Source organism: Anomaloglossus baeobatrachus, chromosome 11 (assembly GCF_048569485.1).
Source record: "Anomaloglossus baeobatrachus isolate aAnoBae1 chromosome 11, aAnoBae1.hap1, whole genome shotgun sequence".
NCBI lineage: Eukaryota > Metazoa > Chordata > Amphibia > Anura > Aromobatidae > Anomaloglossus > Anomaloglossus baeobatrachus.
Window position 1 is genome coordinate 172,077,134 of NC_134363.1, and position 143,015 is coordinate 172,220,148.

Consider the following 143,015-nt stretch of genomic DNA (forward strand, 5'->3'; position numbering starts at 1 on the left):
ATTTTAATCACTTTTTTGGTGGGTTTTTTTCCCCCAAGGTGAAATCTGGAGGAGCGATTGAACCTCTGGGCACCAGGATCACACTTCACATAACCGACCCGTCTGATCTTACGAGAGATCTCCTCAAAGTAAGTAGACACGGGGAGACATCTTTACCATCACTATGGGCCCCGCCATGACCAGAAGTGCTACAGCCAATCGTGGCCTCATTAGTAACGTGCGATTGCTGAAGCCGGTGATTGGCTGCAGCTGTCAGGTGACTGATGGACGGCGTGTCGGCCCGCCAGAACTGATGATGTCCTGTTCATTATTGAAGCCAATCACTAGATGACTTTGCTTGACGGAAACCACCAGAACCCCGGGGCATTCTAGCCATAAGGAATATTTATTTTCTGATAAGGCCGAAGTCCTGAAGATCCCTGAGGTTAATAATGGTTCACACACTTGTTCTGTATATCGGCAGCAGTCGTACTGATCCCTTTTTTTTACCATTACACAAATATTGCACGAGGACAACTCTGTTTTGTTCCCACAGTCCGAGACCTGCAGCGTTAATATTCCAGAGCTGGAGTTCGAGCTGGGCATGGGAGCGCTAGGAGGGAAGTTCACCACCCTGGAGGGGATCCTGAAAGACATCCGAGACCTGGTAATGGACTCAGTCTAATACTGTACATAAGGGGTTATCCAGGACAAATTAATATCAAATCAAGGGGGTCAGACACCCGCTCCCCCATCAATCGGCTGGACGCCGGTCCCATGGTCACAGTATACGGAGCCAGAACTGCACGATGTTACACCACCTGCAACAAGCTGATCAATGGGGGGAATGGGTGTTGAACCCACATTAACTACTATATTTTTTGGATTATAAGACACACTTTTTCTCCCAAAAATTTGGGAGGAAAATGAGGGGTGCGTCTTATAACCCGAATGTAGCATACCGGGAGGTGTTGGAGAGGGGTAGCAGGAGGCAGGGGCAATACTGGGGGGCCGCTGTGCTGGGAGCGGTGATGTAGGGGCCATCCTGTATGTCGGCGGTGCGGCTTCAGATGATGGTGCCCGGAGTCGGCGCATATGGAGCTCTCGGCTCAAGATCTCATCTGTACATGCGCCGCCTCCAGCCCAGCAGCGGATTTAAGGAAAATGGTGCCCAGAGGTGGCGCGTGCGCAGATGAGATCTCAGCTTGTCATTGAGCCGATAGCTCAATCTGATGTGCCGACTCTGGACGCCATTTCTTTGAAGCCTGCATTGCCGACCTAAGGACGGTCTCTGCCTCATCTCACTGGCCCCAGCACAGCGGCCTGCAGCCCACAGCAGTTTCTGGATCTTGCCTGCCTCAAGCCATCCGCAGCAAGAATGCGAGACAACCGCCGCTCCGCCTGCAGCATCGCCCTGCTCCACCCCTGCCTCCTGTGATCCCACACCACCACCGCTGCTGCCCCCCCCTCTGATAAGACACCATTGGATTATAAGACAGACCCCCCCCCCACACCTTTTTTCCTCTAAATTTGGGATCCGTTTTATAGACCGAAAAATACAGTAACTGATGATGATTACCGTAGTCCTGGATAACAGCCTTTATAATGTGTTAATCATTGCAAGTTATCTCCATCACTGATCGCGAGAAATGCCCCTTTAGAGTAGAGCGGTGGACGCACTCGCCCCTCCGGTCCCGTTATTGTCTTTGGGACTTTTCTAGAGAGCAGAGTGCTGTGCTTGTCGATCCGTTGACCATAAATACAGCCGTGGGGCACAGGCGTCGCCTCCGTTACACCGTAAAGGCCATTCCAAAGCTTTTTTTTTTTTTTCTCGTGACCAGGGGTTAACCAAGTAGTTGAGTCAACAAATTCTTGCCCATCATGAAGGGGTGCTAACTTTCTAAGATGGGAGTTAATCCTTTTAAAGCCAGTTTCACGCTTTTTCTGTATTTCTAGCCATTACGTTGTGCTGTTAACCCCTTCAGCCCCGGGGCACTTTCCGTTTTTGTTTTTTGCTCCCCTTCTTTTTTTCTTTTCTGACAATCTTGCCATATTAGGGCTTGTCTTTTGCGGGACGAGTTGTACTTTTAAATGAAACCATAAGTTTTACCCTATAGTGTACTGGAAAACAGCAAAAAAAATTCCAAGTGTGGAAAAACTGCAAAAAAAGTGTGATCGCACAATAGTTTTTGGGATGTTTTATTCACAGTGTTCACTATATGGTAAAACTGATGTCATTGTGATGCCTCAGGTCGCTGCGAGTTCGCAGACACCAAACATGTATAGGTTTACTTGTATCTAAGGGGTTAAAAAAAATTCACAAGTTTGTCCAATAAAAGTGGTGCACGTTTTGCGCCATTTTCCGAAACCCGTTTTCCGAAACTCATTTTTTTGGATCTATGGCTCAGTGATGGCTTATTTTTGCGTCTCGAGCTGACATTTCTAATGGTAGCATTTTTGCGCAGATGCTACGCTTTGATCGCCTGTTATTGCATTTTGCGTAAAACATGTGGCGACCAAAAAACGTAATTTTTGCGTTTGTAATTTTTTTGCCACTACACCATTTACCAATCAGATTAATTGATTTTATATTTTGATAGATCGGGCATTTCTGAACGCGGCGATACCAAATATGTGTGTATATATATATATATATATTTTTTTTTTTTTTGTTAATCCTTTAATTTTCAATGGGGTGAAAGGGGGGTGATTTGAACTTTTATTTTTTTTTTTTTTTATTTTACTAGTCCCCCTAGGGGGCTATAGCGATCAGCAATCCGATCGCTCTACACTATCTGCAGATGTCAGCTATACAGCTGTAAACAGCCGATACGGTCACTTCCTGTTTCATTTGGCTCCGGGCCGGGTGAAAACGAAAGTGAAATGTCATAGCTGCAGGCGTCATCACATGACCCTGTGCTACCATGGCAACCACCGAAAAGTCACGTGACCACGCACGTGACTTCCGGTGGGGGCGACGGTAAGTAAAATCATGGCCGCGCGCATATAGATCTCGCTGCCAAACTTTGGCAGCGAGATTTAAGGGGTTAAATGTGGCGAGTGGAAGCTATTTCACTCGGAACATGCAAGCACACGTCAGCTGTTGAAAACAGCTGATGTGTGCCGATCGCCGCCGCTTCCCCGCGGCAGGGGGCGGGGCTTAACGTGACACGCTCCATGACGGATATATCCGTCAAAGGTCGTGAAGGGGTTAAATACTCGTGATGGCCTAATAAGCAAAAGTGGTGGAGGGAACATCAGAATCCGCTGCTGCTTCTTGTAGCTTGCACAGCGCTGTAATCCATAAATCTAACTGTATAGAGACAGCGATCCATCTTTCTGCAACGGATCTGTGTCTGTAATCCGTCTGCAGCCTCGATATTATGTGCTGTCCTTTTACAGGTGGTTGACAAAAATCCCTTTACACTCGGTGACAGCGCGACGTCAGACAGGAAGGCGAAACTGCAAGAATTCGGCAAGAAAATCGATCAGGTACGTAAACGCCTCTGGCAATGCTGGTTTCTCTTTGCATTTCGAGGTCTGGTCTCTAAGGACGGCCAATACACCGTGTGCAGAATTATTAGGCAAGTTGTATTTGAGGATTTTTTTTTATTATTGATCATCAACTATGTTCTCAATCGCCCCAAAAGACTCATAAATACCAAAGCTTAATATTTTTGGCAGTTGGAGTGGGGTTCTTTAGATTTGGCTATCTTAGGAGGATACAGTATCTGTTTGTGCAGGTAACTATTACTGTGCAGAATTATTAGGCAATTTAATAAAAACCAAATCTATTCCCATCTCACTTGTTTATTGTCACCAGGTAAACCAATATAACTGCACAAAATGTAGAAATAAACATTTCTGACATGCAAAAGCAAAACCCCAAAAAATGAGTGACCAATATAGCCCCCTTTCTTTCTGATGACACTCAGCAGCCAACCATCCATAGATCCTGTCATTGCTTGATCTGTTTACGATCCACATTGCGTGCAGCAGCCACCACAGCCTCCAGACACTGCTCCGAGAGGTGTACTGTATTCCCTCCCTGTAGATCTCACATTTTATGAGGGACCACAGGTTCTCTATGGGGTTCAGATCAGGGGAACAAGGGGGCCATGTCATTATTTTTCATCTTTTAGACCTTTACTGACCAGCCACGCTGTGGAGTAGTCGGATGCATGTGATGGAGCATTGTCCTGCATGAAAATCATGTTTTCCTTGAACGATAAAAAACTTCTTCCTGTACCGCTGCTTGAAGAAGTTGTCTTCCAGAAACTGGCAGTAGGTCTGGGAGTTGAGCTTCACTCCATCCTCAACCCGAAAAGGTCCCACAAGTTGATCTTTGATGATCCCAGCCCATACCAGTCCCCACCTCCACCTTGCTGGCGTCTGAGTCGGAGTGGAGCTCTCTGCCCTTTACTGATCCAGCCTCTGGCCCATCCATCCGGCCCATCAAGAGTCACTCTCAATTCATCAGTCCATAAAACCTTTGAAAAATCAGTCTTCAGATATTTCTTGGGCCAGTCTTGACGTTTTATCTTATGTTTCTTGGTCAGAGGTGGTGGTTTTCAGCCTTCCTTACCTTGGCCATGTCCCTGAGTATGGCATACCTTGTGCTTTTTGATACTCCAGGAACGTTGCAGCTCTGAAATATGGACAAACTGGTGGCAAATGGCATCTTGGCAGCTTCACGCTTGATTTTCCTCAATTCATGGGCAATTATTTTGCGCCTTTTTTGCCCAACACTCTTCTTGCGACCCTGCTGGCTATTTGCCATGAAACGCTTGATTGTTCGGTGATCACGCTTCAAAAGATTGGCAATTTCAAGACTCTGCATCCCTCTGCAAGACAGCTCACAATTGTGGACTTTTCAGAGCCTGTCAAATCTCTCTTCTGACCCATTTTGACAAATGAAAGGAAGTTGCCTAATAATTAAGCACCCCTTATATAGGGTGTTGTCATTACACCGCACCCCTCCTCATTACAGAGATGCCATCACCTGATTTACTTCATTGGTAGTTGGCTCTCAGCCTATACAGCTTGGAGTAGGACGACGTGTATAAAAATTATCATGTGATCAAAATACTCATTTGCCTAATAATTCTGCACACAGTGTATACTGTCGTGTGGACAAGCCCTTGCCTGTTTTTTTTTTGCAGGTTTTATACACAGTGTATAGAAATGAATATTACATAACGTCGGCTCAGTTACTAGTGATCCTCATAGTTCTTCTGCCTTTTTCCTTGCAGATATTAGAGGGACAGATGAAAGCTCATTTGGTTTTGGACGATGCCGCAGGGAACAGCTACCTCCAGGTACGTGCAGTGATGAGTATAGCCGGCGGCTCGGGATTGCTGCTGCTTCTTCTTCACACTCTCAATCCCATCATTTTTCTCTCCTTGCAGAATGTTTACGCACCAGAAGAGGATCCCGAAATGAAGATCGAGAAATACGAGCGATCGTTTGAACAAAACGAAGACCTGGGGCTCAACGACATGAGGACGGAAGGTTACGAAGCACAGACGGCGGAGAGTTGTTAGCGCCGCTCTACCGGGAAAAAAAAAGGATCATCGTTACTTTTTATAATCTAAGAAATGTCCTTGTGCCGGTCGTGATGAGGATCACTCTTTTATATTGGCACGTGGCCTCCCCTCGTACAGTGTTATGGGGTGCACCATTTTCTCCCCCGTCCTTTTTTCATGTTTTTTTTTTCTTTTTAATACTAGAGGGAGATCATGGATAAGTTTGGACTTGGAGACTAAATAACCCGCGGCGCTGGGGGAGCGTTTTGTTGGCAGAGCACTGCTAGTTTAAGTTATTGAAAAAAAATAAAAAAAACCTCCATTTTTAAAGTGTTGGTGGCCTGTGGAGACTGCACCGTGTAACTGAGCGGTGCCAGGAGGGTCAGAATAATGTGGAAGGGTTAAAGGCGTGTTCACACCTCGTATAGGGATGACGTTTTCACAGGATGGCGAGAGAGGTCAGTGGGTCCTGTCACCTGCTGTGTAAGTCCCCCCCCCCATGTGGTATCACCCCTTCTGACGTCAGCGCCCCATCATCAGTGGGACCCCTACTTTACTATACATTAAAAGAGAACCTGTCAGGTGCAATATGCACACAGGACCACGAGCAGTTCTGGGTACATATTGCTAATCCCTGCCTAATCGTCCCTGTATCTAGTAGCATAGATAAAGAGATCTTTAGAAAAAGTATTTCTAAAGATCCTTTATGATATGCTAATGAGGGCAGGGACTAGTCCCAAGGGCGTTATATCCCTCGACTAATCCGCCCTCTTAGCATGGTAGTACGCCCACAGGGGTGTACTAACATGCTACTCAATGCAGAACAATCAGCGGTGACGCGTGTATCTGTATCTGCTGTCATCGCTGATCAGAATGTCCGGCACTTTCGGTCACGCAAAATATGAAGCCTGGTGTACGCGTCCCGGCTTCAGACAGGTCTAGTGCGCATGACTGGAAGTGCCGGGGACTTATCAGCGGTGACAGCGGATACAAGTACGCGCGTCACTGCTGATGATACTGCATTGAATAACTTGTGAGCGTGCTATCAGGGTGGAATGAGCGCAGGGACTAACGCCCTTGTGACTAGTCCCTGGCCTCATTAGCATATCATAAATGATCTTTAGAAATACTTTTTCTAAAGATCCCTTTATCGATGCTACTAGATACAGGGACAGTTAGGCAGGGATTAGCAATATGCACCCAGAACTGCTCATGGTTCTGGATGCATATGGGACCTGACAGGTTCACTTTAAAGGGAGCCAATCATCAGGATTTTGGTATATAAGGTAAAGCCAGTGCTATACTGGCACTATCAGGCTGCTTATATACATACCTGTAGTCATCATCTCGGATGTTTAGGCTTTCAAATCCAAGAAAGTAAAGTTTTTATAAATTCAGCAGCTTCTTGAGTGACAGTTGCACCGCAGCAGATAATCTCTGGGTGGGTATTCATATGGACCGCCGCCTGTTCCTCCCTTTCTCTGTTCTCTATGCTAATTTTACTATTCACCAAGATGGTGTCGGAGCTGGTACCTGCGCATAGCGCTTATCTCCAGCGCCATCTTTGTGAAGACAGTCTTTACCCTCTGCTATTCTATTCTTGTGGCGCATGCGCCCTCATTCTTCAGCTCTCGTTGTGACCGTGGGAGCGCGCGCGGTCACAACAGGAGTGGAGAACAGCTGATTGTGGCAATTAGCTGCAGAAGAACTGGGCGGCCCGGTGTCGTCTTCTGCAACTATTTGCTATAATCAGCTGTTCTCCACTCCTGTTGTGACCGCGCGCGCTCCCAAGGTCACAACGAGAGCTGAAGAATGAGGGCGCATGCGCCACAAGAATAGAATAGCAGGGGGTAAAACGTCACAAAGATGGCGCTGGAGATAAGCGCAATGCGCAGGCGTCAACTTCGACACCATCTTAGTGATGAAAAAGATGAATAGTAACATTAGCATAGAGAACAGAGAGAGGGAGGAACAGGCGGCAGGGGGGGCGGGAATCCATATGAATACCCCCCTTCCCCCTGATATTATCTGATCCTCAGCTGCTGTCACTCAAGAAGCTGCTGATTTTATAAACTTTAGTTTCTTGGGTTTTAAAACCTAAACATCCGATCTGACCACTACAGGTATGTATAGCATCAGCCTGATACTGCCAGTATAGCACTGGCTTTACCTTACATACCAAAATCCTGAAGATTTCCTCCCTTTAATGGCATAAATGTGTGAGCTGAGGCTAGCCCTGTGCGGCTATCTGGGCAAGAGGACAGTCATCCTTAAAGGGGATGTATCATTGGAAACATTGGGGGAAATCACTAGTAAATGTCGGATCGTTAAGGGTCCGACCTGGAACCAAGTAGCAGCGGCACTAGGAAGACAGACGCACCCTTTTGTTACTGATGAAAATAATTGGGCATGGATATGTCTGTATTTTTTTTGTTTAAGTATAAGGGATAATATATATATGATTTTTCTTTTGAAATAAAGCTGACTTTTGTTTTTTACGTCTGCCATTTTTCTTTGTCGCTCTATTGGGAGACCCAGACAATTGGGTGTATAGGCTATGCCTCCGGAGGCCGCACAAAGTATTACACTCAAAAGTGTTAAGCCCCTCCCCTTCTGCCTATACACCCCCCGTGCTCCCACGGGCTCCTCAGTTTTTTGCTTTGTGCGAAGGAGGTCAGACACGCACAGCACAGCTCCACAGATTAGTCAGCAGCAGCTGCTGACTATGTCGGTTGGAAGAAAAGTGGGCCCATATAGGGCCCCCAGCATGCTCCCTTCTCACCCCACTCTTGTCGGCGGTGTTGTTAAGGTTGAGGTATCCATTGCGGGTACAGAGGCTGGAGCCCACATGCTGCTTTCCTTCCCCATCCCCCTCAGGGCTCTGGGTGAAGTGGGATCCTATCGGTCTCCAGGCACTGAGACCGTGCTTCATCCACAACTCCTGTGGAGCCTGCTGGATAGGAGCCGGGTACAGTTCAGGGACATGGCCCTGCTACGTGAAGGTACTCTGTATACCTCATAACCGCTTTAGGCGGATGGTAAGCAGCACCTGTGGTGCTAGCCCCATGGTGCTGTAGTGTATTGATACATTATTTGTTTATAGTATATATTTTACACTGTATGAGCACAGTTCATTCTGGCTATATACCCTAGTGTGTTACTCAGGGAAAACAATAGCATGGCGCCCACAAAAGGCAGGGGTGCCAAAGCACAGGCTTATTATGCTGCCTCCGTCGCTTGTACGACCCAGCTGCCGGCAGGTTCCATTGACCCTCATTGTGTGCAATGTTCGGCCCTGTGACACTTCTTCAGCCAGGGCCTCTGCTAAGAGGGGCCCAGGGGGAGCCACCTGTTGACACTGTCCTAGTGATGGGGACGGAGTTTGCAAAACTCTCTGAGACTATGACTAAGATACTAGAAGCCTTGCAGTCCAGGCCGGTATCTCAGCAAAGGGACTCTGTTGAATCATTGTTCCCGGGCCCCCCTCAGTTGGACCAACAATGTCCTCCCGGGGTATCTCATACATCCCAGACTGAGGGTTCTGACTTAGACCCCAGCCCCAGACCGACTAAGTGGGCTCGCTTAGAATTTCCCTCGACATCATATTGTTCAGGGTCTCAGCGGGGGGATTCTCTGGTTGATGATGCGGAGACAGCTGATCAGGATTCTGATCCTGAGGGCGCTCTCAATCTTAATACTCCAGACGGGGACGGCATACTGAACGTTCTTATTGCGTCCATCGATCAAATGCTGGATATTTCTCCCTCAGCTCCTCCGGCGGAGGAGTCAGCTTCTCTTACACAGAGTATGTTTCTGGACCACTCTGATTTCAGAGAGGCAGTCCAGATTCATCATGCTTGTCCAGATAAGCGGTTTTCTAAGCGCCTTAAGGATACACGTTATCCTTTTCCCCCTGACGTGGTTAAAGGTTGGACTCAGTGTCCCAAAGTGGATCCTCCAATCTCCAGACTGGCGGCTAGATCCATACTTGCAGTGGAAGATGGGGCCTCGCTTAAAGATGCCACTGACAGGCAGATGGAGCTCTGGTTGAAATCCATCTATGAAGCTATCGGAGCTTCTTTTGCCCCAGCATTCGCAGCCGTATGGGCGCTACAAGCTATCTCAGTAGGTCAAGCGCAAATTGAAGCAGCCACATGCACGGCCGCGCCACAGGTGGCGTCCATTACCACCCAGACCTCGGCAATTGCGTCTTACGCTATTAATGCTGTCCTGGACTCTGCGAGCCGTACGGCGGTTGCGGCCGCCAATTCGGTGGTACTCCGCAGGGCCTTGTGGCTACGGGAATGGAAGGCAGATTTTGCTTCCAAAAAAGCGCTTAACCAGTTTGCCAATTTCTGGCGACAGGCTGTTTGGCGAGCGTATGGATGAAATCATCACACAATCCAAGGGAAAGGATACATCCTTACCCCAGTCCAAACAGGACATACCCCAACAGAGGAGAGGGCAGTCGAGGTTTCGGTCCTTTCAGGGCGGGGCAGGTCCCAATTCTCCTCGTCCAAAAGGTCTCAGAAAGAACAAAGGAACTCTGATGCATGGCGGTCTAAGTCACGTCCTTAAAAGGCCACCGGAGGCGCCGCTAACAAAGCGGCTTCCTCATGACTTCGACCTCCTCTAGTAGCATCCTCGGTCGGTGGCAGGCTCTCCCGCTTTTGCGACACCTGGCTGCCACAAATAAAAGACCGCTGGGTGAGAGACATTCTGTCTCATGGTTACAAGATAGAGTTCATCTCTCGTCCCCCGACTCGATTCTTCAGGTCATTCCCGCCTCCCTAGCGAGCCGAGGCTCTTCTGCAGGCGCTGTGCACTCTGAAGGCAGAAGGAGTGGTGATCCCGGTTCCTCTTCAGCAACTGAGCCACGGTTTTTACTCCATCTTGTTTGTGGTCCCAAAGGAGGACGGGTCTTTCCGCCCGGTCCTGGACCTGAAACTGCTCAACAAACATGTAAAACCAGACGGTTCAGGATGGAATCCCTCCGCTCCGTCATCGCCTCAATGTACCAAGGAGATTTCCTTGCATCGATCGATATCAAAGATGCTTATCTCCACGTACCGATTGCTCCAGAGCCCAGCGCTTCTTGCGCTTCGACATAGGAAACGAACACCTGCAATTCGTGGCACTGCCGTTCGGCCTGGCAACAGCCCCACGGGTTTTTACCAAGGTTATGGCTACTGTAGTAGCGCTCCTACACTCGCAGGGTCACTCGGTGATCCCGTACTTGGATGCTGATCAAGGCACCCTCTCAAGAGGCATGCCAACGCATCCTCGACGCTTCCCTGGAGACTCTCCAGGGTGTCGGGTGGATCATCAATTTTCCAAAGTCAAATCTGACACCGGCCCAATCGCTGACATATCTTGGCATGGAGTTTCATACCCTCTCAGCGATAGTGAAGCTTCCGCTGTTCAAGCAGTAGGCACTACAGAAAGGGGTACAATCTCTCCTTCAAGGCCAGTCACACCCCTTGAGGCGCCTCATGCACTTCCTGGGGAAGATGGTGGCAGCAATGGAGGCAGTCCCTTTCGCGCAGTTTCACCTGCGTCCCCTTCAATGGGACATCCTACGCAAATGGGACAGGAAGCCGACGTCCCTCGACAGGACCGTCTCCCTCTCTCAGGCGACCAAAGCTTCCCTTCGGTGGTGGCTTCTTCCCACTTCGTTATCGAAGGGGAAATCCTTCCTACCCCCATCCTGGGAAGTAGTCACGACTGACGCGAGTCTGTCAGGGTGGGGAGCGGTTTTTTCCCCACCACAGGGCTCAGGGTACGTGGACCCAGCAAGAGTCCTCGCTTCAGATCAACGTTCTGGAAATACGGGCAGTGTATCTTGCCCAGAAAGCGTTCCAGCAGTGGCTGGAGGGCAAGCAGATCCGAATTCAGTCGGACAATTCCACAGCGGTGGCATACATCAACCACCAAGGCGGCACACGCAGCCGGCAAGCCTTCCAGGAAGTCCGGCGGATTTTGATGTGGGTGGAAGCCACGGCATCCACCATATCCGCAGTTCACATCCCAGGCGTGGAAAACTGGGAAGCAGATTATCTCAGTTGCCAGGGCATGGACGCAGGGGAATGGTCCCTTCACACGGACGTGTTTCAGGAGATCCGTTGCTGCTGGGGGGTGCCGGACGTCGACCTCATGGCGTCCCGGCACAACAACAAGGTACCAATGTTCATGGCACGGTCTCAAGATCCCAGAGCTCTGGCGGCAGACGCCTTAGTTCAGGATGGTCGCAGTTTCAGCTCCCTTATGTGTTTCCTCCGCTGGCACTGTTGCCCAGAGTGTTACGCAAGATCAGGACCGACTGCCGCCGCGCCATCCTCGTCGCTCCAGGCTGGCCAAGGAGGTCGTGGTACCCGGATCTGTGGCATCTCACGGTCGGCCAACCGTGGACACTACCAGACCGAACAGACTTGCTATCTCGAGGGCCGTTTTTTCCATCTGAATTCTGCGGCCCTCAACCTGACTGTGTGGCTATTGAGTCCTGGACCCTAGCGTCTTCAGGGTTATCTCAAGACGTCATTGCCACTATGAGACAGGCTAGGAAACCAACGTCCGCCAAGATCTACCACAGGACGTGGAAAATTTTCCTGTCGTGGTGCTCTGCTCAGGGTTTTTCTCCCTGGCCTTTTGACTTGACCACTTTTCTGTCCTTCCTTCAATCTGGACTGGAAAAGGGTTTGTCGCTCGGCTCCCTTAAGGGACAAGTCTCAGCGCTCTCTGTGTTTTTCCAGAAGCGCCTAGCCAGGCTTCCACAGGTACGCACGTTCCTGCAGGGGGTTTGTCACATCGTTCCTCCTTACAAGCGGCCGTTAGAACCCTGGGATCTAAACAGGGTTCTGATGGTTCTTCAGAAACCACCATTCGAGCCAATGAGAGATATTTCCCTCTCACGACTTTCGCAGAAAGTGGTTTTCTTCGGCGCTCCATTGGGAGACCCAGACGATTGGGTGTATAGCTACTGCCTCCGGAGGCCACACAAAGCATTACACTAAAAAGTGTAAGGCCCCTCCCCTTCTGGCTATACACCCCCCGTGGGATCACGGGCTGATCAGTTTTCAAGCTTTGTGCGAAGGAGGTCAGACATCCACGCATAGCTCCACTGTTTTTAGTCAGCAGCAGCTGCTGACTGTCGGTTGGAAGAAAAGTGGGCCCATATGGGGCCCCCAGCATGCTCCCTTCTCACCCCACTTTTGTCGGGTGTTTGTTAAGGTTGAGGTACCCATTGCGGGTACGGAGGCTGGAGCCCACATGCTGTTTTCCTTCCCCATCCCCCCTCAGGGCTCTGGGCGAAGTGGGATCTTACAGGTCTCCAGGCACTGAGACCGGGCTCCATCCACAGACCCAGAGAACCTGCTGGATATGGAGCTGAGTATCGTCAGGGACAGGCCCTGCTACATTAAGGTACTCTGTGTCCCCGGGCAAGCGCGCACACACACACCAGCATTGCTGGGAGTGTTAGTGCGCCGGGGGCAACAGCGCGGAGCGCTCGTGCTATTATTCACTACAGCTTTGCTGAGTGACTTTATGTATTGGGAACTGCCGCGCCGGCCGCTGCTGGGTGTTTTTTACATTGTGGCGCGGCTGGGACTTGTGGTGCGCCGGGGACTTCCGCGCTGGCCGTGCACATGGACGGCCGCGCTTATTACTCGAGTCCCCGGCTTTGCGGCCTAGTTTTCGTTTCGTTCCCGCCTCCAGCCCTGCCAGTCAGGGGAGAGGCGGGACGCTGTACAGACAGTCAGCGCCGAGGGCTGGAGTCTGCTTTGCATTCTCCAGCCCCCTTCACTGGACACAGTGGGACGCCAGTTTCCCGCTCTTGTCTGGGGCACGCCCACGGCCCGCCCCTCTTCACAGGACGCCGGCAGCCATTCCTGCACGCAGTCCGATCTGGGGAACGGAGACATGCTCTGGGCAACCAGTCACAGGGCTCTGGCGACCACACACCCGCGTTATAGGCGGGCGGTAAGCAGCACCTGAAGTGCTGACCCCACTAAATACCGAAGTGTCCATTTGTATTTTATGCTTGTATGCTATACACTGCACTGTAGGTCGCTATCTTTGGCTATATGCCCTCCTAGATGGCGAGATAACAGCAGCAAAAAAGCAAGGGTGCTAAGGCACAGGTTTTCTATGCTGCTTGTATTGCATGGCTGAAGTGTTCATTTGTACTTATGCTTGTATGCTATACATTGCACTGTACGGTCGCTACTCTTGGCTATATTCTCCTAGAGGGCTGGACAACAGCAGCAAGAAAGCATGGGTGCCAAGGCACAGGCTTTCTATGCTGCTTGTATTGCATGTGCTGAAGTGTTCATTTGTACTTATGCTTGTATGCTATACATTGCACTGTACGGTCGCTACTCTTGGCTATTTCTCCTAGATGGCTGGACAACAGCAGCAAAAAAGCAAGGGTGCCAAGGCACAGGCTTTCTATGCTGCTTGTATTGCATGTGCTGAAGTGTTTATGCTTGTATGCTATACATTGCATAGATGGCTAGAATACAGCAGCAAAAAAGCAACACAGGCTTTCTATGCTGCTTTTACTGCATGTGATACTGTTCCACCGGCAGGTTCCACTGACCCCCATTGTGTGCAATGCTCCCCTGTAGCACTTGGTCAGCCGGGGTCTCTACTAGAGGTGGCCAAAGGAACCACCTGTGAACCCTGTCCAGGGACAGGGACGGAGTTGCAGTTTCGGCTGATAGATTGTCATGGGAAAGAGACTTTGCAGTCCAGACAGGCCATGGGCAATCTTGATTAATGCTCCCTGGCCACCCTCATTTGGAACATAATCAGTGCTCCGGGGGGGTCCCAGGCATTCCAGGGTGAAGGCTCTGACACGGACGACAGTCCCAGACAGCCTAAGCTAGCTCGCTGGGTGCGGCACTCGGCCTCATCACTGGTCAAGGTCCCAGCAGGAGGACTCTCTGTATGATGAGGCAGACGTAGCTGATCAGGGCTTTGGTCCTGACACCGCTCTCAATCCGGATACACCGGATGGTGACGCCATAGTGAATGATCTTATAGCGTCCATCAATGGAATGTTGGATATTGCTCCCTCAGCTCCCCCAGTGGAGGAGTCAGCTTTACAGCAGGAGAAATCCTTTTTCAGTATCTCATGAGTATATTGAGTACTTTTCTGGCCACGCTGACTTCAGAGAAGCAGTTCAGAAACACCACGCTTACCAGATAAGCGTTTTCTCCAAACGTATTAAGGATACACGTTATCCCGTCCCCCTGACGTGGTAAAGCGCTGGACCCAGGGTCCAAAGGTGGATCCCCCAATCTCCAGGCTTGCGGCTAGATCCATAGTTGCAGTGGAGATGGGACTTCACTTAAAGATGCCATTGACAGACAGATGGACCTCTGGTTGAAATCTGTCTGTGAAGCTATCAGCGTGTCGGTTGCTCCGGCATTCGCAGCCGTATGGGCACTCTAAGCTATTTCAGCTGGTCTTGCGCAGCTGGTCTTGAGCACATGTACATCTGTGCCGCAGGTGGTGTCCTTAACCTCGCAATGTCTGCATTGCGACTTACCCTAGTAATGCTGTCCTGGGGGGACAGTCGAGGTTTCGGTCCTTCCCAGGCTCGGGCAGGTCCCAATTGTCCTCGTCCAAAAGGGCTCAAAAGGCTCAGAGGGGCTCAGATTCCGGCCGGGCTCAATCACGCCCAAGGAAGGCAGCCGGAGGAACCGCTACCAAGGCGGTCTCCTCATGACTTTCAGCTCTCTCTCTCCGCATCCGCGGTTGGTGGCAGACTCTCCCGCTTGGCGACATTTAGCTGCCACAGGTCACAGACCGGTGGGTGAGAGACATTGTGTCTCACGTGTACAGGATAGAGCTCTGTTCTCGTCCTCCGGCTCGATTCTTCAGAACTTCTCCCCCCCCCCCCACCGAGCCGATGCTCTTCTGCAGGCAGAAGGAGTGGTAATCCCTGTTCCTCTTCAGGAACAAGACACAGTTTTTTCCTCCAATCTGATTGGGGTGCCAAAAAAGGGTGGCTCTTTCCGTTCCGTTCTGGACCTAAAACTGCTCACCAAGCACGTGAAGGCCAGGCGGTTCCGGATGTAACCCTCCGCTCCGTCATTGCCTCAATGTCTCAAGGAGATTTCCTAGCATCAATAGACATCAGGATGCTTATCTCCACGTGCCGATTGCTCCAGAGCACCAGCGTTTGCTGCGTTTCGTTATTGAAGACGAGCATCTTCAGTTCGTAGCCCTGCCCTTCGGTCTGGCGACAGCCCTACGGGTTTTCACCAAGTTCAGGGCAGCAGTGGGAGCAGTCCTGCACTCTCAGGGTCACTCTGTGATCCTTACTGGGACGATCCACTTGTCAAGGCACCCTCTCAAGAGGCATGCCAACACAGCCTGAACGTGGCGCTGGAGACTCTCCAGAGTTTCGGGTGGATCATCAACTTTTCAAGGTTAAATCGGGCACCGACCCAATCGCTGACATATCTGGGCATGGAGTTTCACACTCCCTCAGCGATAGTGAAGCTTCCGCTGGACAAGCAGCGTTCACTACAGACGGGGGTGCAGTCTCTCCTTCAAGGCCAGTCACACCCCTTAAGACGCCTCATGCAGAGGCAGTCACTTTCGCGCAGTTTCATCTGCGTCCACTTCAATGGGACATGCTTTGCCAATGGGTTGGGGAGTCGACGTCCCTAGACAGGAACGTCTCCCTTCTCAGACGGTCAAGGACTCTCTTCAGAGGAGTCCATCCTTCAGATCAATGTTCTGGAAATCTGGGCAGTGTATCTTGCCCTGCAAGCCTTCCAGCAGTGGCTGGAAGGAAAACAGATCCGAATTCAGTCGGACAATTCCACAGCGGTGGCATACATCACCCACCAAGGCGGAACACGCATCGCCAAGCCTACCAGGCAATCCGGCGGATTCTGATGTGGGTGGGAGACAGAGCATCCACCATATCCGCAGTTCACATCCCGGGCGTAGAAAATTGGGAAGCAGACTTCCTCAGTCGCCAGGGCATGGACGCAGGGGAATGGCCTCTGCACCCAGAATGGTGTCAGGAAATCTGTAGCCGCTGGGGGATGCCGGACGTCGACCTAATGGCGTCTCGGCACAACAACAAGGTCCCGATTTTCATGGCGCGGTCTCACGAGCAAAGAGCTCTGGCGGCAGGCGCCCTAGTTCAGGATTGGTCGCAGTTCCAGCTACCCTATGTGTTTCCACCTCTGGCACTGTTGCCCAGAGTGCTACGCAAGCTCAGCTCCGCTTGCCGCCGCGCCATCCTCGTCGTCCCAGACTGGCCGAGGAGGTCGTGGTTCCCGGATCTGTGGCATCTCACGGTCGGCCAACCGTGGGCACTCTCAGACCGGCCAGACTCACTGTCCCAAGGGCCGTTTTTTCCACTGAATCTACGGCCCTGAACCTGACTGTGTGGCCATCGAGTCCGAGATCCTAGCGTCTTCAGGATTATCTCAAGACGTCATTGCCACCATGAGACGGGCTAGGAAGCCGACGTCTGCCAAGATCTACCACAAGACGTGGAAGTTATTCTTATCTTGGTGCTCTGCTTAGGGAGTGTCTCCCTGGCCATTTGCATTGTCTCCTTTTTCCTCCCTTCCTGCATCTGGATTGGGAAAAAGTTTTTGTCGCTCGGCTCCCTTAAAGGACAAGTCGCAGCGCTGTCGGTATTCTTTCAGAAGCGCCTAGTACGACTTCCTCAGGTACGCACGTTCCTGCAGGGGGGTTATCACATTGTCCCTCCGTTCAAGAGGCCGTTAGACCCATGGGATCTGAACAGGGTATTAATTGCTCTCCAGGAGCCGCCCTTCGAGCCTCTGAGGGATGTTTCACTTTCTCGACTTTCACAGAAAGTGGCCTTTCTGGTAGCGGTCACGTCTCTTCGGAGAGTGTCCGAACTAGCAGCGCGGTCATCCAAAGCTCCCTTCCTGGTGTTCACCAAGATAAGGTAGTGCTGGGCCCGATCCCAGAGTTTCTCCCTAAGGTGGTATCCCCTTTTTATCACAATCAGGATATCTCCTTACCTTCCTTTTATCCATTTCATCGATATGTAATGGCTTTGCATTGTTGGATCTGGTGTAGAGCACCCAGAATCTACATTCCCGCACGGCGCCCCTGCGCCGCTCGGATGCACTCTTTGTCCTTGTCACTGGTCAGCGCAAGGGGTCGCAGGCTGCAAAATCCACCCTGGCTCGATGGATCAAGGAACCAATCCTTGAAGCCTACCGTTCTACTGGGCTTACGGTTCCATCAGGGCTGAAGGCCCATTCTACCAGAGCCGTGGGTGCGTCCTGGGCATTACGGCACCAGGCTACGGCTCAGCAGGTGTGCCAGGCGGCTACCTGGTCGAGTCTGCACACCTTCACCAAGCATTTTCAGGTGCATGCCTACGCTTAGGCAGATGCCAGCCTAAGTAGATGAGTCCTGCAGGCGGAGGTTGCCTCCATGTAGGGAAGGGCTGTTTTTACAGTCCAAACTTGAGGTATTCATTTACCCACCCAGGGACTGCTTTTGGACGTCCCAATCGTCTGGGTCTCCCAATGGAGCGCCGAAGAAGAAGGGAATTTTGTTACTTACCGTAAATTCCTTTTCTTCTAGCTCCAATTGGGAGACCCAGCACCCGCCCCTGTTTCCTTCGGGATTTTTGGTTTGTTCGGGTACACATGTTGTTCATGTTGAATGGTTTCAGTTCTCCGATGTTCCTTCGGATTGAATTTGTTTAACCAGTTATTGGCTTTCCTCCTTCTTGCTTTTGCACTAAAACTGATCAGCCCGTGATCCCACGGGGGGTGTATAGCCAGAAGGGGAGGGGCCTTACACTTTTTAGTGTAATGCTTTGTGTGGCCTCCGGAGGCAGTAGCTATACACCCAATCGTCTGGGTCTCCCAATTGGAGCTAGAAGAAAAGGAATTTACGGTAAGTAACAAAATTCCCTTCTTTCTAGTAGCAGTCACTTCTCTTCGGAGAGTGTCTGAGCTAGCAGCGCTGTCATGCAAAGCCCCTTTCCTGGTGTTTCACCAGGACAAGGTGGTTCTGCGTCCGGTTCCGGAATTTCTCCCTAAGGTTGTATCCCCCTTTCATCTCAATCAGGATATCTCCTTACCTTCTTTTTATCCTCATCCAGTTCCCCAACGTGAAAAGGATTTGCACTTGTTAGATCTGGTGAGAGCACTCAGACTCTACATTTCTCGTACGGCGCCCCTGCGCCGCTCGGATGCACTCTTTGTCCTTGTCGCTGGCCAGCGTAAAGGGTCACAGGCTTCCAAATCAACCCTGGCTCGGTGGATCAAGGAGCCAATTATCAAAGCCTACCGTTCTGCTGGGCTTCCGGTTCCCTCAGGGCTGAAGGCCCATTCTACCAGAGCCGTGGGCGCGTCCTGGGCTTTGAGGCACCAGGCTACGGCTCAGCAGGTGTGTCAGGCAGCTACCTGGTCGAGCCTGCACACTTTCACGAAGCACTATCAGGTGCATACCTACGCTTCGGCGGATGCCAGCCTAGGTAGACGAGTCCTTCAGGCGGCGGTTGCCCACCTGTAGGAAGAGGCCGTTTTACGGCTCTATTATGAGGTATTATTTTACCCACCCAGGGACTGCTTTTGGACGTCCCAATTGTCTGGGTCTCCCAATAGAGCGACAAAGAAGAAGGGAATTTTGTTTACTTACCGTAAATTCCTTTTCTTCTAGCTCTAATTGGGAGACCCAGCTCCCGCCCCTGTTTTTTTGTGTACACATGTTGTTCATGTTGAATGGTTTCAGTTCTCCGATATTCCTTCGGATTGAAGTTACTTTTAACCAGTTTATAATTCTTTTTCCTCCTTCTTGCTTTTGCACCAAAACTGAGGAGCCCGTGGGAGCACGGGGGGTGTATAGGCAGAAGGGGAGGGGCTTAACACTTTTGAGTGTAATACTTTGTGTGGCCTCCGGAGGCATAGTCTATACACCCAATTGTCTGGGTCTCCCAATTGGAGCTAGAAGAAAAGGAATTTACGGTAAGTAAACAAAATTCCCTTCTTTTGCATTTTTTTACCTTTGTAACACTGAACCTAAGACTTTACGACGGGTTCAGTGTTTAGATAAAAAATTATTGGTTTGCACTAGGTATTATAATTTGAGGTGCTGGTGAAATGGGATCGCGTCCCTCAGTATCCGAGAAAAACATAAATCCACCGCATTCTCCAAGTTGAAATGCTGAAAATTGGATCTTTTATTGACAAGTATTTTAAATGTGCTAGTATGCGACACGTCCCAACGTTTCGACCCGCCCGAGTCTTAATCATGTGGTCGCTGTGGGAAGGATTGGAGGTCTCTTGAAGAAGGAAGCAAGCGCTGTATGGAGTGACCATCCATCTGATTAAGACCCGGGAGGGTCGAAACGTTGGGACATGTCGCATACTACCACATTTATTGACACACAAAGAAATATTTTAAATGTGGTAGTATGGGACACAGGCCAACGTTTCGACCCTTCGGGTCTTAATCAGGAGTGGGGGTCATTCCACACATCGCTTGCTCCTTCAAGAGATCTCCAATCCTTCCCAGAGCAACCACATGATTTAGGGTATGTGCGCACGTTGCTTTTTACCTGCTTTTTACCTGCTTTTTTGCTGCTTTTTCTTCTGCGCTGTTTAATGCCAAAATGGATGTGTTCTTCTATTCAAGCAAAGTCTATGGGAATTTGGGTTTCTTGTTCACACTATGTTGTTCAAAATGCTGCCTTTTTGTGGCAGAACTTTGGTCAAAAACTCAGCTTTTCAAAGAAGCAACATGTCAATTGTTTTTGCCATTTGGGTTTTGCACTGCAAAGCTGAGTTTTTGACCAAAGTTCTGCCACAAAAAGGCAGCATTTTGAACAACATAGTGTGAACAAGAAACCCAAATTCCCATAGACTTTGCTTGAATAGAAGAACACATCCATTTTGGCATTAAACAGCGCAGAAGAAAAAGCAGCAAAAAAGCAGGTAAAAAGCAGGTAAAAAGCAACGTGCGCACATACCCTAAGACCCAGCAGGGTCGAAACGTTGGCCTGTGTCGCATACTACCACATTTATTGACTATGTGACACAGGCCAACGTTGCGACCCTCCTTCATCTTAATCAGGTGGAGGGTCGTTCCAAACAGTACTGGCTCCTTCAAGAGACCGCCAATCCTTCCCACAGCGACCACATGATTAAGACCCGGGAGGGTCGAAACGTTGGGACGTGTCGCATACTACCACATTTAAAAATAAAGCACCAATTTTCAGCATTTCAACTTTTTGAGAGTGCAGTGAATTTGTTATTCTCGGGTTCAGTGGTTATACAGGTTTTTTCTGTTTTATGGCCATAATACCAACTAAAAACATCAGATTTTTTTTTTTTGTACAGGATACAGCCAGGCGCCTTTTTGTTAGGCCTTGCATATTAGAGTTCCTGTCCCTGTATGATGCACAGATGGAGTACGGCTTGGCAGCCCGCCTGATCTAATTGTATGGGCGTCACCTAATAGGCTGCGAGCTTGTGAGTGTGCATCTGCATGTGTGAACAGCGCTCTATGCAAGCCATCACTGTGCAGTTTTATCATACAGCTATCCCTCCTCCATTTTTTGGAAGTGTGTGTGTGATTTGCTCCTCTTGCACCTGTGATGCCTCCACTTAGTGGGGGCTTAGCTGCATCCTGCTGGAGTAGTAGTTTTTGGCCAGGGTAACGTGCACACTGCAGCCCATTAAGGGCAACTAACCTGCAATGTGTTACAACCGCTGATCTGCGGGGGTCCGGCTCTACTCACTGAAACCAAGGGGCTGCAGATCTCTGAGCTCCACTACAATGGCCGTCCACGATAATCACGGGTGTCCCATCACACCTCTTCAAGGGGTTTTCCACTGGGGGGGTGATTATTTCAAATGCTATTGTGTGCAAAATCAAAATCTGATAGTAAACCCCACTTCCCAGGTCTGGTGCCATCCGTACGTCCACAGATCACATCACCGCTGCAGCCAATCGCTGAATGCAGAAGCTCATGCTGTGTAGACCAAGCTCACTGATTGGCTGCAGCGGTGATGAGTGCCATCACATATGAGGGTAACCGAGACCAGAGTGGTGGAAGGACGGAAGCTCTTAAAGGTAAAGTTCACACAGGTGTATGAAACATTATCCATTTTTTTTTTATCCCCCCCCCTCCCCCAATTTCCGAGTCTTCCATTAAGTGACACTGAACAGATGGCTGCAGCCAGTCCTTGCGATGTGATGGGGGGGTGGGGGGGACATATATGCACGAATCCCACCGTCAGTGCCCTAAGACTGCTCTTCAAATGACATTGTAATAGTCGCCTTTAAAAGGGAAAGAGAATAAGTGGCAGAAAAACAAATCTGGTGCTAAATAAACAACTTTTCTTCCTCCCCCATGCTTTACCCTGCAGCACACGCTCCAATAACTTTAGGATAATTGACTATGAACATGATCTAAAGGCCTCAGTATGTCATCTGTGGCCAAATTCTATGTAATGCTGGTTAGGAAATCATAATAGCAGTGCATGCTAGGAGTTGTAGTCCCTTTCTATAATTCGTCCAATTCATTCCTCTCAACCCGCATCACTACTATAAACTACAGCTCCCAGCATGCCCTTCTGTAACAGCGGGACTGTACCACCACCACCAGCAGCAGCTAAACTCCCCCCTGCCTGGCTTCGAATGTAACAGTCCGCCCGGCTGCGCACAGACTGCAGGACGCTGCGTGCGCCGTGACGTCACAGCTAGTGCCACCGGAAGTTGAACTTCTTTATTCTTTCACCCTCACTAAACCGGAAGTGTCTGTCAACTCTAACTTCCGCCACCGGAAACATGGCTGCGCCCGCAGGTACACTGCAGGGCATCTCCAAAGCCGAGTACTTGAAGCGCTATCTGGATCCCGGGAGCGTAGATGATGAACCTGGCAGGAAGAAGAAGAGGAAGAAAAAGAAGACAGTGCCGGAGGGGAGAGGGTAAGACAAGAGCAGAGCACTCCCCAGTGATGGAGGCGCCAGTGTGGTACTACAACTCCCAGCAGTCAGACCGCGGTTCCTGTGAGGTGGACGTGTCCTATATCCCTGCAAAAGCAAAATGGCCAGTGACCGCGCCCCCTGGTGGCAGAGCCGTCAGTGAGAGGTGTCTGCAGATGTCCCCAGGGGGGCCAGGGCTGGAGCCTGCACTGTGGGGATGGGGGGAATCAGGGCTGGAGCCTGCACTGTGGGGATGGGGGGGGATCAGGGCTGGGGCCTGCACTGTGGGGATGGGGGGGGATCAGGGCTGGAGCCTGCACTGTGGGGATGGGGGGAATCAGGGCTGGAGCCTGCACTGTGGGGATGGGGGGGGGGGGGATCAGGGCTGGAGCCTGCACTGTGGGGATGGGGGGGGGGATCAGGGCTAGAGCCTGCACTGTGGGGATGGGGGGGGATCAGGGCTGGAGCCTGCACTGTGGGGATGGGGGGGGGAATCAGGGCTGGAGCCTGCACTGTGGGGATGGGGGGGGGGGGATCAGGGCTGGAGCCTGCACTGTGGGGATGGGGGGGGGGGGATCAGGGCTGGAACCTGCACTGTGGGGATGGGGGGGGGCGGTTCAGGGCTGGAACCTGCACTGTGGGGATGGGGGGGGATTAGGGCTGGTGCCTGCACTGTGGGGATGGGGGGGGATCAGGGCTGGAACCTGCACTGTGGGGATGGGGGGGGGAGGAATCAGGGCTGGAACCTGCACTGTGGGGATGGGGGGGGATTAGGGCTGGAGCCTGCACTGTGGGGATGGGGGGGGATCAGGGCTGGAGCCTGCACTGTGGGCATGGGGGGGGGGATCAGGGCTGGAGCCTGCACTGTGGGGATGGGGGGAATCAGGGCTGGAGCCTGCACTGTGGAGATGGGGGGAATCAGGGCTGGAGCCTGCACTGTGGGGATGGGGGGAATCAGGGCTGGAGCCTGCACTGTGGAGATGGGGGGAATCAGGGCTGGAGCCTGCACTGTGGGGATGGGGGGAATCAGGGCTGGAGCCTGCACTGTGGAGATGGGGGGAATCAGGGCTGGAGCCTGCACTGTGGAGATGGGGGGAATCAGGGCTGGAGCCTGCACTGTGGAGATGGGGGGAATCAGGGCTGGAGCCTGCACTGTGGAGATGGGGGGGGGGGGGGGGATCAGGGCTGGACCCTGCACTGTGGAGATGGGGGGGGGGGGGGATCAGGGCTGGAGCCTGCACTGTGGAGATGGGGGGAATCAGGGATGGAGCCTGCACTGTGGAGATGGGGGGAATCAGGGCTGGAGCCTGCACTGTGGAGATGGGGGGGGGGGAATCAGGGCTGGAGCCTGCACTGTGGAGATGGGGGGGGGGGAATCAGGGCTGGAGCCTGCACTGTGGGGATGGGGGGGGGGATCAGGGCTGGAGCCTGCACTGTGGGGATGGGGGGGGGGGATCAGGGCTGGAGCCTGCACTGTGGGGATGGGGGGGGGGATCAGGGCTAGAGCCTGCACTGTGGGGATGGGGGGGGGGGGGAATCAGGGCTGGAGCCTGCACTGTGGGGATGGGGGGGGGGATCAGGGCTGGAGCCTGCACTGTGGGGATGGGGGGGGGGGGATCAGGGCTGGAACCTGCACTGTGGGGATGGGGGGGGGGGAATCAGGGCTGGAACCTGCACTGTGGGGATGGGGGGGGGGAATCAGGGCTGGAACCTGCACTGTGGGGATGGAGGGGGGGAATCAGGGCTGGAACCTGCACTGTGGGGATGGGGGGGATTAGGGCTGGAGCCTGCACTGTGGGGATGGGGGGGGGATCAGGGCTGGAGCCTGCACTGTGGGCATGGGGGGGGGGGGATCAGGGCTGGAGCCTGCACTGTGGGGATGGGGGGGATCATCAGGGCTGGAGCCTGCACTGTGGGGATGGGGGGGGGAGAATCAGGGCTGGAACCTGCACTGTGGGGATGGGGGGGGGAATCAGGGCTGGAACCTGCACTGTGGGGATGGGGGGGGCGGGAGTCAGGGCTGGACCCTGCACTGTGGGGATGGGGGGGGGAATCAGGGCTGGAACCTGCACTGTGGGGATGGGGGGGGGGGATCAGGGCTGGAACCTGCACTGTGGGGATGGGGGGGGGAATCAGGGCTGGAACCTGCACTGTGGGGATGGGGGGGGGGGGGAATCAGGGCTGGAACCTGCACTGTGGAGATGGGGGGGATCAGGGCTGGAGCCTGCACTGTGGAGATGGGGGGATCAGGGCTGGAGCCTGCACTATGGAGATGGGGGGGGGGGGGGCTCAGGGCTGGAGCCTACACTGTGGGGATGGAGGGGGGTCAGGGCTGGAGCCTGCACTGTGGGGATGGGGGGGATCAGGGCTTGGGCCTGCACTGTGGAGATGGGGGGGATCAGGGCTGGAGCCTGCACTGTGGAGATGGGGGGGATCAGGGCTGGAGCCTGCACTGTGGAGATGTCGGGGGATCAGGGCTGGAGCCTGCACTGTGGAGATGGGGGGGATCAGGGCTGGAGCCTGCACTGTGGAGATGGGGGGGATCAGGGCTGGAGCCTGCACTGTGGAGATGGGGGGGGATCAGGGCTGGAGCCTGCACTGCGGAGATGGGGGGGGATCAGGGCTGGAGCCTGCACTGGGAGGGATTGGGGGGGGATCAGGGCTGGAACCTGCACTGTGGGGATGGGGGGGGGGATCAGGGCTGGAACCTGCACTGTGGGGATGGGGGGGGATCAGGGCTGGAACCTGCACTGTGGGGATGGGGGGGGATCAGGGCTGGAACCTGCACTGTGGGGATGGGGGTGGGGATCAGGGCTGGAACCTGCACTGTGGGGATGGGGGGGGGATCAGGGCTGGAACCTGCACTGTGGGGATGGGGGGGGGGATCAGGGCTGGAACCTGCACTGTGGGAATGGGGGATCAGGGCTGGAGCCTGCACTGTGGGGATGGGGGGGGGATCAGGGCTGGAGCCTGCACTGTGGGGATGGGGGGGGGATCAGGGCTGGAGCCTGCACTGTGGGGATGGGGGGGGGATCAGGGCTGGAGCCTGCACTGTGGGGATGGGGGGGATCAGGGCTGGAGCCTGCACTGTGGGGATGGGGGGGGGATCAGGGCTGGAGCCTGCACTGTGGGGATGGGGGGGGATCAGGGCTGGAGCCTGCACTGTGGGGATGGGGGGGATGCGGGGGGATCAGGGCTGGAGCCTGCACTGTGGGGATGGGGGGGGGATCAGGGCTGGAGCCTGCACTGTGGGGATGGGGGGGATCAGGGCTGGAGCCTGCACTGTGGAGATGGGGGGGATCAGGGCTGGAGCCTGCACTGTGGAGATGGGGGGGATCAGGGCTGGAGCCTGCACTGTGGAGATGGGAGGGATCAGGGCTGGAGCCTGCACTGTGGGGAGGGGGGGGGGGGGGATCAGGGCTGGAGCCTGCACTGTGGGGATGGGGGGGATGCGGGGGGATCAGGGCTGGAGCCTGCACTGTGGGGATGGGGGGGGATCAGGGCTGGAGCCTGCACTGTGGGGATGGGGGGGATCAGGGCTGGAGCCTGCACTGTGGAGATGGGGGGGATCAGGGCTGGAGCCTGCACTGTGGAGATGGGGGGGATCAGGGCTGGAGCCTGCACTGTGGAGATGGGGGGGATCAGGGCTGGAGCCTGCACTGTGGAGATGGGAGGGATCAGGGCTGGAGCCTGCACTGTGGGGATGGGGGGGGGGGGGGGGATCAGGGCTGGAGCCTGCACTGTGGGGATGGGGGGGGGGGATCAGGGCTGCAACCTGCACTGTGGGGATGGGGGGGGGGGGGGATCAGGGCTGGAACCTGCACTGTGGGGATGGGGGGGGGATCAGGGCTGGAACCTGCACTGTGGGGATGGGGGGGGGGATTAGGGCTGGAGCCTACACTGTGGGGATGGGGGGGGGATCAGGGCCGGAGCCTACACTGTGGGGATGGGGGGGGATCAGGGCCGGAGCCTACACTGTGGGGATGGGGGGGGATCAGGGCCGGAGCCTGCACTGTGGGGATGGGGGGGGGGATCAGGGCTGGAGCCTGCACTGTGGGGATGGGGGGGGATCAGGGCTGGAGCCTGCACTGTGGGGATGGGGGGGGGGGGGGGGGGATCAGGGCTGGAGCCTGCACTGTGGGGATGGGGGGGGGGGATCAGGGCTGGAACCTGCACTGTGGGGATGGGGGGGGGGGGCGGATCAGGGCTGGAACCTGCACTGTGGGGATGGGGGGGGGGGGAATCAGGGCTGGAACCTGCACTGTGGGGATGGGGGGGGATTAGGGCTGGTGCCTGCACTGTGGGGATGGGGGGGGATCAGGGCTGGAACCTGCACTGTGGGGATGGGGGGGGGAATCAGGGCTGGAACCTGCACTGTGGGGATGGGGGGGGATTAGGGCTGGAGCCTGCACTGTGGGGATGGGGGGGGGGGATCAGGGCTGGAGCCTGCACTGTGGGGATGGGGGGGGGATCAGGGCTGGAGCCTGCACTGTGGGGATGGGGGGGGGGATCAGGGCTGGAGCCTGCACTGTGGGGATGGGGGGGGGGGGGGATCAGGGCTGGAGCCTGCACTGTGGGGATGGGGGGGATGGGGGGGGATCAGGGCTGGAGCCTGCACTGTGGGGATGGGGGGGGGGATCAGGGCTGGAGCCTGCACTGTGGGGATGGGGGGGGGGATCAGGGCTGGAGCCTGCACTGTGGGGATGGGGGGGATCAGGGCTGGAGCCTGCACTGTGGAGATGGGGGGGATCAGGGCTGGAGCCTGCACTGTGGAGATGGGGGGGATCAGGGCTGGAGCCTGCACTGTGGAGATGGGAGGGATCAGGGCTGGAGCCTGCACTGTGGGGATGGGGGGGGGGGGGATCAGGGCTGGAGCCTGCACTGTGGGGATGGGGGGGAGGATCAGGGCTGCAACCTGCACTGTGGGGATGGGGGGGGGGGATCAGGGCTGGAACCTGCACTGTGGGGATGGGGGGGGGGATCAGGGCTGGAACCTGCACTGTGGGGATGGGGGGGGGGATCAGGGCTGGAGCCTGCACTGTGGGGATGGGGGGGGGGATTAGGGCTGGAGCCTACACTGTGGGGATGGGGGGGGGATCAGGGCCGGAGCCTACACTGTGGGGATGGGGGGGGGATCAGGGCCGGAGCCTACACTGTGGGGATGGGGGGGGATCAGGGCCGGAGCCTGCACTGTGGGGATGGGGGGGGGGGATCAGGGCTGGAGGCTGCACTGTGGGGATGGAGGGGGATGGGGGGGATCAGGGCTGGAGCCTGCACTGTGGGGATGGGGGGGATCAGGGCTGAAGCCTGCACTGTGGGGATGGGGGGGGGGGTGTCAGGGCTGGAGCCATCACTGTGGGGATGGGGGATCGCCCCACCTCCAAGGTGCCCAGACCAAACTATTTTACAGTGCGGGAATGCTGGCACCCACGACACAACTTAACAAAATCCCTCTTGGTGTCTGTCCACAGCGCACCCTGACATGTCCCTGATTATAGGAGCTGTAGGGTCCTATGTGGGTGTTTAGCTCAATCTCTGCCCACCCGCCCTGATTTTTAGGTTTTCATTGTCCCTCCTTTCACCTGCTGATTCTGCTCATATCTGTCCTGATTGACAACTCCTCAGTGTCCCTCCTCTCTGCTGCTGAACAGACTCTACCCATCCTAATTGACAGCTTTTCATTGTGCCTTCTCACCGTTTCTGATTCTCCCTCATGAGCCCTGATTGATAGCTCCTCAATGTACTTCCTCCCTGCTGCTGATTTTCCCCCCATGCTAGACTGATTGACAGCTCCTCAGTGTCCCTCCTCCCTGCTGCTGAATCTTAAGCTACCCATCCTAATTGACAGCTCCTCAGTGTCCCTCCTCCTACCTGCTGACTTTCCCCACCTAGCCTGATTGACAGCTTCTCAGTATCCTTCTTTGGGTTGTTTTTTAGTTTAGTTTTTAGTTGAATTTTTCATCCCTTTAAGCATTTTTTAGCAGCCTTTTGTTTAGGCAGTGCCTATTTGCAGCAGATTCCATCAGTTGCCTTTTCAAAGAAGCGACCTGCGCTGTGTTGTTCCCACCAAAGGTTTTTCAAAACGTGAAGTGAAAAAAGAAGTGCTCACAAGCCTGAACTCGTGAAGAGAATTTTTTATTTATTTGTAAAGACTTTATTTTTTTTTTTATTCCGGTCCCAATCCCAAAACTCCATCTGTACATAGTTTCCAGTAATTTCTTTAAATCTGTTTTTTCTTTTTTCCATTATACCCCTCTTACATTTAGGATGCGGATAGTAGATGATGATGCAGAAGACTGGAAGAAGGAACCGATAAAAAAGGAAGAACCTGTGGAGGAGGAGGATGACCAGCCGGTGGTGAGTGCCCCTGATTCTGTCCTATGGGAACTACAGTCTTTTTTTTTTTTTTTTTTGCTTGCACTCACACATAGCAAAAAAATCGATATGGAAATCCAGTATTGACATGTCCAAGCTAATTGCACTAACCTCGAGTAATTGTTTTTGTTGTTTAATTTTCATGTGATCATCCATACTGACTGATGTATTATTGCACAAACAGTAAGCAATGTGTTTTCAAGATGTATGCTAAATACATTCATGTTTCAATGAAAGTCATTAAAAAATAATTGTTTAAAATAAATCCTAATTTTAGGACACTGCAATTTGATGGAGCCGTGTAATCAAACGTGGAAGACCGAGCCCAATATTGAAGTAGATTGTTTTCTTAAGAAAATAAAAGAACAATGTACTGTGGAGGTCGCCTGAGCTATAGTTTTTGTTTAAACGTAATAAGAATATCTGTGTATGTAAATAATCAAAATCTAGATGTTTTTGCATAATAATCTGTCTATGTAGCCATCGCATAGACCCATAATATAATTCAAAGCTGTATAGTCATGAAGGAGTTAACCAAAGATAATGAAGCCAGAATGTGAAGCTGCAAAGTCTTATCAGTAGAGTTTACACAGAAAGAATGTACAAGAAACAAACAATGTGCTGGGAGAAAATAGGGAGTGAAATACTCCTTAAGGTACTGTCACACATAACGAGATCGCAGCTGAGTCACCGTTTGGTGACGCAGTAGCGATCCCGTTAGCGATCTCGTTATGTGTGACACTTACCAGCGATCAGGCCCCTGCTGTGAGATCGCTAATCGTTGCAGAATGGTCCAGGCCATTTTCTTCAAAGGCCATGTCCTGCTGTGCAGGACACATCGCTGTGTTTGACACTGTGTGACAGAGTCACAGTGACTGCTGAGATCGTTATACAGGTCGCTACTGCGACCTGTATTGTTCCTGCATCGCTGGTAAGATCTGACTGTGTGACATCTCACCTGCGACCTCCCAGCGACTTACCTGCGATCCCTATCAGGTCGCATCGTTTTCGGGATCGCTGGTAAGTCGTTGTGTGTGACTGGGCCTTTACTCCCTTTTTCTAGCTTCAAGGTTAGAGATGCAAACTGTATAATTGGGTGTCTTGCAATACACGAGTTCAGTTGATGACGCTGGCTCAAGGAGAACATGTCTGTGTGTTCATTGTCTTATACATTGGCACTGATATACAGCTAATACGGCACCGTCTCTGATTCCCGGTATGAAGACTCCATTAGCAGTCTTTACCTAAATTCCTCCCTTGACAGTACAAAGTCAGCAGAGCTCTCTAAAGGGACACAAAAAAAGAAAGCAACTCCAACGAACCTGGGTGAAGATGATCCACCACATTTACAAGAGATTCAGATACACATATGTATGTGTATATATATGTGTATATATGTATATATGTGTGTGTGTGTATATATATATATAATATATATGTATGTGTGTGTGTATATATATATATATATATATATATATATATATATGCACACACACACACACAATGTACTCTATAAAAAACCTTGTAAGGTTGAAACATTGTCATTTTTAAGTATGACAGAATAAAGGTTTAATTCCACAGCGGAGATTTGGATGCCGTCTCTTGTACATGTAGTGGATTATCAAGTAGTTTCCTTGGGGTGTTTCTCTGATCTTGTGTCCCTTTAGAGTGTGCTGCTGACTGCTTTTTTTTTTTTTTTGCTTTCCTAAGAGCCCATTGTGAACACTTATTCTCCTTAGCTGGGTGAAAGTGATCCATTACCTTGAAGGAATATCTGAAGAGTCTGCAAAAAGTCAGGAGACGGCAACAAAAGAATTACAACCTGGTTAAACGGTATTGTCTGGTCACAATATATTGATGATCTCTTGGGAGGATCGGTCATCAATAATAGATCGGTGGGGGTCTGACAATCCCACCCATCAGCTCTCACTTTGAACGGAGCTGCAATGCTGGGAGTCGGAGCCCCAACCAATCACATATTGATAACCTAGCCTATGGAGAAATCATCAATATATTATCGGTGGGTTTTCATTATCCGACTTTGCAGGTTTGTTCAAATTGAGAGCTGATGGGTGGGATTGTTGCATGTCACCCCCACCGATCTAATATTGACGAGTGATCCTACGGAGAGATCGTCAATATATTGACTGGACAATACCTATTAAGGAGCGGTGCAACTTGTGATGTCGAGGCTGCACTTTAGCCTCATCCTTTGCCAGTCAGTATAAAAGAGGTGGTTTGGTCAGTGAACAATGTAAAAAAAATATATATTGATTCAGTATTAGGCTATGTGCCCACAGTGCTTTTTCTTTTTTTTCCATGCTTTTTTTTTTCCATGCTTTTTTTTCATGCTTTTTTTCTTTATCGTTCCTTATGGGAGACCCAAACCATGGGTGTATGCTACTGCCCCCGGAGGACACACAAAGTTACTACACTCAAAAACTTGTAGCTCCTCCCTCCTAGCATATACACCCCCTGCTAGCCAGATCTAGCCAGTTTTTTGCTTTGTGTCAGGAGGATCACACACACACACATGCATTCTCTTTTGATTTTTCATTTTTTCTAAAGATTTGGAAGAAAAGCGGGTCCACTGGACTCCCGGCATGTCCCTTCTCACCCCCCTGGCGGCGGTGCTGTTAAGGTTGACTTCAGGGCAGGAGCCCTTCATGCCGCGCTCCTTCACCATCCCTTAGTGGCTCTGGCTTGAAGTTGGAGCCAACACGGTTCTCACTGCCTTGCAGGAGACCGGCCTCCATCCGCAGCCCTTGTGCAGGACCCTGCTGGAAGGAGCACTGGACCCCCACCCCACCCAGGGACTGGGCCCTGCGTCTCAAAGCTAAGTATAGAGACGTTATTCAGAGGGTCCTTCTGCAATGTGGGGCACTTTTTATTTTGGGGGACAGTGATGCTTGCTAATGCTGCTTTCTTCGGCGCTCCATTGGGAGACCCAGACGATTGGGTGTATAGTACTGCCTCCGGAGGCCACACAAAGCATTACACTAAAAAGTGTAAGGCCCCTCCCCTTCTGGCTATACACCCCCAGTGGGATCACTGGCTCACCAGTTTTCTGCTTTGTGCGAAGGAGGTCAGACATCCACGCATAGCTCCACCGTTTTTAGTCAGCAGCAGCTGCTGACTATGTCGGATGGAAGAAAAGTGGGCCCATATGGGGTCCCCAGCATGCTCCCTTCTCACCCCACTTTTGTCGGGTGTTTGTTAAGGTTGAGGTACCCATTGCGGGTACGGAGGCTGGAGCCCACATGCTGTTTTCCTTCCCCATCCCCCCTCAGGGCTCTGGGTGAAGTGGGATCTTACAGGTCTCCAGGCACTGAGACCGGGCTCCATCCACAGACCCAGAGAACCTGCTGGATATGGAGCTGAGTATCGTCAGGGACAGGGCCCTGCTACATTAAGGTACTCTGTGTCCCCGTACACATCGCGCACACACACACCAGCATTGCTGGGAGTGCTAGTGCGCCGGGGACAACAGCGCGGAGCGCTCGTGCTATTATTCACGGCAGCTTTGCTGTGTGAATTTATGTATTGGGAACTGCTGCGCCGGGCCGCTGCTAGGTGTTTTTACACTGTGGCGCGGCTGGGACTTGTGGTGCGCCGGGGACTCCGCGCTGGCCGTGCATAGGACGGCCGCGCTTATTACTCGAGTCCCCGGCTTTGCGGCCTAGTTTTCGTTTCGTTCCCGCCCCCAGCCCTGCCAGTCAGGGGAGAGGCGGGACGCTGTACAGAAAGTCAGCGCCGAGGGCTGGAGTCTGCTTTGCATTCTCCAGCCCCCTTCACTGGACACAGTGGGACGCCGGTTTCCCGCTCTTGCCTGGGGCACACCCACGGCCCGCCCCTCGTCACACGAGCTGGAGAAGGACGCCGGCAGCCATTCCTGCAGTCCGAGCTGGAGAACGGAGACAAGCTCTGGGCAACCAGTCACAGGACTCTGGCGACCACACACCCGCCTATAGGCGGGCGGTAAGCAGCACCTGAAGTGCTGACCCCACTATATACCGTTGTGTCCATTTGTATTTTATGCTTACACTGCACTGTAGGTCGCTATTTTTGGCTATATGCCCTCTTAGATGGCGAGACAACAGCAGCAAAAAAGCAAGGGTGCTAAAGCACAGGCTTTCTATGCTGCTTGTATTGCATGTGCTGAAGTGTTCATTTGTACTTATGCTTGTATGCTATACATTGCACTGTACGGTCGCTATTCTTGGCGATATTCTCCTAGATGGCTAGTCTACAGCAGCAAAAAAGCAAGGGTGCCAAGGCACAGGCTTTCTAAGCTGCTCATATTGCATGTGCTGAAGTGCTCATTTGTACTTTATGCTTGTATGCTATACATTGCACTGTACGGTCGCTATTCTTGGTTATATTCTCCTAGAATGGCTAGACTACAGCAGCAAAAAAGCAAAGGTGCTAAGGCACAGTTTTTCTAGGCTGCTTGTATTGCATGTGCTGAAGTGTTCATTTGTACTTATGCTTGTATGCTATACATTGCACTGTACGGTCGCTATTCTTGGCGATATTCTCCTAGATGGCTAGTCTACAGCAGCAAAAAAGCAAGGGTGCCAAGGCACAGGCTTTCTAAGCTGCTCATATTGCATGTGCTGAAGTGCTCATTTGTACTTTATGCTTGTATGCTATACATTGCACTGTACGGTCGCTATTCTTGGCTATATGCTCCTAGATGGCTAGACTACAGCAGCAAAAAAGCAAAGGTGCTAAGGCACAGGCTTTCTAAGCTGCTCATATTGCATGTGCTGAAGTGCTCATTTGTACTTTATGCTTGTATGCTATACATTGCACTGTACGGTCGCTATTCTCGGCTATATGCTCCTAGATGGCTAGACTACAGCAGCAAAAAAGCAACACAGGCTTTCTATGCTGCTTTTACTGCATGTGATACTGTTCCACCGGCAGGTTCCACTGACCCCCGTTGTGTGCAATGCTCCCCTGTAGCACTTGGTCAGCCGGGGTCTCTACTAGAGGTGGCCAAAGGAACCACCTGTGAACCCTGTCCATGGACAGGGACGGTGTTGCAGTTTCGGCTGATAGATTGTCATGGGATAGTGACTTGCAGTCCAGACAGGCCATGGGCAATCTTGATCATTGCTCCCTGGCCACGCTCATTTGGAACAAAATCAGTGCTCCGGGGGGGTCCCAGGCATTCCAGGGCGAAGGCTCTGACACGGACGACAGTCCCAGACAGCCTAAGCGAGCTCGCTGGGAGCGGCACTCGGCCTCATCACTAGTCAGGGTCACAGCAGAGGACTCTCTGTATGATGAGGCAGACGTAGCTGATCAGGACTTTGATCCTGACACCGCTCTCAATCCGGATACACCGGATGGTGACGCCATAGTGAATGATCTTATAGCGTCCAGCAATGGCATGTTGGATATTTCTCCCTCAGCTCCCCCAGTGGAGGAGTCAGCTTCCCAGCAGGAGAAATCCCATTTCAGTATCTCAAGCGTACATTGAGTACTTTTCTGGCCACGCTGACTTCAGAGAAGCAGTGCAGAATCACCACGCTTACCAGATAAGCGTTTCTCCAAATGTATTAAGGATACATGTTATCCCTTTCCCCCTGACGTGGTCAGGCGCTGGACCCAGGGTCCAAAGGTGGATCCCCCAATCTCCAGGCTTGCGGCTAGATCCATAGTTGCAGTGGAGATGGGACTTCACTTAAAGATGCCATTGACAGACAGATGGACCTCTGGTTGAAATCTGTCTATGAAGCTATCGGCGTGTCGGTTGCTCCGGCATTCGCAGCCGTATGGGCACTCTAAGCTATGTCTGCTGGTCTTGCGCAGCTGGTCTTGAGCACAGGTACATCTGTGCCGCAGGTAGCGTCCTTATCCTCGCAATGTCTGCATTGCGACTTACCCTATTAATGCTGTCCGAGAGAGACAGTCGAGGTTTCGGTCCTTCCCAGGCTCGGGCAGGTCCAAATTGTCCTAGTCCAAAAGGGCTCAAAAGGCTCAGAGGGGCTCAGATTCCAGGCGGGCTCAATCACGCCCAAGGAAGGCAGCCAGAGGAACCGCTTCCAAGGCGGTCTCCTCATGACTTTAAGCTCTCTCTCTCCGCATCCGCGGTTGGTGGCAGACTCTCTCGCCTTGGCGACATTTCGCTGCCACAGGTCACAGACCGGTGGGTGAGAGACATTGTGTCTCACGTGTACAGGATAGAGTTCTGTTCTCGGCCTCCGGCTCGATTCTTCAGAACTTCCCCACCTACCCACCGAGCCGATGCTCTTCTGCAGGCAGAAGGAGTGGTAATTCCTGTTCCTCTTCAGGAACAAGACACGGTTTTTCCTCCAATCTGATTGTGGGGGACCTAAAACTGCTCAACAAGCACGTGAAGGCCAGGCGGTTCCGGATGGCATCCCTCCGCTCCGTCATTGCCTCAATGTCTCAAGGAGATTTCCTAGCATCAATAGACACAGGATGCTTATCTCCACGTGCCGATTGCTCCAGAGCACCAACGTTTGCTACGTTTCGTTATTGAAGACGAGCATCTTCAGTTCGTAACCCTGCCCTTCGGTCTGGCGACAGCCCTACGGGTTTTCACCAAGTTCAGGGCAGCAGTGGGAGCAGTCCTGCACTCTCAGGGTCACTCGGTGATCCTTCCTTGGACGGTCGACTGGTCAAGGCACCCTCTCAAGAGGCATGCCAACACAGCCTGAGCGTAGCGCTGGAGACTCTCCAGAGTTTCGGGTGGATCATCGTCTTCTCAAGGTTAAATCTGACACCGACCCAATCGCTGACATATCTGGGCATGGAGTGTCACGCTCCCTCAGCGATAGTGAAGCTTCCGCTGGACACGTTCACTACAGACGGGGGTGCAGTCTCTCCTTCATGGCCAGTCACACCCCTTAACACGACTCATGCAGAGGCAGTCACTTTCGCGCAGTTTCATCTGCGTCCACTCCAATGTGGCATTCTTTGCCAATGGGATGGGAAGTCGACGTCCCTAGAAGGAACGTCCCCCTTCTCAGACGGTCAAGGACTCTCTTCAGAGGAGTCCATCCTTCAAATCAATGTGCTGGAAATCTGGGCAGTGTATCTTGCCCTGCAAGCCTTCCAGCCGTGGCTGGAAAGCACACACATCCGAATTCAGTCGGACAACTCCACAGCGGTGGCATACATCTACCACCAAGGCGGAACACGCAGTCGGCAAGCCTCCCAGGAAGTCCGGCGGAGTCTGATGGGGGTGGAAGACAGAGCATCCACCATATCCGCAGTTCACATCCCGGGCGCAGAAAACTGGGAAGCAGACTTCCTCAGTTGCCAGGGTATGGACGCAGGGGAAGGGTATCTTCACCCGGACGGTTTTCAGGAAATCTGTCAACGCTGGGGGATGCTGAACGTCGACCTAATAGCGTCTCGGCACAACAACAAGGTTCCGATTTTCATGGCGCGGTATCACGATCAAAGAGCTCTGGCGGCAGACGCCTTAGCTCAGGTTTGGTCGCAGTTCCAGCTACCTATGTGTTTCCCCCTCTGACACTGCTGCCCAGAGGGCTACGCAACATCAGGTCCGTTTGCCGCCGCGCCATCCTCATCGCCACAGACTGGCCGAGGAGGTCGTAGTCCCCGGATCTGTGGCATCTCACGGTCTGCCAACCGTGGGCACTACCAGCCCGGCCAGACTTACTGTCCCAAGGGCCGTTTTTTCCATCTGAATTCTACGGCCCTGAACCTGATGGTATGGCCTTTGAGTCCTGAATCCTAGCGTCTTCAGGATTATCTCAGGACGTCATTGCCACCATGAGACAGACTAGAAAACCGACGTCTGCCAAGATCTACCACAGGATGGGGAGGATATTCTTCTCTTAATGCTCTGCTCAGGGAGTGTCTCCCTGCCCATTTGCATTCCCTACTTTTCCTTCCTTCCTGCATTCTGGTTTGGAAAAAGGTTGTCACTCGGCTCCCTCAAAGGACAAGTCTCAGCGCTATCTGTATTCTTCAGAAGCGCCTAGCACCACTTCCTCAGGTACACACGTTCCTGCAGGAGGTTTGTCACATTGTCCCTCTGTACAAACGGCCGTTGGTCCCATGGGATCTGAACAGGGTACTAATTGCTTTCCAGAAGCCGCCCTCCGAGCCTCTGAGAGATGTTTCACTCTCTCGACTTTCCCAGAAAGAGGCCTTTCTGGTAGCGGTCACGTCTCTTAGGAGAGGGTCCGAGCTAGCAGCGCTGTCATCCAAAAGCTTCCTTCCTGGTGTTTCACCAAGGCAAGGCAGTGCTGCGCCCGATTCCGGAGTTCTCCCTAAGGTGGTATCCCCCTTTCATCTCAATCAGGATATCTCCTTACCTTCCTTTTGCCTCATCCATTTCATCGATATGAAATGGATTTGCATTTGTTGGATCTGGTGAGAGCACTCAGAATCTACATTTCCCGCACGGCGCCTCTGCGCCGCTCGGATGCACTCTCTGTGCTTGTCGCTAATCAGCGTAAAGAGTCGCAGGCTTCCAAATCCACCCTGGCTCGATGGATCAAGGAACCAATTCTTGAAGCCTACTGTTCTGCTGGGCTTCCGGTTCCATCAGGGCTGAAAGCCCATTTTACCAGAGCCGTGGGTGCGCCCTAGGCATTACGGCACCAGGCTACGGCTCAGCAGGTGTGCCAGGCAGCTACCTGGTCGAGTCTGCACACTTTCACCAAGCATTGTCAGGTGCATACCTACGCTTAGGCGGATGCCAGCTTAGGTAGAAGAGTCCTGCAGGCGGCGGTTGCCTCCTTGTAGGGAAGGGCTGTTTTACAGCTCTAACATGAGGTATTTCTTTACCCACCCAGGGACAGCTTTTGGACGTCCCAATCGTCTGGGTCTCCCAATGGAGCGCCGAAGAAGGGAATTTTGTTACTTACCGTAAATTCCTTTTCTTCTAGCTCCTATTGGGAGACCCAGCACCCGCCCTGTTGTCCTTCGGGATTTTTGGTTGTTTTTCGGGTACACATGTTGTTCATGTTGAATGGTTTTCAGTTCTCCGATGTTACTTCGGAGTGAATTTGTTTAAACCAGTTATTGGCTTTCCTCCTTCTTGCTTTTGCACTAAAACTGGTGAGCCAGTGATCCCACTGGGGGTGTATAGCCAGAAGGGGAGGGGCCTTACACTTTTTAGTGTAATGCTTTGTGTGGCCTCCGGAGGCAGTACTATACACCCAATCGTCTGGGTCTCCCAATAGGAGCTAGAAGAAAAGGAATTTACGGTAAGTAACAAAATTCCCTTCTTTACTGTGTTTCCGGCCGGTTCCACGGTTTCTTACTGGGAACCGCGCCGATGATGCCTGATTCTCGGCCGCATGTATAACTCTAGGCCCCGGCTTCAGCCGCGGCCTAGTTTCGTTTTCATTCCCCTGCATGTCAGCATGCAGGGGGACACTGCAGAGCCGCCCGCCGGCCGCTCTGCACAGGGGAGGACGCCCTCCGATTCCCGCTTCTGGGTTAACCCCCGCCCCCCCCCCCTCACTCTGGCGCCATTTTCTCAGCGTCTCAGTACTCTGGTCGGCGCTGGCTGCTCTGCAGTGCAGAGGGAGTGAATATCTGGCTGGGGGTCCAGGCCTGGAATCCGGAGGGCATTCATATAGTGGCCTGATAAGTCACAACCTCTGGTTGTGCACTTTTATTCACTCTCAGGGCATTCTGAAGGAGTTAATTCTTTATTATAGAACCTCCTCCTCAGCAGCATGTCTCACACTAGGAGCAAAGCTCCAAGGCTGTACACTACATGTTCTGCATGTAAGCTCATATTGCCTGAACCGACACACTGTAACGGTTCTTATGTGGTGGATAGTGGCAAGATGCCTCAGCCGGGATTCTCCCCAGGCTGAACCTCTGTCTTGGGTATTCTAGCCATTCTAGACAGAGTCCCCCACCTCTGCAGCATGTCAGAGCGAGACTGCAGGCTGTTTTTTATTATCCACTGCAGGTAGTCTCGTACGGCCTTACCGAGCTCATAACATGGGAGCTCATTCATGGTCCCTCCAGCTGCTCCGGTTTCGGTGGCTGACCCCCGTAGGAATCCTATTCCAGGGGTCGGCTGTCCCGGCATCTGCTGAGCATGCAGCCCCCTTCTCAGGGGCGTTTTTCTGCTTCGCTCAGCAAAGCTCACAAGGGACTCTCCTTCTGGGACCCCGTCCTCCTGACAGGGAGACGCAGGGTCCCCTGTCCTCCCCGTCCCGCAGCTCCGATTACGAGCTGACTCGCTGGACGAGGAGGATGTCTCTACCACGGGCTCGGACGCTACTTGATGTACATTGATCCGTCCGTAGGTGACGCAGATGCGAATGATTGGATTTCGTCCATTATTCTTGTACTGGACCTCCATCCGCCTGATCAGGGAAGTGTTCCCCGCTGGCAGAAATGCATCAGTATGCCTTTAACATGACGAGGAGTGTGTTCTTTAACCACTCCAGTTTTCAGCCCGCCGCGTCCAAGCCCATAGCCTATCCTGCAGACCCCACAGCGGAGTTCTGCTGCCTGTCTCCCCCTCCCATCTGAGGTGGTCTAGGAGTGTACTCATTCACCAAGGGTAGCCACTCCGGTATCTGGACTTCAGCCCGGATAGTTGTATCAGTGGCTGACGGCACCTCTATATGGATCCTACGGTACATTAATGTTGTACTGGACCTCAATCCGCCGGTGTTACCTTATCTAGGTGAACACAACGTGTGTTCCTTAACCTCTCCAGTTTTCAGGCCCCTGTGACCAAGCCAAGGGTCCGCTCTGACAGTCGCTTCCCATGAAGCGTGATTCTGAGGACTGGATTTCCCCTGTCCACCAATGGTGGTCAAGTAGTGGGCTCATTCACCTTAGGTGGCTCAGCCCGGGCCGTTATGTCAGTGGCTGATGGCTCCTCACTTACGGTTCTGCGGTCCGCCCGGTTGTCCTTTGGGCCAAGTTCGGTATGGGGACGGCAGGAGCTTCGTTCTCCTCAGCTTACAGCAGTGCGGTTTTTTTTTTTGTACCTTCTCTGCTTCTCTGGAGGAGATGCATTCTCTCACAGGGACTCTATGTCAAAACGGTTTCCTGAACTTCCAGACTCAGTTCTTTCATCCTATACCAGATCTGCCATGCTGGACGCCGCACGGCGGTGATCTGGGCTACCTTCCTCGCTATCCGCAAGCTCCTGTGGCTTCGGATTTCGAAGGCAGATGCCTCTATGGAGGTTCCCTGCTGGGCTCCCCCTTGGTGGGACCAGTTTCCTCGGAACCAACTGAGTGAAATTAAGGAAGCTCTTGGCGGGGAGTATTCTTCCTTGCCACGAACCTAAATCAGGGAACCTGTCCAGGACAGGAATCAGTTGAGGTTTCGGTGGTTTCCGTTCCTCCATCTGGTCGTCCTCTAGCTCAGCCTAGGTTCATAGAACCAAATAGCTCGAAGCTGCGTCTTCAGAAGGCCGCAGGAGATGCTGTCACTGAGTCAGCTTCCTCCGAGCTATTTAGCCACGCCAACAACCTCCTCGGTCGGTGGCAGGCTCTCTCCACGTGGCGACGTAGGGTTCTAACACGTCTCCGTTCAGTGGGGGCGAGATTATATCTCCCTTGGCTACAGGATGGATTTCTGTCCACCCGCCAAACAGATTTTCTCTGTCATCTCCTCCCTGCTCCAAGGCCGCCGCCTTCTCACAGGCCGTGGCATTTCTGGCAGGTCGATGGAGTAATTGTACCGGTTCCCGTCTGGGAACGGTTCTGAGATTTTTGCTTAAATCTATTCCTAGTCCCCGAAGAGGGCGGTGCCTTCCGACCTGGATCTTTAGCTTTTTAAGCATAGCCAGGTGTGGCGTTTTCACATTGAGTCTTGGTTTTGTTCCGTGTGTTTTTTTCACCGGATCAATCAAGACCCCAAGGCGATTCCCTAGCAACAATCGGCATCAGAGATGCCTATCGGCAGGAGTCAATCGCAGTTTCACACCAGCGTTGACTACGTTTTGACAATCGGAGTGGTCCAATCGTGGCTCTTCCCTTGGGGTTACCAAGGCCCCTCGAGTATTCTCATTGGGGCAGCTGTGATCAGGGTCCTGCCCCCCTAGGGGTTGGCAGTCATTTTTAGCCCTGGACGGCCTTCTTGTCGGGGTTTCATCCAGTGCTGACTCCTAGCAGAGTGCTTCGCTCACTCTCGCCACTCTGACCTATCGGGTGGCTTGTCTTCTGTCCAAGTCCACTCTGACTTCGAACCAGAGGTTCTCAGGGCGTCAATGGAAGCGGTTCCTTGCCCAGTTTTTCCTGCGTCCTCTGAGACTGGATGTTTTCCGCTGTACAAGCGAACTCACTCCTCCCACGGGGTGGTGGCTTCGCCACAGACCAGGGGCTCGTTTCAGTGGTGGCTTCGGCCACTCTGTCTCAGGGGCGCTCCTTTTCTGGCCCGTTCCGGGTAATCCTCACCAGGATAGCCTATCCGCCTTGGGAGCGGTATATCTCCATCGTGGAGCGCAGAGAGCTTGGACTCTGTCCGAATCAGCCCTCTGGATCAATGTGCTGGAATTCAGGGCTGTATTTCTTGCTCTCTAAGCCTTCACCATCTGTGGGCGGCTAGGCACATTCGAGTCCAGTCGGACAACGTGATAGCGTTTTCCTACACCAGCTTCCAGGGCGGGACACTCAGCCGCCTGGCAATCATGGCGGCTCAACATCCTTCAGTGGACAAGGGACTCCTAGTCCACCGTATCCGCAGTCCACATCCTAGATGTGAAAACTACGAGGCAGGCTATTTCAGCTGTCCTACCGTGGTCCACAATCCTCAGGTTTTGCGGTAGACACACTGGTTCATGTTGGATCCCAGCTTTGTCTCTTTACGAATTTCACCCTCTACCTCTTGTCCAGCGTCCTGTGCAAGATCGGTACAGGGGGCCGTCGGGTCATTCTTCCAGACTGACCTAAGCAGGCTTCGTACTCTGACCTGCTCCTTCTGTCCGTTGGGTTGCCTTCGCATCTTCCGGACCGTTCAGACCTTTTCTCAAGAGGTCCGTTTTTTCCCCGTCAGAATTCTGGATTCTCAGATTGACGGCGTAGCTCTTGAGTCCTGGGTCTTAGCGACTTCTGATATCCTTCCTGAAGTCATCTCCACTTTGACTCGAGCTCCAAAGTGCCCTTTGACCTTTTTTGGCCTTGCCGACCCTCCTGTCCCTTCCACAGTCCGGTCTACAGCTAGGACTATCCCTCATTAAGGGACAGGTCTCGGCTCTGTCAGTATGTGCCAGCGGCGTATCGTCCGGCTGGCTCCGGTGCGCTCCTTTAAGGGCGCATCTCACATCATTCCGCCTTCCGGCGGCTTATGGAGACCTCGGACCTTAATCCGGTCCTCACGGTTCCCGGTAACCCCCCTTTGCGCCGTCTTCGGGAGGTTTCTTTGTTGTGTCTTTCACAGAAAGTAGTCTTTCTAGTGGCTATAATTTCCCGCCAGAGTTCTGGCTGCGCTCCCTCGGAGTCACCCCCTTTTTTTGGTCTTTTGCATCAAGACAAGGTGGTCTTCATCCGACTCCGGACTTTTTCCCTAAGGCGGTTACTGCTTCCACCTTATCCGGGGCAATTTTCCTGCCTTCCTTTTGTCCGGCTCCTGTTCATCGCTTGAGGAAGCGTTGCATATCCTAGATCTGGTGCGGGCGCTCCGGATCTACGTGTCTCGCACCGCTGTTATTAGACGGTGCACCTCTCTGGTGCTGACTGTTCGTCAGCGTAGCGGTCTCTCGGCATCTAAGCCGACCCTGATCGTTGGCTTAGGTCAGCCATTTCTGAGACTTACAAGTGTACTCAAGTGCCTTCCCCACCGGGGATCAGAGCACATTTGGTCAGACCTGTCGGCGCCTTTTTTTCTTGGGCTTCAGGCACCAGGTTACGGCTCAGTAGGTCTGTCAGTCTGCAGCTCGAATTAGTCTGCATACTTTTTCGAAGCACTACCCAAGGCATGCCCATGCTCTGGCAGACGTGGGCTCGGCAGACGCATTTTTCCAGCGTCTGTCGCCCATTTGTGAAGTTAGGTTTGCCTGCTTCTCAATTGTCTGTTTATTCCCACCCATGGACTGCTTTTGAACGTCCCATGGTTTGGGTCTCCCATAAGGAACGATAAAGAAAAAGAGAATTTTGTTTACTTACCGTAAATTCTTTTTCTTATAGTTCCGTCATGGGAGACCCAGCACCCTCCCTATTGCCTATGGCAGGTTTCTTGTTCCGTGTGTCTTCACCGGCTGTTATTGTTGTAGACTGAGGTTCCGGTTCCTCCGGATTTTACTCTGTCTCTTCTTGTGGGTGGATGTCCTCCTTCAGCTTTTGCACTAAACTGGCTAGATCTGGCTAGCAGGGGGTGTATATGCTAGGAGGGAGGAGCTACACGTTTTTGAGTGTAGTAACTTTGTGTGTCCTCCGGGGGCAGTAGCATACACCCATGGTTTGGGTCTCCCATGACGGAACTATAAGAAAAAGAATTTACGGTAAGTAAACAAAATTCTCTTTTTTTCATGTATTGAGATAGGAAAAAAAGCAGTCGCAATTGACATGCCGCTTGATTTTTCAGGATCAAAAAACGCAAGAAAAAAAGTACTTTGGGCACAGCACGTCACGATTCTCATGTACTTTGCTGGGATGCATTTTCTTTGCTTTTTATCAGTTATAAAAAGCAAGGAAAAAAGCATGAAAAAAAGCCTTGTGGGCACAAGGCCTTACTGTACTGTTTTCCTGCCGATGCCTTTCCAATACTTCTTTGTGACCCAGCTATCTCTATACTTCCAGCTGAGTGCAGACAGTCAGTCATGTGACCAATTCATCAATCCTACCGCCTGTGATTGGCTGCTTTGGTCACATGACTGCCTGGACGGAGCATGAAGCATTGGAATGGCAACGTCAGAGGCTCTGGATCGATCATTTTATTTGACTGCTTTCTAGAACCTCACAGTAGTGACATGAGATGTTTTCTCTGACGCCTCATTGGGGGACACAGGACCATGGGTGTTATGCTGCCTATCCATAGGAAGACACTAAGTAGATGCAAAAGTATAGCTCCTCCTCTGCAGTATACACCCCCTGGCCGGGCCAGGCAACCTCAGTTTTAGCTTAGTGTCTGTAGGAGGCACATCTTTCAAGGTTTTGTTATTTGTTGAGGGTGACGGTTTCCTTCTGGGACCGATCTCCCAATACCATCAACGGGCGGGAACGCGGAGTGTTGCCTCCATGTACCCCCTCCTGCGACGCTGGATCCTGGGCTGCCTTTTACTGGACTACGGATCCCACAGACACCAATTTTCCAGAGCCCAGGGCAGAGGCACAAATTCCTCAGCCCCTCTTTGCAGGCACTGAGTTGAACATGGCACCTGTGTGGCCGGACACAGCAGGCTGACTCTATTTCCACTGCCTGGACTGAAGCAGTGTTTCAGTTGAGATCCCCCCTGACTGTTTTCCCAGACAAAGGGAGAAAAGACGGTGCAGGGAAGGCTCCCAGGACTGCTGAATTTACAGTATTTATTATGAGAAAGTCCCTTGCTGATTGCAAGGAGGAGAGCCCCAGGGATCCTTAACACAGTGTTAATTTTTTCCCTAGCTGCCACTGGCTGGAGGAGGGGGAAGTACCTCGCTGTTTGCAGAAAATCCTGCACAGATAATTTACCGGTGGCGGGTGGAGGGCCCAGAGCTCAGGAACTCACACTGTTTATTTGCTCTAGCTGCGTGCTCTGGTTGCAGGAAAGCCGGCAGAGATAATCCTCCAGTGACAAGCTGTGTGCTGACTGGAGGGAGGAGAAAAACTGTCACAGAAGCTCCCTTCACGCCATTTTTTTGCTACCGACAGCAGGGGGGCACACTGACTTCTTCTTGGCGCTCTTTTAGCGCTAAGCCCTGCCCCCCCGGGCCGCGATAAGCCCCCCCCCCTTCAGGAAAGCGTGCGAAGATCTCCACAGAGCTTACTCCTTCCTGAGGATGCAGGGCCATCGGCTGATTCTGGTGAGGTACTTGCTTCACTTGTAGCTCTGCTGACCATTGCTCCCCCTCCTGGCATACTCCTATTAGGAACATGCAGAATTCTAAGGGTACTAACAGTGCTAAGGCTCACATAGTTTATTATTCAGCCTCCACTGCCTGCCATGCTGAGCTACCACGTAAACACACCTCTTCTCTCTGTGAGTCCTGTGCCCCTATAGCCCCCCAAGACCCCCCCGCCACCACCGCCGCAACCGTCAGCCCAGAGCCTAGGGCTCCCAGCCCACCGGAATGGGCACGGTTTCTGTCCCATTCCATGGAAAAACTGTCACAGAACCTGGTTCTGGCTATGCAATGTCGTCCTCCACACCCTTCTGGGCCCCTGGACGAAACGCAGCCTGAGGATACCCCTATGGAGGATCCTTCAGAGGTAATCTGGGCACATGCTTCACCGGTTGCAGGGATCAGGAAAAGAGCACACGGCCGGGTGTCTCCAGCACTTTCTCATGGCCCCCATGACTCTCCCTCGGGAGCACACAGGGCAGGCTCTCCCACACGCTCCACGGCTTCTGAAGAGCTGGAGGAGGGAGAATGCTGTTTGTACCAGGAGGATTCCTTGGTTTCATCCTCCCCAGGTGATCAAACTGCAATAGACTCCCTTATAGCCGCAATCAACCAAACTCTGCATGTGGAGGATCCCCCATCCACTACCACTGACCATGCGGTCTCCTTTTAAGAGAGCAAGGAAACCCCAAAAGGTTTTCGCTGATCACCCAGAGTTTCAGGATATCCTCACAAAGCAAAGGGAGAAGCCTGACATGCGCTTCGGTAACCGAAAACTCATGGAGTCCCGGTACCCTTTTTGCCTCACCTGCCCCTAAGGGCTGGGCCGATCCGCCCTTGGTCGACCCCCCGGTCTCCCCCCTTACCACAAAGACGCTCCTGTCTTTACCCGATGGTTCCTCCATCAAGGACCCGAAAGACAGGTGGAGCACCTCGCCCTCTCTGCTTTTGAGGCTGCGGGTTTCTCCCTCTCGCCCTCCTTTGCCTCTGTGTGGGTCGCAAAGGCGATCTCGGTCTGGGCAGAATCCCTTAACACTTCGCTTGAGGAATCCCAGTTCACTCATACCTTCACAGAGGTAACAGCTCAAATTGCCGCTGCGGTGGAGTACCTCATGCAGGCCTCCATTGACGCTGCTACCTGCGCAGCGTTTTCTGCCTCAAATACCATAGCCATCCGTAGAGCTCTCTGGCTCAGACAATGGCGAGCGGACTCTGCCTCCAAGAAGTCTCTCACGGGCCTTCCCTTTTTCCAGACCGATTGTTTGGCGAACGTCTGGACAAGCTCATTTCTGATGCCACGGCAGGAAAGAGTACCTCCCTCCCCCAGCTGAAGTCCAGGACGTCCTTCACCAGATGTCCACAGTCCTCGTTCCGCTCCTTCGGTACTCATTTGGTTGGTCGACATCCCGTGCTGTCCCCGCGACCAGCCGCGGACTACGCAGGGACTGACCCTCTCAGCTCTCCCTGAAACCCACTTCGTCATGGCAGCCTAGACCGAAACAGTCCAGGACTAGGGAGACTCGTCCACGACGTTTTCCCCCCTCATGACTCCTTCGGCGCCCCGGAAGACACACTCATTGTAGGAGGTCGACTGCGGCTCTTTCAACACATCTGGGCTGCTTCCTCAGACGACAAATGGGTGCGAGACCTTGTGTCTTCCGGTTACCAGGACCCGACCCCTGAGTCGGTTCTTTCTCTCAAACCCCCCAAAGACTCAAACGACGCAAAGCTTTTTTCTCAGCAATCCACTCGCTCCAAACAGCAGGAGTGATAATACCTGCCCGGGACGACGAGAAGTTCAGGGGGTTTTATTCCAACCTTTGTGGTCCCCAAAAAGGATGGGTCAGTTCAACCCATCCTGTACCTCACACACCTGAACAAACATGTGCACGTACGGAGATTCAGAATGGAGTCCTTAAGGTCCATTATTGCATTCATGGTTGAAGGGGAATTCCTTGCCTCCATAGACATCAAGGATGCGTACCTGCACATACCAGTCGCCCCAAATCACCAATAGTCCTCCGCTTCGCAGTTCAGGACTCCCACTTTCAATTCGTAGCTCTACCCTTCGGCCTTGCCACCGCACCAAGGGTCTTCACCAAAGTCATGGCGGCCGCCATGAGCGTCCTTCACGCCAGGGGAGTAGTCGTTCTCCCTTACTTGGATGACCTCCTCATCAAGGCTCCCTCCTTCCGCGACTGCTCAACCACCGTACAGATCACTGTGGACACCCTATCCCGCTTAGGGTGGCTAGTGAATCTAGACAAATCATCGCCGATCCATCACCTTCCTGGGCATGTCCCTGGACACCCGTCGGGGCTTGATCCTTCTCCCCCTGGACAAGGCGATCGCTCTTCAATGAGCGGTACGCTGCCTTCTACGTCCTCCGTCTCGCTCCATTCGATTCAGCATGAAGGTGCTCAGCAGGATGGTGGCGGCTATGGAGGCAGTACCCTTTGCTCAGCTGCACCTCCGCCCACTGCAGCTAGCCCTTCTAGCTGCCTGGGACAAGAGCCCCTTCTCCCTGGACAGACATCTTCACCTGACGCCTTCAGTCAGGTACGCACTCTGCTGGTGGCTTCGGTCCTCATCCCTATCGAAGGGGAGATCTTTTCTCCCAGTGAACTGGCTGGTCCTGACCACGGACGCCAGCCTCCTAGGCTGGGGAGCAGTGTACCGGCACCACGCTGCTCAAGGACGTTAGACGCCCCAGGAGTCTTCCCTACCCATAAACATCCTGGAAATCTGCGCGATCTTCCTCGCGCTCAGGGCGTTCTGCCCTCTGCTAGCGGGTCATCAGATTTGAGTCCAATCGGACAATACGATAGCTGTAGCCTATATCAATCGACAGGGGGACACGTGCAGCAAGGCAGTTTCTCGAAGCCCACAGGATCCTCAGCTGGGCCGAATCGACAGGGTCAGTGATATCAGCGGTACACATACCGGGAGTAGAGAACTGGGCAGCAGACTTTCTAAGTCGCCAAGAGTGGCCGCCGGAGAGTGGTCTCTCCACCCAGAAGTGTTCCTACACATCTGCACTCGCTGGGGCACATTAGACGTGGATCTAATGGCCTCAAGGTTGAACGCAAAGGTACCCGCGTTCATAGCCAGGTCACGCGATCCGCAGTCCATCGGCGCGGATGCTCTAGTCTGCTCCTGGCACCACTTCCGCCTGCCTTACATATTTCCACCTCTACCTCTGCTGCCGCGGGTAATCAGGAAAATCAAGGCAGAGGGAGTCCCGGTGATACTGATAGCACAGGACTGGTCCAGGCGCGCCTGGTACGCCGAATTAGTACAAATGCTCGCAGACGCACCGTGGCGCCTTCCAGACATCCCAGACTTGCTGACCCAAGGGCCCATTTCCCATCAGAACTCTAGAGCCCTGAAGGTGACGGCATGGCCATTGAGATCTGGGTACTAACAAGAGCGGGATTCTCCCCCGCGGTTATCTCCACCATGATCAGCGCCCGAAAGCCTGCTTCATCCCGCATTTACCACTGTACGTGGAAAAATCTTCCTTTCATGGTGCAGGGAAACTAACGTCCAGCCTCTGCCTCTGGCCATCCCCAGAATTCTCGATTTTCTGCAGGTTGGCTTGCAAGCGGGGTTGGCTCTCAGTTCCCTTTAAAGGGCAGGTCTCAGCGCTCTCAATCTTCTACCAATGCCGCCTGGCTCAAAAACCGCAGGTCAAGACCTTCCTCCAGGGCGTTTCCCATCTAGTTCCCCCGTACAAACGGCCGCTGGACCCATGGGACCTCAACCTCGTTCTGGACGGTCTCCAGAGGTCCCCCTTTGAACCTCTCAAGGAATCCTCCCTTGCTCTTCTGTCCTGGAAGGTAACGTTCCTGGTGGCAATTACGTCCATCAGACGGGTTTCGGAGCTAGCAGCACTCTCTTGCCGCGAGCCTTTTCTGATTTTTCACCAGGACAAGGTGGTTCTGCGCCCCCTTCCGGATATTCTTCCAAAGGTTCCTACCCCGTTTCATTTGAACGAGGACATTGTTCTGCCTTCCTTTTGTCCACACCCAGTTCATAGGGTGGAAAGGTCTCTGCATTCGTTAGACCTCGTCAGAGCTCTCAGATATTACATATCCAGGACAGCCCCCTTTCAGGAAAACTGACTCTTTGTTCGTCATTCTTGAGGGGCCTAAGAAGGGACAGGCAGCTTCAAAGGCGACTCTGGCTCGCTGGATTCGCTCTGCGATCCAGGAAGTCTACTGCTTGCAACTCAAGCCCATTCCTAGTGGGCTACGGGCTCATTCCACGCGAGCAGTTGGCGCTTCGTAGGCCATCCGGCATCAGGCTTCAGTGGAACAGGTGTGTAAGGCTGCGACCTGGTCTAGCCTACATACTTTTTCAAAGCATTACAGAGTCCATACCCAGGTTTCAGCTGAGGCAAATCTGGGTAGGAAAATTTTGAAAATGGCAGTAGAGCACCTCTCTCAGTAGGTGCTCCAGGCTGTCTGGGACTGGTTCCTAGTCCTTGGGTTGCGTTGTCTTGTTTTTATTTTTCCCACCCATGGACTGCTTTAGGACGTCCCATGGTCCTGTGTCCCCCCAATGAGGCGTCAGAGAAAAACGGATTTTTGTGTACTCACCGTAAAATCGTTTTCTCTTAGCCATCATTGGGGGACACAGCACCCACCCTGTTGCCCTGTTGGGCCTTGGTTCTCTCAGTACCTTATTTGGTTATGACTCTCTTTTTCTCATGTTCCTCCGTTGAGATAAGTTTTTACTGGCTTTTTCTCCTACTGCTTGTGTACTAAAACTGAGGTTGCCTGGGGGTGTATACTGCAGAGGAGGAGCTATGCTTTTGCATCTACTTAGTGTCCTCCTATGGATAGGCAGCATAACACCCATGGTCCTGTGTCCCCCAATGATGGCTAAGAGAAAACGATTTTACGATGAGTACACAAAAATCCGTTTTTTGTCCCATCTCACTAGAAAAAAAATTCCCCACAACTTTTTTTTTTTTTTTGTTTACACACCCTCTAGTCATTACAGTTTTAGGGCAACCTCCTCCTACGGATCTCCAAAGACAGTTGTATGACAATATGGACGTATATCACGTGGGTCAATGTGCACCATGGATGAAAATTGCCCTATTATACTCATATATAGAACGCAAGAAGATTTTTTTTCTGTGCTGTGCGATTTGTATGACTGATGTCTAGTGCTCCGTGGAAGGAGTCTGAGGGTCTACGTGTACATGCGTGCGGCCCTAGCTACGGAGGCGGTCATCCAATTATCATCCTCTTATGTTCTGCAGGTGGCAGAGTTTGTAGATGAGCGTCCAGAGGAGATCAAGCGCATGGAGGAGTTCAAGAACACCAATAAGTGGAGAGTAATAAAAGGTGAGATGTTATAATGCATTTACTGATCTAGGAGGTACAGTCGAATAATCAGCTGTGATGGACTCGGAGGGGCATTTTTGCTGTAGAAAGCTCTGGGACCTCCATCCTCCATGGTGTCGCTTTGTGCCCCTCCTTACAGGCAGCCAGTGAACCCTTGGGAACTTATTATTGTTCTGTCTGAGCTCCTGGAGTCTCCCTTTGAACTTCTCTGCAGCATCAAGGTTCCTTTCATGGAAAGTATTACCGTATTTATCGAATTATAAGATGCACTTTTCCTCCCAAAAATTTGGGAGAAAAATGAGGGGTGCGTCTTAAAATCCGAATATAGCTTACCGGGGGGGGAGGCTGTATGTGTGGCAACCGGGTGTGTTCGGGTGGCCAGGTGCCTGTGGCTGCATGCAAGCGGCCGGGGTGCCTGTCGGTGCCGACTGTCTCTGTGCGGGTGGGCGAGCGGTCTGCTGGCTGCCACTCTGAGCGGGCGGGTGGCTGTGCGGATTGCGGTGGCTGTGCGGGCAGGTGTCTCAGTGTGTCCCCGGTCCTGGTTTCAAATGATGGCATCATGAGCCAGCGCATGCGCAGATGGAGCTCTTGGACAAGAGCTTCATCTGTGCATGCGCCGCTTCCGGCGCCATCATTTGAACCGGAACCGCAGACAGACTTAAACGCTTACCAACACTGAACCGCCTCTGCTGCTGTCACTACTGACCCGATGCTGCTGCCGCCACTGACCCGCCCCCGTTGCCAGCACAACCTCTGCCTCCTGTTACCCCGCTTCACCACTACTGTCGCCCGCCTCTGATAAGACAACACCGGAATATAAGACTGACTCCATTTTTATCTTTTTTTCCTTTTTTTTTTTTTTTTTTTTTTCTCTCTAAATTTGGGGTGCGTCTTATAATCTGGTGCGTCTTATAAAATGAAAAATACGGTATTTCTGGGGGCCTCCATACTCTGTGTCTGAGCTCTCTGCCCCGTCCTGCCGGCCTCCCTCCATTGTTCTCACTCAGGACCTGGTGGTCCTACACTCCATGCCATGCTTTTTCCAACCTGGTTTCGGCTTCACTTCCTTTTGTCCATTTCTGGCTCGTTCCCCCTCGAAGTGTTCTCTCTCCATCGTCTGGATCTGGTTAGAGCCATCAGTGCCTGTCTTGGTTACAGAAGCCTTTCTGTGGTCAAATTGTCTTTCATGGTTCCTACAGGTGGGTCACGAAAGGGTCTGTCAGGGATCTTAATGTTGTTCTAAAAATCCCAAGTATTCCCATCTGGGACACTGCAAGTGTGCAGGAAAGTTTGGGAAACTCGCTAGATGGGAATGGAGAGCGCTGTGCAGGCAGATTACATCTTTATGCTGTATTATTTCTTATCTTACAAATTTGGGATTTACGGAAGACAGTGACTACTTTTTTTTTTTTTTTTAAATTTATTTTATTTTGTAGGTGATGAGTCCGCTGAGGATGAAAGATCCCCTGAGGAAGATTCAAGGTAACGTGTAGATCAAGCACTCCGGCATTATGTCACTGCACGTTCAGACATTGTGCAATAAAACCTTGCTCTACGTTGTAGTACACGTGCCCTGCAGACACAGTAGGAAGGGCATATGATTATCATTATGGCAGCCTCCCTCCAAGAGGATGGTTTGGTCATGCAAAAATGAACATTGCAAGTCCGTGCAGTTTGTGGTAGGGTGGTGGCTGTACAAGCGACCTGAGCTCAACACAACAGTCTAAGAAAAAAATCAAATTTGCTGTGTTTTATTCATTTTTTTAAAGGGAATCTGTCACCTAGAGTATGCGTTCTGACCTATCAACAGACGCATGTGTTCCCTAATTACACCTCCCTACCCATCCTTGTGAGGTAAAATTGAGTAATATGAAAGTAATAAAAAACGTTTTATTACCTTCATATTTCCTATATAGATTACAGAGCCGCTGGCCACAGGGGCGGCGCCTTCCCCTATACTTTCTGTGATATTACGCCCCTGTGGGCGCGATACCATGGAGTCACATGAGCGACGTCCCCGTCGCTCATTCTATCCTGCGCGCGTATATACTTACCATTGCGGCAGGCTTCTCTTCCGGGTTCTCCTTGTCAGTTTCAGACGCGCAATGCGCATGCGCGTCTGAAGCCGGCGAGTGAACACCCGGAAAAGAAGTCTGCCATAATGCGCGCGGGATAGAATGAGCGACGGGGACGTTACAGGGGCATGATACCACGGAAAGTGTGCAGACGTCCATAGGGCAAGGCGCCGCCCCTGCGGCCAGCGGCTCTGTAATCTACCTAGGAAATATGAAGGTAATAAAACATTTTTTTATTACTTTCATATTATACAATTTTACAACACAAGGATGGGTAGGGAGGTGTAATTATGCACACATGCGTCTGCTGATAGGGCAGAACACATATTCTAGGTGACAGGTTCCCTTTAACCAGTTCAGACCCTACTCTGTACTCTGGGCCTAGAGTCTAACATGCCACTTAGGTACTGGATCCTCTTCTTGGCATGCACTATTTTTTGTTTGCTACTTCTATTAGTTACTAGAATGTATTGTTGAGCTACGTGATTTTTTTTTTAATTCTAATCTTCAAATATATTGTACCAACTGTAGGGTCAGAGAAGATGATTCTGCCACAACTAAGAAGATTGGTCAGAGTTCTCCTGCTTCTTCGGATTATTCTCCAAAAAAGGCCAGGCATGACTCGCCAGACCCATCTCCACCTCGAAAGACCAGGCATGATTCCCCTGATGCTTCTCCACCTCGAAGGGCCAGACACGACTCATCAGACAATTCCCCTCCAAAAAGGCAGCTGGCTTCTCCGAAAAAGAAGACCAGACCATATTCGCCGGACTCTTCACCACCCAGGAGGGTCAGGCGGGACTCTCCGGATGCCTCACCACCCAGGAGGGGCAGGCGGGACTCTCCGGATGCCTCACCACCCAGGAGGGGAAGGCGGGACTCTCCAGATGCCTCACCACCCAGGAGGGGCAGGCGGGTCTCTCCGAACGCCTCGCCACCCAGAAAGGGCAGGCGGGTCTCTCCGGATGCCTCGCCACCCAGAAAGGGCAGGCGGGTCTCTCCGGATGCCTCGCCACCCAGAAAGGGCAGGTGGGTCTCTCCGGATGCCTCGCCACCCAGAAAGGGCAGGCGGGTCTCTCCGGACGCCTCGCCACCCAGGAGGGGCAGGCGGGTCTCTCCGGACGCCTCGCCACCCAGAAAGGGCAGGCGGGTCTCTCCGGACGCCTCGCCACCCAGAAAGGGCAGGCGGGTCTCTCCAGATGCCTCGCCACCCAGAAAGGGCAGGCGGGTCTCTCCAGATGCCTCACCACCCAGAAAGGGCAGGCGGGTCTCTCCGGACGCCTCGCCACCCAGGAGGGGCAGGCAGGTCTCTCCGGACGCCTCGCCACCCAGAAAGGGCTGGCGGGTCTCTCCGGATGCCTCGCCACCCAGAAAGGGCAGGCGGGTGTCTCCGGATGCCTTGCCACCCAGGAAGGGCAGGCGGGTGTCTCCGGACGCCTCACCACCCAGGAAGGGCAGGCGGGTGTCTCCGGACGCCTCGCCACCCAGGAAGGGCAGGCGGGTGTCTCCGGACGCCTCGCCACCCAAGAGGGGAAGGCAGATTTCTCCAGACGCCTCGCCACCCAGGAGGGGCAGGTGGGACTCTCCAGATGCCTCGCCACGCAGGAGGGCCAGACAAGACTCTCCTGATGCTTCGCGACCCAGAATGGTCAGGCGGGTCTCTCCGGACGCCTCATCACCCATGAGAGGCGGGCGGGATTACCTGGCCTCTTTACCACCCCGTAGATCCAGGTGGGACTCCCCGGCCTCCTCTCCACCCCGCAGGGGCAAGCGGGACTCTCCGGGCGCCTCGCCACCCCGCAGAGGAAGGCGGGACTCTCCGGGCGCCTCGCCACCCCGCAGAGGAAGGCGGGACTCTCCGGGCGCCTCGCCACCCCGCAGGGGCAGGCTGGGGTTTCCGGGCGCCTCGCCACCCCGCAGGGGCAGGCTGGGGTCTCCGGGCGCCTCGCCACCCCGCAGGGGCAGGCTGGGCACTCCAGGTGCCTCGCCACCCCGCAAGGGTAGGCTGGCCTGTCCGGGCGCCTCGCCACCCCGCAAGGGTAGGCTGGGCTCTCCGGGCGCCTCGCCACCCCGCAAGGGTAGGCTGGGCTCTCCGGGCGCCTCGCCACCCCGCAGGGGCAGGCTGGGCTCTCCGGGCCCCTCGCCACCCCGCAGGGGCAGGCTGGGCTCTCCGGGCGCCTCGTCACCGCGCAGGGGCAGGCTGGGCTCTCCGGGCGCCTCTCCACTGCGCAGGGGCAGGCTGGGCTCTCCGGGCTCCTCTCCACCGCGCAGGGGCAGGCTGGGCTCTCCGGGCGCCTCGCCACCCCGCAGGGGCCGTCTGGGCTCTCCGGGCGCCTCGCCACCCCGCAGGGGCCGTCTGGGCTCTCCGGGCGCCTCGCCACCCCGCAGGGGCCGTCTGGGCTCTCCGGGCGCCTCGCCACCCCGCAGGGGCTGTCTGGGCTCTCCGGGCTCCTCTACACCCCGTAAGGGCAGACTGGACAAAGAAAAGTTTGAGACAAGTTCAAAATGTGTGAAGAAATCTCAGCGAGCTTCTCCTCATTCCTCCTTGCGGCATGATTCCGATTCTGACCTTTCTCCTCCCCGGAGAAGAGCCTGGTCACCACGACGAGACGGTCAGAAGAAAGGTGGGTTGAAGTTTATATTATTTCTGCTCGTCGTGGTACATGAAAGGTCTGACCCTGGCCCATTTCTTTATCGTTCCTTTGGGAGACCCAGACCATGGGTGTTTAGCTTCTGCCTCCAGAGGACACACAAAGTACTACACTTAAAAGTGTAGCTCCTCCCTCTGAGCTTATACACCCCCTGGTAGCCAGTCCTAGCCAGTTTATTGCTTTGTGTCAGGAGGCATACATCCACACATGCATTCTCATCTGATTTGTTTGATTTTTGGAAAGAGTTTGAAGAAAAGCGGGTCCATGTCTGGACTCCCGGCATGTCCCTTCTCACCCCACTGTGTCGGCGGTGTTGTTAAGGTTGATTTACAAGGCTGCAGCCTTACATGCCGCGCTCCTTCACCATCCCTTCTGGGCTCTGGCTTGAAGTGGGAGCCAGCACGGTCTCCATGCCTGGCAGGAGTCCGGTCTCCATCCACAGCCCCTTGAGGATTCTGTTGGACCGGAGCACTCATCCCCAGGGACATGGCCCTGCGTCTCAGCAGCTAAGTACCTGAGACGTTTATGTTGGGGGTCCCGGTTCTTTATTGTAAGGGGAGAGTATGCTGTATGTGATTGTTTTAACTTTTCCGGCGGGTTCTCTAGCTTTTGCCTGAGAACCGCGCCGATGGTGCCTGCTTGTCGGCCTCGCTTCGCCGGAGGCCTAGTTTCATTTTCCTGCCCTCGCATGTCACTCATGCAGAGGGACAGGTTCGGCTCCTCCCGGCGGCCGTTCTACACAGGGGAGGGACACTCCCCACTGCTGGGGCGTCCCTCCTTCCCTGCAGGTCTCTATAGCCCTCCAGTTCCCGCTCTTTTATAGGAACGCCCTCTTCTCAGGCAGAGTTCACTCTGCTCTGGGACATCCTGCATTCTGCATCTCTGCTGAGGTGCTGCGACTGGGGGACCGGGCTTTGGGATCTGGAGGGCACACAACACCGCGCTCAGCGGTCTGGTAAGCCACAGCCGGTCTCCGGTTGTGGACCTCTGTATATTCTCCCTGGGGTTCATTCTCTGCAAAGCCCCCACTCCAGCAGCATGTCTCACACAAGGAGCAAGGCTCCAAAGCTTGATTCTGCATGTAAGCTCCTGCTGCCTGAGCCGAGCACCTATCCACATTGTGATGTCTGCTCTAACGTGGCGGTGCCACAGCCTGGAGTCTCACCCCCAGTGGTCTCTCAGGCTCCTGCTGCTGCACCTGTGACTGAACCCCCGGCCTGGGTAAAGTCCTTTTCTAGGTCCATATCCCAGTCATTTGCTGAGTCCATGGGACTTTTGTCCAGGACTTTGATGAATATGCATCAGCCCCCCTCACAGGGTGCCTCTAATACTCTTGACAGAGGACTCCTATCCTCTGATCTCCGTCCATCGGAGCTCACGGAGGATTCATCATCTGATCCCAGACCCCGTCCTTCTAAGACAGGGGTGGGGAATCTCCGGCCCGCGGGCCGCATGCGGCCCGCCATGACCTTTTATGTGGCCCCCGGGCAGATTCCCGGGGGAGGCAGTGCTCGTGCTGTCACTGCGGTCTTGCTGCCGCCGGCCCTTTAAATCCACGCATTGCTGTTTGTGCTGCAATGTGTTCTCCCGTCGGCCAGTGCCAATTGTGGGCGGGTCTACAGCAGCCTCAGCTTCCAGCCTTGTGTGTCTGCCCTCCGGAGATCAGTGCCTGCCTTCTCCTTCTGATGCAGTGTGTCCGGCTCCTGCACTCCGGTGATGTGAATGCAATGCTGCTGTGAGTCCAGCGCCGACCCTCTGCTGCTATGTGCCCTGCCCAATGCTTTGTGCCTCCCCACACCAGTTCTGTAAACCCTCTCCCCCAGAGTTGCATGAAACTCTCAGCGCAGTGTGGCCCCCAATATCCTGTGTGCACCCCTCCCCCAGTCCTGTGTGCAGCCCCCCAATGTCCTGTGTGCAGCCCATCACCCAGTAGTCCTGTTTGCACCCCCCCAATCCAGTGTGCACCCCTCCCCCAGTCCTGTGTGCAGCCCCCCAATGTCCTGTGTGCACCCCCACACAATCCTATGTGCAGCCCATCACCCAGTCCTGTGTGCAGCCCCCCCCAGTCCTGTGTGCAGCCCCCCCCAGTCCTGTGTGCAGCCCCCCCCAGTCCTGTGTGCAGCCCCCCCAGTCCTGTGTGCAGCCCCCCCCAGTCCTGTGTGCAGCCCCCCCCAGTCCTGTGTGCAGCCCCCCCCAGTCCTGTGTGCAGCCCCCCCCAGTCGTGTGTACAGCCCCCCCAGTGATGTCTGTGCCTCCCCCCCAGTGATGTCTGTGCCTCCCCCCCAGTGATGTCTGTGCCTCCCCCCCAGTGATGTCTGTGCCTCCCCCCCAGTGATGTCTGTGCCCCCAGCCCCGCGTGTGGTGTCTGTGCCCCCAGCCCCGCGTGTGGTGTCTGTGCCCCCAGCCCCGCGTGTGGTGTCTGTGCCCCCAGCCCCGCGTGTGGTGTCTGTGCCCCCAGCCCCGCGTGTGGTGTCTGTGCCCCCAGCCCCGCGTGTGGTGTCTGTGCCCCCAGCCCCATGCCCCCAGTTAATTAATTGCTTCACCCAATATAGCAGGGTCATTTAAACATTGATAATTTTGTGCGGCCCCCGAAGGTTGGTAGAAATTTCCAAATGGCCCCCGACAGAAAAAAGGTTCCCCACCCCTGTTCTAAGAGAAGGCGCAGGGTTTCCTCCCCCTCCCCATCCCACGGCTCTGTCTCAAGAGCTGACTCTCAAGATGAGGAGGATGCCCTCACGGGGGGCTCGGAGGCTATGTATCCCATCGATTTCTCTGAGGGTGACTCAGATCTTAGTGATTTGATTGCTTCTATTAATTCTGTACTGGATCTCAATCCGCCAGTGTCAGAGGAGCAACTCTCTTTGGCAGAAAAACATCAGTTTACCTCGCCTAAGAGAGTGAAGAGTGTGTTCTTTAACCACTCCAGTTTTCAGACCGCTGTGACCAAACCCAGGGCCTGCCCTGACAAACGCTTTCCAAAGCGTGGTTCTGATGACCGGTTTCCATTTCCACCTGAGGTGGTCAAGGAGTGGTCTCACTCCCCAAAGGTAGACCCTCCGGTGTCTAGGCTATCAGCCCGGACCGTTGTGTCGGTGGCTGACGACACCTCACTTAAGGATTCCACTGACCGTCAGATTGACCTTCTGGCCAAATCTGTGTATGAAGCTGCGGGGGCCGCGTTTTCCCCGACTTTTGCAGCAGTGTGGGCTCTCAAAGCCATCTCTGCTTCTCTAGAGGAGATGCATTCCCTCACCAAGGAATCTATGCCTGAGATGGTTACCTTAACTGCTCAGCCTTCAGCTTTTTCATCTTATGCCATGTCTGCCATGCTGGAGGCTGCTCACCGCACTGCGGTGGCTTCAGCTAATTCTCTTGTTATCCGCAGGATTTTGTGGCTTCGAGAGTGGAAGGCAGATGCTTCTTCCAAGAAGTTTCTTGCTGGGCTCCCTTTTGCTGGTTCACGGCTGTTTGGTGAACAGCTGGATGAAATCATTAAAGAAGCTACTGGCGGGAAGAGAACTTCCATGCCACAAACCAAGACCAGGAAACCCGCCCAGGGTAGGAATCAATCGAGGTTTCGTTCCTTTCGTTCCTCCAACTGGTCATCCTCTAAGCCTTCCGCCTCGTCCGCTAACTCGGCCAAGGATCAGAAATCCAACTGGCGCCCAAAAGCGCGTCCGCAGAAGACCGCAGGAAGTTCTGCCACTAAGGCAGCTTCCTCATGACTCTCGGCCCGCTCCAGCCACGTCCTTAGTGGGAGAGCCTGCCACCGACTTTGGCGACGCTTGGTTAAAGCAAGTCTCCGATCAGTGGGTGAGAGACATCATATCTCACGGCTACTGGATAGAATTCTCTTCCAGCCCTCCAAACAGATTTTTTCTCTCAACTCCCCCCTGCTCCAAGGCCGCCGCCTTCTCGCAGGTCGTGGCGTCCTTGCAGGCAAACGGAGTGATTGTCCCAGTTCCCGCTCAGGAACGGTTCAGAGGTTTTTACTCAAATCTCTTCCTAGTTCCAAAAAAGGACGGTACCTTCCGGCCCATCCTGGGTCTCAAGCTTCTCAACAAGCATGTCCGGGTGCGGCATTTTCGCATGGAGTCTCTGCGATCAGTCATTGCCTCAATGACCCAAGGGGAGTTCCTGGCGTCCATCGACATCAGAGATGCCTATCTGCATGTGCCAATCGCAGTGTCACATCAGCGTTGGTTACGTTTTGCGATAGGAGAGGATCATTTCCAATTCGTGGCTCTCCCCTTCGGGTTAGCCACGGCCCCTCGGGTATTCACCAAGGTCATGGCGGCAGTGATTGCGGTCCTGCACCTCCAGGGGTTAGCAGTGCTTCCTTATCTGGACGACCTTCTGGTCAAGGGTACATCCAGCGCAGACTGTCAGCGGAGTGTTTCGCTCACTCTCACCACCCTAGCCCAATTCGGGTGGATTGTCAATCTTCCCAAATCCACTCTGACTCCGACCCAGAGTCTCACGTACCTAGGGATGCAGTTCGAGACTTTGCCGGCACTTGTGAAGTTGCCCTTAATCAAACAGCAGTCTCCCCGGCTAGCGGTGCGCTCTCTCCTGAGGCCCCGCCGTTATTCCCTCAGGCGCCTTATGCAGGTGCTGGGTCAAATGGTGGCCTCCATGGAGGCGGTTCCCTTTGCCCAGTTCCATCTGCGTCCTCTGCAGCTGGACATTCTCTGCTGTTGGAACAAGTGGCCTTCCTCCTTACAGAGGTTAGTGGCTCTGTCGCCATGGAACAGGAGCTCTCTTCAGTGGTGGCTTCGACCCCTCTCCCTGTCCCAAGGGCGCTCCTTCCTGACTCCGTCCTGGGTGATTCTCACCACGGATGCCAGCCTATCCGGCTGGGGAGCGGTACATCTCCACCACAGACCACAGAGCACAGGGCACTTGGACTCCGTCCGAGTCAGCCCTCTCGATCAATGTGCTGGAAACCAGAGCTGTGCTTCTAGCTCTCCTAGCCTTTCACCACCTGTTGGCGGGCAGGCACATTCGAGTCCAGTCAGATAACGCGACAGCGGTTGCCTACATCAATCACCAAGGCGGGACACGCAGCCGCCTGGCAATGTTGGAGGTCCAACGCATTCTTCAATGGGCGGAGGACTCCAAGTCCACCATATCCGCAGTCCACATCCCTGGCGTAGAAAACTGGGAGGCAGATTCTCAGCCGTCAATCCGTGGATGGTGGCGAGTGGTCCCTGCACCCGGCAGTGTTTCAGTCAATCTGCCGCAAGTGGGGCACTCCGGACGTGGACCTAATGGCATCCCGTCACAACAACAAGGTTCCGGTTTACGTGGCTCGCTCCCACGATCCCCAGGCCTTCGCCGCGGACGCTCTGGTTCAAGACTGGTCCCAGTTTCGTCTGTCCTACGTGTTTCCCCCTCTAGCTCTCTTGCCCAGAGTCCTGCGCAAGGTCAGAATGGAGGGCCGTCGAGTCATCCTCATTGCACCGGTCTGGCCCAGGTGAGCTTGGTATCCGGACTTGCTCCAACTGTCCGTGGAGATGCCGTGGCATCTTCCGGACCGTCCAGACCTGCTCTCGCAAGGTCCGTTTTTCCGCCCGAATTCTGCGGCACTCAAATTGATGGCGTGGCTCTTGAGTCCTGGATTTTGACAGCTTCTGGTATTCCTCCTGAAGTCATCTCCACTATGACTCGGACCCGTAAGTCTTCCTCCGTCAAGATCTATCACAGGACTTGGAAAATTTTCCTGTCCTGGTGTCGCTCTTCCGGCCATTCTCCTTGGCCATTCTCGTTGCCGACCCTTCTGTCTTTTTTACAGTCCGGTCTGCAGCTAGGACTGTCCCTCAACTCTCTCAAGGGACAAGTCTCAGCTCTATCAGTGCTGTTCCAGCGGCGTCTCGCCCGGCTGGCTCAGGTCCGCACCTTCATGCAAGGTGCGTCTCACATCATTCCACCTTATCGGCGGCCCTTGGATCCCTGGGACCTTAACTTGGTCCTCACGGTATTGCAGAAACCCCCTTTCGAGCCCCTTAGGGAGGTTTCTTTGTATCGTCTTTCTCAAAAGGTGGCCTTTCTAGTTGCCATAACTTCTCTCAGGAGAGTCTCTGATTTGGCTGCGCTCTCCTCGGAGTCACCTTTTTTGGTTTTTCACCAAGACAAGGTAGTTCTCCGTCCGACCCCGGACTTTCTTCCTAAGGTGGTTTCTCCCTTCCACCTTAACCAGGATATTTCCTTGCCTTCCTTCTGTCCGGCCCCCGTTCATCGCTTTGAGAAAGCGTTGCATACTCTGGATCTGGTGCGGGCGCTCCGGATCTATGTGTCTCGCACCGCTGCGCTTAGGCGGTGCACCTCTCTTTTTGTGTTAACCACAGGGCGGCGCAAGGGTCTCTCTGCTTCTAAGCCGACCTTGGCCCGTTGGATTAGATCGACCATTTCGGACGCCTACCAGAGTACTCAGGTGCCTCCCCCGCCGGGGATCAAAGCACACTCGACCAGAGCTGTCGGTGCCTCTTGGGCTTTTAGGCACCAGGCTACGGCTCAACAAGTCTGTCAGGCTGCCACTTGGACTAGCCTGCATACCTTTTCGAAGCACTACCAAGTGCATGCTCATGCTTCAGCAGATGCGAGCTTGGGCAGACGCATCCTTCAGGCGGCTGTCGCCCACTTGTGAAGTTAGGCTCCGCCTACTTCTTAGTTTTTTCTGTTTATTCCCACCCAGGGACAGCTTTGGAACGTCCCATGGTCTGGGTCTCCCAAAGGAACGATAAAGAAAAAGAGAATTTTGTTACTTACCGTAAATTTCTTTTTCTTATAGTTCCATAATGGGAGACCCAGCTCCCTCCCTGTTGCCTGTTGGCAATTTTCTTGTTCCGTGTGTTATCACCGGCTGCTGTCGTGGACAGAGTCTCCGGTTGTTCCGGTTCTTACTCGGTTCTACTTGTGGGTGGCTATTCTCCTTCAGCTTTTGTAGTACTTTGTGTGTCCTCCGGAGGCAGAAGCTAAACACCCATGGTCTGGGTCTCCCAATACGGAACTATAAGAAAAAGAATTTACGGTAAGTAACAAAATTCTCTTTTTCTCTGATCTGTGGAGGACGAGGTCTTGGGAACTTCACTAATTGCACCAACATGGGGCAGAAACATTCAGCTCATCAGTGGTGTAGATATTGGGGCTCAGTAGTCTGGTTCTATAGTTTGGTTGATCTAATTGCATTAAATTTATCTTTCATGTACTTTCCAGCAAATCGACAGAAGGACTCGCGGATGTCACCTAGAAGGGGACCTCAGCCTGAAGGTTCAGACTCTGACTTATCGCCCCCGCGCCGAGGGCAGAGAAGAGGCTCCGATTCAGATGTGTCACCGCCTCGACGCAGAGGGGAATCTGAAAAAAGAAGCGACGCGTCCCAGGTAATGTACGAATGCATAATGGGTCACTCCTCATAGTGTAAGACTGTAACCGTTCACGTGCCAGTGCTCAGTGTGTGTGCAAGATTTTGTGGTTACTTTTTTGTGCTATTTAAAGAGGCTTTGTGGCGTGACCAGTTGTCAACTCATCACTAGTTACGAGTACTGAGCACCCGTGCATGGTAGTGCCCGCTCATCAGTAGTTACAAGTACTGAGCACCTGAGCATGGTAGTGCCCGCTCATCACTAGTTACTAGTACTGAGCACCCGTACATGGTAGTGCCCGGTCATCACTAGTTACCAGTACAGAGCACCCGAGCATGGTAGTGTCCGCTCATCACTAGTTACCAGTACTGAGCACCCGAGCATGGTAGTGCCTGCTCATCACTAGTTACGAGTACTGAGCACCCGAGCATGGTAGTGCCCGCTCATCACTAGTTACCAGTACTGAGCACCTGAGCATGGTAGTGCCCGCTCATCACTAGTTACTAGTACTGAGCACCCGAGCATGGTAGCGCCCGCTCATCACTAGTTACCAGTACTGAGCACCTGAGCATGGTAGTGCCCCGCTCATCACTAGTTACCAGTACTGAGCACCCGAGCATGGTAGCGCCCGCTCATCACTAGTTACCAGTACTGAGCACCCGAGCATGGTAGCGCCCGCTCATCACTAGTTACCAGTACTGAGCACCCGAGCATGGTAGCGCCCGCTCATCACTAGTTACCAGTACTGAGCACCCGAGCATGGTAGCGCCCGCTCATCACTAGTTACAAGTACTGAGCACCCGAGCATGGCAGTGCCCGCTCATCACTAGTTACGAGTACTGAGCACCCAAGCATGGTAGTGCCCGCTCATCACTAGTTACGAGTACCGAGCATGGTAGTGCCCGCTCATCACTAGTTACGAGTACTGAGCACCTGAGCATGGTAGTGCTCACTCATCACTAGTTACCAGTACTGAGCACCCGAGCATGGTAGCGCCCGCTCATCACTAGTTACCAGTACTGAGCACCTGAGCATGGTAGTGCCCGCTCATCTCTAGTTACCAGTACTGAGCACCTGAGCATGGTAGCGCCCGCTCATCACTAGTTACCAGTACTGAGCACCTGAGCATGGTAGTGCCCGCTCATAACTAGTTACAAATACCGAGCATTTTGTAATAAATCTTTTCAGAGAAATTTGTTTGTCTTCTTCTGGTCTGATTTTTTTCTGTCTTATTTCAGGGGTAAAATCTGTATTCCGTGTAGACAGATCTCCCCATTATGGAGATGACAGTTGGTGCTTTTGAAATCCTATCGAATAGGAGCTGGAGGCTGACAAACGTTCTGTTGCGAGTTTAGATGAAACGACAGTTACACTTCTCCATAGAACCTTATAAGCACCAACTGTCATCTATCTCAGTAATGGGAAAGTCTGTACTTGCTGAAGACAAATTTTACCTGTGAATTGAGAATTGTGAGAGTGATCAGTCCAGGAGGAGAAAGAAGCAGATTTCTGTGATATGATTGACAAATATTCTGATTTCCATGTGTACAGATACAAACGGTGTTTTACTGTTTTTGTGCCGTCATTTTACTTTTTATACTTTAAATCTGGTTCTCCCTATTGTAGATGCTGTCGGGGGGCCGGGTGGGCCTGGTGTCTGCCAAAGTCCTGAGAGAAGAGAAAGAAGAGCAGAGGAGAACAGAGAAAAGTAACAAGAACCTGGAAGGTGAGCGAGAAATGCAGATATATTGTGGGCTCGAGGTGTCACGGATTAAGGCTCTGTTCACACAATGCATGTTTATTGCGTTTTTTCTTTATCGTTCCTATGGGAGACCAAGACCATGGGTGTATAGCTACTGCCCCCGGAGGACACACAAAGTTACTACACTCAAAACGTGTAGCTCCTCCCTCCTAGCATATACACCCCCTGCTAGCCAGTCCTAGCCAGTTCAATGCTTTGTGTTTCAGGAGGATCACACACACATGCATCTCTGATTTTGATTTTTGATTTTTCCTTCTGGATCAAAGATTTGGAAGAAAAGCGGGTCCAGCTGGACTCCCGGCATGTCCCTTCTCACCCCACTGTGTCGGCGGTGCTGTTAAGGTTGATTTTCCAAGGCTGGAGCCTTCTCATGCCGCGCTCCTTCACCATCCCATGCTGGGGCTCTGGCTTAAAGTGGGAGCCAACACGGTTCTCACTGCTTTGCAGGAGACCGGTCTCCATCCGCAGCCCTTTTTCAGGATCCTGCTGGACGGAGCTATCGCCCCCCAGGAACCTGGCAACCTGCGTCTCACAAGCTAAGTATATGAGACGTTATTACCACAGAAAGTGGTCTTTCCAGAGGTCCTTTATGTTTATTATTGGGGGAGTGTGTTTTATGTTTGGTGTTAACGTTTCCGGCCGGTTCCCCAGTTTTCACTGGAGAACCGCGCCGATGGTGCCTGCACGCCGGCCGCATGTTTTACTCTAGGCCCCGGCTTCGCCTGAGGCCTAGTTTCGGTTTCCACTGCCTCTGCATGTCAGTCATGCAGAGGGACGGTGTGGCTCCGCCCAGCGGCTGCGCAGCACAAGGGAAGGGACACTCCTCACTGAGGAAGGATTCCCTCCCCTGGCTACCTCATTTGCCGCTCTCAGAGTAGGCCCCGCCCCCTCTCCTCGCTCCGGTCGCCATTTTCTCAGCGTTCTCTGTGCCTGCATAGGCACAGAGATTCCACGCTGTGACAGGTGGGGGCCTGGGCTGAGGGATAGAGGGCACAGACATGTCTGTTTAAACGATCTGCAGCCACGACCTCCGGTTTGTGCAGCTGCTTATTTTATCCGTTTATATTGCTGGGGGCCATTCTAGACAGAGCCCCCACCTCTGCAGCATGTCTCACAGAGCGAGGCTGCAGGCTGTTTTTATTATTCACTGCAAGTAGTCTCGTACGGCTGTACCGAGCTCATAACCACTGTGGCCCCTCAGCTTGGAGGCTCATTAATGGTCCCTCCAGCTGCTCCGGTTTCGGTGGCTGACCCCTGGGGGAATCCTATTTCCAGGGGTCGGCTGTCCCGGCATCTGCTGAGCATGCAGCCCCCTTCTCAGGGCGTTTTCTTCTACAGCTCGCTCAGCAAAGCTCACAGAGGACTCTCCTTCTGGGCTCAGACCCCGTCCTCCTGACAGGGAGACGCAGGGTCCCCTGTCCTCCCCGTCCCGCAGCTCCGATTACGAGCTGACTCACTGGACGAGGAGGATGTCTCTACCAGGGGCTCGGACGCTACTTTATGTACATTGATCCGTCCGTAGGTGACGCAGATGCGAATGATTGGATTGCGTCCATTATACTTGTAGTGGACATCCATCCGCCTGTATCAGGGGAGTATTCCCCGCTAGCAGAAAGGCATCAGTATACCTTTAACAGGACGAGGAGTGTGTTCCTTAACCACTCCAGTTTTCAGCCCGCTGCGTCCAAGCCCACAGCCTGTCCTGCAGACCCCACAGCGGGGTTCTGCTGCCTGTTTCCCCCTCCCATCAGAGGTGGTCAAGGAGTGTACTCATTCGCCAAGGGTGGCCACTCCGGTGTCTAGACTTTCAGCCCGGATAGTTGTATCAGTGGCTGACGGCACTATAAGGATCCCACGGTACATTAATTTTGTACTGGAACTCAATCCGCCGGAGTTACCTTACCTAGGAGAACACAACGTGTGTTCCTTAACCACTCCAGTTTTCAGGCCCCTGTGACCAAGCCCAGGGTCCGCTCTGATGGTCGCTTCCCATGAAGCGTGATTCTGAGGACTGTGTTTCCCCTGTCCACCAATGGTGGTCAAGACGTGGGCTCATTCACCTCAGGTGGCTCAGCCCGGACCGTTATGTCAGTGGCTGATGGCTCCTCACTTAAGGTTTTGCGGTCCGTCCGGTTGTCCTTTTGGCCAAGTCGGTATGGGGGCGGCAGGAGCTTCGTTCTCCTCAGCTTTACAGCAGTGCGGTTTTTTTGTACCTTCTCTGCTTCTCTGGAGGAGATGCATTCCCTCACAGGGACTCTATGCCCAAAACGGTTGCCTGAACTTCCAGACTTCAGTCTTTTCATCCTATGCCAGGTCTGCCATGCTGGACACCGCACGGCGGTGGTCTTGGCTACTTTCCTCGCTATCCGCAGGCTCCTGTGGCTTCGGAAATGGAAGGCAGATGCCTCTATAGAGGTTCCTTGCTGGGCTCCCCTTTGGTGGGACCAGTTTCTTCGGAACCAACTGGATGAAATTAAGGAAGCTCTTGGCGGGGAGTGTTCTTCCTTGCCACAAACCTAAACCAGGGAACCTGTCCAGGGCAGGAATCAGTTGAGGTTTCGGTGGTTTCCGTTCCTCCATCTGATCGTCCTCTAGATCGGCCTAGGTTCATAGAACCAAATGGCTCGAAGCTGCGTCTTCAGAAGACCGCAGGAGATGCTGCCACTGAGCCAGCTTCCTCCGAGCTATCTAGCCACGCCAACAACCTCCTTGGTCGGTGGCAGGCTCTCTCCACTTGGCGACGTATGGTTCTAACACGTCTCCGTTCAGTGGGGGCGGGATTATATCTCCCATGGCTACAGGATGGAATTCTGTCCACCCGCCAAACAGATTTTTTCTGTCAACTCCTCCCGGCTCCAAGGCCGCCGCCTTCTCACAGGCCGTGGCATTTCTTGCAGACCAATGGAGTAATTGTACCGGTTCCCGACTGGGAACGGTTCTGAGATTTTTGCTTAAATCTATTCCTAGTCCCCGAAGAGGGCGGTGCCTTCCGACCTGGATCTTAGCTTTTCAAGCATAGTCAGGTGTGGCGTTTTCACATGGAGTCTCGGTCTTGTTCCGTGTGTTTTTCACCGGATCAATCAAGAACCCAAGGAGATTCCCTAGCAGCCATCGGCATCAGAGATTCCTATCTGCAGGGGTCAATCGCAGTTTCACACCAGCGTTGACTACGTTTTGACAATCGGAGTGGTCCAATTCGTGGCTCTTCCCTTGGGGTTAGCCACGGCCCCTCGAGTATTCTCATTGGGGCAGCTGTGATTAGGGTCCTGCACCCCTAGGGATTGGCAGTGATCTTTTGCCCTGGACGGCCTTCTTGCGGGGCTTCATCCAGTGCTGACTCTTAGCAGAGTGCTTCGCTCACTCTCGCCACTCTAACCTATTCGGGTGGCTTGTCTTTCTGTCCAAGTCCACTCTGACTTCGAACCAGAGGTTCTCAGGGACGCAATTCGAGACTCTGTCGGCACTTGTGAAGCTGCTCTTAGTCGATCAGTAGTCCCTCCGCTGGCGGTCGGCGTCGTTCTATCAGACACCATATACAGGTGCTGGTCAGACGGTGGCGTCAATGGAAGCGATTCCTTGCCCAGTTTCTCCAGCGTCCTCTTAGACTGGATGTTTTCCGCTGTACAAGCGAACTCCCTCCTCCCACGGGGTGGTGGCTTCGCCACTGACCAGAGGCTCGTTTCAGTGGTGGCTTCGGCCACTCTGTCTCAGGGGCACTCCTTCCTGGCCCCGTCCCGGGTGAGCCTCACCAGGATGCTAGTCTATCCGCCTTGGGAGCAGTATATCTCCACCGTGGAGCGCAGGGCGCTTGGACTCTGTCCGAATCAGCCCTCTGGATCAATGTGCTGGAAATCAGAGCTGTATTTCTAGCTCTCTAAGCCTTCACCATCTGTTGGCGGCTAGGCACATTCGAGTGCAGTCGGACAACGTGACAGCGTTTTCCTACATCAGCTTCCAGGGCGGGACACTCAGCCGCCTGGCAATCTTGGCGGCTCAACATTCTTCAGTGGACAAGGGACTCCTAGTCCACCGTATCCGCAGCCCACATCCTAGATGTGAAAACTGCGAGGCAGACTATTTCAGCTGTCCAACCGTGGTCCACAATCCTCAGGTTTTGCGGTAGACACACTGGTTCATGTTTGACCCCAGCTTCGTCTCTACGTATTTCACCCTCTACCTCTTGTCCAGAGTCCTGCGCAAGATCAGTAAAGAGGGCCGTCGGGTCATTCTCATACTCCAGACTGACCCAGGCAGGCTTGGTACTCTGACCTGCTCCTTCTGTCCGTTGGGTTGCCATGGCATCTTCCGGACCGTCCAGACCTTTTCTCAAAAGGTCCGTTTTTTCCGTCAGAATTCTGGATTCTCAGATTGACGGCGTAGCTCTTGAGTCCCGGATCTTGGCGACTTCTGGTATCCTTCCTGAAGTCATCTCCGCTATGACTCGAGCTCCAAAGTGTCCTTTGACCTTTTTGGCCTTGCCGACCCTCCTGTCCCTTCCACAGTCCGGTCTACAGCTAGGACTATCCCTCATTAAGGGACAGGTCTCGGCTCTGTCAGTATGTGCCAGCGGCGTATCGTCCGGCTGGCTCCGGTGCGCTCCTTTAAGGGCGCATCTCACATCATTCCGCCTTTCCGGCGGCCTATGGAGCCCTGGGACCTTAATCCGGTCCTCCCGGTTCCCGGAAACCCCCCTTTGCGCCTCTTGGGGAGGTTTCTTTGTTTCATCTTTCACAGAAAGTAGTCTTTCTAGTGGCTATAATTTCCCGCCAGAGAGTTCTGGCTGCACTCTCTCGGAGTCACCCCCTTTTTTTGGTCTTTTGCATCAAGACAAGGTGGTCTCCGTCCGACTCCGGACTTTTTTCCCTAAGGTGGTTACTGCTTCCACCTTATCCGGGGCAATTTTCCTGCCTTCCTTTTGTCCGGCTCCTGTTCATCGCTTGAGGAAGCGTTGCATATCCTGGATCTGGTGCGGGCGCTCCGGATCTATGTGTCTCGCACCGCCGTTATTAGACGGTGCACCTCTCTCTGGTGCTGACTGCTAGTCAGCGTAGCGGTCTCTCGGCATCTAAGCCGACCCTGGTTCGTTGGCTTAGGTTGGCCATTTCCGAGACCTACAAGTGTACTCAAGTGCCTTCCCCGCCGGGGATCAGAGCACATTTGATCAGACCTGTCGGCGCCTTTTTGGGCTTTCAGGCACCAGGTTACGGCTCAGTAGGTCTGTCAGACTGCAGCTCGAATTAAGGAATAACGTTTGGAACTCCATTCTATGTCTGAACTGGGTGCAAAAAACCTAAAAAACATCACTATGGGGAGATAAGGTATGCACACCAGTGACTATGGAAGGGGAATACATGGAATAGCAGAAACTGCTGTGTGAATACTGACATGAAAAATTCAATAGCTATTTGTAAGAATGAAATGTGAAAAATGGAACCTGCATTACTGCCATGAATATATGAATAAAGAGAAATTTAGCTACTGAATTGATCAATGCAGAAGAGCCCCAACACTACGCCAAAGTATTTCTCTACGTTGGGGTCCCTAGCTTGTGTGTGTCCTCTCATGCAGTTAAAAAACTTACCGTGTATGGGACGCTGAGACCCAGGCTATATATACGATGTGGATTGGCAATAGGTGTGTATGGGGAGGGTTCACAAACGAAAAACTACTAACATTAAGGAATAACGTTTGGAACTCCATTCTATGTCTGAACTGGGTGCAAAAAACCTAAAAAACATCACTATGGGGAGATAAGGTATGCACACCAGTGACTATGGAAGGGGAATACATGGAATAGCAGAAACTGCTGTGTGAATACTGACATGAAAAATTCAATAGCTATTTGTAAGAATGAAATGTGAAAAATGGAACCTGCATTACTGCCATGAATATATGAATAAAGAGAAATTTAGCTACTGAATTGATCAATGCAGAAGAGCCCCAACACTACGCCAAAGTATTTCTCTACGTTGGGGTCCCTAGCTTGTGTGTGTCCTCTCATGCAGTTAAAAAACTTACCGTGTATGGGACGCTGAGACCCAGGCTATATATACGATGTGGATTGGCAATAGGTGTGTATGGGGAGGGTTCACAAACGAAAAACTACTAACATTAAGGAATAACGTTTGGAACTCCATTCTATGTCTGAACTGGGTGCAAAAAACCTAAAAAACATCACTATGGGGAGATAAGGTATGCACACCAGTGACTATGGAAGGGGAATACATGGAATAGCAGAAACTGCTGTGTGAATACTGACATGAAAAATTCAATAGCTATTTGTAAGAATGAAATGTGAAAAATGGAACCTGCATTACTGCCATGAATATATGAATAAAGAGAAATTTAGCTACTGAATTGATCAATGCAGAAGAGCCCCAACACTACGCCAAAGTATTTCTCTACGTTGGGGTCCCTAGCTTGTGTGTGTCCTCTCATGCAGTTAAAAAACTTACCGTGTATGGGACGCTGAGACCCAGGCTATATATACGATGTGGATTGGCAATAGGTGTGTATGGGGAGGGTTCACAAACGAAAAACTACTAACATTAAGGAATAACGTTTGGAACTCCATTCTATGTCTGAACTGGGTGCAAAAAACCTAAAAAACATCACTATGGGGAGATAAGGTATGCACACCAGTGACTATGGAAGGGGAATACATGGAATAGCAGAAACTGCTGTGTGAATACTGACATGAAAAATTCAATAGCTATTTGTAAGAATGAAATGTGAAAAATGGAACCTGCATTACTGCCATGAATATATGAATAAAGAGAAATTTAGCTACTGAATTGATCAATGCAGAAGAGCCCCAACACTACGCCAAAGTATTTCTCTACGTTGGGGTCCCTAGCTTGTGTGTGTCCTCTCATGCAGTTAAAAAACTTACCGTGTATGGGACGCTGAGACCCAGGCTATATATACGATGTGGATTGGCAATAGGTGTGTATGGGGAGGGTTCACAAACGAAAAACTACTAACATTAAGGAATAGAATGGAGTTCCAAACGTTATTCCTTAATGTTATCAAAAAAGGAGAAAAAGGAGATAAGGCACGGGTAATATGCAAAATATAAGTTATTTATTAAGACAATACAACATGGTATAAAAACACATACAAAAAGGATTGGGTCAGGGGGGCGTGGGTAAGGACTGTCAATCCTTATGTGAAATGTGGGGTAAGAGAAATGCCATACAGAACCAGGCCAGGTTGTATTAACAGGTACAGCGGCTCAATCTATGGGGGCGCACATGAGAAGACCTTGTGCATGGGAAAATGCATATGTGCCTATACAGGCATGTAATTAAACATGTGTCCCCCAAAGAACATAGTAAAAACAGGTAGCAAGGTGAATACAAAAACACCAGTCTCTCCAGTGGCTATGAAGCAGTGCTAGGGTTAATGAAAATAAAGCCACAGGGCAGAGAATGTGCATTAAAGTAGTGAGCACCCTGTACCTGTATATAAAGGAGCCGCTGTATTGCCTGGTGGTAAGGAGGGCTGGCTCTGGAGGCAAGAAGTGAACCTCCTGGAGGTTCACTTCTTGCCTCCAGAGCCAGCCCTCCTCACCACCAGGCAATACAGCGGCTCCTTTATATACAGGTACAGGGTGCTCACTACTTTAATGCACATTCTCTGCCCTGTGGCTTTATTTTCATTAACCCTAGCACTGCTTCATAGCCACTGGAGAGACTGGTGTTTTTGTATTCACCTTGCTACCTGTTTTTACTATGTTCTTTGGGGGACACATGTTTAATTACATGCCTGTATAGGCACATATGCATTTTCCCATGCACAAGGTCTTCTCATGTGCGCCCCCATAGATTGAGCCGCTGTACCTGTTAATACAACCTGGCCTGGTTCTGTATGGCATTTCTCTTACCCCACATTTCACATAAGGATTGACAGTCCTTACCCACGCCCCCCTGACCCAATCCTTTTTGTATGTGTTTTTATACCATGTTGTATTGTCTTAATAAATAACTTATATTTTGCATATTACCCGTGCCTTATCTCCTTTTTCTCCTTTTTTGATATGTCTACCGGAGTCGGCACCACTCCCGAGGGATACCATTTTGCTATCCACTCGGAGCATTAACCATGGCCAAATTTATGTTTATATTCCTTAATGTTAGTAGTTTTTCGTTTGTGAACCCTCCCCATACACACCTATTGCCAATCCACATCGTATATATAGCCTGGGTCTCAGCGTCCCATACACGGTAAGTTTTTTAACTGCATGAGAGGACACACACAAGCTAGGGACCCCAACGTAGAGAAATACTTTGGCGTAGTGTTGGGGCTCTTCTGCATTGATCAATTCAGTAGCTAAATTTCTTCGTCGCTCCATTGGGAGAGCCAGACGATTGGGTGTATAGCTACTGCCTCCGGAGGCCACACAAAGCATTACACTAAAAAGTGTAAGGCCCCTCCCCTTCTGGCTATACACCCCCAGTGGGATTACTGGCTCACCAGTTTTCTGCTTTGTGCGAAGGAGGTCAGACATCCACGCATAGCTCCACTGTTTAGTCAGCAGTAGCTGCTGACTATATCGGATGGAAGAAAAGAGGGCCCATATAGGGCCCCCAGCATGCTCCCTTCTCACCCCACTGGTGGTTTGTAAGGTTGAGGTACCTATTGCTGGTACGGCGGCTGGAGCCCACATGCTGTTTTCCTTCCACATCCCCCTGAGGGGCTCTGAGGAAGTGGGATCTTACCGGCCCCAAAGCCCTGAGGCCGGGCTCCATCCACAGACCCATTGAACCTGCTGGATGTGGAGCTGGAGTACCGTTCAGGGACATGGCCCTGCACCATTCAGGTACTCTGTGTCCCCGTACACACAGGCACAGCACACTCCAGACTTGCTGGGTGTGCTAGTGCGCCGGGGACAGTAAAGGGTTACAGTCACTGCAGCCTAGCTGAGTGACTTTATGTATGGGGAACTACCGCGCCGGACGCTCCGGGAGCGGCGGCGCGGCTGGGACTTGTAGTGCGCCGGGGACTTAGCGCCGACCGCGCTTTTACGGCGGCGGCGCTTATAAATCCAGTCCCCGGCTTTTGCGGCCTAGCTCCGCTTCGTTCCCGCCCCCACCCTGTCAATCAGGGTAGGGGAGAGACGCTGTACAATCAGCAGCGCCGAGGGCTGGAGCCTTATTTACATGCTCCAGCCCTCTCACTGGACACTGTGGGACGCCGGTTTCCCGCTCTGACTTGGGGGCACGCCCACGGCCCGCCCCTACTCACACGAGCTGGAGAAGGACGCCGGCAGCCATTCCTGCAGTCCGAGCTGAGACATCGGACTCTGGGCAACCAGGCACAGGACTAGGGCGACCACACACCCGCTTATAGGCGGGCGGTAAGCGGCACATGAAGTGCTGACCCCACTAAATACCGCAGTTGTCCATTTGTATTTTTATGCTTACACTGCATAGGTCGCTATTTTTGGCTATATGCCCTCTTAGATGGCGACACATCAGCAGCAGGAAAGCAGGGGTGCTAAGGCACAGGCTTTCTATGCTGCTTGTATTGCATGTACTGAAGTGTTCATGTGTATTTATGCTTGAATGCTATACACTGCACTGTACGGTCGCTAGTCTGGGCTATTTTCGCCTAGAATGACTAGATTACAGCAGCAGAAAAGCAGGGGTGCTGAGGCACAGGTTTTTTCTATGCTGCTTGTATTGCAGGGGTTGCAGTGTTCATTTGTACTTATGCTTGTATGCTATACATTGCACTGTATGGTCGATATTCTGGGCTATATTCCCCTAGATGGCTAGTCTACAGCAGCAGAAAAGCAGGGGTGCCAAGGCACAGGCTTTCTATGCTGCTTGTATTGCATGTGCTGCAGTGTTCATTGTACTTTATGCTTGTATGCTATACATTGCATTGTACGGTCGCCATTCTTAGCTCTATGTCCTAGATGGCTAGCCGGCAGCAGCATATAAGCAACACAGGCTTTTGATGCTGTTGTTACTGCATGTGATACTGTTCCACGGCACTGAACCCCATTGTGTGCAATGCTCCCCTGGAGCACTTGGTCAGCCGGGGTCTCTACTAGACGTGGCCAAAGGAACCACCTGTCAACCCTGTCCAAGGACAGGGATGGAGTTGCAATGGGATAGAGACTTGCAGTCCGGACAGGCCATGGGCAATCTGGATCATTGCTCCCTGGCCACCCTCATTGGGAATAAAATCGGTGCTCCGGGGGGGGTCCCAGGAGGCTCTCTGTATGATGAGGCAGACGTAGCTCATCAGGACTTTGATCCTGACAACGCTCTCAATCCGGATACACCGGATGGTGACGCCATAAGGAATGATCCTATAGCGTCCATCAATGGAATGTTGGATCTTTCTCCCTCAGCTCCCCCAGCGGAGGAGTCAGCTGCACAGCAGGAGAAGTCCCATTTCAGTAGCTCAAACGTATATTGAGTATTTTTCTGGCCACGCTGACTTCAGAGAAGCAGTCCAGGAACACCACGCTTACCAGATAAGCGTTTTCTCCAAACGTATTAAGGATACACGTTATCCTTTTCCCCCTGACGTGGTCAAGCGCGGGACCCAGGGTCCAAAGGCGGATCCTCCAATCTCCAGGCTTGCGGCTAGAGCTATAGTTGCAGTGGAGATGGGACTTCACTTAAAGATGCCAGACAGATGGACTCTGGTTGAAATCTGTCTATGAGGCTATCGGCGTGTCGGTTGCTCCGGCATTTACAGCCGTATGGGCACCCTAAGCTTTTCAGCTGTTCTTGCACAGCTGGTCTTGAGCATATGTACATTTGTGCCGCAGGGGCGTCCGTAACCTTGCAATGTCTGCATTGCGACTTACCCTATTAATGCTGTCCTGGAAGGACAGTCGAGGTTTCGGTCCTTCCCAAGCTCGGGCAGGTCCCAATTGTCCTCGTCCAAAAGAGCTGAAAAGCCTCAGAGGGGCTCAGTTTCCGGGGGCTCAATCACGCCCAAGGAAGGCAGCCGGAGGAACCGCTACCAAGGCGGTCTCCTCATGACTCTCAGCTCTCTCATCTCTCCGCATCCGCGGTTGATGGCAGACTCGCTCGCCTTTGGCGACATTTAGCTGCCACAGGTCACAGACCGGTGGGTGAGGGACATTGTGCCCACGTGCACAGGACAGAGTTCTGTTCTCGTCCTCCGACTCGATTCTTCAGAACGTCCCCACCTCCCCACCGAGCCGATGCTCTTCTGCACGCAGAAGGAGTGGTAATCCCTGTTCCCCTTCAGGAACAAGACATGGTTTTCCTCCAATCTGGTTGTGGTGCCAAAAAAGGATGGCTCTTTCCGTTCCGTTCTGGACCTAAAACTGCTCAACAAGCACGTGGAGGCCAGGCGGTTCCGGATGAAACCCTCCGCTCCGTCATTGCCTCAATGTCTCAAGGATATTTCCTAGCATCAATAGACATCAAAGATGCTTATCTCCACGTGCCGATTGCTACGGAGCACCAATGTTTTCCACGTTTCGTGATGGGAGACGACCATCTTCAGTTCGTAGCTCTGCCATTCGGTCTGGCGACAACCCCACGGGTGTTCACCAAGGTCATGGCGGCAGTGGTAGCAGTCTTGCACTCACAGGGACACTCTGTGATCCCTTACTTGGACGATCTACTTGCAAGGCACCCTCTCAAGAGGCATGCCAACTCAGCCTGAATGTTGCACTGGAGACTCTCCAGACGTTCGGGTGGATCATCGACTTCTCAAAGTCAAACCTGTCACCGACCCAATCACTAACGTATCTTGGCATGGAGTTTCATATCCTCTCAGCGCTAGTGAAGCTTCCGCTGGACAAGCAGCGGGCACTACAGACTGGGGTGCAGACTCTCCGTCAAGGTCAGTCGCACTCCTTAAGACGCCTCATGCACTTCCTCGGGAAGATGGTGGCGGCAATGGAGGCGGTTCCGTTTGCGCAGTTTCATCTGCGTCCTCTTATTGGGACATTCTCCGCCAATGGGACGGGAAGTCAACATCCCTGAACAGGAAAGTATCCTTTTCACAGAAGGACTCTCTGCATTGGTGGCTTCTTCCCACCTCATTATCACAGGGAAGATCCTTCCTACCACCGTCTTGGGCGGTAGTCACGACAGACGCGAGTCTGTCAGGGCGGGGAGCAGTTTTTCTCCACCACAGGGCTCAGGGTACGTGGACTCAGCAGGAGTCCACCCTTCAGATCCATGTTCTGGAAATCAGAGCAGTGTATCTTGCCCTACTAGCCTTCCAGCAGTGGCTGGAAGGAAAGCAGATCCGAATTCAGTCGGACAACTCCACAGCGGTGGCATACATCAACCACCAAGGAGGGACACGCAGTCGGCAAGCCTTCCAGGAAGTCCGGCGGATTCTGACGTGGGTGGAAGCCACGGCCTCCACCGTATCCGCAGTTCACATCCCCGGCGTAGAAAACTGGGAAGCAGACTTCCTCAGCCGCCAGGGCATGGACGCAGGGGAATGGTCCCTTCACCCGGACGTGTTTCAGGAAATCTGTAGCCGCTGGGGGAGGCCGGACGTCGACCTAATGGCGTCCAGGCACAACAACAAGGTCCCAACCTTCATAGCACGGTCTCGCGATCACGGAACTCTGGCGGCAGACGCCTTAGTGCAAGATTGGTCGCAGTTCCGGCTCCCTTATGTGTTTCCACCTCTGGCACTCTTGCCCAGAGTGCTACGCAAGATCAGATCCGACTGCAGCCGCGTCATACTCGTCGCCCCAGACTGGCCAAGGAGGGCGTGGTATCCGGATCTGTGGCATCTCACGGTCGGCCAACCGTCGGCACTACCAGACCGACCAGACTTACTGTCCCAAGGGCCGTTTTTCCATCGGAATTCTGCGGCCCTGAACCTGACTGTGGGGCCATTGAGTCCTGGATCCTAGGGTCTTCAGGATTATCCCAAGGGGTCGTTGCCACCATGAGACAGGCTAGGAAGCCCACGTCCGCTAAGATCTACCACAGAACGTGGAGGATATTCTTATCCTGGTGCTCTGCTCAGGGAGTGTCTCCCTGGCCTTTTGCATTGCCTACCTTTCTTTCTTTCCTGCAATCTGGGTTAGAAAAAGGTTTGTCGCTCGGCTCCCTTAAAGGGCAAGTCTCGGCGCTATCCGTCTTTTTTCAAAAGCGTCTAGCACAACTTCCTAAGGTGCGCACGTTCCTGCAGGGGGTTTGTCATATTGTACCCCCGTACAAGCGGCCGTTAGATCCATGGGATCTGAACAGGGTACTAGTTGCCCTCCAGAAGCCGCCCTTCGAGCCTCTGAGGGAGGTTTCACTTTCTAGACTATCACAGAAAGTGGCTTTTCTGGTAGCGATCACATCTCTTCGGAGAGTGTCTGAGCTAGCAGCGCTGTCATCCAAGGCTCCTTTCCTGGTCTTCCACCAGGACAAGGTAGTGTTGCGCCCCATTCAGGAGTTTCTCCCGAAGGTGGTATCCTCTTTTCATCTTAATCAGGATATCTCTTTGCCTTCTTTTTGTCCTCATGCAGTTCATCGGTATGAGAAGAATTTACATTTGTTAGATCTGGTGAGAGCACTCAGGATCTACATTTCCCGCACGGCGCCCCTGCGCCGCTCGGATGCACTCTTTGTCCTTGTCGCTGGTAAGCGCAAAGGGTCGCAGGCTTCCAAAGCCACCCTGGCTCGATGGATCAAAGAACCAATTCTTGAAGCCTACCGTTCTGCTGGGCTTCCGGTTCCATCAGGGCTGAAGGCCCATTCTACCAGAGCCGTGGGTGCGTCCTGGGCATTGCGACACCAGGCTACGGCTCAACAGGTGTGCCAGGCGGCTACCTGGTCGAGTCTGCACACCTTCACCAAACATTATCAGGTGCATACCTATGCTTCGGCAGACGCCAGCCTAGGTAGAAGAGTCCTGCAGGCGGCAGTTGCCTCCCCGTAGGGGAGGGCTGTCTTCGCAGCTCTAACATAAGGTATTTCTTTACCCACCCAGGGACAGCTTTTGGACGTCCCAATCGTCTGGGTCTCCCAATGGAGCGACGAAGAAGAAGGGAATTTTGTTACTTACCGTAAATTCCTTTTCTTCTAGCTCCTATTGGGAGACCCAGCACCCGCCCTGTTGTCCTTCGGGATTTTTGGGTTTTTTCGGGTACACATGTTGTTCATGTTGAACGGTTTTTCAGTTCTCCGATGTTACTCGGAGTGAATTTGTTTAACCAAGTTATTGGCTTTCCTCCTTCTTGCTTTTGCACTAAAACTGGTGAGCCAGTGATCCCACTGGGGGTGTATAGCCAGAAGGGGAGGGGCCTTACACTTTTTAGTGTAATGCTTTGTGTGGCCTCCGGAGGCAGTAGCTATACACCCAATCGTCTGGGTCTCCCAATAGGAGCTAGAAGAAAAGGAATTTACGGTAAGTAACAAAATTCCCTTCTTCTCTTTATTCATATATTCATGGCAGTAATGCAGGTTCCATTTTTCACATTTCATTCTTACAAATAGCTATTGAATTTTTCATGTCAGTATTCACACAGCAGTTTCTGCTATTCCATGTATTCCCCTTCCATAGTCACTGGTGTGCATACCTTATCTCCCCATAGTGATGTTTTTTAGGTTTTTTGCACCCAGTTCAGACATAGAATGGAGTTCCAAACGTTATTCCTTAATGTTAGTAGTTTTTCGTTTGTGAACCCTCCCCATACACACCTATTGCCAATCCACATCGTATATATAGCCTGGGTCTCAGCGTCCCATACACGGTAAGTTTTTTAACTGCATGAGAGGACACACACAAGCTAGGGACCCCAACGTAGAGAAATACTTTGGCGTAGTGTTGGGGCTCTTCTGCATTGATCAATTCAGTAGCTAAATTTCTCTTTATTCATATATTCATGGCAGTAATGCAGGTTCCATTTTTCACATTTCATTCTTACAAATAGCTATTGAATTTTTCATGTCAGTATTCACACAGCAGTTTCTGCTATTCCATGTATTCCCCTTCCATAGTCACTGGTGTGCATACCTTATCTCCCCATAGTGATGTTTTTTAGGTTTTTTGCACCCAGTTCAGACATAGAATGGAGTTCCAAACGTTATTCCTTAATGTTAGTAGTTTTTCGTTTGTGAACCCTCCCCATACACACCTATTGCCAATCCACATCGTATATATAGCCTGGGTCTCAGCGTCCCATACACGGTAAGTTTTTTAACTGCATGAGAGGACACACACAAGCTAGGGACCCCAACGTAGAGAAATACTTTGGCGTAGTGTTGGGGCTCTTCTGCATTGATCAATTCAGTAGCTAAATTTCTCTTTATTCATATATTCATGGCAGTAATGCAGGTTCCATTTTTCACATTTCATTCTTACAAATAGCTATTGAATTTTTCATGTCAGTATTCACACAGCAGTTTCTGCTATTCCATGTATTCCCCTTCCATAGTCACTGGTGTGCATACCTTATCTCCCCATAGTGCAGCTCGAATTAGTCTGCATACTTTTTCGAAGCACTACCCAAGGCATGCTCATGCTTTGGCAGACGCGGGCTTGGGCAGACGCATCTTTCCGGCGTCTGTCGCCCATTTGTGAAGTTAGGTTTGCCTGCCTCTCAGTTGTCTGTTTATTCCCACCCATGGACTGCTTTTGAACGTCCCATGGTCTGGGTCTCCCATAGGAACGATAAAGAAAAAGAGAATTTTGTTTACTTACCGTAAATTCTTTTTCTTATAGTTCCGTCATGGGAGACCCAGCACCCTCCCTATTGCCTGTTGGCAGGTTTCTTGTTCCGTGTGTCTTCACCGGCTGTTATTGTTGTAGACAGAGGTTCCGGTTCTTCCGGATTTTACGCTCTCTTCTTGTGGGTGGATGTCCTCCTTCAGCTTTTGCACTAAACTGGCTAGGACTGGCTAGCAGGGGGTGTATATGCTAGGAGGGAGGAGCTACACGTTTTGAGTGTAGTAACTTTGTGTGTCCTCCGGGGGCAGTAGCTATACACCCATGGTCTGGGTCTCCCATGACGGAACTATAAGAAAAAGAATTTACGGTAAGTAACAAAATTCTCTTTTTTGTAGTGTCGATGAGAAACCTCAAGTTTTCTGCCCGTTTTTTTTTTTCTTGCTGATTTTGTCGTCTTTCAGCATTTTTGCCTGCATTTTTCACCATATGAAAGCAATGAAAAACGAGGCAAAAAAACGCATTGAAAAAGGAGCAAAAAAGAATATGCGTATTTTTGCACTTTTTTTTTTTTTTTTTTTATTTTTACTTGCCGAGAGATGCAGAAATTCTTCAACCAAGTACTGAACATGTGTACACAGCCTTAATTTGTGATCTCTCACTCTTTGCCACTGCCTTGCTGTGAATTTCACCCCTTTTTTGCGCCAGGATCAAAAATTGGAAATCATGAAAATTTTGGTGGGAACTTGCTGCGACCCAATCCATATTGGAAGCCTTAGGGGTACTTTGCACGCTGCGACATCGCTAGCCGATGGTAGCGATGCCGAGCGCGATAGTCCCCGCCCCCGTCGCAGATGCGATATCTTGTGATAGCTGCCGTAGCGAACATTATCGCTGCGGCAGCTTCACACACACTTACCTGCCCTGTGACGTCGCTCTGGCCGGCGACCCGCCTCCTTCCTAAGGGGGCGGGTCGTGCGGCGTCACAGCGACATCACACGGCAGGCGGCCAATAGAAGCGGAGGGGCGGAGATGAGCGGGACGTAAACATCCCGCCCACCTCCTTCCTTAAGCATTGGCGGTGGACGCAGGTAAGGAGTTGTTCCTCGCTCCTGCGGCTTCATACACAGTGATGAGTGCTGCCGCAGGAACGAAGAACAACATCGTACCTGTCACTGCAGCAAAATTATGGAAATGACCGACACTACACAGATCACCGATTTACGACGCTTTTGCGATCGTTTATCGGTGCATCTAGGCTTTACACGTTGCGACGTCGTTACCGGCGTCGGATGTGCATCACTTTCGATTTGACCCCAACGACATCGCAGCAGCGATGTCGCAACGTGCAAAGTACCCCTTAGGCTATGTGCCCACAGGACTCTGTACCCGCGGAATTTGCCGCAGAAAACCTGCGTATTTATCTGGCTTTTCTACATAATACCGCAGGTTTTAGTAAGTACAGACACTCCCCATGTTATCCTAAGGGACATGTGGAATGGATAGCTGTGGATGCTTCGGTATGTGCGGCTGCGGAATATGCTGCGGTATGTGCGGCTGTGGAATATGCTGCGGATTTCCCACAGCCGCACGTAACTGCATGTCAATTATTCCTGCGGAAATATCTGCAGAATTCCCGGCCCTCCGCTATGGAGATAGAGGCCGGGACTTCCGCAGGTAAGTCGCACGAATGTCCGCAGGTTTACCGCAGATATTTCGCTGGAATCCCTCAGCAATGGATAGCTGTGGATTTCGGGGATGAGCTGCGGGAAACCTGCGGATATATATGCGGGTACAGAGTCCCGTGGGCACATAACCTTAGACCACTTGTGATTTAACCGCAAAATGACAAGGATGCTGCCATCTTTAGATTATATGCCCCAGACCTGCAGTATATTTATCCATTTCTTTATCGTTCCTATGGGAGACCCAGACATTGGGTGTATAGCTTCTGCCTCCGGAGGACACACAAAGTACTACACTAAAAAGTGTAGCTCCTCCCTCTGAGCATATACACCCCCTGGATAACCAGATCTAGCCAGTTCATTGCTTTGTGTTCAGGAGGCATACATCCACACATGCATTCTCATCTGATTTTTCATTTTTGGAAAGTTTTTGAAGAAAAGCGGGTCCAAGTCTGGACCCCCGGCATGTCCCTTCTCACCCCACTGTGTCGGCGGTGTTGTTAAGGTTGATTCCAAGGCTGGAGCCTTACATGCCGCGCTCCTTCACCATCCCTCGGGCTCTGGCTTGAAGTGGGAGCCAGCACGGTTCTCCATGCTTTGCAGGAGACCGGTCTCCATCCGCAGCCCTTCAGGATCCTGCTGGACGGAGCACTCATCCCCAGGGACTTGGAACCCTGCGTCTCACAAGCTAAGTATCTGAGACGTTTATGTTCGGGGGGTCCCTTGTACTTTATTGTTGGGGAGAGTGTGCTGTGTAACTTTTCTGACATTTCCGTCCGGTTCTCTGGTTGTCGCCTGAGAACCGCGCCGATGGTGCCTGCGCGCCGGCCGCATCGCTTAAATTTAGGCCCCGGCTTCGCCGGAGGCCTACTTTCTATTTTACTGCCCTCGCATGTCAATCATGCAGAGGGACAGTGCGGCTCCGCCCAGCGGCCGTTCGGCACAGGGGAGGGACACTCCTCTCTGAGTACATGTCCCCTCCCCTGTAAATCTCCTTGGCCCTCCAGATCCCGCTCTCAGAGCAGGTCCCGCCCCCTCTCCTCGCTCCGGCGCCATTTTCTCAGCGTTTTTCTCTGGATCAGCGCTGGCTGCAGCATCCCTGCTAAGCTGCTTGGGGGTCCGGGCTGTGGGATCTGGAGGGCACACAAATGGTCTGGTAAGCCACAACCTCCGGTTGTGGACCTTCTTATATACTCTCTGGGGGTCATTCTCTGGCAGAGCCCCCAATCCAGCAGCATGTCATACACGAGGAGCAAGGCTGCAAGGCTGTACTCAATATGCACTGCATGTAAGCTCGTGCTGCCTGAACCGAGCCCATATCCACATTGTGATGCCTGCTCTAACCTGACGATGCCTCAGCCTGGAATCGCACCCACAGTGGTCCCTCCGGCTGCTCCGACTCCTGTGGCTGAACCCCCGGCTTGGGTAGAATCCTTCTCTAGGTCAGTCTCCCAGTCTTTTGCCGACTCCATGGGACAGCTGTCCCGGACTTTGCTGAACATGCATCAGCCCCCTTCTCAGGGCGCCTCTGCTGCTAGGGCTCTCTCAGCGGAGCTCACAGAGGATTCTTCATCTGGTCCCAGACCCCGTCCTCCTAAAAGGAGACGCAGGGCTCCCTCTCTTTCCTCGTCCCGCGGCTCTGATTCAGGAGCTGACTCGCAGGATGAGGAGGATGCCTTTTAAGGGGGGCTTGGAGGCTACCTCCATGTGCCCCATTGATCTGTCCGAAAGTGACTCGGATGTTAGTGATTTGATTGCGTCCATTAATTCTGTACTGGATCTCAATCTGCCTGTATCAGAGGAGCAACCCTCTCTGGCAGAAAAGCACCAGTTTACCTCGCCTAAGAGGTACAAGGAGTGTGTTCTTTAACCACTCCAGTTTTCAGGCCGCTGTGACCAAGCCCAGGGCCTGTCCTGACAAACGCTTCCCAAAGCGTGGTTCTGATGACCGTTTTCCCTTTCCACCTGAGGTGGTCAAGGAGTGGGCTCATTCACCAAAGGTAGACCCTCCGGTGTCTAGACTCTCAGCCCGGACCGTTGTATCAGTGGCTGATGGCACCTCTCTTAAGGATTCCACTGACCGCCAGGTTGACCTTCTGGCCAAATCTGTATATGAGGCGGCAGGGGCCTCGTTCTCCCCGTCTTTTGCAGCAGTGTGGGCTCTCAAAGCCATCTCTGCTTCTCTAGAGGAGATGCATTCCCTCACCAGGGAATCTATGCCCGAAATGGTTACCTTAACTTCCCAAGCTTCAGCTTTTTCATCCTATGCCATGTCTGCCATGCTGGAGGCTTCTCACCGCACTGCGGTGGCTTCGGCTAATTCCCTCGCTATCCGCAGGATCTTGTGGCTTAGAGTAGAAGGCAGATGCTTCTTCAAAGAAGTTCCTTGCTGGGCTCTCTTTTGCTGGATCCAGGCTATTCGGTGAACAACTGGATGAAATTATTAAGGAAGCTACTGGCGGGAAGAGTACTTCCATGCCACAAACTAAAACCAGGAAACCTGCCCAGGGTAGAAACCAGTCGAGGTTTCGTTCCTTTCGTTCCTCCAACTGGTCGTCCTCTAAGCCCTCGGCCTCGTCCACTAACTCAGCCAAGGACCAAAAACCCAACTGGCGCACAAAGGCGCGTCCACAAAAGACCGCAGGAGCTGCTGCCACTAAGGCAGCCTCCTCTTGACTATCTGGCCACGCCAGCAACGTCCTTAGTCGGTGGCAGGCTCTCTCACTTTGGCGACGTGTGGTTTCAACACGTCTCCGATCAGTGGGTGCGGGATATCATCTCCCACGGCTACAGGATAGAATTCTCTTCCAGCCCGCCAAACAGATTTTTTCTGTCAACTCCCCCCTGCTCCAAGGCCGCCGCCTTCTCTCAGGCCGTGGCATCCTTGCAGGCCAACGGAATAATTGTACCGGTTCCCGCCAGGGAACGGTTCAGAGGTTTTTACTCAAATCTCTTCCTAGTCCCCAAAAAGGACGGTTCCTTCCGGCCCATCCTGGATCTCAAGCTTCTCAACAAGCATGTTCAGGTGCGGCATTTTCGCATGGAGTCTCTGCGATCAGTCATTGCCTCAATGACCCAAGGAGATTTCCTGGCATCCATCGACATCAGAGATGCCTATCTGCATGTGCCAATTGCAGTTTCACACCAGCGTTGGCTACGTTTTGCAATCAGAGAGGAACATTTCCAATTCGTGGCCCTCCCCTTCGTGTTAGCCATGGCCCCTCGAGTATTCACTAAGGTCATGGCAGCAGTGGTTGCGGTTCTGCACCTCCAGGGGTTGGCAGTGATTCCTTACTTGGACGACCTTCTAGTCAAGGCTTCATCCAGCGCAGACTGTCAGCGGAGTGTCTCGCCACTCTAGCCCAATTCGGGTGGCTTGTCAATCTGCACAAATCCACTCTGACTCCGACCCAGAGGCTCACGTACCTAGGGATGCAGTTCGAGACTCTGCCGGCACTTGTGAAGCTGCCCTTAGTCAAACAGCAGTCCCTCCATCTGGCGGTGCGCTCTCTGTTGAGGCCCCGCCGTCATTCCATCAGGCACCTAATGCAGGTGCTGGGTCAGATGGTGGCGTCAATGGAGGCTGTTCCCTTTGCCCAGTTTCATCTGCGTCCTCTGCAGCTGGACATTCTCCGCTGTTGGGACAAGCGGACTTCCTCCTTGCACAGGTTAGTGGCTCTATCGCCACAGACCAGGGGCTCCCTTCAGTGGTGGCTTCGGCCCCTCTCTCTATCTCAGGGACGCTCCTTCCTGGCCCCGTCCTGGGTGATCCTCACCACGGATGCCAGTCTATCCGGCTGGGGAGCGGTATGTCTCCACCACCGAGCACAGGGCACTTGGACTCCGTCCGAGTCAGCCTTCTCGATCAATGTGCTGGAAACCAGAGCTGTGCTTCTGGCTCTCCTAGCCTTTCACCACCTTTTGGCGGGCAAGCACATCCGAGTCCAGTCAGACAACGCGACAGCGGTTGCCTACATCAATCACCAAGGCGGGACACGTAGCCGCCTGGCAATGTTGGAGGTTCAACGCATCCTTCAATGGACGGAGGACTCCAAGTCCACCATATCCGCAGTCCACATCCCAGGCGTGGAAAACTGGGAGGCAGATTATTTCAGCCGTCAAACCGTGGACAGTGGCGAGTGGTCCCTGCATCCGGCAGTGTTTCAGTCAATCTGCCGCAAGTGGGGCACTCCGGAAGTGGATCTAATGGCATCCCGGCACAACAGCAAGGTTCCGGTTTACGTGGCTCGCTCCCACGATCCTCAGGCCTTTGCAGCGGACGCTCTGGTTCAAGAGTGGTCCCAGTTTCGTCTGTCCTACGTGTTTCCCCCTCTAGCTCTCTTGCCCAGAGTTCTGCGCAAGATCAGAATGGAGGGCCGTCGGGTCATCCTCATTGCTCCGGACTGGCCCAGGCGAGCTTGGTACCCAGACCTGCTCCATCTGTCCGTAGAGGTGCCGTGGCATCTTCCGGACCGTCCAGACCTTCTGTCACAAGGTCCGTTTTTCCGCCAGAATTCTGCGGCTCTCAGACTGACGGCGTGGCTCTTGAGTCCTGGATCTTGACGGCTTCTGGTATTCCTCCTGAAGTCATCTCCACTATGACTCTGGCTCGGAAGTCTTCCTCGGCCAAAATCTATCACAGGACCTGGAGAATTTTCCTGTCCTGGTGTCGCTCTTCCGGCCATGCTCCTTGGCCTTTTTCCTTGCCGACCCTTCTGTCCTTTCTACAGTCCGGTCTGCAGCTAGGACTATCCCTCAATTCCCTCAAGGGACAAGTCTCGGCTCTGTCAGTGCTGTTCCAGCGGCGTATCGCCCGGCTGGCTCAGGTGCGCACCTTCATGCAGGGCGCGTCTCACATCATTCCGCCTTACCGGCGGCCCTTGGATCCCTGGGACCTCAATCTGGTCCTCACGGCCTTGCAGAAACCCCCCTTTGAGCCTCTTAGGGAGGTTTCTTTGTCTCGTCTTTCACAGAAAGTGGTCTTTCTAGTGGCCATAACTTCCCTCAGGAGAGTCTCTGATTTGGCTGCGCTCTCTTCGGAGTCACCTTTTTTGGTTTTTCATCAAGACAAGGTGGTTCTCCGTCCGACTCCGGACTTTCTCCCTAAGGTGGTTTCTCCTTTCCACCTTAACCAGGACATTTCCCTGCCTTCCGTTTGTCCGGCTCCTGTTTATCGCTTTGAAAAAGTGTTGCATACTCTGGATCTGGTGCGGGCGCTCCGGATCTGTGTGTCTCGCACCGCTGCTCTTAGGCGGTGCACCTCTCTTTTTGTGCTAACCACAGGTCGGCGTAAGAGCCTCTCGGCTTCTAAGCCGACCTTAGCTCGTTGGATTAGGTCGGCCATTTCCGATGCCTACCAGTGTACTCGGGTGCCTCCCCCGCCGGGGATCAAGGCACACTCGACCAGAGCTGTCGGTGCCTCTTGGGCTTTCAGGCACCAGGCTACGGCTCAGCAGGTCTGTCAGGCTGCCACTTGGACTAGTCTGCATACCTTTTCAAAGCATTACCAAGTGCATGCTCATGCTTCGGCAGATGCGAGCTTGGGCAGACGCATCCTTCAGGCGGCTGTCGCCATTTGTGAAGTTGGGTTTCGCCTACTTCTCAGTTGTTCTGTTTATTTCCCACCCATGGACTGCTTTGAAACGTCCCAATGTCTGGGTCTCCCATAAGGAACGATGAAGAAAAAGAGAATTTTGTTTACTTACCGTAAATTCTTTTTCTTATAGTTCCGTATTGGGAGACCCAGCACCCTCCCTGTTGCCTGTTGGCAGTTTCTTGTTCCGTGTGTTATCACCGGCTGTTGTTGTTGACAGAGTCTCCGGTTGTTCCGGTTCTTGCTCTGTCTTTACTTGTGGGTGGCTATTCTCCTTCAGCTTTTGCACTAAACTGGCTAGATCTGGTTATCCAGGGGGTGTATATGCTCAGAGGGAGGAGCTACACTTTTTAGTGTAGTACTTTTTGTGTCCTCCGGAGGCAGAAGCTTAACACCCATTGTCTGGGTCTCCCAATACGGAACTATAAGAAAAAGAATTTACGGTAAGTAAACAAAATTCTCTTTATTTGTGCCGCTCCGCACTGAGGATGGGGGCAGTCCTTTGTTTCCTGGACAGGGTGCATCATGGTTTCTAGTTTGGGATGGTCTGATTTACCACTGCTGTCATTAAGGGGTGTTTTATATTGGGGGAAAAAAAATTCATGGTTCTGGTCCCCCACTGTTTCCGCTGGACATATTGCAGACAGAATGACATGTCACTGGCCTGAACAGTGATTATCTCAATGTCCATTACTGATGTGTCAAGGACAGGACCAAGGTTAGTGCTGGCCCCGGAAGCAGCAGGGGCTCGGTGGGGGCAAGAATTTAATTCCCAGAACACCCCTTTAATTTGCTACCTGTGATGTTAAGGGGTGCTTCACACACAGCGAGCTCGCTGCCGAGATCGCTGCTGAGTCACGCTTTTTGTGACGCAGCAGTGACCTCATTAGCGATCTCGCTGTGTGTGACACTGAGCAGCGATCTGGCCCCTGCTGCGAGATCGCTGCTCGTTACACACAGCCCTGGTTCGCTTTCTTCAAAGCCGCTCTCCCGCTGTGACACACAGATCGCTGTGTGTGACAGGGAGAGAGCGACAAATGAAGCGAGCAGGGAGCAGGAGCCGGCGTCTGACAGCTTAGGTAAGCTTGTAACCAAGATAAACATCGGGTAACCAAGGTGGTTACCCGATATTTACCTTAGTTACCAGCCTCCGCAGCTCTCACGCTGCCTGTGCTGCCGGCTCCGGCTCTCTGCACATGTAGCTGCTGTACACATCGGGTTAATTAACCCGATGTGTATAGCAGCTAGGAGAGCAAGGAGCCAGCGCTAAGCAGTGTGCGCGGCTCCTTGCTCTCTGCACATGTAGCTGCATTACACATCGGGTTAATTAACCCGATGTGTACAGCAGCTAGGAGAGCAAGGAGCCAGCGCTCAGTGTGCGCGGCTCCCTGCTCCCTGCACACAGCGCTGGTAACTAATGTAAACATCGGGTAACCATACCCGATGTTTACCTTAGTTACCAGTCTCCGCAGCTTCCAGTCGGCGGCTCCGTACAAGCGCAGCGTCGCTTGCACGTCGCTGCTGGCTGGGGGCTGTTCAGTGGTCGCTGGTGAGATCTGCCTGTTTGACAGCTCACCAGCGACCATGTAGCGATGCAGCAGCGATCCTGACCAGGTCAGATCGCTGGTCGGATCGCTGCTGCATCGCTAAGTGTGAAGGTACCCTAAGTCTGTAGGGTTTTTCTGATTTATCTTTCTTTTCAGATGACGCAAGAAACACTGAAACGGTTTTTCGGGACAAAAGCGGCAAACGCCGAGACCTAAATTCTGAACGTGAACAGCAACTGCAGAAAAAGGCGGCGCAGGAGAAGAAGGACGAGATGTACGCCAGATGGGGCAAAGGGTAAGTTGTAAAATGGACTGGTGCCAGAGACCTACACAAAGAAATAAAGGGGGTTTCTGGTTTAACCCCTTCATGACCGGCCGTTTTGCGCTTTCAGTGTTTGTTTTTTCGCCATTCTTCTTCCGAAACACGTAACTTTATTATTTTTCAGTCAATATAGTCATGTGAGGGCTCTTTTTGCGGAACAATATGTACTTTTAAATGATACCATGAGTTTTTTTTACCATATAATGTACTGGAAAACGTCAAACAAAATTCCAAATAGCACTATTGTTTTTGAGATTTTATTCACGGTGTTCACCATATGGTAAAACTGATGCGTGGCTGTGATGCCTGAGGTCGGTATGAGTTCTTAGGCACCAAACATGTATAGGTTTGCTTGTATCTAAGGGGTTAAAAAATAAATCAGACATTTGTCTGAAAAAAGTGGCGCACGTTTTACTCCATATTCCGTGACCCGTAGCGTTCTTATTTCTCTGTATCAATAGCTCAGTGACTGCTGATTTTGCGTCTCGAGCTGACGTTTTTAACTGTACCATTTTTGAGCAGATGCTACGTTTTGATCGCCTGTTATTGCATTTAGCGCAAAATTTGTGGCGACAAAAAAATGTAATTTTGGCGTTTGGAATTTTTTTTGCTGCTACGCCATTTACCGATCAGATTAATTGATTTTATATTTTGATAGATCAGGCATTTCTGAACACGGCGATACCAAATATGTGTATATTTTTTTTTTTTTTTTAACCCTTTAAGTTTCAATGGGGCGAATGGAGGGTGATTTGCAGGTTTTTAGTTTTTTTGTTTTTGTTTTTTCTTTGTCGCTCCATTGGGAGACCCAGACAATTGGGTGTATAGCTTCTGCCTCCGGAGGCCACACAAAGTATTACACTTTAAAAAGTGTAACCCCTCCCCTCTGCCTATACACCCTCCCGTGCATCACGGGCTCCTCAGTTTTTATGCTTTGTGTTGAAGGAGGCACACATTCACTCATGCTCCCATTTTAGTCAGCAGCAGCTGCTGATTGTATCGGATGGAAGAAAAGAGGGCCCCTAACAGGGCCCCCGGCATGCTCCCTTCTCACCCCACTAAGTCGGCGGTGTTGTTAAGGTTGAGGTACCCATTGCGGGTACACAGGCTGGAGCCACATGCCGCTTTCCTTCCCCATCCCTTAGGGGCTCTGGGAGAAGTGGGATCCTATCCGGTCATCCAGGCACTGGGACCGGGCTCCCTCCGCAGCCCCTTTGGGATTCTGACGGACAGGAGACTGAGTATCCTCAGGGACAGGGCCCTGCATCTACAGGTACTCTGTTTCTGTGTCCCCTTGGGGACGGTGCATGGAGCACTTTGGCCTCAGACGCTGCAGCGACTGCGGTGTTGGTATGAGACCGGGACTACCGCGCCGACCGCGCCTGCTTGCCGGCTGCGGTTTTAACTTTAGTCCCCGGCTTTTGCGGCCTAGTGCCTTAAACTCCCGCCCCCGGGCCTGCCAGTCAGGGGAAAGGGCGGGACGGTCGGTCTGACGCCGACAGTGAGGGCTGGAGCACACTTAGCTGTCCTCCTCCCCCCTCACTAATCACTCTGGGGCACCAGATTCCCGCACTTTTGTAGTTACGCCCACGGCTCCCTCCTCCCCTGTGAACGCCGACAGCCATGTTTTAAGCACATTCTGCCGGTGTAGGACTTCTGGCTGCAGCTCTGGGAGACCCGAGGCAGGGAATCTGGTGGCCACACACCGCTTGAGCGGTCGGTAAGCCACACCGGTCACCCGGTGCTGGTCCCCCTAGAGTGCCGAACTGTATATATATATATATATATATATATATATATATATATATATATATATATATATATATATATATATATATATATATATATATATATATATATATATATATATATATATATATATATTATATTTGTATACATTTTCTCTGTTCGGCTGTACTGTTAGCTTGTGACTATATATCCCTCAGTGATCATTCTCCTGGGAGACAACAGCATGTCGTTCACAAGGAGCAAGGGTGCCAAGACACAGGGTTATTTTGCAACCTGTACCTCTTGTGCGGCTATGCTACCTGCAGGTTCCACCTACCCTCAATTGACTCCGACCCAATCACTGACTTACCTCGGGATGGAGTTTCATACTCTACCAGCGATAGTGAAGCTTCCGCTGGACAAACAGCGTTCGCTGCAAACAGGGGTGCAATCTCTCCTTCGGGCCCAGTCACACCCCTTGAGGCGCCTCATGCACTTCCTGGGGAAGATGGTGGCAGCAATGGAGGCAGTTCCCTTTGCGCAGTTTCATCTGCGTCCACTCCAATGGGACATTCTCCGCAAATGGGACAAGAGGTCGACGTCCTTAGACAGGAACGTCTCTCTTTCTCTGGCAGCCAAGACCTCTCTTCAGTGGTGGCTTCTTCCCACTTCTCTGTCGAAGGGAAAATCTTTCCTGCCCCCGTCCTGGGCTGTGGTCACGACAGACGCGAGTCTGTCAGGGTGGGGAGCGGTTTTTTCTCCACCACAAGGCTCAGGGAACCTGGACTCCGACAGAGTCCTCCCTTCAGATCAATGTTCTGGAGATAAGGGCAGTGTATCTAGCCCTAAAGGCGTTCCATCGGTGGCTGGAAGGCAGGCAGATCCGCATACAGTCGGACAACGCCACGGCGGTCGCGTACATCAACCACCAGGGCGGCACTTGCAGTCGTCAAGCCTTCCAAGAAGTTCGGTGGATTCTGCTGTGGGCGGAGGCCACAGCCTCCACCATCTCCGCGGTTCACATCCCGGGCGTAGAAAACTGGGAAGCAGACTTTCTCAGTCGCCAGGGCATGGACGCAGGGGAATGGTCTCTTCACCCGGACGTGTTTCAAGAGATCTGTCGCCGCTGGGGAACGCCGGACGTCGATCTCATGGCGTCTCGGCACAACAACAAAGTCCCGGCATTCATGGCACGGTCTCAGGATCACAGAGCTCTGGCGGCGGACGCCTTAGTTCAGGATTGGTCGCAGTTTCGACTGCCTTATGTATTCCCTCCTCTGGCAATGCTGCCCAGAGTGTTGCAAAAGATCAGGTCCGACTGCCACCGCGCCATCCTCGTCGCTCCAGACTGGCCGAGGAGGTCGTGGTACCCGGATCTGTGGCACCTCACGGTGGGTCAACCGTGGGCGCTCCCAGACCGACCAGACTTGCTGTCTCAAGGGCCATTTTTCCATCTGAATTCTGCGGCCCTCAACCTGACTGTGTGGCCATTGAGTCCTGGCTCCTAGCGTCCTCAGGGTTATCTCAAGAGGTCATTGCCACTATGAGACAGGCCAGGAAACCAACGTCAGCCAAGATCTATCACAGGGCTTGGAGGATCTTCTTAGCCTGGTGCTCTGATAAGGGGTTTACCCCCTGGCCGTTTGCCTTACCCACGTTTCTTTCCTTCCTTCAATCCGGAATGGAAAAGGGTTTGTCTCTCGGCTCTCTCAAGGGACAAGTATCGGCGCTTTCCGTGTTTTTTCAAAAGCGTCTAGCCAGGCTTCCGCAGGCCCGCACGTTCCTGCAGGGAGTTTGCCACATAGTCCCACCTTACAAGCGGCCGCTGGAACCCTGGGATCTCAACAGGGTTCTACGGGCTCTTCAGAAACCACCTTTTGAGCCGCTGCGGGAGGTCTCTCTATCACGTCTTTCGCAGAAGGTGGCATTTCTAGTGGCAGTTACATCGCTTCGTAGAGTGTCGGAGCTAGCAGCGCTGTCATGCAAAGCCCCCTTCCTGGTATTTCACCAGGATAAGGTGGTTCTGCGTCCGGTCCCGGACTTTCTCCCTAAGGTGGTATCCCCCTTTCATCTCAATCAGGAGATCTCCTTACCTTCATTTTGCCCTCATCCAATTCACCAATGTGAAAAGGATTTGCATTTGTTAGATCTAGTGAGAGCACTCCGGATCTACGTGTCTCGCACGGCGCCACTGCGCCGTTCTGATGCGCTTTGTCCTTGTCGCTGGCCAGCGTAAGGGGTCGCAGGCTTCCAAGTCAACCTTGGCTCGGTGGATCAAGGAACCGATATTTGAAGCCTACCATTCTTCTGGGCTTCCGATTCCTTCAGGGCTGAAAGCCCATTCTACCAGAGCCGTGGGTGCGTCCTGGGCATTGCGGCACCGGGCTACGGCTCAGCAGGTGTGTCAGGCAGCTACCTGGTCTAGTCTGCACACTTTCACGAAACACTATCAGGTGCATACCTATGCTTCGGCGGATGCCAGTCTAGGTAGGCGAGTCCTTCAGGCGGCGGTTGCCCACCTGTAAGAGGAGGGCCGTTGTCGGCTCTTTTTATCGGGGTATTCTTTTACCCACCCAGGGACTGCTTTTGGACGTCCCAATTGTCTGGGTCTCCCAATGGAGCGACAAAGAAGAAGGGAATTTTGTTTACTTACCGTAAATTCCTTTTCTTCTAGCTCCAATTGGGAGACCCAGCACCCGCCCCTGTTCCCTTCGGGCTGGTTGTTCTTTTGTGTACACATGTTGTTCATGTTGAATTGTTCTTTTGGTTCATGGTTTTCAGTTCTCCGAACATCCTTCGGATTGAATTTACCTTAGACCAATTTATAAGTTTCCTCCTTCCTGCTTTTGCACCAAAACTGAGGAGCCTGTGATGCACGGGAGGGTGTATAGCAGAGGGGAGGGGTTACACTTTTTAAAGTGTAATACTTTGTGTGGCCTCCGGAGGCAGAAGCTATACACCCAATTGTCTGGGTCTCCCAATAGGAGCTAGAAGAAAAGGAATTTACGGTAAGTAAACAAAATTCCCTTCTTTTTATATTTTAAAACTTTTTTAAAACTTTTCTTTTTTTTTTTTTTAATTTTACTAGGTCCCCTAAGGGACTATATGGATCAGCAATCTGATCGCTGTGCCATATGTGCTGATCACAGCTACACAGCTGTGAACAGCAGATACGCTCGTTTACTGTCTCACCCAGCAACACGATCACCGGTATCTGCGGTATGTAAATGTTCACCACGTGCTCGCGATTATAATGGCGCTGTCACTTATTGACAGCGCCATTTAAGGGATTAAACGGAACGGGGCGGATAACGATTCCGCTCATGCCTAGCAGGCACACATCTCAGCTGTATAAATCAATGGGAGATTAGCCCGATGACCGCTAGGACGTAATTTTACTGCCCGCGGTCGTTAAGGGGTTAATATAATGAAGCTTTGAGGATGCCCACTTATTTTTTGATGAGGTATGTGTAGGATATTGGTGCGGATTCAACACCCTGTACCCCAACCGATCAGCGGTTACCAGATCCTATGGCAGCCAGAAGTTTAGTGCACAGCTCCATACACCATAGAGTGGTCAGTTTGGGTACTGCAGCTCCTATGTACTTCAATAGAAGCTGAGCTGCAGTACCCAGGACCGTCCACTACAAAGTGGATGGCGCTGTGCTGTTCTGGTTCTATATTCAGCATACAGCTGATCGGAGCCGGGTTTCAAACCCCCATAATTCCGATCGAGGGCTTGTACTAAGGATGGACCATCAGTATCAAAGTCCTGGACAACTCCTATGAATATCTGTGTAAATGTAAGGTAATGTTCTGCTTGTTTTTCCATCAGTTTGGCCCAACAAGAGCAGCAGCGTCAGAACATGGAGAACGCTGCCCTAGAGATGTCAAAGCCGCTTGCTCGGTACATTGACGACGAGGACCTGGACCGGATGCTGCGGGAGCAGGAGAGGGACGGCGATCCTATGGCAAATTCCTGAAAAAGAAGATGGACAAAGAAAGCAAAGGAAAGAAGGGTAATGTAACGTGCATGTGTATATAGATATTTACCCTGTAGTACGATTATTGTACAGGAGGATGATGATGATGTGACTCTTGGACTTCACTCTGTAGAACGCCCCAAGATACAAGGGCCCAATCCTCCACTGAACAGATTCAATATATGGCCAGGCTACCGCTGGGACGGGGTGGACAGGTAAGAGACTACATGATCGAGCTGGTAACGTATCACCAATACAAACTGACAAAATTCATTAAATGTGAGGTTTGCCACAATTGAAAAATATTTTCTTTTTCGCTCCTAATTGGGAGACCCAGACAGTGGGTGTATAGCTACTGCCTCTGGAGGCCGCACAAAGAACTACACTTAAAAGTGTAAGGCCCCTCCCCTTCTGGCTATACACCCTCCCGTAGGAGTACAGATTCCTCAGTTTTAGCTTTGTGCGCAAGGAGGTCAGACACGCACGCATAGCTCCATTGTTTTTAGTCAGCAGCAGCTGCTGACTATGTCGGATGGAAGAAAAGAGGGTCTATACAGACTCCCAGCATGCTCCCTTCTCACCCCACTTATGTCGGAGGTGTTTGTAAGGTTGAGGTACCCATTGCGGGTACGGGCGGCAGGAGCCCACATGCTGATTCCTTCCCCATCCCTTTTTACAGGGCTCTGGGTGAAGTGGGATTTACTGGTCTCCAGGCACAGAGACCGTGCTCCATCTACAGCCCCTGGAGAAGATGCTGGATGGAGCGGAGTACATCAGGGACATGGCCCTGCTTCCTCAAGGTACTCTGTGTCCCCGTGTATCTGGCGCTCACACCGCAGCATGCTGGGTGTTGTAGTGCGCCGGGGGACATCAGCGCTGCGGCGCCTGTGCCATGGCCTCATTCAGCTTTGCTGAAGCAGGCACATTTATGGGAATAGGCTGCGCCGGCCGCTGGGACTGCGGCGCGGCTGGCACTTGTAGTGCGCCGGGGACTTCAGCGCGGCCTGCGCTTTTACGGCGGCCGCGCTGATAACTACAGTCCCCGGCTTTTGCGGCCTGCTTCCTTTCGTTCCCGCCCCCAGACCTGCCAGTCAGGAGAGGGGCGGGACGCTGCCCACGTCTAGAACTCGGTCGCGCCGGCCGCTCGAACAGCGGCGCGGCTGGCACTTGCGGTGCGCCGGGGACTTCAGCGCGGCCCGCGCTTTTACGGCGGCCGCGCTGATAACTCGAGTCCCCGGCTTTTGCGGCCTGCTTTCGTTCGTTCCCGCCCACAGACCTGCCAGTCAGGAGAGGGGCGGGACGCTGGCCAGTGCATCAGCGCTGAGGGCTGGAGTCGTTTTTACATACTCCAGCCCTCACAGTCAGCACAGAGGGGACACTGTTCCCGCACTTTTGTTTGGGAACTCCCACGGACCGCCCCTCTCCACAGAAGCCGGCAGCCATTCTTGCTGACACGCTGAGCTGCAGAGGGGAGCCGGGGAGACCCAGACAAGGCATTCTGCAGCCTTTTACCCGCTGTTCAGCGGGCGGTAAGCAGCCCTCAGGGCTCACCCCCTCTTGTGCTCGTAGTATTCTTAGTATTTTGTTTCTACAAATACTTTGTACTGCATAGCGCTGGTCGCCCTTTGGCTATAGACTCTCTCACATGCAGAGAGCCAGCAGCATGTCGCCCGTAAAACGCAAGGGTGCCAAGGCACAGACATTGTATGCTTCCTGCACCGCATGTGGGACTTTTCTACCGGCAGGCTCCACGGACCCCCATTGTGTGCAGTGCTCGGCCCCTGCGGCGCTTGCACAGTCGGGACCTCTGCTGGACGTGTCCCAGGGTGTACCACCTGTGAATGCTGTCCAGGTGACAGGAACTGAGTTTGCAGCTTTTGCTGACAGAATGTCTCTCACTATGTCACAAATTCTTGACACATTGCGAGCTAGGCCTGTACTTCAGACCACGGACACTGTGCATGTATTGCCCCCTGGTCCCCCTCAGCTCCTAGCTCCGGGACGGGCATCTACACCTCAGGGTGAAGACTCTGACTCGGACGATGGCCCCGGGCAGCCTAAGCGGGCTCGTTATGACGGGCCCTCACATTCATCTCAATGGTCTGGATCCCAGCGGGATGAATCTATGGGTGATGAGGCGGACTTAACTGATCAGGATTCTGATCCTGGGACCGCTCTCAATCTAGATACACCAGATGGTGACGCAATAGTTAATGATCTTATATTTAACATCAATAAGATGTTGAATATTTCCCCACCAGCTCCTCCTGTAGAGGAGTCAGCTTCGCAGCACGAGAGAATCCATTTCAGATACCCTAAGCGTACATTAAGCACTTTTCTGGACCACGCTGACTTCAGAGACGCAATCCAGAAACCCCACGCTTATCCTGAAAGGCGTTTTCCTAAACGACTTAAAGATACACGCTACCCTTTTCCCTCTGAAGTGGTCAAGGGTTGGACCCAGTGTCCAAAAGTGGATCCTCCAATTTCCAGGCTTGCAGCCAGATCCTTGGTTGCTGTTGAAGATGGAGCGGCACTTAAAGATGCCACTGACAGGCAGATGGAGCTCTGGCTGAAATCCATCTATGAAGCGATTGGAGCGTCATTAGCGCCTTCTTTTGCGGCCGTATGGGCACTCCAAGCTATCACGGCCGGGCTTGCGCGAGTCGACTCAGTCACACGTGCATTTGCCCCGCAGGTAGCACCATTGACCTCGCAAATGGCGGCATTCGCGTCGTACGCGATTAATGCTGTTCTTGACGCTACAAGCCGCACGGCAGTGGCGTCAGCCAACTCATTTGTTTTGCGTAGGGCTCTGTGGTTGAGACATTGGAAAGCAGATTCTCATTCCAAGAAGTGCTTAACCAATTTGCCTTTTTCTCGTGACCGATTGTTTGGCGAGCGTTTGGATGAAATCATCAAACACTCCAAGGGTAAGGACTCTTCCTTACCGCAACACAGACAAAACAAGCCCCAACAGAGGAGGGGTCAGTCTGGTTATCGGTCCTTTCGAGGACAGGGCAGGTCCCAATTCGCCTCGTCAAAAAAGACTCAAAAGGACCAGAGACGTTCAAATTCTTGGAGGTCTCAGTCACGCCCAAAAAGACCAGCCGGAGGAACCGTTGCCAAAACGACGTCCTCCTGACTTGCGGTCTCCGATGCCCACACCCGCGGTCGGTGGGAGGCTGTCCCACTTTGGCGACATTTGGCTAGCAAATGTCAAAGACCGTTGGGTGAGAGATATTCTATCTCACGGGTACAGGATAGAGTTCGGTTCTCGTCCGCCAACTCGTTTCTTCAGAACTTCTCCACCACCAGACCGAGCCGATGCTCTGTTGCAGGCGGTGGCCGCTCTAAAGGCGGAAGGAGTGGTGACCTCCGTCCCTCTTCAGGAACAGGGTCACGGTTTTTACTCCAATCTGTTTGTGGTCCCAAAAAAGGACGGATCGTATCGTCCCGTCCTGGATCTGAAGTTGCTCAACAGACACGTAAAAGTCAGGAGGTTCCGGATGGAATCCCTACGCTCCGTCATAGCCTCAATGTCTCAGGGAGATTTTCTAGCATCAATAGACATCAAAGATGCGTATCTCCACGTGCCGATTGCACCAGAGCATCAGCGTTTCCTACGTTTCGTCATACACGACGAGCACCTACAGTTCGTAGCGTTACCCTTCGGTCTGGCAACAGCCCCCCGGGTCTTCACCAAAGTCATGGCAGCAGTAGTAGCTGTTCTGCACTCGCAGGGTCACTCGGTCATCCCGTACCTAGACGACCTGCTTATAAAGGCATCCTCTCAAGAAGCATGCCAACACAGTCTGAAGGTGGCGCTAGACACTCTCCAGACTTTCGGGTGGATTATCAACTTTCCAAAGTCTCATCTAACCCCGACCCAATCTCTGACTTATCTTGGCATGGAGTTTCATACTCTATCAGCGATAGTGAGGCTTCCACTGGACAAGCAGTGCTCGCTACGGACTGGAGTGCAATCTCTCCTTCAGAGCCAGTCGCACTCACTGAGGCGCCTCATGCATTTCCTAGGAAAGATGGTAGCAGCAATGGAGGCAGTCCCGTTCGCGCAGTTTCATCTGCGCCCTCTCCAATGGGACATTCTGCGCCAATGGGATGGGAAATCGACGTCCCTCGACAGGACTGTCTCCCTCTCTCAGACTGCCAAGGACTCTCTACGTTGGTGGCTTCTCCCCAACTCATTGTCACAGGGAAAGTCGTTCCTTCCCCCGTCCTGGGCAGTGGTCACGACAGATGCGAGCCTATCAGGGTGGGGAGCGGTGTTTCTCCACCACAGGGCTCAGGGGACGTGGACTCAGGAAGAGTCCACCTTGCAGATCAATGTTCTGGAAATCAGAGCAATCTATCTTGCCCTGCGAGCCTTCCAACAATGGCTGGAAGGCAAGCAGATTCGGATTCAGTCGGACAATTCCACGGCGGTGGCGTACATCAACCACCAAGGGGGAACACGCAGTCGCCAAGCTTTTCAAGAAGTCCAGCGGATTTTGACGTGGGTGGAAAGCAGAGCATCCACCATATCTGCAGTTCACATCCCAGGCGTGGAAAACTGGGAAGCAGACTTTCTCAGTCGCCAGGGCATGGACGCAGGAGAATGGTCCCTTCACCCGGACGTGTTTCAACAGATCTGTTGCCGCTGGGGGTCGCCGGACGTCGATCTGATGGCGTCACGGCACAACAACAAGGTCCCAGTTTTCATGGCACGGTCTCACGATCACCGAGCGCTGGCGGCAGACGCCTTGGTTCAGGATTGGTCGCAATTCCGACTCCCCTATGTGTTCCCACCTCTAGCATTGTTACCCAGAGTTCTCCGGAAAATCAAGTCCGACTGCCAGCGAGCCATACTCGTCGCTCCAAATTGGCCAAGAAGGTCGTGGTACCCGGATCTGTGGCATCTCACGGTAGGCCAACCGTGGGCACTACCAGACCGTCCAGATCTGCTGTCTCAAGGGCCGTTTTTCCATCTGAATTCTGCGGCCCTGAACCTGACTGTGTGGCCATTGAGTCCTGGATCCTAGCGGCCTCAGGTTTATCTCAGGGAGTTGTTGCCACAATGAGACAGGCTAGAAAACCATCCTCAGCTAAGATCTATCACAGGACGTGGAAGATATTCTTAGCGTGGTGCTTGGCTCAAGGGTTTTCTCCCTGGCCATTTGCATTGCCAATTTTTCTTTCCTTCCTGCAGTCTGGGTTGGAAAAAGGTTTGTCCCTTAGCTCGCTTAAGGGTCAAGTCTCCGCGTTATCCGTATTCTTTCAGAAGCGCTTGGCACAGCTTTCTAAAGTACGCACGTTTCTCCAAGGAGTTTGTCATATCGTTCCTCCTTACAGACGGCCATTGGAACCCTGGGATCTGAACAAGGTTCTCCTTGCTCTTCAAAAGCCGCCTTTCGAGCCTTTGAAAGAGGTTCCCCTTTCTCGGCTTTCACAAAAGGTAGTTTTTCTTGTAGCGGTCACGTCTCTTCGAAGAGTGTCCGAGCTAGCGGCGTTATCTTGCAAATCTCCCTTCCTAGTATTTCACCAAGACAAGGTAGTACTGCGTCCAATTCCAGAGTTTTCTCCCAAGGTGGTTTCTTCCTTTCATCTCAATCAGGATATCACTTTGCCATCTTTGTGTCCGCATCCAGTTCACCAATTTGAAAAGGGTTTACATCTGTTGGACCTGGTGAGAGCACTCAGGATTTACATTTCTCGCACGGCGCCTCTACGCCGTTCGGATGCGCTCTTTGTCCTAGTCGCTGGTCAGCATAAGGGATCGCAAGCTTCCAAATCCACCCTGGCGCGGTGGATCAAGGAACCAATTCTTCACACATACCGTTCTGCTGGGCTTCAGATTCCATCTGGACTGAAGGCCCATTCTACCAGAGCCGTTGGTGCGTCCTGGGCGTTGAGGCATCAGGCTACGGCTCAGCAAGTGTGCCAGGCGGCTACCTGGTCGAGTCTGCACACGTTTACCAAACACTATCAAGTGCATACCTACGCTTCGGCAGACGCCAGCCTAGGTAGACAGGTCCTTCAGGCGGCGGTGGCCCACCTGTAGGAAGAGGCTGTATGACAGCCCGTTCATGTGGTATCTTTTTACCCACCCAGGGACTGCTTTTGGACGTCCCACTGTCTGGGTCTCCCAATTAGGAGCGAAAAAGAAGGGAATTTTGTTTACTTACCGTAAATTCCTTTTCTTCTAGCTCCAATTGGGAGACCCAGCACCCGCCCTATCTGTTTTTAGGGTTTCGTTTTTTCGGGTGCACATGTTGTTCACGTTGTTTCTTAAGTTCTCCGATCTAGTTATCGGATTGAATTTGTTTTTGAAACTGTTATTGGCTTTCCTCCTTCTTGCTTTGGTACTAAAACTGAGGAATCTGTACTCCTACGGGAGGGTGTATAGCCAGAAGGGGAGGGGCCTTACACTTTTAAGTGTAGTTCTTTGTGCGGCCTCCAGAGGCAGTAGCTATACACCCACTGTCTGGGTCTCCCAATTGGAGCTAGAAGAAAAGGAATTTACGGTAAGTAAACAAAATTCCCTTCTTTTATTCACTTATCGCTGCGGGTCCGATCACCGCTACATTCATTGTCTATGGGACTGCCATTAATAGCCAAGTGTTGCACTCTGCTGCCCTATAGAGAATGAATGGGTACGGAGGTGCACGTGCTCAGAGCTCAGTACAATCAAAGTTTTTGGAAGGCTGTGGGTCCCAGTGGTCGCCCCCCCCCAGTTCTCAGTACGTTAGTAATAGCTTTCACTTATTGGAAAGACCCTTGAAACTCGTGTGGACAAAATATTATACAATGAAGACCAAATCCAAAGAATATTCTGTTGCATTCTCTATTTCTCTTTTGCCCATACCGCTTCCTGACATGCAGGAGTGACCCGGCAATAGGAAAAATCTGGATTCTGCAACAAGGATTCCCTGAAATCCTGATGCAGCAGCAGAACCGTCCGGTTTACAGTATGGTCAGCTGCTGGGTCATCGTGATCCTGAGAAGAGAGCATGAGGCCGGCACTCGCACTACTCTCCATTCATTGTGTATGGACTGATATAGACAATGACGCTCATTACTAGTTACGAGTACAGAGCACCTGAGCATAGTAGTGCCCACTCATCACTAGTTACCAGTACTGAGCACCCGAGCTTGGTAGTGCCCACTCATCACTAGTTACGAGTACTGAGCATAGTAGTGCCCGCTCATCACTAGTTACCAATACTGAGCACCCGAGCATGGTAGTGCCCGCTCATCACTAGTTACCAGTACTGAGCACCCGAGCATGGTAGTGCCTGCTCATCACTAGTTACGAGTACAGAGCCCCCGAGCATGGTAGTGCCCGCTCATCACTAGTTACCAATACTGAGCACCAGAGCATGGTAGTGCCCGCTCATCACTAGTTACCAGTACTGAGCACCCGAGCATGGTAGTGCCTGCTCATCACTAGTTACGAGTACTGAGCATGGTAGTGCCCGCTCATCACTAGTTACCAGTACTGAGCACCTGAGCATGGTAGTGCCCGCTCATCACTAGTTACGAGTACTGAGCACCTGAGCATGGTAGTGCCCGCTCATCACTAGTTACCAGTACTGAGCACCCGAGCATGGTAGTGCCCGCTCATCACTAGTTACCAGTACTGAGCACCCGAGCATGGTAGTGCCCGCTCATCACTAGTTACGAGTACTGAGCACCTGAGCATGGTAGTGCCCGCTCATCACTAGTTACCAGTACTGAGCACCCGAGCATGGTAGTGCCTGCTCATCACTAGTTACCAGTACTGAGCACCCGAGCATGGTAGTGCTCGCTCATCACTAGTTACCAGTACTGAGCACCCGAGCATGGTAGTGCCTGCTCATCACTAGTTACGAGTACTGCGCACCTGAGCATGGTAGTGCCCGCTCATCACTAGTTACCAGTTTTATCTTTATCAGTCTATTATAACTGATAAAGGTGGTTGTTGGAACAATAGTGAGTAGCGCCTGTGATGATACATTGCATTTCTTATGCACTATGACCCCTGCCAGTTGTGCACACGTCTCGGGTATGTGGGGTTACATAGTCAGTGGCACCTCTCCCCTCTGAAGCAGAAGTGACCGGCGTCACACCACCCCTTTATTTGTGGGTAAAACCCCTAATGAAATCTACATTACAATATGTGGGGTCGACTTGGCCTTGGCCAATGTACAGTTGTGCTCAAAAGTTTACACACCCTGGCAGATGTGTTGCTTTCTTGGCCTTTTTTCTCAGAGAATACGAATGAAAATCTTTTTTCCACTCATGATTAGGGGTTGGGTGAAGCTATTTTTTGTCAAACTACTGCATTTTCTCTTTTTAAATCATAATGACAACCAAAAACATCTGGCCTTTTCCCTACCCTCTAGGTCCAACGGATTTGAGAACCAGTATTTTGCAAGAATGTCCGAAAAGAAAGCGACGCAGGAGTCTGCTTACAAGTGGAGCGTAGAAGATATGTGAATCCATGTGGTGTCACCGGTCAGTGCACTGGACCCGGCCTGCAAGAATGCAATGACTCCTCCATATTTACATTTTCCTTATTTATGGGATATTCCGGTCCCCATAATTATCACCTAGAAAGGTCGTGGTCAGGAGGAGCCGGATGGAGAACTTTACCGCTCCATTGGGAGACTATGGCACTCATGATCAGTATTAGTCGTCTAGCCTTGGGCTCTCTCTGGCTCTAGCCTTGGGCTCTCTCTGGCTCCTAGCCTTGGGCTCTCTCTGGCTCTAGCCTCGGGCTCTCTCTGGCTCTAGCCTCGGGCTCTCTGTGGCTCTAGCCTCGGGCTCTCTCTGGCTCCTAGCCTCGGGCTCTCTCTGGCTCTAGCCTCGGGCTCTCTCTGGCTCTAGCCTCGGGCTCTCTCTGGCTCCTAGCCTCGGGCTCTCTCTGGCTCCTAGCCTCGGGCTCTCTCTGGCTCCTAGCCTCGGGCTCTCTCTGGCTCTTAGCCTCGTGCTCTCTCTGGCTCTAGCCTCGGGCTCTCTCTGGCTCTAGCCTCGGGCTCTCTCTGGCTCCTAGCCTCGGGCTCTCTGTGGCTTTAGCCTCGGGCTCTCTCTGGCTCTAGCCTCGGGCTCTCTCTGGCTCTAGCCTCGGGCTCTCTCTGGCTCTAGCCTCGGGCTCTCTCTGGCTCTAGCCTCGGGCTCTCTCTGGCTCTAGCCTCGGGCTCTCTCTGGCTCTAGCCTCGGGCTCTCTCTGGCTCTAGCCTCGGGCTCTCTCTGGCTCTAGCCTCGGGCTCTCTCTGGCTCTAGCCTCGGGCTCTCTCTGGCTCTAGCCTCGGGCTCTCTCTGGCTCTAGCCTCGGGCTCTCTCTGGCTCTAGCCTCGGGCTCTCTCTGGCTCCTAGCCTCGGGCTCTCTCTGGCTCTAGCCTCGGGCTCTCTCTGGCTCTAGCCTCGGGCTCTCTCTGGCTCTAGCCTCGGGCTCTCTCTGGCTCTAGCCTCGGGCTCTCTCTGGCTCTAGCCTCGGGCTCTCTCTGGCTCTAGCCTCGGGCTCTCTCTGGCTCTAGCCTCGGGCTCTCTCTGGCTCTAGCCTCGGGCTCTCTCTGGCTCCTAGCCTCGGGCTCTCTCTGGCTCCTAGCCTCGGGCTCTCTCTGGCTCCTAGCCTCGGGCTCTCTCTGGCTCCTAGCCTCGGGCTCTCTCTGGCTCTAGCCTCGGGCTCTCTCTGGCTCTAGCCTCGGGCTCTCTCTGGCTCTAGCCTCGGGCTCTCTCTGGCTCTAGCCTCGGGCTCTCTCTGGCTCTAGCCTCGGGCTCTCTCTGGCTCTAGCCTTTGTGCTATGTGTTGTTTGTTCAATTTTTCCGGACTACGGCTTTGTGGCCTTGTGAGAACAGGTGGTGGGGGGGACCCAAGTTCTTTTATCGTAGAGATCCAAACTGATTTATCGCCCAACCTGTGGATCCGAGCCACACAAGAGTCCTCCTACCTGGTAAGGAAGTTAACAGGGAAAGGGCTCACAGAGCTGTGGTCCAGCAGCCATAGACTACAGACGTGGCCACTGGACCAGTGTCCGGTAAGTCTTTTTGCTCAGCTCCAGTGGTAACTGTATTGTGTCTTGGTGTTCTCCTTTGGGGTGACATGGCCGCCCCCATGTTTTTGGAGTTGTAAGGGGGGGGGGATCCTCTATACAGATTATTTTACCTCTGACACATTATATTCTGTATGTTCTCTGATGGGCCATTGTAGAGCCGTGGCTTATCTACCCTATGGGTACGCATCACTACACAGGTCCCTTTTGACTTCCAAGAGGATGTAACCCGGTCTCTTTGGTAATTGGGGTGGGGGGAGACTTCCAATTTTTAGTATAGACTATGTCACGGCTGATTTTCCTGTTCCTGTACAGTCATGTTCTTGGTTTTTAAGTTTTATGATTTATTTTCAGTATAAAACTGTAGTATTGGCATTGTTTGACCTCCAAATTTCTATTTTTCTTGTTTCAATAAGAAAAATGATATAGAAAAAATATAAATAAGTTCTTTGTATTTAATGCATGCATACCTGCCCTCCTGATTTCCTTAATAGGTTTGAATACTGTTATGGCCATTTTTTTTATCATAAGTTTAATATATAATATATATTTAATAATTTTTTTCTTTGTCGCTCCATTGGGAGACCCAGACAATTGGGGTGTATAGGCTATGCCTCCGGAGGCCGCACAAAGTATTACACTTAAAAGTGTTAAGCCCCTCCCCTTCTGCCTATACACCCCCCGTGCTCCCACGGGCTCCTCAGTTTTCTTTTTCGCTCCTAATTGGGAGACCCAGACAATTGGGTGTATAGCTATTGCCTCTGGAGGCCACACAAAGTATTACACTTAAAAGTGTAAGGCCCCTCCCCTTCTGGCTATACACCCCCAGTGGGATCACTGGCTCACCAGTTTTGTGCTTTGTGCGAAGGAGGCAACACATCCACGCATAGCTCCACTTTTTAGTCAGCAGCAGCTGCTGACTATGTCGGATGGAAGAAAAGAGGACACATATAGTGTCCCCAGCATGCTCCCTTCTCACCCCACTGTATGTCGGAGGTGTTTGTAAGGTTGAGGTACCCATTGCGGGTACGGCGGCAGGAGCCCACATGCTGATTCCTTCCCCATCCCTTTTTACAGGGCTCTGGGTGAAGTGGGATTTACCGGTCTCCAGGCACTGAGACCGTGCTCCATCTACAGCCCCTGGAGAAGATGCTGGATGGAGCGGAGTACATCAGGGACATGGCCCTGCTTCCTCAAGGTACTCTGTGTCCCCGTGCATTTGGCGCTCACACCGCAGCATGCTGGGTGTTGTAGTGCGCCGGGGGACATCAGCGCTGCGGCGCCTGTGCCATGGCCTCATTCAGCTTTGCTGAAGCAGGCTCACTTATGGGAATTGGTCGCGCCGGCCGCTGGGACTGCGGCGCGGCTGGCACTTGTAGTGCGCCGGGGACTTCAGCGCGGCCTGCGCTTTTACGGCGGCCGCGCTGATAACTAGAGTCCCCGGCTTTTGCGGCCTGCTTCCGTTCGTTCCCGCCCCCAGACCTGCCAGTCAGGAGAGGGGCGGGACGCTGGCCACTTCTAGGCATCGGTCGCGCCGGCCGCTGGGACTGCGGCGCGGCTGGCACTTGTGGTGCGCCGGGGACTTCAGCGCGGCCCGCGCTTTTACGGCGGCCGCGCTGATAACTAGAGTCCCCGGCTTTTGCGGCCTGCTTCCGTTCGTTCCCGCCCCCAGACCTGCCAGTCAGGAGAGGGGCGGGACGCTGGCCACTTCTAGGAATCGGTCGCGCCGGCCGCTGGGACTGCGGCGCGGCTGGCACTTGTGGTGCGCCGGTGACTTCAGCGCGGCCCGCGCTTTTACGGCGGCCGCGCTGTTAACTCGAGTCCCCGGCTTCTGGGCCTAGTCTCCCTTCGTTACCGCCCACAGCCCTGACAGTCAGGGTAGGGGCGTGACGCTGCATAGCACAGCAGCGCTGAGAGCTGGAGTATGTTTTGCATACTCCACCCCTCTCACTGTGTGCACTGTGAATCCGGATTCCCGCACTTTCTCAGGCACGCCCACGGCTTCCTTCTCTACAAGGACGCCGGCAGCCATTAGTGTCAGTTTCTGTACGAACAGAGACAAGTGTGGAAGACCCTGGCATTCTGATAGTCACACAATCGCTGCAACAGGCGTTAAGCAGCACCTGTGGTGCTAACCCCACTAGTGCAGAAGTGCACTTATAGATATGCTTGTACTATATACATTGCACTGTTTGGTCGCACGTTGTATATACCCTCCTGGATTATGCGGAGGAGTTATCAGCATATTCTCTGTGTAAAACAAAGGTGCAGAACCACATGTTTTTCTATACAGCTGGTACAGCATGTACGGCTATACGGCCGGCAGGTTACATAGACTCCCATTGTATGCACTAATGGCCAGGGGATGAGGACGGTGTCTGCAGTATTTACTGACAGTTTTTCTGAGACTATGGCTATGATACTAGAAGCCTAGCAGTCCGGACATGTCTCTCACAATATGGGCACTGTTGAATCATTGATCCATGGCCCCCCTCAGTGTGAACAACTAACAGCTCCGGGAATGTCACACGCATCCCAGAGTCACGGCTCTGCACGGACGTCAGTCCCAGACAGCCTAAGCGGGCTCACTATGAGCGGCCTCGGTTTCATCAGGGTCCTAGCAGAAGGACTCGCTGTGTAATGAGGCGGAAGTAGCGGCTCAGGATTCTGATCCTGAGACCGCTCTCAATCTGGATACACCTGATCGTGACGCCATAGTAAATAATCTTATAGCGTCCATCTATAGAATGTGGGTTATTTCTCACAGCTCCTCCAGTGGAGGAGTCAACTTCACGTATTTTTCTGGACCATTCTGCCTTCAGAGAGGCAGTCCAGGAACACCACGCTTATCCAGATATGCGCTTCTCCAAACGGCTTAGGATACACGTTATCCCTGTCCCCTGACTTGGTCAGGGACTGGACCCAGTGTCTCAAGCGGCATCCTCCAATCTCCAGGCTTGTAGCTAGATCCATAGTTGCAGTGGGAGATGGAACTGCTGTTGGCTCCGGCATTCTCTCCCTTGGGGCACTCCAAGCTATTTCAGCTTGTCTTACACAGATTGACACGGTTACACGTACATCTGTGCCGCAGGTGGCATCCTTAACCTCTCAAATGTCTGCATTTGCTTCTTACGCGATTCAGATTGTCCTGGACTCTGCGAACCGTGCGGCGGTAGCCTCCGCTACTCCGTGTTTTTAAGCAGAGCCTGGTCTGCTCGTTAAGTGAATGGAAGGCAGATTCTGCTTCCAAAAAAGGTTGCCTACCAGTTGCCTTTTTCTGCTGACCGACTGTTTGGTGAATGTAACCATTAAACAGTCCAGGGGTAAGGATTCATCCTTTCCTCAGCCCGGACACAACAAACCCCAACAGAGCAAGAGGCAGTCGGGGTTTTCGGCCTTTTCGAGGCTCGGGCAGGTCCCATTTTTCCTCGTCCAATGTGGACTCAAAAGGATCAGAGGAGCTCAGATTCTTAGCGGGCTCAGTCACGCCCAAAAAATCGACAGTCTGAAAACCCGCTTCCAAGGCGGCTTCCTCATGACTTGCGGCCTCGGTCGGTAGCAGGCTCTCCCGCCTTGGCGATATTTAGCTGCCATAGGTCAATGACCATTGAGTGTGAGACATTCTGTCTCACGGGTACAGGATAGAGCTCACTTCTCGTCCTCCAACTCGATTCTTCAGAATTTCTCACCTCCCGGCCGAGCCGCTGCTCTTCTGCAAACAGGGTGCACTCTATAGGCAGAAAGAGTGATGACCCCCGTTCCTCTTCAGGAACAAGGTCACGGTTTTTACCCCAAAATTCTTTGCGGTACCTATAACAACGGGCCGTTCCATCCCGTTCTGGATCTAAAAATGCTCAGCAAGCTCGTGGACACCAGGCGGTTCCGGATGGAATCACTCCGCCTCAAGGTCCCAAGGATATTTCCTAGCATCATTAGGCATCAAGGATGCTTATCCACACGTGCCGATTGATCCAGAGCACTAGCGTGTCTACGCTTCGTTATAGGAGACGAACACCTTCTGTTCGTAGCTCTACCTTCCGGCTAGCGACAGTCCCACTGGTCTTCGCCAAGGTCAGGGCAGCAGTAGTCACAGTCCTGCACTCTCAGAGTCACTCTGTGATCCCGTATTTAGACGATCTACTTGTCAAGGCACTCTCTTAGGAAACATGCCAACACTGCCCGAACGTTGCGCTGGAGACTCTCTAAAGTCTTGGGTGGATCATCAACTTTTCAAAGTCAGATCCGACCCCGACCCTATCGATAACATATCTAGGCATAGAGTTTCTTACTCTCTCAGCGATAGTGAAGCTTCCGCTAGACAAACAGCATTCACTACGGGCTGCAAGCTCTTCTTTAAGAACCAGTCGCACACATTGAGACGCCTCATGCACTTCCTACGTAAGATGGTAGCAATGGAGGCAGTTCCTTTCGCGCAGTTTTACTGCGTCCACTACAATGGGACATTCTCCGCCAATGGGACGAGGAGTCGACGTCCCTCAACAGAGTCGTCGTTCTTTCTCAGGCGGCCAAGGAATCTCTACGGTGGTGGCTTCTTCCCACCTCTTGGTTAAAAAAGAAGGTCCTTCCTATCCCCATCCTGGGCGATAGTTACGACAGACGCGAGTCTATCAGGGTGGGGAGCAGTTTCTCTCCACTACAGCGCTCAGGGTACGTGGACTCAGCAAGAGTCCACCCTTCAGATCAATGTTCTTGAACACAGAGCAGTGTATCTTGCCCTACAAACCTTCCAACAGCGGCTGGAAAGCAAGCATATCCGACTTCAGTCGGACAGCTCCACAGCGGTGGCATACATCAACCACCAAGGAAGAACGCGCAACCGGCAAGCCTTCCATGAAGTCCGGCAGGTTCTGATGTGGGTGGAAGACACGGCATCCACCATATCCACAATTCACATCCCAAGTGTAGAAACTAGGAAGCTGACTTCCTAAGTCGCTGAGGTGTGGCCGAAAGAGGATGGTCTCCTCACCCGGACGGGTTTCAGGAGATCTGGCGCCGCTGACAGAGGCCGGACGTCGATCTAATGGCGTCACGGCACAACAACAATGTGCCAGCTTCATGGCACGGTTTCACAATCATCGAGCTCTGGCGGCAAACGCCTTAGTTCAGCATTGGTCGCAGTTCCAGCTACCTTAGGTGCCACCTCTGGCATTGTTGCCCAGAGTACTGCGCTAGATCAAGACCGGCTGCGGCCGCGCCATCCTCGTCGCTACAGATTGGCCGAGGATGTTGTGGTACTCGGTTCTGTGGTGCCTCACGGTAGGCTAACCGGGGGCACTACCAGACCAATCAGACTGGCTGTCTCAAGGGCCATTCTTCCATTTGAACAGGACGTGGAAGATATTCTTATCTCGGTGCTCGGCGCAGGGTGTTTCTCCCTGGCCGGTTGCATCGTCTATGTTTCCTTCCTTCCTGCAATCTAGGTAGGAAAATGGGTTGTCGCTCAGTTCCCTTTAGGGACAAGTCTCAGCGCTATCTGTATTTTTCAGAAACGACGACTTCCTCAGGTACGCACGTTCCTACGGGGAGTTTGTCTTCTCAGCACTCCGTACAAGCGGCCGTTAGAGCCCTGAGATCTGAACAAGGTTCTAATTGCTCTCCAGATGCCGCCTTTCGAGCCTTTGAAAGATGTCTCCCTTCCCGCTTTTCACGGGAAGTGGCCTTCTAGTAACGGTCTCGTCTCTTAGGACAGTGTCCGAGCTAGCAACGCTCTCATACAAACTCCCTTCCTGGTCCTTCACCAGGACAGGGTAGTTCTGCGTCCGGTTCCGGAATTTCTCCCTAAGGTGGTATCCCACTTTCATATCAATCAGGATATCACCTCACCTTCTTTGTGTCCTCGTCCAGTCCACCAATTTCAGAAAGATTTGCATCTGTTGGTTCTGGTGAGAGCACTCAGGTTCTACTTCCCGCATGGCGCTCCTGCGCCACCCGGATGCACTTTTTGTCCTTGTCGCTGGTCGGCGTAAACAGTCGCAAGCTTCCAAATCCACCCTTGCTCGGGGGATCGAGGAACCAATTCTTGAAACCTACAGTTCTACTGGGCTTCTGGTTCTCTCAAGGCCGAAGGCCCATTCTATTAGAGCCCTGGGTGCATCCTGGACATTACGGCACCAGGCTACGGCTCAGCAGGTGTGTCAGGCACCTACCTGATTGAGTCTGCATACTTTTACCAAGCATTTTCAGGTGCATACCTACGCTTCGGCAGACGCCAGCCTAGGTAGATAAGTCCTTCAGGCGGCAATTGCCCACCTGTAGGAAAGGGCTGTTTGACGGCCCTATCACGAGGTATTCTTTTACCCACCCAGGGACTGCTTTTGGACGTCCCAATTGTCTGGGTCTCCCAATTAGGAGCGAAAAAGAAGAAGGGAATTTTGTTTACTTACCGTAAATTCCTTTTCTTCTAGCTCCAATTGGGAGACCCAGCACCCGCCCTGTTTTCTCTGGGTTTTTCTGTTTTTTCGGGTACACATGTTGTTCATGTGGTATGGTTCAGTTCTCCGATGTTTCCTCGGATTAAATTGGTCTTTAAACCAGTTATTGGCTTTCCTCCTTCTTGCTTTGGCACTAAAACTGGTGAGCCAGTGATCCCACTGGGGGTGTATAGCCAGAAGGGGAGGGGCCTTACACTTTTAAGTGTAATACTTTGTGTGGCCTCCAGAGGCAATAGCTATACACCCAATTGTCTGGGTCTCCCAATTGGAGCTAGAAGAAAAGGAATTTACGGTAAGTAAACAAAATTCCCTTCTTTTGCTTTGTGCGAAGGAAGTCAGACACGCACGCACAGCTCCACAGATTGGTCAGCAGCAGCTGCTGACCATGTCGGATGGAAGAAAAGTGGGCCCATATAGAGCCCCCAGCATGCTCCCTTCTCACCCCACTCTTGTCGGTGGTGTTGTAAGGTTGAGGTATCCATTGCGGGTACGGAGGCTGGAGCCCACATGCTGTTTTCCTTCCCCATCCCCCTCAGGGCTCTGGGTGAAGTGGGATCCTATCGGTCTCCAGGCACTGAGACCGTGCTTCATCCACAACTCCTGTGGAGCCTGCTGGATAGGAGCCGGGTATCGTTCAGGGACATGGCCCTGCTACTTGGAGGTACTCTGTATCCCTGTGGGGACAGCGCACAGCAACACTCCAGTTTTGCTGGGTGTGCTAGTGCACCGGGGACCACGGCGCTGACCGGGTTAATATGTGCCATTACACACTCAGCGTTGCTGAGTGTGTTTATGTATAGGGACTGCCGCACTGACCGCCGCGGCCATGGAAACACTGCAGCGCGGCTGGGACTTGTAGTGCGCCGGGGACTTTCACGCCGGCCGCGCTTTTACGGCGGCCGCGTTTATTACTAGAGTCCCCGGCTTTGTGCGGCCTAGTTTCCTTTCCTCCCGCCCACAGCCCTGACAGGCAGGGGAAGGGCGGGACGCTGCACAGAACGAGCAGTACTGAGGGCTGGAGCATGCTTTGCATACTCCACCCCCCTCACTGTGCACAGTGCGGGAACCAGTTCCCGCACTTTCTGGGTCACGCCCACGGATCCCTCCTCTCCTCAGGACGCCGGCAGCCATTCCTGTCAGCTCCTCGGACGCTGCAGAGGGGGACAAAGTCTGGGAGACCCAGGCAGGGACTCTGGTGGCCTCACAACCGCTTTAGGCGGGTGGTAAGCAGCACCTGTGGTGCTAGCCCCATTGTGCAGTAGTGTAACATTATATGTTTATGGTATATATGTTTTACACTGTATGGTGCACAGTTGATTTCTGGCTATATACCCTATTGTGTTACTCAGGGAAGATAATAGCATGGCGCCCACGAAAGGCAGGGGTGCCAAAACACAGGCTTATTATGTTGCCTGCGCCGCATGTACGACCCCGCTACCGGCAGATTCCACTGACCCTCATTGTGTGCACTGTTCGGCCCCTGTGGCACTTACTCAGCCGGAGCCTCTGCTAAGAGGGGCCCAGGGGGAGCCACCTGCTAACACTGTTCAGGTGACGGGGACGGAGTTTGCAAAACTCTCTGAGACTATGGCTAAGATACTAGAAGCCTTGCAGTCCAGGCCGGTATCTCAGCACAGGGACTCTGTTGAATCTTTGTTCCCTGGCCCACCTCAGCTGGACCAACAATGTCCTCCCGGGGTATCTCATACATCCCAGGCTGAGGGTTCTGACTTAAACCCCAGTCCCAGACCGACTAAGCGGGCTCGCTTAGAATTTCCCTCGACATCATCATATTGTGCAGGGTCTCAGAGGGGGGAATCTCTGGTTGATGATGCGGAGACAGCTGATCAGGATTCTGATCCTGAGGCCGCTCTCAATCTTGATACTCCGGACGGGGACGCCATAGTGAACGACCTTATTGCGTCCATCAATCGTATGTTGGATATTTCTCCCTCAGCTCCTCCGGTGGAGGAGTCAGCTTCTCAGCAGGAGAAATTCCGTTTCAGGTTTCCCAAGCGTACACAGAGTATGTTTCTGGACCACTCTGATTTCAGAGAGGCAGTCCAGAATCACCATGCTTGTCCAGATAAGCGTTTTTCTAAGCGCCTTAAGGATACACGTTATCCTTTTCCCCCTGACGTGGTCAAAAGTTGGGCTCAGTGTCCCAAAGTGGATCCTCCAATCTCCAGACTGGCAGCTAGATCCATACTTGCAGTGGAAGATGGGGCTTCACTCAAAGATGCCACTGACAGGCAGATGGAACTCTGGTTGAAATCCATCTATGAAGCTATCGGCGCTTCTTTTGCCCCAGCGTTCGCAGCCGTATGGGCGCTACAAGCTATCTCAGCAGGTCAAGCGCAAATTGACGCAGCCACACGCACGTCCACGCCACAGGTGGCGTCCATAACCACTCAGACGTCGGCATTTGCGTCTTACGCTATTAATGCTGTCCTGGACTCTGCGAGCCGTACGGCGGTTGCAGCCGCCAATTCGGTGGTACTCCGCAGGGCCTTGTGGCTACGGGAATAGAAGGCAGATTCTGTTTCCAAAAAGCGCTTAACCAGTTTGCCAATTTCTGGCGACCGATTGTTTGGCGAGCGTTTGGATGAAATCATCAAACAATCCAAGGGAAAGGATACATCCTTACCCCAGCCCAAACCGAACATACCCCAACAGAGGAAGGGGCAGTCGAGGTTTCGGTCCTTTCGGGGCGCGGGCAGGTCCCAATTCTCCTCGTCCAAAAGGCCTCAGAAAGATCAAAGGAACTCTGATGCATGGCGGTCTAAGTCACGTCCTAAAAAGGCCACCGGAGGTGCCGCTACCAAAGCGGCTTCCTCATGACTTTCGGCCTCCTCACTCCGCATCTTCGGTCGGTGGCAGGCTCTTCCGCTTTTGCGACGCCTGGCTGCCACGGGTAAAAGACCGTTGGGTGAGAGACATTCTGTCTCACGGTTACAAGATAGAGTTCACCTCTCGTCCCACGACTCGATTCTTCAGGTCATCCCCGCCTCCCGAGCGAGCCGAGGCTCTTCTGCAGGCGCTGGGCACTCTGAAGGCAGAAGGAGTGGTGGTCCCTGTTCCTCTTCAGCAACAGGGCCACGGTTTTTACTCCAACTTGTTTGTGGTCCCAAAGAAGGACGGGTCTTTCCGTCCTGTCCTGGACCTGAAACTTCTCAACAAACACGTAAAGACCAGGCGGTTCCGGATGGAATCCCTCCGCTCCGTCATCGCCTCAATGTCCCAGGGAGATTTCCTTGCATCGATCGATATCAAAGATGCTTATCTCCACGTACCGATTGCTCCAGAGCACCAGCGCTTCTTGCGCTTCGCCATAGAAAATGAACACCTGCAGTTCGTGGCACTGCCGTTCGGCCTGGCAACAGCCCCACGGGTTTTCACCAAGGTTATGGCTACTGTAGTAGCGGTCCTCCACTCTCAGGGTCACTCCGTGATCCCTTACTTGGACGATCTCCTGATCAAGGCACCCTCTCAAGAGGCATGCCAACACAGCCTCCACGCTACCCTGGAGACTCTCCAGAGTTTCGGGTGGATCATCAATTTTCCAAAGTCAAATCTGACACCGGCCCAATCGCTCACATACCTTGGCATGGAGTTTCATACCCTCTCAGCGATAGTGAAGCTTCCGCTGATCAAGCAGCGGTCACTACAGACAGGGGTACAATCTCTCCTTCAAGGCCAGTCACACCCCTTGAGGCGCCTCATGCACTTCCTGGGGAAGATGGTGGCAGCAATGGAGGCAGTTCCTTTCGCGCAGTTTCACCTGCGTCCTCTTCAATGGGACATCCTACGCAAATGGGACAGGAAGCCGACGTCCCTCGACAGGAACGTCTCTCTCTCTCAGGCGACCAAAGCTTCCCTTCGGTGGTGGCTTCTTCCCACTTCATTATCGAAGGGGAAATCCTTCCTACCCCCATCCTGGGAGGTGGTCACGACGGACGCGAGTCTGTCAGGGTGGGGAGCGGTTTTTCTCCACCACAGGGCTCAGGGTACGTGGACCCAGCAAGAGTCCTCGCTTCAGATCAATGTTCTGGAAATACGGGCAGTGTATCTTGCCCTGAAAGCGTTCCAGCAGTGGCTGGAAGGCAAGCAGATCAGAATTCAGTCGGACAATTCCACAGCGGTGGCATACATCAACCACCAAGGCGGCACACGCAGTCGGCAAGCCTTCCAGGAAGTCCGGCGGATTTTGATGTGGGTGGAAGCCACGGCCTCCACCATCTCTGCAGTTCACATTCCAGGCGTGGAAAACTGGGAAGCAGATTATCTCAGTCGCCAGGGCATGGACGCAGGGGAATGGTCCCTTCACCCGGACGTGTTTCAGGAGATCTGTTGCCGCTGGGGGGTGCCGGACGTCGACCTCATGGCGTCCCGGCACAACAACAAGGTACCGACGTTCATGGCACGGTCTCAAGATCCCAGAGCTCTGGCGGCAGACGCCTTAGTTCAGGATTGGTCGCAGTTTCAGCTCCCTTATGTGTTTCCTCCGCTGGCACTGTTGCCCAGAGTGTTACGCAAGATCAGGGCCGACTGCCGCCGCGTCATCCTCGTCGCTCCAGACTGGCCGAGGCGGTCGTGGTACCCGGATCTGTGGCATCTCACGGTCGGCCAACCGTGGGCACTACCAGACCGACCAGACTTGCTATCTCAAGGGCCGTTTTTCCATCTGAATTCTGCGGCCCTCAACCTGACTGTGTGGCCATTGAGTCCTGGATCCTAGCGTCTTCAGGGTTATCTCAAGACGTCATTGCCACTATGAGACAGGCTAGGAAACCAACGTCCGCCAAGATCTACCACAGGACGTGGAAGATTTTCCTGTCGTGGTGCTCTGCTCAGGGTTTTTCTCCCTGGCCTTTTGCCTTGCCCACTTTTCTGTCCTTCCTTCAATCTGGACTGGAAAAGGGTTTGTCGCTCGGCTCCCTTAAGGGACAAGTCTCAGCGCTCTCTGTGTTTTTCCAGAAGCGCCTAGCCAGACTTCCACAGGTACGCACGTTCCTGCAGGGGGTTTGTCACATCGTTCCTCCTTACAAGCGGCCTTTATAACCCTGGGATCTGAACAGGGTGCTGATGGTTCTTCAGAAACCACCATTCGAGCCAATGAGATATCTCTCTCTCACGCCTTTCGCAGAAAGTGGTTTTTCTAGTAGCAGTCACCTCTCTTCGGAGAGTGTCTGAGCTAGCAGCGCTGTCATGCAAAGCCCCTTTCCTGGTTTTTCACCAGGACAAGGTGGTTCTGCGTCCGGTTCCGGAATTTCTCCCTAAGGTGGTATCCCCCTTTCATCTCAATCAGGATATCTCCTTACCTTCTTTTTGTCCTCATCCAGTTCACCAATGTGAAAAGGATTTGCACTTGTTAGATCTGGTGAGAGCACTCAGACTCTACATTTCTCGTACGGCGCCCCTGCGCCGCTCGGATGCACTCTTTGTCCTTGTCGCTGGCCAGCGTAAAGGGTCACAGGCTTCCAAATCAACCTTGGCTCGGTGGATCAAGGAGCCAATTCTCGAAGCCTACCGTTCGGCTGGGCTTCCGGTTCCCTCAGGGCTGAAGGCCCATTCTACCAGAGCCGTGGGCGCGTCCTGGGCTTTGAGGCACCAGGCTACGGCTCAGCAGGTGTGTCAGGCGGCTACCTGGTCGAGCCTGCACACTTTCACGAAACACTATCAGGTGCATACCTATGCTTCGGCGGATGCCAGCCTAGGTAGACGAGTCCTTCAGGCGGCGGTTGCCCACCTGTAGGAAGAGGCCGTTTTACGGCTCTATTACGAGGTATTATTTTACCCACCCAGGGACTGCTTTTGGACGTCCCAATTGTCTGGGTCTCCCAATGGAGCGACAAAGAAGAAGGGAATTTTGTTACTTACCGTAAATTCCTTTTCTTCTAGCTCCAATTGGGAGACCCAGCGCCCGCCCCTGTTTTTTTGTGTACACATGTTGTTCGTGTTGAATGGTTTCAGTTCTCCGATATTCCTTCGGATTGAAGTTACTTTAAACCAGTTTATAATTCTTTTTCCTCCTTCTTGCTTTTGCACCAAAACTGAGGAGCCCGTGGGAGCACGGGGGGTGTATAGGCAGAAGGGGAGGGGCTTAACACTTTTAAGTGTAATACTTTGTGCGGCCTCCGGAGGCATAGCCTATACACCCCAATTGTCTGGGTCTCCCAATTGGAGCTAGAAGAAAAGGAATTTACGGTAAGTAAACAAAATTCCCTTCTTTTTTTTTTTTTTTTTTTTTTTTTTTTTAAAAAAAACAAAACATTTGTGTCTTTTTAAAAAATTTTTTTTCCCGATTTGGGTTTCATTACAAATATTGCACAGTTTGGCTTTTACAGGCTCTTTGTTTTCTGCACAATGAGGAAACTGAGAATCTGTCAGTGAGCTCACTCAGGTCAGCAATTAGTATCTCTTGTCTGACAGGAGCTCAAAAAAGAGGTTATGACCACCACAAAGTGCAGCTCAACTTTCAGGTGGTCTTTTGGTTCTAAATTAGCACAGAGAAGTTCCGATAAGTTAGAAACACCTGCAACCTCACTGAAGGATTCCCAGTTTACTCATTCCACAGCCAGTAATAGTTGATGAAATCAAACTGGAAAAGTTCTTTTTAGCCCAAAAATATACATTTTGTTTGAACAAAAAAAAAATTGTCCTCCGAAGGTGTCCATATCCCTTTTTACCCATCAGTACACCAGCACTTTAATTTTGAAGATATTAATTCTGAAGAAAAAGACGCAAAGGAAAAATGGCAAATTAGCCGATGTACACTGTGTATAGAGCTGAAATTGCTCAGCGCCGTGCTTTGTAGTGGCAGTCAATGGTACTGCAGCTCAGATCCCATTCACTTCAATAGCTGATCAGCAGTGTATGGATCTCTGGTGTCTCGACTCTGTGCACTGCTTACATGGGGGGCAGATAAAAGCTGATTAATGGGGGTGCTACTAAGCTGATCCTCTCTAATCTGCTGTAAAAGCTGCACGTAAATATAGTGCTCAAATCCTGCCTTATTGGAGCAGCAGCTACAGGGAGAAAATGAAATTTCATCCCCCCTGCAGCTGCTTACTTCCTGTCATTGGAGCGGTGGGGGGAGCTTTTGCAGTCACTGTTCACAATACTACGAGCACTCTGTCGATCCCTGATACATTGATTGACAGCCCCCTGTGCACAAACACTCCATAGAACAGGATACTTCTTGTATAGAGAGTGAGGGAAGCAAGCGGCTGCAGGGAGGATATAAAATTATTCTCTCCCTGTAGCCGCTGCTTCGGTACGGCAGTCGAACCTGATTTTTTTTAATCCTATTCCTGCATGTAAATATTGGGTGCAGGGCTCACAAAACATCACAACCTCACGAGAGCCCTGGGAGCACAAGCGCTGTGCACAAACCATGCCATAGAACAGGACACTCCTTGTATAGAGAGTGAGGGAAGCAAGCGGCTGCAGGGAGGATATAATGAATTCTCTCCCTGTAGCCGCTGCTCCGGGAAGGTAGTTTAACATTATTTTTTAATCCTATAAATATTTGGGTGTAGGGCTCACAAAACATCACAACCTCACGAGAGTCGCAGGAACACGAGCGCTGGGGCTAAACATGGGGAATGAGCAAGATCGTTGTAGTAGTGAATAACCCCTTTAAAGTCCTCGACATGCCCCTTTAAAACCTGCTCCGAGCATCACTGACTGTAAGTAGTGTGCGCCATGTGCAGTTGGTGTATCCAGCTTCCCAGACTGAGGAGTCAAGAAGGTAATAATGTTACTTGGAGCCGCACAAGGAGGCTGAAGTGTCCGTCTTCTTTGGTCACGTCTGCGTCTCAGGAAGCGACGGTTCCGCTGGTCGCGGGTTAATGCACATTTCTATTTTACGTCTGTTCTCTCCGGCTCCAGTGTTACATAATTTACCATGAAAATAACACGGTGCTGATTTGTTACACAGGATGGGATCATTTACAAGGGTGCAAATATTTTACCTATCTGCACCTGTAAATGAATTAAACCGGATGATACAATTCAATATTGCACGCAAAATTCGAAACTGCTGCCATAAAACAGCTGCACGGACTTTGTGGGGCGATGTGCAGAACGAGAGCGGAAAATATTTTATTCTAATATATTCTGGCCTCGGAAAGGAAGCGCCACCGCCACATGAATCCGTCACTACATGAATGGATTTTTTTCTCTCTCCAATGCTTGTTATGAATGGTTGCTACATAATATCGAGTGAGTATAAAAACTCTGTAATAAATCTTATCAGAGAAATTTGGCTTTCTCCACTTATGAGCCACGTCTTCACCTCCTTCTGTCTCTAACGCCTCAGTCATTTACTCTGAATTGCTCAAATCTGCCTTGGACAAAATAAAATGCCAAATCAGGGAGGGATCAAATTACAGCTGCCTGATATAGTCTATGGGAAGGTAGCGGGAGAAAGGCATGGACACAAGCCACTGCTTTAAAGAAGATATTTTCTCATCCCAGGACAGGATTCACAGCTATGCTGCGCAGTACAGCTGTATAATCTCCATGCTGCTGCATCTGAACATGTTATATAGAGGTGTGTGCTGTGTATGGGAGACATCATAGCAGCTAGTCTCCACCCACCAGCTCAGAGACAACTGAAAAGTAGAACTAGAGCAGAGGTCTCAAACACGCGGCCCCTGAGGCTGCTTGTTGCGGTCCGTGACGATCGCAGCCCTATGCCCTAACTACAGTTGATTCATTTGCGGTACAGCGCAGAGTAGGTGTTTGCACTATACCAATGGCTGCTACCTGCCAATCAGATGCAAGGAGGGGACGTTGCTCTATGACATCACCTCCTTGCATCTGATTTGCGGGCAGCAACCCTTGGTACAGCGCAGACAGCTCCTCTGCACGTTACCGCAAATGAGTCAACTGTAGTAAAGTCCTGCTGGTGCCGACCACCAGCATAGGGCTGCGATCGGCACAGGCCGCAACAAGCAGGTAAGGTACGTGCCCACGATCAGGACCCACTGTGTCCTGGACGGGGCAGGTCCTGACCTGCGGGGCTGCAAGTCTTCTCCGCAGGAGACCGCAGCGGCCCGTGCCCACAATCAGGGATCGGGGCGCTGCGGTCTCCTCGCTGTGTTCTCCCTAGGGAGAATGCATTCAGGTCTGCAGCAAAGAACTGACATGCTGCAGCTTCTGAAAGCCGCACCAGAGGTGTCACGAGAAGCAGCTTCAGAAATGTTAATGCCGACATGTGTTTTTGTATTTTTTTTCGTATGAGTAAATGTGGAAAAACTCAGCTCCCCTTTAAGCGAAGAAGAGTGCCATGAGAAAGTCCAATAAAAAAAAAATCTTCAGAAAAACCTATTTATTAGTTCCATAGGGCAAACATGAAAACTTCAAAAGTTGCAGCTTCTCACATCAAAACAGTGGAGATGAGTTTTGGCTAAGGAACTTTAGTCATTTCAATTACAGGTTCTTTATCCAAAATGCGTCTGCACTGTTACGCGAGATACGACTTCTAAAGTTTTTCTGTTCGCCCGATGGAACTAAGAGGTTCAGGTCTGGAGATTGTGCTGGCCATGACAGGGTTTTGATGTGGTGGTCCTTCCTCCACACATTGATTGACCTAGCTGTGTGGCATGATGCATTGTCCTGCGGGAAAAACCAGTCCTCAGAGTTGCGGAACATTGCCTGAGCAGAAGGAAGCAACTGTTTTCTTCGGCGCTCTATTGGGAGACCCAGACGATTGGGTGTATAGCACTGCCTCCGGAGGCCACACAAAGCAATTACACTAAAAAGTGTAAGGCCCCTCCCCTTCTGGCTATACACCCCCAGTGGGATCACTGGCTCACCAGTTTTCTGCTTTGTGCGAAGGAGGTCAGACATCCACGCATAGCTCCACTGTTTGTAGTCAGCAGTAGCTGCTGGCTATATCGGATGGAAGAAAAGAGGGCCCATATGGGGCCCCCAGCATGCTCCCTTCTCACCCGCGGTGGTGCTTGTAAGGTTGAGGTACCTATTGCTGGTACAGAGGCTGGAGCCCACATGCTGTTTTCCTTCCACATCCCCTGGAGGGCTCTGTGGAAGTGGGATCTTACCGGCCTCCAAGCCCTGGGGCCGGGCTCCATCCACAGACCCAGAGAACCTGCTGGATTTGGAGCGGGAGTGCCGTTCAGGGACAAGGCCCTGCAACTTTCAGGTACTCTGTGTCCCCGGCAGGCACGGACACTCTCAAGGCTTGCTGAGCATTATAGTGCGCCGGGGACAGTAGCGCTGTGCGCTGGGGTTAGGTCACTGCAGCTTGCTGAGTGACGTGACATGTTGGGAACTACTGCGCCGACCGCTACTGGAGCGGCGGCGCAGCTGCGACTTGTGGTGCGCCGGGGACTTGCGCCGACCGCGCTTTTACGGCGGCGGCGCTTCTAACTTTAGCCCCCGGCTTCTGCGGCCTAGCGCCGCTTCGTTCCCGCCCCCACCCTGTCAATCAGGGTAGGGGAGAGACGCTGCTCAATTGGCAGCGCCGAGGGCTGGAGCTTTATTTACATGCTCCAGCCCTCTCACTAGGCACAGTGGGAAGCAGGCTTCCCGCTCTTCGTCTGTATACGCCCAGGGCCCGCCCCCCCCTCTCCACAAGGACGCCGGCAGCCATTACACATGCGGTCTGGCTGGGGAAAGGCAGCAGGCTCTGGGAGACCCAGACTAAAGGGATTTCGGCGACCACACACCCGCTCCTAAGCGGGCGGTAAGCTGCACTTTAGTGCTGGCCCCACTAGTGCCTCAGTGTTATATTAGTGTACTTTTTTCTTGGTACCATATATATATATATAGTTGCACTGTAAGGTCGCTTCTTGGCTGGACACCCTGTACTGCTTTGAGGAGGCAGCAACATGTCATCCGCAAAACGCAAGGGTGCCAAGGCACAGGCTGTGTACACTGTTTGTACTGCATGTGGGGCTAATCTACCGGCAGGCTCCAATGACTCACATTGTGTGCAATGTTCAGTCCCAGTGGCACTTCGTCAGCCAGAGCCTATGGTGGTAGTGGCCCAGGCAGAGACGCCTGTGAACCCTGCCCCGGTGACGGGGACAGACTTTGCAGTTTTTGCTGATCAAATGTCTGTGACTATGGCAAAAATCCTGGAGACCTTGCAGTCCAGGCCAGTTGCTCAGACCATGGACACTGCTGTGTCTATGCTCTCCGGTCCCCCTCAGTTGGAACTAATCCGTACTTCAGGGGGGTCTCAAGCATCACAGGCTGAAGTCTCTGACTCAGATGACAGTCCCAGGCAGCCTAAGCGAGCTCGCTGGGAAAGACCCTCCACGTCATCACACTGCTCAGGGTCTCAGCGACAAGAGTCTCTCTGTGATGAGACTGAGGACGGTGATCAGGATTCTAATCCTGAGGCCCCTCTCAATCTGGATGCCCCTGATGGTGACGCCATGGTTAATGACCTTATATCGGCAATTAATAGACTGTTGGATATTTCTCCCCCAGCCCCTTCTGCAGAGGAGGCAGCTGCACAGCAGGAGAAGTTCCATTTCCTATATCCCAAGCGTAAATTAAGTGCTTTTTTGGACCACTCTGACTTCAGAGAATCGATCCAGAAACACGACGCTCATCCAGACAAGCGTTTCTCTAAACGTTCTAAGGATACCCGTTATCCTTTTCCCTCTGAGGTGGCCAAACGCTGGACCCAGTGTCCAAAGGTGGATCCCCCAATTTCCAAGCTTGCGGCTAGATCCATAGTCGCAGTAGAGGATGGCGCTTCACTTAAAGATGCCAACGACAGACAGATGGACCTTTGGTTGAAATCTGTCTATGAATCTATCGGCGCGTCGTTTGCTCCAGCATTCGCGGCCGTGTGGGCACTCCAAGCTATTTCAGCTGGTTTAGCACAGGTGGATGCTTTCATACATCCAGCAGTGCCGCAAGTGGCGTCCCTAACTTCGCAAATGTCTGCGTTTGCGACCTATGCTATCAATGCTGTCCTAGAATCTACGAGCCGTACCGCTATGGCGTCCGCCAATTCTGTGGTTTTACGCAGAGCCTTGTGGTTAAAGGACTGGAAAGCAGATGCTGGTTCCAAAAAATGCTTAACCAGCTTGCCATTATCTAGAGACAGACTGTTTGGTGAGCCATTGGCTGAAATCATAAAACAGTCCAAGGGTAAGGACTCTTCCTTACCACAGCCCAGAGCAAGTAAACCTCAACAGAAAAAGTGGCAGTCGAGGTTTCGGTCCTTTCGAGGCTCGGGCAAGGCCCAATTCTCCTCGTCCAAAAGGACTCAGAAAGAACAAGGGAGCTCAGATTCCTGGCGGGCTCACTCACGCCCCAGGAAAGCAAATGGAGGAACCGCTTCCAAAGCGGCTACCTCATGACTTTCGGCCTCCTCCCTCCGCATCCTCGGTCGGTGGCAGGCTCTCCCGCTTTTACGACATTTGGCTGTCACAGGTCAAAGACCGGTGGGTAACAGACATTCTGTCTCGCGGGTACAGAATCGAGTTCAGTTCTCGGCCTCCACTTCGGTTCTTCAGAACCTCCCCACACCCCAACCGAGCAGATGCCCTGCTGCAGGCGGTGGACTCTCTAAGAGCAGAAGGAGTCGTGATCCCTGTCCCCCCTCAGGAACGGGGGCGAGGATTTTACTCCAATCTCTTTGTGGTTCCAAAAAAGGACGGCTCCTTCCGTCCTGTTCTGGACCTAAAACTGCTCAACAAGCATGTGAACGCCAGGCGGTTCCGGATGGAATCCCTCCGCTCAGTCATTGCCTCAATGTCTCAAGGAGATTTCCTAGCATCAATAGACATCAAAGATGCTTATCTCCACGTGCCGATTGCTACAGAGCACCAATGCTTTCTACGCTTCGTGATAGGAGACGACCATCTTCAGTTCGTAGCTCTGCCATTTGGTCTGGCGACAGCCCCTCGGGTGTTCACCAAGATCATGGCGGCAGTGGTAGCAGTCTTCCACTCTCACGGACACTCTGTGATCCCTTACTTGGACGATCTACTGGTCAAGGCACCCTCTCAAGAGGCATGCCAACTCAGCCTGAATGTTGCACTGGAGACTCTCCAGGCGTTCGGGTGGATCATCAACTTCCCAAAGTCAAATCTGTCACCGACCCAATCACTAACGTATCTTGGCATGGAGTTTCATACTCTCTCAGCGATAGTGAAGCTTCCGCTGGACAAGCAGCGGTCTCTACAGACTGGGGTGCAGGCTCTCCTTCAAAGTCAGCCGCACTCCTTAAGACGCCTCATGCACTTCCTCGGGAAGATGGTGGCGGCAATAGAGGCGGTTCCGTTTGCGCAGTTTCATCTGCGTCCACTTCAATGGGACATTCTCCGCCAATGGGACGGGAAGTCAACATCCCTGGACAGGAAAGTCTCCCTTTCCCAGACGGCCAAAGACTCTCTGCAGTGGTGGCTTCTTCCCACCTCATTATCACAGGGAAGGTCCTTCCTACCACCGTCTTGGGCGGTGGTCACGACAGACGCGAGTCTGTCAGGGTGGGGAGCAGTCTTTCTCCACCACAGGGCTCAGGGTACGTGGTCTCAGCAGGAGTCCACCCTTCAGATCAATGTTCTGGAAATCAGAGCAGTGTATCTTGCCCTTCTAGCCTTCCAGCAGTGGCTGGAAGGAAGGCAGATCCGAATTCAGTCGGACAACTCCACAGCGGTGGCATACATCAACCACCAAGGGGGGACACGCAGTCGGCAAGCCTTCCAGGAAGTCCGGCGGATTCTGATGTGGGTGGAAGCCACAGCCTCCACCATATCCGCAGTTCACATCCCCGGCGTAGAAAACTGGGAAGCAGACTTCCTCAGTCGCCAGGGCATGGACGCAGGGGAATGGTCCCTTCACCCAGACGTGTTTCAGGAAATCTGTCGCCGCTGGGGGGTGCCGGACGTCGACCTAATGGCGTCACGGCACAACAACAAGGTCCCAACCTTCATGGCACGGTCTCGCGATCAAAGAGCGCTGGCGGCAGACGCCCTAGTGCAAGATTGGTCGCAGTTCCGGCTCCCTTATGTGTTTCCACCTCTGGCACTCTTGCCCAGAGTGCTACGCAAGATCAGATCCGATTGCAGCCGCGTCATACTTGTCGCCCCAGACTGGCCGAGGAGGGCGTGGTATCCGGATCTGTGGCAGCTCACGGTCGGCCAACCGTGGGCACTCCCAGACCGACCAGACTTACTGTCCCAAGGGCCGTTTTTCCATCGGAATTCTGCGGCCCTGAACCTGACTGTGTGGCCATTGAGTCCTGGATCCTAACGTCTTCAGGATTGTCCCAAGGGGTCGTTGCCACCATGAGACAGGCTAGGAAGCCCACGTCCGCTAAGATCTACCACAGAACGTGGAGGATATTTTTATCCTGGTGCTCTGCTCAGGGAGTGTCTCCCTGGCCATTTGCATTGCCTACCTTTCTTTCTTTCCTGCAATCTGGGTTAGAAAAAGGTTTGTCGCTCGGCTCCCTTAAAGGTCAGGTCTCGGCGCTATCCGTCTTTTTTCAGAGGCGTTTGGCACGCCTTCCTAAGGTGCGCACGTTCCTACAGGGGGTTTGCCATATCGTACCCCCGTACAAGCGGCCGTTAGATCCATGGGATCTGAACAGGGTACTAGTTGCCCTCCAGAAGCCGCCCTTCGAGCCTCTGAAGGAGGTTTCACTTTCTAGACTATCACAGAAAGTGGCTTTTCTGGGTACCGATCACATCTCTTCGGAGAGTGTCTGAGCTGGCAGCACTATCATCCAAGGCTCCCTTCCTGGTCTTCCACCAGGACAAGGTTGTGCTGCGCCCTATTCAGGAGTTTCTCCCGAAGGTGGTATCCTCTTTTCATCTTAATCAGGATATCTCTTTGCCTTCGTTTTGTCCTCATGCAGTTCATCGGTATGAGAAGGACTTACATTTGTTAGATCTGGTGAGAGCACTCAGAATCTACATTTCCCGCACGGCGCCCTTGCGCCGTTCGGATGCACTCTTTGTCCTTGTCGCTGGTAAGCGCAAAGGGTCGCAGGCTTCTAAGGCCACCCTGGCTCGATGGATCAAAGAACCAATTCTTGAAGCCTACCGTTCTGCTGGGCTTCCGGTTCCATCAGGGCTGAAGGCCCATTCTACCAGAGCCGTGGGTGCGTCCTGGGCATTACGGCACCAGGCTACGGCTCAACAGGTGTGCCAGGCAGCTACCTGGTCGAGTCTGCACACTTTCACCAAACATTATCAGGTGCATACCTATGCTTCGGCGGACGCCAGCCTAGGTAGAAGAGTCCTGCAGGCGGCAGTTGCCTCCCCGTAGGGGAGGGCTGTCTTGCAGCTCTAACATGAGGTATTTCTTTACCCACCCAGGGACAGCTTTTGGACGTCCCAATCGTCTGGGTCTCCCAATAGAGCGCTGAAGAAGAAGGGAATTTTGTTACTTACCGTAAATTCCTTTTCTTCTAGCTCTTATTGGGAGACCCAGCACCCGCCCTGTTGTCCTTCGGGATTGTTGGTTTGTTTGCGGGTACACATGTTGTTCATGTTGAACGGTTTTCAGTTCTCCGATGTTACTCGGAGAGAATTTGTTTAAACCAGTTATTGGCTTTCCTCCTTCTTGCTTTTGCACTAAAACTGGTGAGCCAGTGATCCCACTGGGGGTGTATAGCCAGAAGGGGAGGGGCCTTACACTTTTTAGTGTAATTGCTTTGTGTGGCCTCCGGAGGCAGTGCTATACACCCAATCGTCTGGGTCTCCCAATAAGAGCTAGAAGAAAAGGAATTTACGGTAAGTAACAAAATTCCCTTCTTTCCAGGATAACCTTGTATGCGGCTTGATTCTTGCGTCCTTCGCAAAGATTAATCTGACCAATTCCAGCCTTGCTGAAGCTTCCCCAGATCATCACCGATCTTCCACCAAATTTCACAGAGGGTGCAAGACACTGACTTGTACTTCTCTCCAGGTCTCCATCTAACCATTAGACGACCAGGTGTTGGGCAAAATTGAAAATTAGGTAAAGAAAATTCAATAAACATCTTTGCGAAGGATGTATGACTCAAGCTTCATACAAGGTTATCCTGGAAAACCAGTTGCTTTTTTCTGCTTAGGCAATGTTCCCCAACTCTGACGACTGTTTTTTCCAGCAGAACAATGCACCATGCCACACAGCTAGGTCAATCAATGTGTGGATAAAGGACTACCACATCAAAACCCTGTCATGGCCAGCCCAATCTCCAGACCTGAACCCCACTGAAAACCTCTGGAATGTAATCAAGAAGAACATGGATAGCCACAAGCCATCAAACAAAGAAGACCTGCTTACATTTTTTGCGCCAGGAGTGGCATAAGGTCACCCAAAAGCAGTGTGAAGACTGGTGGAAAGCAGCCAAGACGCAGGAAAGCTGTGACTAAAAATCATGGATATTCCACAAAATATTGATTTCTGAATCTCCCTGAGATAACAACAGTATTGCTGTTTCTAAATGATCATGAACTTGTTTTCTTTGCATTATTTGAGGTGTGAAAGCAATGCATTGTTCTGTTGTTTTCACCATTTCTCATTTTCAGAAAATTAAATATAAAACGTATTGTTTGGAAATTCAGAGACATTGTCAGTTTATAGAATAAAGAACAATTTACATTTTACTCAAAAATATAAAAGAGAAAAATCAGAAAAACTGATAATTTTGCAGCGATCTCTTAATTTTAGCCAGAGCTGTATAGTGAAGAAACAACAAAAAATACGGTAACATTTCTTTGTAATAGTAGTGACTTTTTTTTTTATGATATAAAAATTGACAATAGAAGTGACTTTTTTTTTTAATGAGCACACATTTAGGTGGCGCAGATCACGCTTTGATCTCAGACATTTCTTCGGCGCTCCATTGGGAGACCCAGACGATTGGGTGTATAGCTACTGCCTCCGGAGGCCACACAAAGTATTACACTAAAAAGTGTAAGGCCCCTCCCCTTCTGCGTATACACCCCCCGTGGGATCACGGGCTGCTTCAGTTTTATGCTTTGTGCGAAGGAGGTCAGACATCCACGCATAGCTCCACTGTTTTAGTCAGCAGCAGCTGCTGACTATGTCGGATGGAAGAAAAGAGGGCCCATACTAGGGCCCCCAGCATGCTCCCTTCTCACCCCACTTTTGTCGGGTGTTTGTTAAGGTTGAGGTACCCATTGCGGGTACGGAGGCTGGAGCCCACATGCTGTTTTCCTTCCCCATCCCCCTGAAGGGCTCTGGTGAAGTGGGATCTTACCGGCCTCCAGGCTCTGAGGCCGGGCTCCATCCACAGACCCGGAGATCCTGCTGGAATGGAGCGGAGTATCGTCAGGGACAGGCCCTGCAACGTTAAGGTACTCTGTGTCCCCGTACAGTCTATGCACAAACACACTCCAGCGTTGCTGGGTGTGTTAGTGCGCCGGGGACAGTAGCGCTGCGCGCTTGGGCTTTACTCACTGCAGCTTAGCTGAGTGAGTTTATGTGTCGGGAACTACCGCGCCAGCCGCTGCTGGAGCTGCGGCGCGGCTGAGACTTGTGGTGCGCCGGGGACTTTCGCGCTGCCGCGCTTTTACGACGGCAGCGCTTATAAATCTAGTCCCCAGCTTCTGCGGCCTAGTTACGTTTCGTTCCCGCCCCCAGCCCTGTCAGTCAGGGAAGGGGCGAGACGCTGTACAATGATCAGCGCCGAGGGCTGGAGTCTTATTTACATACTCCAGCCCTCTCACTGGGCACAGGGGGACGCCAGTTTCCCGCTCTTGTCTGGGGCACGCCCACGGCCCGCCCCTCTTCACAGGACGCCGGCAGCCATTCCTGCAGGCAATCTAAGCTGGCGAACGGACACAGGCTCTGGGAGACCCAGCAAAGGGATTCTGGCGACCACTTACCCGCTTATGCGGGCGGTAAGCAGCACCTTGGTGCTGACCCCACTATTGCCACAGTGTTTTTTTGTGTACTTTATTCTTGTGCTTATATTTGCAAGACCATACACAGACACACGCCAGCATTGCTGGGCGTGTTAGTGCGCCGAGGACAACAGCGCTGCGCGCTTGGACTATACTCACTGCAGCTTAGCTGAGTGAGTTTATCTGTGGGAAACTGCCGCGCTGGAGGCTGCGGCGCGGCTGAGACTTGTGGCTGTACGGTCGCTTCTTGACGATATACCCCTAGATAGCTCTGAGGAGACAACAGCATGTCGTCAGCATAGAGCAAGGGGGCCAAGGCACAGGCTTTCTATGCTGTCTGTACCGCACGTGAGGCTGTTGTACCGGCAGGTTCCACTAACCCCTAATGGGTAGAGTCTCTGCTAGTGATGGCCCAGAGAGGGCCACCTGTGAAACGGTCCAGAGGACAGAGTTTGCAGTTTTTTTTTGCTGATAAAATGTCTTGGACTATGAACAAAATGCTAGCAACTTTGCAGTCCAAGGCGGTGACTCAGACCAAGGGCATTGTGAATCAAGGCTCCCCGGTCTCCCTCAGTTGGAACTAATCCGTGCTCCAAGGGGGTCCCATACATCCCAGACTGAAGGCTCTGACACGGACGACAGTCCCAAACAGCCTAAGCGAGCTCGCTGGGAGAGACCCTCGACTTCACACACTGGTCAGGGTCTCAGCGAGAGGTTCTCTGTATGATGAGGTAGCTGGTCAGGTTTCTGATCCTGAGACCGCTTTCATTCTGGATGCTCCTAATGGGACGCCATGGTGAATGATCTCATAGCGCCCATTAATACACTGGTGGATATTTCTCCCTCAGCCCCTCCAGTGGAGGAGGCAGCTGCAGCAGGAGAAATTCCATTTCAGGTATCCCAAGCGTAAATTCAGTACTTTTTGGGCCTCTCTGACTCAGAGGAGCAGTCCAGAAACGCTACGCTTATCCAGACAAGTTTTTCTCCGCCGCGCCATCCTCCATAGTTGCAGTGGAAGATGGGACTTCACTTAAAGATGCCATTGACAGACAGATGGACCTCTGGTTGAAATCTGTCTGTGAAGCTATCGGCGTGTCGTTTGCTCCGGCATTCGCAGCCGTATGGGCACTCCAAGCTATTTCAGCTGGTCTTGCGCAGATAGACACTGTCACACGTACATCTGTGCCGCAGGTGGCGTCCTTAACCTCGCATGCATTGCGACTTACGCTATTCATGCTGTCCTGGACTCTACGAGCCGTACGCCGGTGGCATACGCCAACTCCGTGGTTTTGCGCAGACCCTTGGGGTTAAGGGAATGGAAGGCAGCTCCTGCTTCCAAAAAGGGCTTAACCAGTTTGCCATTATCTGGTGACAGACTGTTGGCTGAGCGATTGGATGAAATCATTAAACAGGCCAAGGGTAAGGATTCTTCCTTACACCAGCCCAGATCAAACAAAACCCAAGGAAGGACAGTCGACGTTTCGGTCCTTTCCAGGCTCGGGCTGGTCCCATTTTTCCTAGTCCAAAAGGACTCAAAAGGCTCAGAGGGGCTCAGACTCCTGGCGGGCTCAATCACGACCAAAGAAGGCAGCCGGAGGAACCGCTACCAAGGCGGTTTCCTCATGACTTTCAGCCCTCTCTCTTTCTCGCTCTCCGCATCCGCGGTCGGTGGCAGACTCTCCCGCTTGGCGGCATTTAGCTGCCACAGGTCAAAGACCGGTGGGTGAGACACATTTTGTCTCACGTGTACAGGATAGAGTTTTGTTCTCGTCCTCCGGCTCGATTCTTCAGAACTTCCCCACCTCTCGACCGAGCCGATGCTCTTCTGCAGGCAGAAGGAGTGATAATCCCTGTTCCTATTCAGGAACAAGATCACGGTTTTTACTCCAATCTGGTTGTGGTGCCAAAAAAAAAGGCCGGCTCTTCCGTTCCGTTCTAGACCTAAAACTGCTCAAAAAGCAGTGTAAACCAGGCGGTTCCGGATGGAATCCCTCCGCTCCGTCATTGCCTCAAGGTCTCAAGGAGATTTCCTAGCATCAAGAGACATCAGAATGCTTATCTCCACGTGCCGATTGCTCCAGAGCACCAGCGTTTGCTGCGATTCGTTATAGAAAACGAGCATCTTCAGTTCGTAGACCTGCCCTTAGGTCTGGCGACAGCTCCACGGGTTTTCACCAAGGTCATGGCTGCAGTGGTAGCAGTCCTGCACTCTCAGGGTCACTCTGTGATCCCTTACTTGGACGATCTACTTGTCAACGCACCCTCTCAAGAGGCATGCCAACGCAGCCTGAACGTTGCGCTGGAGACTCTCCAGAGTTTCGGGTGGATCATCAACCTTTCAAAGTTAAATCTGACACCGACCCAATCACTGACATATCTTGGCATAGAGTTCTATACTCTCTCAGCGATAGTGAAGCTTCCGCTGGACAAACAGCGTTCACTACAGACGGGGGTGCAGTCTCTCCTTCAAGGCCACTCACACCCCTTAAGACGCCTCATGCACTTCCTAGCGAAGATGGTAGCAGCAATGGAGGCAGTCCCTTTCGCGCAGTTTCATCTGCGTCCACTTCAATGGGACATTCTCCGCCAAAGCGATGGGAAGTCGACGTCCCTAGACAGTAACGTCTCCCTTTCTCAGACGGTCAAGGACTCTCTTCAGTGGTGACTTCTTCCCACCTCATTGTCAAAAGGAAGGTCCTTCCTACCCCCATCCTGGACGGTGGTCACGACAGACGTGAGTCTGTCAGGGTGGAGAATAGTCTTTCTCCACCACAGGGCTCAGGGTACGTGAACTCAGCAGGAGTCCACCCTTCAGATCAACGTTCTCTTGCCCTGCAAGCCTTCCAGCAGCGGCTGGAATGCAAACAGATCCGAGTTCAGTCGGACAACTCCACAGCGGTAGCATACATCAACCACCAAGGCAGAATACGCAGTTGGCAAGCCTCCCAAGAAGTCCGGCGGACTCTGATGTGGGTGGAAGACAGCATCCACCATATCCGCAGTTCACATCCCGGGCGTAGAAAACTGGGAAGCAGACTTCCTCAGTCGCCAGGGTATGGACGCAGGGGAATGGTCTCTGCACCCGGACGGGTTTCAGGCAATCTGGGGCCTTCGGGGGAGGCCGGACGTCGACCTAATGGCGTCTAGGCACAACACCAAGGTCACGAGTTTCATGGTGTGGTCTTACGATCAACGAGCTCTGGCGGCAGGCGCCTTAGTTCAGGATGGGTCGCAGTTCCAGCGACCCTATGTGTTCCCCCTCTGGCACTGTTGCCCAGAGTGCTACGCAAGATCAGCTCCGATTGCCGCCGCGCCATCCTCGTCGCCCCAGACTGGCAGAGGAGGTCGTGGTACCCGGATCTGTGGCATCTCACAGTCGGCCAGCCGTGGGCACTACCAGACCGGCCAAACTTACTGTCCCAAGGGCCGTTTTCTATCTGAATCCTACGGCCCTGAACCTGACTGGGTGGCCATTGAGTCCTGGATCCTAGCGTCTTCAGGATTATCTCATGACGTCATTGCCACCATGTGACGGGCTAGGAAGCCGACGTCTGCCAAGATCTACCACTGTACGTGGAAGATATTCTTACCTTAGGGCTCTGCTCAGGGAGTGTCTCCCTGGCCATTTGCATTGCCTACTTTTCTTCCTTCCTGCAATCGGGTTGGGAAACAGGTTTGTTGCTCGGCTCCCTTAAAGGACAAGTTCCAGCGCTGTCTGTATTCTTTCAGAAGCGCCTAGCACGACTTCCTCAGGTACGCACGTCCCTGCAGGGGGTTTGTCACATTGTCCCTCCGTACTGAGGCCGTTAGACCCATGGGATCTGAACGGGGTACTAATTGCTCTCCAGAAGCCGCCCTGCGGGCCTCTGAGGGATGTTTCACTTTCTCCACTTTCACAGAAAGTGGCCTTTCTGGTAGCGGTCACGTCTCTTCGGAGAGTGTCCGAGCTAGCAGCGCGGTCATCCAAAGCTCCCTTCCTGGTGCTTCACCAAGGCAAGGTAGTGCTGCGCCCGATTCCGGAGTTTCTCCCTAAGGTGGTATCCCCTTTTCATCACAATCGGGATATCTCCTTACCTTCCTTTTGTTCTTATCCATTTCATCGATATGAAATGGATTTGCATTGTTGGATCTGGTGAAGAGCACTCAGAATCTACATTTCCCGCACGGCGCCCCTGCGCCGCTCGGATGCGCTCTTTGTCCTTGTCGCTGGTAAGCGCAAAGGATCGCAGGCTTCCAAATCCACCCTGGCTCGATGGATCAAGGAACCAATTCTTGAAGCCTACCGTTCTGCTGGGCTTCCGGTTCCATCAAGGCTGAAGGCCCATTCTACCAGAGCCGTGGGTGCGTCCTGGGCATTACGGCACCAGGCTACGGCTCAGCAGGTGTGCCAGGCGGCTACCTGGGCGAGTCTGCACGCCTTCACCAAGCGTTATCAGGTGCATGCCTACGCTTAGGCGGATGCCAGCCTAAGTAGAAGTGTCCTGCAGGCGGCGGTTGCCTCCATGTAGGGAAGGGCTGTTTTTTACAGTCCAAACTTGAGGTATTAATTTACCCACCCAGGGACTGCTTTTGGACGTCCCAATCGTCTGGGTCTCCCAATGGAGCGCCGAAGAAGAAGGGAATTTTGTTACTTACCGTAAATTCCTTTTCTTCTAGCTCCAATTGGGAGACCCAGCACCCGCCCCTGTTCCTTCGGGATTTTTGGTTGTTCGGGTACACATGTTGTTCATGTTGAATGGTTTCAGTTCTCCGATGTTCCTTTGGATTGAATTTGTTTAACCAGTTATTGGCTTTCCTCCTTCTTGCTTTTGCACTAAAACTGAAGCAGCCCGTGATCCCACGGGGGGTGTATACGCAGAAGGGGAGGGGCCTTACACTTTTTAGTGTAATACTTTGTGTGGCCTCCGGAGGCAGTAGCTATACACCCAATCGTCTGGGTCTCCCAATTGGAGCTAGAAGAAAAGGAATTTACGGTAAGTAACAAAATTCCCTTCTTTTTTTCTGTACAAGAAAAATAATCCATCTGCTTCATCTATTTTTTTTTTTTTTTTAATTTACGTATCAGATACAGTTTTACCATCAGTGTGACATCCGTTATATATATTTTTATATATATATATTTTTATATATAAAAATTCCAGCCGCACACTGTGAAAAACCAAAATAAATTCTACCTTATACATAAATGGAGGTATTTAGAATATTACAATGGCCATTATAATATTCTAAATACCTCCATCTATGTATAAGGTAGAATTTTTGTTTTTTTCAGTGTGCGGCTGGAATTTTCTCATTTATACTATGCACCTGTTCACATTGTAAAGCTGCCAGTACGGTTTGAAGTCAGGTTAGTATCGGCATGGGAAACCAGCAAGGGGACCCCTGTTTCATTCAGTTTTGGTTTATTTTGTTTTTTTTCTTCTAAATAATAAATATATATATATATATATATATATATATATATATATATATATATATATATATATATATATATATATATATATATATATATATATATATATATTTAACTCATGACTAATGAATGGTGTCCAATTTTTTTTTCTTCTTCTTCATAAGACCTGAGAATAAAAAAAAAATGGATCTGCACAAAAATGACAGATGGGAATAGTCCCTTACACTATAACGGGGTACTTGTTACATCCGTGAAAAAAATCTATATGGTGTAAGACCGTCGTCTGAATGAGGACTTATGCGCATTGAATGGATTTCAGCACAAAACTGCAACTGCTGCAAAATTAGCAATTAAAACTTGTTGACTTTAGTGCAGATTTTGCGCAGATTTTTCTTCTGCTTAGCAAAAAGTAACAGGTTGTGGCTTTTAGAATCCGCTCCACTTATCCACGTGTGGATGAGACACTGTATTCCATTGTGGATTTTCTCCATACAAATCTGCACATATGCAAAGAAAAGTGACAACAATCTGTGTGCAGTTTTTCCTGCCCCTAAATTTGATGCATAGGAAAAAATGCCACATGTGAACATACCCTTACACAAAAATAATCGAATGTAAAATATCATCAGACTTCAAAATATTAACGCTTATTACACCTCGTTCTTACAAAAATGACATCTCCTTGTAGTTAGGCTCCGCGCTCCAGCCTCTCTTCTCTGCGGCTGCACTACTTTATAGCAGAGTTTGTTTCTGCCCCCCCCCTTCTATTTCTTAATGAGTTTTTAAAGCAATTTAGTTTTTATTGATTTCCATTGTTTAATGTCTACAGCCGCAATTACATCACTTATTCATTTTTATATCAAGAGCATGTACGAGGTGATGGCCACTTCCTTACCTTTTTTATTTGTGGCTCAGCATCCCATACAAGTTTTTTTTTTTTTTTTTTTTCTCTGTTGGGAGTTGTTTATGCTCTATGTCTCTGCAGCCAGTGCCTGTGACTGGTTCGGCTAAAGGGTAGAGATTGAATTAAATTTGGAATCCCTAACCAAACTTAACTAAAGTTGATGTGGACATCATTAAATGTGGAACGCGTGGCCCCTGTACTCGTGATCCGCCACTTTCCCAGTGGTTGTACATTTACCCGCTGGATAGGTGATTTTTTTTTTTGTGTCCTAACCCCACGAATGTGATTAAACGCCTAACCAGATTTATTATCCCACTTTTGAGCCTGTTAGACAGCGCCAGTTTAGAAAGCGTTACAGAATAGCAGTGAGAACGCGACATCAGTGACTTTTCTGGGGCAAACTCGACTTCATTCCCAGCTGTTGCTCCAAAAAGACCTGCATCCGGCACTGAGGAAGTTCTAGGATTCTGCAGGAAAGAAATAGACGAGGACAATACACTGTTATTCTAATGATTAAAGGGTTATTTCCAGCTCTAAAAGCATCCAAAGGATGGGTGATAACATTTGGATTGAGGTCTGTGATTGAGAATGGGGCTCTGAAATGCTCCATCGAAGTGGAGGGAGTAGCACATGTGCAACACCACTCCATACACTGTCCATGGGACTGCAAGCAAAAGCCAAAAGTTGTATCTCTTGCAGTCTTATCAAGAATGAGTGAAGCTGTGCTGCGCTGATGGTGCAGTTCAGAGTCCCACTCTTGGGTTTGGTGAAGGTCCCAGCAGTCAGACCCTCACAACTGTCAAGTTATCACCTACCCTTTGAACAGTGATGACTTTTTTCGGTGGGAATCGGCCTTTAACAAGAATTCAAAGACTTTAATGGACAACCCCTTTAAATAAAAACACAAACAAACAAACTACTTTTACATTGATGGCTTAGGTCATCAATGTCTGGCCGGGGTCCAACACCCCACACCCTTTTGATCAGCTGTACTCTGTGCCTCGGGCTGGAAATGCTCAGTTCTGGCGCTTTCCAGTCATCTGATGGCGGCCGTGGCTGGATATTATGCATCCGCCTCCCATCCAAATCAATAGGAGGCGGATGTGAAATACCCAACGGTGGCCGCTATCACATGACGGGGCATTTCTGGCAACCTACAGCTGATTGGCGGGGGTGCAGAGCATTCGATTCCGGTCGATCAGATTTTGATGACCTATCCTAAGGACAGACCATCAATGTTACAGTAGTGGACAACCCCTTTAATTATTGTAAAAAGTGCATCAACTTTGCAAACAGAACAAGGTCAGGAAGAGCTTTTGGCCCACAAATATTAACCAGGAATAGTTTATACACCCTATGCACCAGAACTGAAAGGAGGTCCGCATCCAATGATTGATGGAGCTCCATGACGACATCAAAGGAAAAGTGTCTGTGTCCACCTGCAGGGTCTTATTATGAGAGTTTAAGGAGTATTCACAGCTCAAATATTTGTGGCGTAGGAGGAACCATAAGTATTTGATCTAGTTGTGACCTAGAGGTGGACAAGCAACTTTCCCGAGAATAGTGGTCCCCCTACCACCCATCTCCTGACTGCTGGGAATTGAGGTGGTCATGCTCCATTGTAAGAGAAGACCACTATTTTCATAGCTTCCATAAAAAAAGCACACCCGCTCATATCTCCATTCACCTTGAGGACGAGATGCCGCTCAACTCTTTAGATATAGGCGCTAGTTCCCTATTACCTGTATGTCTCCTTGTGAACTGTAGAGAAGTCCTGGTCTCCAGTTAACTCAAGGTTGTCCTTCGTGGGCTTATGCTTCTTCATAGGCTCTCCTTTTTTAGGGATGAAAGTACTCCCTGTCGTGGTCTCGGAATCCAGTTTCACCTAATTTGAGAAGATGCTACATTATATATAAATATAATTGAGATTAGGAGCATAAAGAACATGGAACTTGTTGATAGTGTATTACGAGCAGCAATGTAGACTCACCAAAGACCTCATTGAGATACCATCCATGGGGTCACCGTAGCGCTGCCGGGGTTGAATACCCCAATCCTTGAACACCATTCTACTGTGGGTGGTGCCATCAAATTTTGCATTTAGTGGACGGAGAACCGATCGTGGCCTTTTCACTGGCTCCTTGGGCTGCGGTTCATGAGGCAGAAATGCCAGCTACAATATGATACATAGTACATATACAGTTGAATATAGTATTAGGTGTAAGTCCTCCTGTTTAATTATTATTGTAATGTATTTACACTGACAAGCAAAAGGGTAACAATGTTTTGAACTTTTGACTTTCAGGCTCCATATTTAACCATTCACTACAGCTTTGTCTATAAAATGTTGGTATTCTCACCTTTAATCATCTTGGCTATCTCATACATAAATGTGACTTGTAACTATTTAGCACATGATTAGTTATGTAGATTCTTGTCATGTCACTGCATTGTTACTGTTTTGCTCCTTAAAAAAAAATCTAAATTTAATTTTTAATTATTTTGTTAGTATTTTGTAAATCCACCTTTTGGCTTTCATCACTGCCTGAATCCTTCTGGGCTCTCCATCAAATTTCAGCATGTCGTCACCAAAATCTGATCCCAGGTCTCTTCTCCACATTCCCAGTGTTGGTGTATACTGGTCAGGTCTCTTCTCCACGTTCCCAGTGTTGGTGTTTACTGGTCAGGTCTCTTCTCCACGTTCCCAGTGTTGGTGTTTACTGGTCAGGTCTCTTCTCCACGTTCCCAGTGTTGGTGTATACTGGTCAGGTCTCTTCTCCACGTTCCCATTGTTGGTGTATACTGGTCAGCTCAATTGGGGATGTATACAGCTTTTTCTTCACCTCTACCCACAAGTGTTGGATTGGGTTGAGGTCTGGGGACTGTGGGGACAATCCAGAACCTCTACTTATTTGTCATTGACCCATTTTATCTCCAATCTTGCCATATGCTTTGGGTTGTTGTCCTGCTGGAACACTATGTTGTCCTTTTCATACCCATAGTACTTGAGTCTACAAAGTAACTCGTCTTTTAGATACATATAGCTCAGCATTGAGACCACCATCCATCCTGGTCAAGTATCCAATGTCTTTGGCTGTGAAACACCTCCATATCATCAGGATTCCTCCACTGAACTTGATAATTCCTTCAACTTCTCAATCCATTTGCCCCTTTTTCCTTGTTTCTTCCAGACCCATTTGCCCCATCAGAGCTGTCTATTGACTTTCGTCTCCTCACTCCAAATCACCCGTTTCCAATCTTCCACTTTTCTTACTTTTTTACAAACTCGAGCCGACTCTTATAACGATATTGAAGTTGAGGTTTCTTCACCTTTATTCGGGCCACCATTCCAGACTTGTGTAATGAGGGTCACTCAATACTTGCATGGACGTCTGTGATCTCACTATTATGAAGCATACGAGCCACCTCTACTGATGTGTTTGTCACCAGAACTGATAGATCTTGTGATGAACTGATGAACCGACTTCTTGACTCTGATATTTTGCCTGGACGTCACTGTCACAAACCACCGGGGGGGTCACTCAGAAATCCCCCGCGCTGGCTACCAGTACGTCACAATCGGGGGGTAACAAGTGGGGGGTCACCCCTACTTTATACCTCCCGACCGACAGACAGAGCACGTGACGCGCTCTCTAGCGCCCCTCTTATAGTCAGGCCAATTATGGAATTGCCCGACAATAAGCAAGGAGGTCGCTATACTACTTATGCCGATTATTGAAGGGCCCCCGGCGAGAGAAGGGTATATATTCCCCCTACCTCTGCGGGCGGAATATATAAACTCTCCCCGAATCTCACTGGCCTCCCCACAATAATCCTTGGCACAACTCGCTGCCACCAACCGATTTACGGTAACTATTAGCCGAACACACAGACGTGGGATTCAAGATCGAGATAACAGAACAGCCCAAGATTAATTATATAATTTAATCGCCTAAAGCACACTAGAAACTACAATATATACAATAGGGAATCTACAGAATATACATATGTCAGAGTACAGTTACAGATAAAGCATGGTTTACAACAGGTATGCAATTCAATCAGTTACCTTGTGCGTCTGGCCACAGGGGGGCGCTGTAGACCAGGTTTCCAGGAACTCTCTCACAGGTCTGTCCCAACCAGGCCCCCGAGCAGAAGAACGCTGGAAAATGGCCGAAGTAGGGTTATCAACCTGGGCAGATCCAGGTCCCCTCCTACCTTAGTGACCTCACAGGGAAGCACTGCCACTCCCCCTGCATGGATCAGAATTATCCAGCAAAGGGGATATTGGCCATAACTTTGCCTGGGAGCGTCGTAGGCGGACGCCAATGCTCTCATTGTGACAGTTATGAATTTAGCTACAGAACGAGGGGACTCATGACCTGTCTGCCAGTTCCCCATTGGCTGATATCACGCCTGGGGCATTTCCCAATGTCCTGTTCCCATAAAAAGGGGGTGCCGGCATCGTCCACATGCGGAGACACCATTTTTATGGTTGCCATATTTATCGGAAATATGGCTTGCGAGATATGAACCATTTTTTACTGGAGTCGTTCTGTCTGGCTATTTCCATAGCCTTGCTAACTAGCTAGCAGCTCCTACTACAGGGTGACGGCAGGGAGTCATCCTGTGTCCATTGTCCTAAAGCCACCTAATTTCCATATCACAGGACATGGCCATGGATTTGTTGCTAAACCAGTTGTGTGAAGGGAAGGGGGTAGTGACACCAGGAGAGGGCTTCCTGACATGACTTGAATGTCATGATTTATCGTCATATCTCCGGATTTACCTCACACCTCCCCCCTTTTGAGGGCGCTAGGGGGCAGCACACTCCGGTGTTCCCCCGTGCGCCCGTCCGCGACCTCTCCTTGTCGGGACAGCCCGTCTGCGTTACCGTGGTCACGGCCCCTTTTGTGGCGAATGGTGAAGTTGTATTGCTGGAGCGCAAGGCTCCATCGCAACAATCGCCCATTCGTCCCAGAGACGGTGTGCAACCAGCTGAGGGGATTGTGGTCCGTCTCCACGATGAAGTGGCGCCCGTATAGATAGGGTTGCAGACGCTGCAGGGCCCACACTATGGCCAGGCACTCCTTCTCCATCGTGGAATAGGCAACTTCCCTTGGTAACAGCTTCCTGCTCAGGTACAAGACTGGGTGCTCTTGGCTCGCAGAGTCCACCTGGCTGAGCACCGCACCGAGGCCGAAGTCACTGGCGTCGGTCTGTACTACAAACGGCCGCGTGAAGTCGGCTGCCTGTAGCACGGGCGGGCTGGACAGGGCGTCCTTTAGGGCCCGGCAGGCTGTCTCGCAGTCCACTGTCCAATCGACTGCAGAGGGCAGCTTCTTCTTGGTGAGGTCCGTCAAGGGCTTTGCCAGGCTACTATAGCATGGAACAAACCTCCTATAGTACCCAGCGGTCCCCAAGAAGGACATCACCTGCTTCTTGGTCCTGGGGGTGGGCCAGGATGCGATGGCCTCCACTTTCTCAGGCTCGGGCTTCAGCGTTCCCCCACCTACCCGGTGACCGAGGTACTGGACCTCGCTCATGGCCAGCTGACACTTTCCCGGCTTGATGGTCAAACCTGCCCGGTGGATCCGCCTGAGCACCTGTGCTAGATGCTCTAGGTGGTCCTCCCAGGTGGGACTGAAGACGGCAATGTCATCTAGGTACGCGGCCGCGTACCCTTCAAGTCCCTTGAGCAGGGTGTTGACCATCCGCTGGAAAGTGGCAGGGGCATTCCTCATCCCGAATGGCATCACCGTGGACTCGTACAGTCCAAATGGGGTAATAAAGGCAGAGCGTTCCCTGGCCTTGCGAGTCAGGGGGATCTGCCAATATCCCCGGCTCAGATCCATGATGGTCAGGTACTGAGCCCCGGCCAACTGATCGAGCAGGTCATCGATGCGTGGCATTGGGTACGCATCGGCGACCGTGACCGCATTGAGCCCCCTGTAGTCCACGCAGAACCGAGTGGTTCGGTCCTTCTTAGGGACGAGGACTACAGGCGAGGCCCAAGCGCTGTTGGATGCCTGGATCACCCCCAGCTCCAGCATCTCGTCAATCTCCTGGCGCATGTGTTGCTGCACCTCCAGGGAGACCCGATATGCTGAACGCCGGATCGGGGGATGATCCCCAGTGTCCACGTGATGGACAGCCAAGTCAGTCCTTCCGGGCTGGTTGGTAAACAACCCCCGGAAGGGGTGTAGGGTGGCCCACAGCTGGGACCGTTGGTCCTCCAAGAGCTGGTGGCCAACCTCCACATCCTCAATGGATCCGCCTGCCCTAACCTGGGCTAGCATATCCAAGAGGGTTTCCGCTTCTCCCTCCTCGGGCAGGTTGCACACGGGGAGCGCACATGCCTCCCGCTCATGATGTGCCTTCATCATGTTCACATGGAAGGGCTTCCGCCTTCCACGGGCAGGGTCCAGGGTGACCAGGTACGTCACAGGGTTGAGCTGCTGGTACACGAGGTATGGGCCTTCCCAGGCTGCCTGAAGCTTGTCCTGTGGTACGGGGACCAGTACCCACACCTTTTGACCCACTTGGTAGGTCCTCTCACAAGCGTTCTGGTCGTACCAACGCTTCTGATCGGCCTGGGCTTGAGCCATATTGTCGTGTACCAGTTGCGTCAAGGCCTGCATTTTGTCCCGGAAGCGCATGACATACTCGATAACCGACACTCCAGGGGTGGCCAAATCCCCTTCCCAAGCCTCTTTCACCAGAGCCAGGGGGCCCCGCACACGTCGCCCGTACAGGAGCTCAAACGGTGAGAATCCTGTTGAGGCCTGTGGAACCTCCCGGTAAGCAAATAACAGGTGTGGGAGATACCGCTCCCAGTCACGCCCATGGGAGTCGACCAACATCTTAAGCATCTGCTTTAAGGTGCCATTGAACCGCTCGCACAGGCCATTAGTCTGTGGATGGTACGGGCTGGCCACCAGATGTCGCACCTGGACTTGCTTACAGAGGGTCTCCATCAGCTGGGACATGAATTGGGTCCCCCGGTCGGTGAGCATTTCCTGGGGAAAACCCACTCGGGAGAAAATCTCCAGCAATGCGGTGGCCACCTTGTCAGCCCGAATGGACGACAAGGCCACTGCTTCTGGGTACCGGGTGGCATAGTCCACTACCGTCAGTATGAAGCGTTTCCCGGAGCTGCTGGGGATGGCCAGCGGGCCGACCAGATCCACAGCCACCCTCCTGAAAGGCTCATCGATGATTGGCAGAGATACTAGTGGGGCTTTGGGGCGTGGCCCCGCCTTCCCCACTCTCTGACAGGTTTCACACGAACGGCAGTAGGCAGCCACATCGGCCCCCATTTTTGGCCAGTAGAAATGCTGGTTTAACCTGGCCTTGGTCTTAGCGATCCCTAGGTGTCCGGCCATCGGAATCTCATGTGCGATCCGCAACAACTCCGTCCGGAACGGATAGGGTACCACCAACTGTCGGTCCCTGGGCCACGCCTCCGGTGAACCCTGCTGGACCGTGGCCCGGTACAGCCGTCCTTGGTCCCAGACCACTCGCTCCGGGTCCGAGTCCGAGGGAGGCTGTGCCGCCTGCTCCTTTAGAGCTTTCAGGCTGTCGTCAGCTTCTAACGCTGCCTGAAACTCCTGACTAGATGTGGCCAGAATCGACGAGACTGTCACATCTTCAGTCAGTACCCCGGGACCTGTGTCCTGGCCTCCACCTGACTCGGCTGCCACTTGGTCAGAAGGGGAAGAGCTATCGGACCTCCGGGAGGCCCCTTGGCTTCCAGCACTCCCACTGCGGGTGACAGCGGCCACAGCCGCTGCGACCGTGGGTCGTGCCTGCTCCTCCTCCGTTCCTGACCAAGTCGCCGGTTCAGGCAGACCTACC

The 143,015-nt window shown here is 52.3% G+C and overlaps 3 protein-coding genes across 4 annotated transcripts in view; 2 read left to right on the forward strand and 1 right to left on the reverse strand.

Annotated features, from left to right (window-relative positions):
• ZPR1 (ZPR1 zinc finger) overlaps positions 1-6,150 on the forward strand; it is a 12,965-nt gene extending 6,815 nt beyond the window's left edge. The window contains exons 10-14 of the mRNA XM_075328678.1: positions 39-128; positions 536-646; positions 3,382-3,471; positions 5,232-5,297; positions 5,388-6,150. Of these exons, the coding sequence (XP_075184793.1) occupies positions 39-128; positions 536-646; positions 3,382-3,471; positions 5,232-5,297; positions 5,388-5,522 (492 nt within the window). The 3' untranslated portion in view covers positions 5,523-6,150. The remainder of the gene's footprint in view (positions 1-38; positions 129-535; positions 647-3,381; positions 3,472-5,231; positions 5,298-5,387) is intronic.
• Positions 6,151-22,297: 16,147 nt separating this feature from the next.
• On the forward strand, positions 22,298-103,500 carry BUD13 (BUD13 spliceosome associated protein). Its single transcript, XM_075328606.1, is given in 12 exon segments — positions 22,298-22,460; positions 28,724-28,814; positions 50,082-50,166; positions 51,603-51,648; positions 52,773-54,865; positions 62,108-62,274; positions 63,883-63,982; positions 88,624-88,762; positions 94,353-94,489; positions 94,492-94,536; positions 94,634-94,715; positions 102,885-103,500. Coding segments are annotated over 12 exon segments (3,219 nt in total). The 5' UTR covers positions 22,298-22,320; the 3' UTR covers positions 102,979-103,500.
• Positions 103,501-134,377: 30,877 nt separating this feature from the next.
• Positions 134,378-143,015, reverse strand: part of LOC142255928 (uncharacterized) — a 102,097-nt gene continuing 93,459 nt past the window's right edge. For both annotated transcript variants that reach the window (XM_075327378.1, XM_075327376.1), the window contains exons 8-10: positions 137,149-137,331; positions 136,901-137,043; positions 134,378-135,625 (exon numbers count right to left, since the gene is read on the reverse strand). In XM_075327378.1, the coding sequence (XP_075183493.1) occupies positions 135,538-135,625; positions 136,901-137,043; positions 137,149-137,331 (414 nt within the window). In that variant the 3' untranslated portion in view covers positions 134,378-135,537. The remainder of the gene's footprint in view (positions 135,626-136,900; positions 137,044-137,148; positions 137,332-143,015) is intronic.